Source organism: Mustela nivalis (assembly GCF_964662115.1).
Source record: "Mustela nivalis genome assembly, chromosome: 17".
Lineage (NCBI taxonomy): Eukaryota > Metazoa > Chordata > Mammalia > Carnivora > Mustelidae > Mustela > Mustela nivalis.
In genome coordinates this window covers 40,199,670-40,331,042 of record NC_139036.1, presented here as the reverse complement: position 1 = coordinate 40,331,042, position 131,373 = coordinate 40,199,670, and the positions used below count along the sequence as shown (strand labels likewise).

The 131,373-nt window shown below is 53.6% G+C and overlaps 5 protein-coding genes across 15 annotated transcripts; 4 read left to right on the top strand and 1 right to left on the bottom strand.

Moving 5' to 3' along the window:
* Positions 1 to 14,705: 14,705 nt before the first annotated feature.
* Positions 14,706 to 25,947, top strand: STAC2 (SH3 and cysteine rich domain 2). Of its 4 annotated transcripts, XM_082704967.1 has the most exons (12): positions 14,706 to 15,257; positions 21,361 to 21,667; positions 22,023 to 22,120; positions 22,283 to 22,373; positions 22,981 to 23,093; positions 23,183 to 23,255; positions 23,370 to 23,431; positions 23,509 to 23,585; positions 23,931 to 24,028; positions 24,412 to 24,463; positions 24,825 to 24,962; positions 25,560 to 25,679. In XM_082704967.1, exons 1-11 carry the CDS (start codon positions 15,168 to 15,170, stop codon positions 24,943 to 24,945), a joined length of 1,182 nt encoding a protein of 393 aa, XP_082561093.1. In that variant the 5' UTR covers positions 14,706 to 15,167; the 3' UTR covers positions 24,946 to 24,962; positions 25,560 to 25,679. The 4 variants fall into 4 exon arrangements, with proteins under 4 accessions (XP_082561093.1, XP_082561094.1, XP_082561095.1 ...); XM_082704968.1 differs by lacking the exon at positions 24,412 to 24,463 and having other exon boundaries at positions 25,560 to 25,947; XM_082704966.1 differs by lacking the exon at positions 23,509 to 23,585 and having other exon boundaries at positions 14,709 to 15,257; positions 25,560 to 25,947.
* A 6,258-nt stretch (positions 25,948 to 32,205) lies between these two features.
* On the bottom strand, positions 32,206 to 37,146 carry RPL19 (ribosomal protein L19). Of its 4 annotated transcripts, none has more exons than XM_082704992.1 (6): positions 37,005 to 37,146; positions 35,804 to 35,910; positions 34,019 to 34,141; positions 33,272 to 33,392; positions 32,762 to 32,872; positions 32,206 to 32,410 (listed from the first exon to the last, which is right to left on the bottom strand). In XM_082704992.1, exons 2-6 carry the CDS (start codon positions 35,907 to 35,909, stop codon positions 32,287 to 32,289), a joined length of 585 nt encoding a protein of 194 aa, XP_082561118.1. In that variant the 5' UTR covers position 35,910; positions 37,005 to 37,146; the 3' UTR covers positions 32,206 to 32,286. The 4 variants fall into 4 exon arrangements, with proteins under 4 accessions (XP_082561118.1, XP_082561115.1, XP_082561117.1 ...); XM_082704989.1 differs by having other exon boundaries at positions 36,858 to 37,128; XM_082704991.1 differs by lacking the exon at positions 37,005 to 37,146 and adding an exon at positions 36,729 to 36,892.
* Positions 37,147 to 39,442: 2,296 nt separating this feature from the next.
* On the top strand, positions 39,443 to 58,636 carry CACNB1 (calcium voltage-gated channel auxiliary subunit beta 1). 3 transcript variants are annotated; one of them, XM_082704936.1, is made up of 14 exons: positions 39,443 to 39,779; positions 42,247 to 42,333; positions 45,414 to 45,533; positions 46,806 to 46,928; positions 47,486 to 47,622; positions 47,840 to 47,916; positions 48,343 to 48,497; positions 49,594 to 49,674; positions 50,114 to 50,172; positions 50,362 to 50,471; positions 50,599 to 50,750; positions 53,826 to 53,921; positions 54,362 to 54,547; positions 56,777 to 58,636. In XM_082704936.1, exons 1-14 carry the CDS (start codon positions 39,696 to 39,698, stop codon positions 57,239 to 57,241), a joined length of 1,932 nt encoding a protein of 643 aa, XP_082561062.1. In that variant the 5' UTR covers positions 39,443 to 39,695; the 3' UTR covers positions 57,242 to 58,636. The 3 variants fall into 3 exon arrangements, with proteins under 3 accessions (XP_082561062.1, XP_082561060.1, XP_082561061.1); XM_082704934.1 differs by lacking the exon at positions 48,343 to 48,497 and adding an exon at positions 49,313 to 49,332 and having other exon boundaries at positions 39,446 to 39,779; XM_082704935.1 differs by lacking the exons at positions 48,343 to 48,497; positions 49,594 to 49,674 and adding an exon at positions 49,313 to 49,332 and having other exon boundaries at positions 39,447 to 39,779.
* A 3,321-nt stretch (positions 58,637 to 61,957) lies between these two features.
* ARL5C (ARF like GTPase 5C) lies at positions 61,958 to 68,728 on the top strand. Of its 3 annotated transcripts, none has more exons than XM_082704996.1 (6): positions 61,958 to 62,063; positions 64,418 to 64,478; positions 65,452 to 65,599; positions 66,339 to 66,422; positions 66,925 to 67,076; positions 67,901 to 68,728. In XM_082704996.1, exons 2-6 carry the CDS (start codon positions 64,432 to 64,434, stop codon positions 67,947 to 67,949), a joined length of 480 nt encoding a protein of 159 aa, XP_082561122.1. In that variant the 5' UTR covers positions 61,958 to 62,063; positions 64,418 to 64,431; the 3' UTR covers positions 67,950 to 68,728. The 3 variants fall into 3 exon arrangements, with proteins under 3 accessions (XP_082561122.1, XP_082561123.1, XP_082561121.1); XM_082704997.1 differs by having other exon boundaries at positions 61,976 to 62,599; XM_082704995.1 differs by lacking the exon at positions 61,958 to 62,063 and adding an exon at positions 63,553 to 63,818.
* A 3,416-nt stretch (positions 68,729 to 72,144) lies between these two features.
* PLXDC1 (plexin domain containing 1) lies at positions 72,145 to 127,929 on the top strand. The gene is made up of 14 exons (XM_082704941.1): positions 72,145 to 72,348; positions 79,694 to 79,872; positions 96,622 to 96,765; positions 97,058 to 97,127; positions 97,801 to 97,923; positions 98,300 to 98,418; positions 99,403 to 99,502; positions 109,698 to 109,793; positions 114,604 to 114,685; positions 118,054 to 118,114; positions 119,117 to 119,252; positions 123,090 to 123,125; positions 125,200 to 125,360; positions 126,589 to 127,929. The coding sequence occupies exons 1-14, from the start codon at positions 72,273 to 72,275 to the stop codon at positions 126,706 to 126,708; spliced, it is 1,503 nt and encodes a 500-aa protein (XP_082561067.1). The 5' UTR covers positions 72,145 to 72,272; the 3' UTR covers positions 126,709 to 127,929.
* The last annotated feature ends 3,444 nt before the right edge of the window (positions 127,930 to 131,373 follow it).

Here is a 131,373-nt window from a genome sequence, read left to right as displayed (position 1 = left end):
TCCTGTGTTTTATTTGCTAAATCAAAGAGCCTATTCCAGGAAGCCTTCCCAGCCTGCACCCCACACAGCCTACAGCCTGTGTTCTGCCTGGTACGGGATTCCAAGGGCCAGCAGGGTCTTCCCCTCTGTTTACCCCCACTCCCCACTATAACCCTCCCACAATCCTGAGAAGAACTTGAAAGGTTGGGGAAACAAAGATCATGTGACCCAGGCAAGGTCACCAAGGAAGGGAAATGAAATTGTGCCACATCCACCTGACCTTCCAGTCCAGGTGCTTACACCATGGTGAGCACTCAAAAGAGGGACACACAGGGGACTTTTGACAATATTGTTGGATTATAAAGGGAAACCTAGTCAACCTAGAAAATGTGGAGGACTCTGACACAGAGTAAGGAATACAGGCATCCCATCACACCACCTCTCAGACACAGCACTTAACACTCAAAGATCCTTTCTTCCTCCCTTTTCTCTGGGCAAGAGAAAGGAAAAAGGAAAAACAACTTGTGTACACACACACATTTTTTTTTTTTTAATCAAATGGAAATCTCAAACTTTAAATACAAGTTTGTCTTCTGCTTTCTCTTTACTTATAGGAAAACAGTTTTCTTTTCATTAGCCATTACTTTAAAGATTTATTTACTTATTAGCGAGAAAGAGCAAATGAGCTCTTGGGGGGGGGGGGCAGCAGGAGAGGGAGAAACAGACTCTCCCCGGTTGAGCAGGGAACCACCACAGGGCACCATCCCAGGACCCTGGGATCACAGCCAGAGCTGAAGGCAGACGCTTAGCCATCAGAGCCACCCAAGCGCCCCTAGACCTCACTTTAATGGCTACATAATTTCTAGTGTATGTCTGCACTCAAACTTATGTAAAAGTCAATCCTCTTCCAACAGGCACTTGATTGTTTAAAATCTTTGAATATGAGGAAGAGTGCTGCTATGGAGAGCTGGTCAAGATACCTTTGTGTACTTATTGAACATTGTTGTAGGATCAATTTTTTGAAATGGAAACACTGAGCGGCAAGCACCTGGGTGGCTCAGCCAGTTAAGCATCTGACTCTTGGTTTCGGCTCAGGTCAGGATCTCGGGGTCTTGAGATCAAGTCCTGCTTTGGGTTCCGTGCTGGGCATGAAACCTGCCCGCACTCTCTTTTCTCCTGCCACCCCCCACGCCACTCTCTCTCAAATAAATTAATAAATAGACAAGTCTTTAAAAAAAAAAAAATGGAGGGGCGCTTGGGTGGCTCAGTGGATTAAGCTGCTGCCTTCGGCTCAGGTCATGATCTCAGTGTCCTGGGATCGAGCCCCGCATCGGGCTCTTTGCTCAGCGGGAGCCTGCTTCTCTCTCTCTCTCTTCTCTGCCTGACTCTCCGCTTACTTGTGATTTCTCTCTCTGTCAAATAAATAAATAAAATCTTTAAAAAAAAAATGGGGTAGAATTCTAGGAAGATAAAATCAGTAAATTTTGCCCAAGTGTCATTCTACCAAAGAATGAGTGCACAAACTACTACTATCTTTCTTCTTCTTTTTTTTTTTAAAGGAGCTAGAAGTTTTTGAATACACCGCAAGGGAGCAGCAGGCAGACAGCAGAAGAGAGGCTGTCTGCCTCCCTAGACTACTTCTTCACCAATAACAGTCTTTTTAAAAGTCTTTGCCATATATATGTGTGTGTATATATATATATATATGCATTTAATTAGCATTTTCTGAGGTTGAAGTTGAACTGTCTACATTTAAATGTAATTTGTATCCTTCTTGCATAAATTATCTGCTTATATCCTTTGCCTACTTTTCTATTGAGCTTTTATCTATTTTTCTTATTGATATATGAGAACTTTTTATATATGGAGGCTATAAACATATGTCATATGACAACTATTTTTCCCATTTGATGCCTCCTTTGAATTTTGCCTATGTATTGCAGACCATTATTTTTTTTGAAGCTAAGTTGCGTCCTGAGTTTTCTAGCTTCTTCCATTGCTTTCAGGTTTAACAAGTACTTCCTTGGGGGGCACCTGGGTGGCTTAGTGGGTTAAACCTCTGCCTCTGGCTCTGGCCCTGATCTCAAGATCCTGGGATCAAGCCCCATGTTGGGAGACTGTTTCCACCTCTCTGCCTACTTGTGATCTCTCACGCTCTCTGTCAAATAAATAAATGGAATCTTAAACACACACACACAAAGAAGAAACAAAAACAAGTCCTTCCTTATGGTGAGATTCAATAAACATTTAGCCATATTTTATCTTCAAAGTGCTTTCTGGAACTGGGTTTGTTCTTGCTATTTCCTCACCCCCACCCAAATTCCCCTTCCTTTCCCACCAGGCCTGCTTCCACTCCCAAAGGACCTCCAGCCTCCACCCAGTCCCAGCTTCAGACTCACCCACCGGAAGAGGGAGATCCTCTTGAAACTTCAAGATACTTGAAACTTGCAACTTAAAACTCCAAACTGCATTGGGAGGTTCCAGTGAAACTCCACTGTGTTGAGTGGTGAGAGCAGCATCTGGGGTTCGATCACCCCCATTGACAGGGGCACATCTGCAGGCACAGGGCAGCAAGCAGGGAGCAAGCCTCAGCCCTCCCCATCCACATGGCGATCCAAGCCAGAGAGTGGACCCAAAGGGTCCCCAGTCCCTCCCCATTCACCAATGTCCAGGATGCTGTCTCCTGGCCACCTCCACCTGTACCCATCCAGCTGCTGCTACTATGTGTATCACAGGAAAACCACACGCAACACACTCTGGGCACACAGGAAGGCATGGCTCACAGGTCAGTATGCCCAGGCATTTGGGAACCAATTCCCACAGCTGGGTTCGGCCAACCATCCCATTCTTCGCCCCCACCTTGCTTCCCACCCTCCGGAGTCATAAGCACTTAGATCATAAGGTCTGTGTCCAGATGCCCACCTGCCACTCACTAGCTGTGACATTGAGGTAGTGACCTAGACACCCTGAGCCTCAGTTTCCTTATCTATTAAATGGGGGAGTTAATCCTTTCCCACTCCTAGCCACTCTGCTTGGTTCTCTTCTTGCTGCTCAATTTACAATCAGTAAATTGATTTGTTATTGCATATAACTTGTTTGATCACGCATTTGTCCCAGTAGAATGCAAGCTCCCTGAGGAAGGGAACCACATCTGTCTCTACTGTTGACTCCCTAGCTCATGGAATAGTTTCTGGCAATGCATGGGAGCTAAATATATAATTTTTTTGGAGAGAAGGAATCATGCATGTGAATAATGCTATGTAAATGTATTTCTAAATCCCAGATCTGTTCCTTTGTGTCCTTGAGAAAATATTTAACCTCTCTGGGCCTCTTTCCTCAAAAAGGCCTGCCTACCACTGTGTGGCTGTGAAGGTCGAGGTAAAAGGGGCTCTCCAAAAAATAAAATAAAAAATAAAAGGGGGTCTCATGAGGGTTCTACTTGACAGTGACATCGCAAGGATGACATTCGCCTCCTGCCCAGAGGGTCAGTCATGCCTAGCCCCTGGCCAGGTGGGGAGGGGGTTGCACCTACCTTCAATAGCCAGGCCCAGGCAGTAGCGTCACTCAGTCTGGTGTTACCAAGCATCCGCACCTCATAGGGTGGACCATTCCTCCACCTGCAAAGGTACCGGAGCCAGGAGGCCCATCCCCCTCCACTTGAACCTGATGGCCCTAGCTGTCCCCGCTGCACAGACCAGTACCATGCTTGGAGGCCGGGGAAAGGGGTTCTGGCCCTTACCTGAGCAAGCCACTTGGAGACCCTGGGTACAGTTTCCGGGGACTGGGCCATAGGTGCTCTGGCTGGTTATGCCAAAACAGAATCTTGGAAAAAAAGCCAGGGCCAGATGTGTAACAGAGAGCTCAGCACTGGGTTGGGCCAGATTCACTGGACTGTCCTGCTGGGGCCCCAGCCTTTATGCACAGAAGCAGACCCACAAAGCGGTGGGGCAAGGCCAGGAAACTTCTACTGGCTGAGCATCCAGGGCTCTAGAAAACGTGGGACCTATCAGGAAGCCCAAGCGCAGGCAGGGGTGGGGGGTGTGCCTTCCCTTTCTCCTCTCCTTCCCCCAACAGGTGTAGGACACTTGTCCTTTTCCAGGGGGCTGCCTGGCCAGGGGACCACACTTTACAGAACACAGCCCAGATTGCTGTGGAAACTCTCTGGGTGGCCTAGGAGGGAGAGTTGCCCAGGTGGGGAGGAGGGGGTGTGCCTGGGAGGGTTAGGAGAGTAGTCCCAGTCCTTAGTGGCTTTGTTTGTTCTCTGCCTGGGGGCACAAGCTGACTGTGTTTATGGACAAATAAGGTCTGTGTGGAGGCTTCTTTCCCACACTCAGCCCCAGTTGTCATTGTACACAGATAGCCCCCCCACACCCCCTACCACTGTGGTTGGTATAAACAGATGAGTGCTTTCCAAAGAGCAGACACAGCCTTTAAAGATGTGGCCTGACCTCGTGTGACCCTGGTTTTCCAGGCTTTGTGATTGGGGTGGGGGGGTGGCTAGCTGAGGGAGACAGAAAGCCGAAGAGTACCCCCCCACACATCAGGCAGAACACCTCCATCTCCAGGCCCCTGGCCCTTTGTCCTCTATGTGCTTTCTCCTCCCATGAAGCCAGACAAAATAGAAGTCGGGAGAAAAAGGGGATGGGAATATGCCTGCTAGTAGGGACTAAAGAAGCCTGAGTCCCCCAGATCCCCATGATAAGCTCCCCAAGACTTTGAGAACCCATCCATTGCCCAAAGTTGGATTCAAGGCCAGAGGACTCCACAAAACCCTCCAAGGCTGGACAGAACGGGGTTCCAGGAAGGCCAGGGGAAGGGGAATCAGAGGGGACCCAACAGGGCTCAGCCCTGGCCCAAGGGGAGGGGGGTGTAGGGGTGGTGGGTGGGCAGAGGAGATGAGCAGGTAAGTGGAGGCTTGTTTTAGGGGCAGAGATAGAAAAGCTAGAGGCTGGTATGGGCCCCCACCTCCTTCCAGGAGGACACCATGAAGAACCAGATAGGGGAGTAGATGGGACCCCTTTTCCAGAACCCAATCCCCCACCACTCAGCCTCCACCACCTCTGAAGACCTCTGTATCCTCACGCTTCCCCCCTGAGGCTGCCTCTCCCCAGCTCCCTTGGCTACTCCCTGCTTCCACCCATCTCAGAGTCTCCAAGCTCTGTCCCCCTCCAGATGGTGTTGGGCCTGTTCCTGGTTTTCTTTGGCTCTCTCTCTGAGGAAAAAAAGCCAGGCCTGAGGCAGATGGAGCCTGGCCAGTCCCAGCCCCCACCTCACTCTCACTGTGCCCCCTGAGCCAACAGAGCACAGGGTCTGAAAGGCCCATTCTTGAGCCAAAGAGGCCTTAAAGAAACTTCTGGTCTCAGTGGAGCCTCAGGCCCTGAGGGGTGGGAGGTGGGAGACCCTTCAAGGCAGGGCCCCTTTAGGCGCATCACCTTCCTGAACCCCCTTTCCTCCTCTGTAAAATCGGGACGTCTCCCTCCCGGGTCTCCCTCCCATTCGGTGTGGTAGTGAGGACTGAAGGAAATTCTATGCAGTTGCATCTGATCACGGGGGTTTAATCCTCAGAGGCCCCAGTTGGGGGGCATCCTCAGTGTCCCTACCAAAGCACGGTCCTGGGAAGTAAAGACATGACTGTCCCAGAAACTTCCACACACACAGAAAGTTTCAGGGAGAGATTTTTGGGGAGAATTTTTTTTTTTTTAAAGATTTTATTTATTTATTTATTTGACAGACAGAGATCACAAGTAGGCAGAGAAGCAGGCAGAGAGAAGGGGGGAAGCAGGCTCCCCGCCAAGCAGAGAGCCTGATGTGGGGCTCGATCCCAGGATCCTGAGATCATGACCTGAGCCAAAGGCAGAGGCTTAACCCTCTGAGCCACCCAGGCGCCCCAGGGGAGAATTTTTTTTTAAAGATTTATTTATTTGAGAGAGAGAGAGAGAGAGAGCATGAGTGGGGGAGTGGGGGAGCAGAGGCAGAGGGAGAAGCTGACTTCTCCCTGAGCAGAGAGCCCAGACAGACGTGGGGTTTGATCCCAGGACCCTGAGATCATGACCTGAGCTGAAGGCGGACACTTAACCAACTGAGCCACCCAAGGCGCCCCATGAAAAAAAATGTTTAATGAATTCTTTTTCCTCACCCCAATTGCTCTTACATTTTCTATGCCATGGATAACCCAATCCTAATAATATCCTGTGGGTTCCCTAAAGCTGGGAAGCAACTTTTCAGCTGTAAAAATTGCTGAGCAATAACAATTCGGCGTCCTTCTCCTCCCACCAAAATGCTTTGTGCTCTTTTGTTTTCTGTACCCAGGCAACATTCCAACCTGGAGAGTAGGGGAGCCAGGTCTACCCCTCCCTCGATGAAAGAGGGGCTGAGAGAAGGGTTCCACCCCTCTCCATCCACCCATCCATCCATCTAGTCTTTTAACAAAATGTTATGGAGTGGCTACAAGGTAGGAGCCTCTCTCCCTCTCTCTCTCTCTCTCTCTCTCTCTCTCACATTCTCTCTCTCTCCCTCCCTGCCTCCCTCACACGAGTGTGGGACACTGTGGGACGCAGGGCAGGATATCCAGGCGGGTGGAATCCCCCCCCCCCGCCCCCGGGATCCACCCCGGGCTCAGGCACCCCCTGTTGCCTCCACATTGGTGGTCAAAAGTCCTGAGTCCTGGGCGCCTGGGTGGCTCGGTGGGTTAAGCCGCTGCCTTCGGCTCAGGTCATGATCTCCGGGTCCTGGAATCGAGTCCCACATCGGGCTCTCTGCTCAGCAGGGAGCCTGCTTCTCTCTCTCTCTCTCTCTCTCTCTCTCTCTGCCTCTCCATCTACTTGTGATCTCTCTGTCAAATAAATAAATAAAATCTTAAAAAAAAAAAAAAAAGTCCTGAGTCCTGAGCAACCCGCAAAATGATGTAAAAGGAACCTGGCAGTCCCCGCGGGGTCTTCCTGCCTGCGAACACACACACTACCCCACCCCAGAAGGCGGCCACGCCTCCCATTAAGGCCTCCGCCACGTCTGGCTGCCCAGCTCAGCGCCAAACAGCGCCCCCTAGAGTTTGCGCGCGGGCAGGGCTCTAAGCCCCCAATCCTTTGCTACAGAGAGTCAGTCCCACTCCGACCACCAAAAGGTCTCACCTCGGAAAAAAGGATGCTCTGTTCACACTTCAAACGTACTGTCTGCTTCTTAGCTTCCCTGCAGCCCAGCCAGCCGGTGCTTACTTCTCCATGTCCTGTCTCTGCCCTTCACCAAATCCTCCACAGCGGTTGTCTGACATGCTGTGTGCCCTTTGTCCAGGGTCTGTTTCCCCATCAGAGAGTGGAAGCCCCTTGAGGGTAGGGACGAAGAGGCGCGCCAGGGGTTCCTGGGTGGCTCAGTGGGTAAAGCGTCTGCCTTTGGCTCAGATCATGATCTCAGGGTCCTTGGATCTGGCCGCGTAGGGCTCTCTGCTCTCTTCTCCCTCTCCCTGACGCTCCCTCTGCCTATGCTCTCTTTGTCAAGTAAATAAATAAATAAAATCTTAAGACGCCAACCAGTTGGGGTTAAGAATATCTGTCTTGAGATAAACCCCAAGTTCAAGTTCAGCTGTGTGGCTTTGGGCAAGTAACAACCTTTCTGAGCTTCATGTGGCAACTATAAAAGGGGGTTGATAAATGCTTCTACTCCGTGGAGTAGAGGGAAAACGGAATTTAGGTAATAATTAAGCCCTTACTAAATGTAGCGGTTTCTTTCTCTATGTATCCCCAGTGCCTAGTACATCATATGGGTTTATCTATTGAAATTTAGAAGTGACGCGGCGCCTGGGTGGCTCAGTCGTTAAGCGTCTGCCTTCGGCTAGGGTCATAATCCCAGGGTCTTGGGATGGAGCCCCACATCCAGCCCCACTTCGGGCTCCCTGCTCTGCGGGAAGCCTGCTTCTCCCTCTCTCATTCCCCCTACATGTGTTCCCTTCTCACTGTGTATCTCTCTATCAAATAAAGAAATAAAATCTTTAAAAAAATAAAAAATAAAATTTAGAAGAGAAGAGGGTCTGTTTACATATTTGGTTTTTTTTTTAAAGATTTTTTTTTTGATTGATTGATTTGACAGAGAGAGAGCACAAGCAGTGGGAGCGACAGGCAGAGGGAGAAGCAGGCTTCCCGCTGAGCAGGGAGCCCAATGTGGGGCTTGATCCCAGGACTCTGGGATCATGAGCTGAGCCAAAAGCAGATGCTTAACCAACCGCCTAGGAGCCCTGAGGGTCTGTTTTTTTAATAAATAGTTTTTTAAATTTAATATTAATATTATATTATTAATATTTAATAAATCGTAGTGCTTACTACAACTACACAGTGCTTTTTAACCAATCTACCTTCTAAGGTAGAGGTTGGTTTTTTTTTTTTATTCTATTATCACCTTCCCCTCATTATACAGAGATACCGAGACTCAGAGAGGTTAAATAGCTATCTCAAGATCACACAGCTAAGGGCACCTGGGTGGCTCAGTCATTAACAGTCATTAAGTGTCTGTTTCGGCTCAGGTCACAATCCCAGGGTCCCGGGATCGAGCCCCCATTGGAGCCTGCTTCTCCCTCTCCTATTCCCCTTTTGTGTTGTCTCTTGCTGTGTCTCTCTGGGTCAGATAAATAAATATAAATTTAAAAAATTTAAAAACTTAAAAAGGTCACACAGCTAAGAGGAGATAGAGCCAGGATTTGAACCCAGGCCCTTTGGGTCACAGTCCCTCCTCTGAATCACTGTACTATGCTCCATTCCGCCTGATAAATATGTATGGAATTTTAAAATTAATCTCCAGACAACATTCCAACCTGGAGAGCTAGAAAATGATGCCTACCCCTTCCCCCAAAGAAAGAGGGCTGATGGGGGAAGTGTTTCTCGTCTATGCATGCAAGCAGGCACTCATTCATTCATTCAACAAGTTCCAAAGAAGTACCCCACCCAAGAACCTGGATTCCAGGGATGACTGTGACCTGGGGCTTTTCCAAGCTCTGGCTCTCCAGCTGCAAACTGGGGACAAAATACTTTCCGTTCCACTCCCGGCTGCGAACCCCGAGGATGAGTAATGCAAGTGACAGCAGCTGGGCTTCGGTGGTCGGGACGGTTGTGCTAATGATGGAGTGGGAGGGGCAGAAAGCTGGGTTTGTGGTCTCAGCAGGTGTGGCTACTCAGGGGTCCCACCTGACTTGGGAACTCCCTTGGGAAGCAGCGGGGAGGCCGCAGCAGGGAGAGAAAGACACTGCAGACAGGGGAAGCAGCTTTCCCTGATTTAGAGTCGTGTGATGGGGGTGGGGGGCAGTCCTGCTATCCACCACCACCCCCCCCCCAGGAGGTAAGATGATCTCCATTTAGGGACTAGGAAACCAGAGGGATGCAGATTGCTGAAGTTTCTGAGCTAGCAAGGAATGGGCTGGAACATGAGCCACCCCACTGTCCCCTGCACACTGTCCTGTACACATGCCTTCCACCCAGGCCAAGACACAGGACACGGGAATGGACAGCAGTCCGTTCCCATAGTGAAACCTTTGGCCAGAGGGCCCTGAAAGCTCACTACAACTCTCTTGTTTCCATTTTGCTGCCTTTGGGATCCAGGGCAATCTTCCTAAGACACTGGGATGATGGCACCACTCCCAGGGGAGAGGGGGAGAACCCCCCCACAGCCTCCATTGCTCTCAGTGTCATTCTCAGACTGGGCTGAGGAAAACCCTGGCTAACCATGGTCCATCTTCCCGGGCACCATTGGCACAGGATAGTTAGTTCTTAAAATCCGTTTTCCTGGCAGGAAAACCAGCATGGATATTCTTGGAGTCAAATGCAAGGCTTGCAGAACATTTAATATAGAGCCATGTGTCTAAATTCTTTTCGAGTTCTGACTGAACCACTTTGTCTGCTCTCCCCTCCCCCCCCACCCACCCCATGCCTCCAAGGCACGGCTGGATTGCTCAGCTGGGCTCCAGGGAGCCTGCTGGAGAAGCCACTTTTCACAGGAAAACGCAGCTTCCAGGCTCAGCATTCAGGGCCGTCTGTCCACTTTCGTCTACTTATTTTTAAGATTTTTATTTTTAAGCCCCAACTTGGGGCTTGAACTCTTGATCTTGAAGATCAAGAGTCCCGCGTTCTGCTCCCCGGACTGAGCCAGTCAGCCCCGCCCCCACCTCCCCTTTCTTCCCACCCCTCCTTCTCCCCTTTGCGCGCGGACAGCATCCACGACCGGCCCTTCTGTTCCACGCCTCTCTGCCTTTGCCCACACCTCTCTGCCTTTGCCCAGGCGGTTCCCTCTGCTTGGAATACTCTGGCCTCTCTGCCTTCCAGCCTACCCATGGCCTCTATCAGCTTGCCACATGGGCTCCACGGCTCTGTACCCCAAGTCGGCTCAGAGAAACCCTTTGCATTATTTTACTGTCTGGGTCAGGATTCACAAGAAGGCCTTGAGTGCAAAGCTCAGACGCCCCTGATGCCCAGAGCCACTCGAGGCTCCTAGTAGGACCTCATGATTCAGATGTATCAAATTGAGATCTTCAAAGACGCCCCTCCCGGAAGGCCACCCAGTGTAGATTTCTGTGCAGTCAGCAGGGGGCGGTGTGGACCCACGATGGCCCCAGGTTCCCCCACACCGTTTCGGCTGGGTCTACACACTCCCAGACCCAATGCCTCTCTCTAAGACAAGTAAACCAGCAGGACCCTGAGGGAGGGGTTAAAGGCAGGCTCCGTGGTCCCTGCCTCAGCTTCTCCTGAGCATCGCTACCCTGACGCTCCTCGAGCGTAGGAAGGCGGAGTCACCCTCACCTATAAGGACTGGATCCAGCTGCTTCCAGACTTCATCCTCCCTCTTTTCCACGGGCTGTCGGCAACCTTCTGCCCCCGTCTGTGCCCAGGCCGCTCTCCACCCAAACTCAAAGATCCTCCTTCAGAGTTGGGGGCCTTCAGTGCTCATCTCTCCAAAATTCTAACCACCAGCCGCACTCCCTCCACCAGTCCACTGGGCTCCACCTCCTTGCTCACCCCAAAGTGATGACATTGCTGTTACCTTGGTAACAGATGCTTTGTGGGTGGGTAGGACACCATCAGAGGCTTGGGAGGTGGGGGGGGGGCAAACTGGCACAGGACCTGGGGAGGGTACAGACAGGGGCTCTGACTCCGGGCCCCAGGACTGCTGTCAGCCCTACTGTCCCAGCCCCCAGGAAAGTAGAAGGAGATGTCTTTCAGGAAGGAGAGGTTTTCTTCATGGAGGAGAGGGACACGTAATCCCAAGGTCACTATCCCCCTCCCATGTAAACTGGTGTCTGGGACAGCCTCAGCTTGCCTGGTGGGGGGCAGGCAGGGATTGTATATACTGGAGCCCATGTCATTCCCCTCCGGGGAGCCTGGGGCACAGGGAGAGGGAACAGCTCCCCCAGAGTGTGTTAGAGACAGTGCCACAGGCAGTGGGAGGGCGGCTCTATGCCAGTGTCCTGAGCTCCAGGGGTTGGTGACAGCAAGGGGTGGTGGAAGGGCTCTCCTCCAGCCCCTGGGGACCTGGCTGTCCCAGATGCCACAGCCAGGAAGTGTGTCAGGCACTTGCGTAAGAGCCTTCTACATTTCCATAAAATCATAATTACTGATGCCTGCCATGGGCCTTAGCTCATTAGAGCAGTATCTGTCTCTGGGGCCCTGGTGGGCTGGCAGGGGGAAATAGGGGAGACTGGGCAAGGCCAGCCCTCTCACTGTGTTCCCTGTGTCCCTTGCCCCACGCGGAGCCTGGGCCCTCTTCCTCTCCTCAGCTGGGAGATGAGAACCAGACTTGACCTCAACTGTGACAGACTCCCTACCCTAGGAGCTCCAATTCTAAAGTTGGAGAAAAAGACCAACCACTGGTGTTTTCAGCTTGGGGGGGGGGGGCGCTTGGCAACTCATGGGGGCAGAGGCCACAGCAGGGAGGGACTTGAGCTGAAGGTGTTGTTAAGGGAGAAAATAGGTCAGTCCTTATGGAAGGAGAAGCAATCCCTCCCATCAGAGACTCTCATCCGCTCAGAGTGGAGGGGTTCTGGGGATCCTTCAGGCCATTGGTTCTTAATCTTTCGGGAATCTTAGATTCTCTGAGGAGAAGGTGAAAGCTCTAGGCTGTCCCACAGAAAATGCTTATCCAACATTTTATACAGCTTCAAGGGATTCATGAACCCCTTGAAGCTTGCCTGCAAGTTCAAGGTTAAGTATCCCTAAATAAATGGACAGGTGGATAGACAGATAAAAACAATTTACTTTGCCCTTACTCTGTCCAGCTCTTCACTTATGTTAATTTATTTAATCCTCAAAAGAACACTAAGAGATATACAATCATTGCCCCCATTCTGACCTGACTCCCTATGTCAACCTAATCTATTCCAATTCTGCCAATCTAAAAAGAAGGAGACCGAAGTCCTTCCAGAGATGGATAGGTCTCTGCCCAATGTCACAAAGCAGGAAGAAAAGGGCTGGACATGGTGCTGTGTGCAGATATGGAGTCATCTGTTCCATCCTTTTGCCCCCAGGCTCCCAAGAGCCTACCACCCACTTTAACTCATTCGGCTGTCCCACTAAGAGGCACCCGGTAGTTCTGTCACACACCGAGAAGGGTGTGACTGCTACTTACCTGGCTCTGCCCACCCCTCATATCTGCCCTCTGACTCTGAGATGGAAGAATATTCCTTCTTCAGAAGCTAGCCCTGCTACTTGTGCCCTGTCCCCAGTCACTGCAGTGGGAGTTGTCAGCACTCAGGCAATGACTCAGGCTTAGTTCATGAAAGACTGCTCTGAAACACGAAGGCTGCGGGCCAGAAAGGACATCCAGAGGTCATGGGATCCAGCCCCTTGCCTTCTCTGCATAGTCCCCACCTTGGGCTTCTGATGCAGAGACCAGAAGGGCCCCCAGGGCCCACCGACTTCTCTGGCTTTCCTGGGTCACCGGGAACACTGATTCCCTTGGGAATTCTTCCCTCTCAGAATCTCCTTTGGAGTTGGTTCCCCCATGAATTAACAGGAAAGTGAGAGGAGGAAGCTGTTTCTTCTCTCTAAGAAAGCACTGGAAAGGGACCTATCTCTCAAGAAAGGAGGGAAAGAAGAAAACAACTTTCCCTGCTGTCTTTCCTGGGCTAAGGGGAGCTTCCTCATTCATTCTCCTCACAGTGAGGTAGGCACTGCCTCTGCATTGCTGATGAGGAAATCAAGGCTCTGAAAGAGTTAGCTCCCTACCTAAGGCCACACAGTTAATTTGTGTTTATATAGGTATTAGAGTCTAAGAAACTCAGAATCTCTGCTGCTTGGGGGGATACGGGTACCTCCCCTTAGGAGGTCTCCAACACAGAGGAGGCCCCTCTTTCCTCCAGCCTATGCTAGATGGAGGGCCTGTTGACCCTATCTCAGAGTGCTTCAAGTACCCCTAAGTCTGAGTGCCCAGGGAGGGATGTTGGACTAACCTGGGCTGGGCCAGAGGGAAGACAGCAGCCGTCAACTCAGAGGGCACTGGCAGAAGGCTGGCTAATGGATGGGCCTTAGGGGAGACTGGTCTGAGGGCTGAGGCCAGGATCCTTCAAAGCGTCTTTCAAGAAAGCTAGCACCAGAGTCAGTCTGCGGCTGATGTGGGTGGATCTGGAGAGGGAGGGGACTAGGCCCCCACAACCACAAACCCTCACTTCTGCCCTTGTCCTACTTCTGCCACTGACAAATAAATCTCTATTCCTGCACAGAGTAACCTGAGCAGGGCTCCCACAGTGAGCTCACTCTTGGGAGGTCAGAGATTGCATGAATGGCTATATGCAGGGGTTGCAGGAGGGGGGACCCAGGGTTCAGCCTCTGTTCCCCAGGGCTGGCATAAAGGGCATAAAGGCAGAACCCTCTTGAGCTCCCCCCCCCCAATCTCATCACCCACAGCAGAGGAGCCCCTGGAAGGAGGGGACTTTGATCCAGAAGTTTCTTCACCCACCCTCAAGGAAGGATTCCTTCAACCCCCAATCTACCTCCCTTTCTTTGGACAGGCCAGGGGATAAAGCTCAAAGAGATACACCTTCAGGCCCAATGGGCAGGGGACAACTTGGAGAGTACCAACGTCCCTCCTGATCTATCTCCATTTGTGGTAGGGTCTCTAGGAGGGAAAGGTGTCTTGGGGACGTTTGGGGACCTTAGCTGTGGGGACTGAGGTCCCTTCTTTGCTGAATTCCAAAGACCAAGCCCCAGAGGAATCCTGCTTTGCATCCACAAAGGAGGGATTGTCAAGTCTGGCCTTTATTTAACACATGATGTTAAATTGTCCCTTCTCTGCTTGAGGAGCAGAGTTCTCTGCTTGAAGGCTATGAGGACATCCCCTCACAGTCAAGGGATGCGTATATTGGAGTCTCCAGAGCAGACACATCCAGTTAATGGGGCAGAAGGGTCCACATTCTTCCACTACTTCACTATCAGAAAGTCCTAACTTTGATGTCACTCTCATCTATCCTTCTGTAGATCCAACCTTTTCTTGTTTCCTCAATCGCATCCAGTTTCTAATATGGATTCCCAAGTCTTCCACGACTTTGTCACGCTCCCCATTCAGGGTCTTTCGGTGTAAAACTATCCCCTTCCCCACGTCTTTACCCTTCATGCTCCTCCCCTTCTTATCGAGCCCCCCCAGGCTCCGCCCACCTTGCGCTCCTGGCCACCGCGGCAGCCAATAGCTGAGAAGCTGATTAGCATAGCGGCGCGGGGGAGCAGCGGAGGGAAGGGGGAGGGACCTGGCGACCTCCTAAATCAAAGTTGGAAGGCGAGGACTGGGCGGAGGGGCCTCCGGGTGCCGGGCCGGGGCCGGCGGGGGGAGGGGGAAAGGGATGGGGGGCGGGCACAGAGGACGGAGGAGCCGGCCGGACACGGACTGCTCCGTCGCTCCCTCCCTCAGCTCATCCCCGCGTCCCCACTTCCCTCCTCCCCTCGCTCGGAGCAGCATCCTCTGCAGACCCTCGGTCCTCATTCCCTGGGTCGTCCGGCTCCCGCGGCTCCGTATAATTACTCCCCTTCACTGGCCAACCCGGGAACTTTCTCCTCCCGCTCTCGGCAGTGGGGGGTCGCTTTGCCTGGGCGGATTTTTCCTGGGGTTCACTGGGGGGCAGTCTCTGGAGAAGGGCCTCAGGGTCCCAGAGAGACGTCTGCCACCTGCCACCTGCACCCAGCAGACCTGCCGTCGGGTCTTGGCACCCTCTCTCCCCCTCTCCCCCAATCATGACCGAAATGAGCGAGAAGGAGAACGAACCGGATGACGCGGCCACCCACACCCCCCCGGGGACCATCTCTGCCCTCCAGGAAACCAAGGTAACTCAGGAGGGTAGAGGCCTGGACCCCTGCCCGGGTGCGTCCCCAGCCCGGGTGCCCTCTCCCCGACGCGGTCACAGCTGTGGGCTCGGGTCATGGCAGCGGGACCTGTGTGATCCCGAAGGCTCTGCGTGGTGACCTGGGAGAGTGGGTTCGCGACGAGGGGCCACCGGGAGCGCCCATCACACAAGCACGACACGCCCTTGCGCGCGTGATGAGCGGACACGCTGCCGCGACCCTCTGGGGAGGTTGTAACTAACTCGGCTTTGTTGGAGGGAATCGGAGCGGCTAAAGCGGAGGGAGTGTGTAGCGGTGTGTAGCGGTGTGTAGCGGGTGTGGGCCGGTGTACGCACCGGTGTGTGTGTGTGCGAGGCGCACCCCTCCCGCGTCCGCCAGGTCTCTGTAGCTCCGTCTGTCCCTCTCTGCCTGTGACTCTCTGAAAATGTCTCTACAACCTGTTTGTCTTGGTGTCTCTCCCGCTTTCTTTCGGCATCTATATATGTTTATCTCTGAGCCTCTCTGGATGTCTCTGTCGGACCCGCCGCAGTCCCGCATTCCCCCCTTCCAGCCAGGTTAGGCTCGGGGACGTGAGGCCGCGGCCCGGGGGTGCGTAGCGTCCGAGTGCTCGCTGGGGGCTGCGGCAGTGCTGGCCATCGCGGGCGGGGACCAGACACTGTTGCTGCGGCTCCAGAGCAGAAGGACAGGCAGCCCCACCCCCCACCCGGGGAGCGGGACAGGGGGCGGGGGTGGGGGGCGGATGGAAGCAAAAAGAGAAGTCATCGTAATTAATGAATGTCATAATTAACTCTAATTATGTATGATTGTTACTCCTGCGGGAGTCGCAATGAATAAATTATTCCCCAGTGAAGGCAGGCGGAGCCCAGACTCCTGGTGCTATAGGGGTTGGGGGAGGCCACCCCTTAAATTTAATGCTCTCCCCCCACCTCTAATCTGTCCACATCCTCCCCAAGTTCTAGGTGCTCAGGAGTGACCCTCAAGAAGAAGTTTTGCGGGGAGCAACATGAACTGAGTGGGCTGGGGATGCGGAGATAAAAGGAGGCTTGTGTCAAGAGTGCTCTCTGTCTCCTCCCCAGACTTCAGTCCAAGGCCTCCTTCCTTCTCCCTTCCACCCTGGTGTTTTGTTCCCACCTGCTCCTGTTTATCCAGTCGAGGAGGGGGCACTGAAGACAAAAAAAAAAAAAAAAAACCCCACAAAAAAACGGGTGGGTCTTTGGCTCCTTCCAGGTGTGGAGCTCATCTATAGCTCTTTCCAATGCCCGTCTTGCTCTTAATTCGGTCCAGGCCACCTCTCAGGATATGAGGTTAATTCAAGGTCAAGGTCAACTAGAGAGTGACCAGGGGTAGATGAGTAGGGGCGGGGTGGCACTTGGCTGAGGCTCCCCAGGAAGCTCCTCCTCTCTAAACCAGTGAGACCCACTCCATCTCCATGTCAGTCTATAGATCAGAACTTGACCTTCTTCTGCCCCCTTCTGAGAATGAGACTCTGGTCTCTCAGACCACAGAGTTAACTCCACCTCAGAGATCCAAGTCTCTACTAGGAAAGGAGTCAGGTCTTGGGGTGGGAGGATCTTGCTTGGAATATTTGTGATGGCTATTTTTTTTTAAAGCAGAGGGTCCCAGGAGCTGAGCCCCATCCTGAGTGCCAATATCCCTGGCCTTCCCAGTTGCCTTGTAGTAGCCCCCTATGGATACATTCCCTTTGCTTTCCAAGGGCATGGGGGTCTTCCAGGCCCTGCCTTGCTTCCCACAGGAGGCAGGGCTGCCTGCTCCCCTTCTTAAGACCTCTCCGAAAGCAGGCAGGAGTTGAGGCAGTGCTGTCTCAGCAAACCCAGAGGCTGCAAGCTCAGCTGTGTGGGCAGGGAGAGGGCAGGAGGGGGAGGGCAGGGCATGGCAGGTCTGCATCTCCCTCGCCCAGTGCAAGGACTCCAATGCTCTCACCTCTGAGGCTGATCCAGGGACATCCCAAGAGCAAGAGGAGGGGGATTGCATACATCGCCCTGCCCCTTTACCCCCCTTCCCTAAATCTCACCCTTGTGAAGGACTGTAATCGCCCAGAGGCTGGGCTGGGGATCTGGATGGAGGTGTTCAGGAAGGCAGACATGGGCAGGGGGAGAATTCAGGGCCCTACCAGCCCCTTTAGCTCCCAGCATCTCAACCTGTCCCAAAGAAGCTTGGTCTTCAGACTATAGAACTTGGGGAAGGAGGAAGGGAGAGTTTGAGGCAGGTACAAAGAGGCGGCTGGTGTCCATTAGGCAGTGAAGCCAACATTCCAGAATCATTCATCAGTGCTGGGGTCCCCTGGGCATTCCTTGCCAGCCCAAGTCCAGCCTCCTGCTCATACTAAGGTTGGATCACATCCCTGCACCTGAGCTACTCAGTGACCCTCCTGCTACCATCCTTGCCATCGCTGGGTCCCCATGCCATCCTACCACAGGGTGGTACCATCACCCCCTTTGGTGCCATCCTTGGGAAGACCCTGCCATGCCAGCTCGCCATCTGAGTCAGCTTGTGCCACGCCCGCCACCACCCACCGCCAGCTGCCTAGTGCCCTTTCAGGAGCTGGAGGGAAGTGAGGAGATGTTGCGGGGAGCTGAGGAAATGAAGGGACCATCCAGTCTGTGGGGACGTGGGGAGGAGGCAGGCAGGCCAAGCCCCGCCTCCGGGAAGGGATTCAGGAGAATGGGCCTGGAGGTCCAGTCTCCAAGCCAGACAATCTCCTGGGACATCCAGAGAGAATAAGGATCCAGGTGGGTCAGCTTGCCAGGGTACATGGCAACTTCTCCGAGGGAATGGGTCCTGGGATACTGGGGGGCATCAAACAGAGAGCTGATGGGAGATAGGGAAATAGGGAGTTAGTCCTCTCTGGGAACTAGTAGTTGCAAGAGTGGGAATACCTGACCAGGCTGAGCCAAAATGAGGTTTGAGTAGCCAAGCCAGATGTCTCTTGGGGGGACAGGCATCAAGCCATTTGGCAGATGTGCCCCCATCCTGCTGTCCAGCCATACACTTGACATCTGCCAGCCATCCCAGGTGATACATTATTCCTTCCGGCTTCTCTCCCCTCCTGGGATCTGGGGCCTCCAGCAGAACCAGGAAGTCGGGGGCAGAATTGGGGCTGCCCCAGTGCTGGGGAACATTCTGTTCCAAAGACCTCTGTACCCTGCAGAGGTGGCTCTTGGCACAGGCCAGGGGAAGACCAGGAAAGGGCAGAGGCTGGAGAGTAAGGAGGCTACACATCTCATCCTGTGGGGATTACTATGGAAATAACAGCCTTGGGCGGGAGGGATAGGACTGATGTCTTCAAATATTTGAAGGACTGATGTACATATAAGAGGGAGTGGCCCTTTCTGGAGCCAAGGGAAGAACAGAGCCGATAGGCAAAAAGATCTCAGGGAGGCAGGTTTCAGCTCTATATAGGGAAGCACTTTGCTGCGACTGCAGCTGCCCAAAGATGGAATGATTGTCCCAGGAGACGGTGTGCTTCCTGCCATAGGAGGTGACCCGCAGTCAGACAACTGTTCACAGGGGACGTGGTGAAGGCATTGTGGGCCGATTTTATGGGCCGGGGACTACTCTAGGTGGCCGATCTTGCACATTCCTTTCAACCTTACATTTCCTGGTTGACCTGGCAGGCAAGACCATGGCATCGCTGAGGGTCAGGAGTGAGTGAGGGCCAAGGCAGAGCCCAGAGCAGCAGGGCTCTTCTGGTCCTTTTGGCTCAACAGACAAAGCCACTGTTCAAGTCCTGGCTCTGCCACTTAGCAGCCGAAGACTCACTGCACGTGGGTGATTTCACTCCTAGGCGCCTGTGAGTTCATCTGCAAAGTGGGACCGTCATTGTCACTGTGTCGGCGGGAAGGGCCAGTCTTCATGAGGTCCTGCAGGAGGAGTGCTAGCTCAACCCCAGTATTTTGACAAGGACAGCCCCTCATTATAGCTTTCTGTTTTTACTTTTTGGACCCAGAGCCTTGCATTGCTTAGAGAGCATCTAGTCCTGCCTCTTTCCTCTTGGACATGGGGAAACTGAGGCTGAGAAAGTGGAAGTGAAGTGACTTGCCTTGAGACCACAGGAGTAGTTTTGTGCCCCTGCCCAGCACAGCATCCCAAAGCCCTCTCGTGCTCTGTGCTCTGGCCCCTGGGCAGAACGGTAGGTGGTCCTCCTCCCCGCACACTCTGGGCCTCTGAGAGCCCCCAGAGTCCTGTGGGCTCATAGAATACCTTTGTGTTCTAATTAATTGTCCCTCCAGGCCTCCACCTCTGCCCTAACACCCAGGGATCTGGGGCCTGGGGCCCTCCTTCTCATAGATGCACAAAGAAGCCTACAGTGCTACACAGGAAGCTGAGTTTGGAAGGCAAGAAGCTGGGCAACTCAGCGTGCCAGACACCCCAAGGCTCCCAGCTGGCACAGCGGGGCCTGCCTCGTGCCCAAACATCGCCCTCTCCCTCCTGCTTCTTCCTATGTTTTGCCACCTGCCAGCCTCCCTGGGGTCACGCAGGCTGCTTGGAAGTGCCAGCTGGGAACCCTGACCAATTCTCCCGGCCTGAAGGCAGGCCTCCCGCCCCCTTTACCGATCACCGCTGGGAAGGAGTGGGCAGGAGTGAGGGGGCTCTCCCCAGAGGGGAAGAGGTTCAAGGATCTGGGTAGGGATGTTTCCAGACCTCACTCTGGGCAGACTGTGAGAAGGATATGTTGGGGTGAGCAATGGAAGGAACTCTGGGCTGGCTGCAGAATGAACCCAGCATTCCAGAACATGGGTTCCATTTAGGATTCCAGGCACTCGCCTATCATTTGATCAACAAACATTGACCAAGCAGCTACTATGTCTTGGGGCTCTGGGTGGGGGTTTCATTCAACTGTCCCTGGCTCGAGGGGCTCCAGTGTCCTGAGGTAGTAAGAAGTAACTGACAATGTAAACCAGATTGGGTCTGTAATGGAAGTCGGTACTAGGTGCAGTGGGGCCCAGAGGAGGGAGCGGTTATACTCAACGGAATTCCTGCAGAAGAAGAGACCGCTTCCCAGAGGAGGAAAAGTCACTGGAAACCCTGAGGTATAAAGAGGATATTCACTGGATAAGGCAGAGAAGAGGACAAATGCATCAAAAAAGTGCAGAGGAATAAACACGGACGGGTTTGAGAATCCCCGTGTCTGGGCTGCAGGTGGAAGGCATGGGTGGGAAGGGAAGGCTTGGCCGAGCCGCAGAGTCTCCTGACGGGGCCGAGGGCCTTGACTATGTCCTAAGGAGCCATGGAAAGTGGTTCACCAAGTCAAGAATCACCTCTTTGGCAGCTGTAGGGAGAGCAGGGGGAGATGGGCAGGGTGGAGGTGGGGACTGTGACCCTGAACTGGGGCAGGGCTGTGGAGACAATGAGGTGATTATAGGGGATGGGCTGGAGAGCGATTTTGGAGGAAGAATCAGCCCCTGAGGATGAGGGTCCAGGATGACCCCTCCCCAACTCCCAGCCTGGTGGACAACACCAGTGGAAAACTGGGAACCTGGTGTGTCTGTTTGGCCCCCAAAGTATTATTTTGTTTAACTTGAGTAAATAGTACACCCATACGAGGAAATCCTGTGTAGCCATAAACAAGAATGATGAAACTCTTTATGCGTTGGTATGGAATGATTTCCAAGATTTACTGTTAAGTGAAAAAAGCAAGGCGTAGGAAACATAGTACACTACCATTTCTGCAATGAAAAAAAAATGAGGTACAACCTCGATTTTGTTTCTATCTAAATTCACAGAAAAGTCTAGATTTCTTTTGAAAAATTGGAAAGCCTGGCCCCACTGGGCTGGCCGTGTGGACTAGCCCCGGTTGTCCAGGGGACCCCAGCAGCTGCTCTCTGGCTGGCCAGCCTGTCACAGTGCTCAACACTCCCAACTGTGCCTGCCCAGCCAGACCTTCTTTGCTCATGGACGCTCCCTGCCTGGTTCCTGTCAGCTTCGGGATTGGGACCACCTTCTGGAACAGGGCAGCCTCTGTCTTAGTACTTAGAGGCTGCGAGGCTGTGGCTGACCAAGGAGCTATCCTGGCTGGGAGCCAGTCCCCTCTGGCTTTTGCTTACAGACCCACTTCCTCTCTCAGCTGCAGAGGTTCAAGCGCTCGCTTTCCCTCAAGACCATCCTCCGAAGTAAGAGTGTGGAGAACTTCTTCCTTCGCTCAGGCTCTGAGCTCAAGTGCCCCACTGAGGTGCTGCTGACGCCCCCAACCCCACTGCCCCCTCCCTCCCCACCACCAGCATCTACAGAAGGGGATGTCCTGACGCCGGCCCCCTCCCCCTGCCCCATCCCACGGCCCCTGGCACCACTCAAACCAGTAAGACTGCACAGCTTCCAGGAACATGTCTTCAAGAGAGCTAGCCCCTGTGAGCTATGCCACCAGCTCATTGTGGGTACGTGCCTGCAGTGTCAAGGAAAGGGGTCGGGGGAGGGGGCGGTGGAGAGTATACCCAGGCCAATGTTGGGCTCTTGCTACTTAGGGCCTCCGTTCTCACTGCACCCCTCACCCTGGGTGGACCAACGGGCAACGTTGGGGGTGGGCAGGTGCCCAGGGTCGCAACATTTACTAAAAACTTGGGCATCAGTTGATGCTGCGAGTGTATGAGGGGTAGGCGTGCGGTCCCCAGGCTGACACAAGGCTGCCCGGCCCCTTCCTATGTCCAGTGCCCCACCTGCCCGCTCTGCTTCTTGCCCCTGGATGTACCCTCCTTGGCCTAATTGTTCTTGTTGAACCCAAATTCTTCCCAGGAAACTCCAAGCAGGGTTTGCGATGTAAGACGTGCAAAGTGAGTGTCCACCTCTGGTGCTCTGAGGAGATCTCCCGCCAGCAATGCCCAGGCAAGGCGGTGAGTGGGGACCATGGCTGGCTGTGGGTGTCCCCCCAAAGACTGGCCTGTGAGGGGAATGAGTGCCCCCCTCCAGGCCGGTTCCTCCCATGGGGTGGTCCTGGGGCTCGGGGAAGGACAAGCTATACCCTTATGCTCTCTCTCTGCTCCCTCTTGCCACAGTCCTCCTCCTTCTGTCGCAACTTCAGCTCCCCGCTCCTGGTGCATGAGCCACCCCCTGCCTGTGTCACAAGCAGAGAGTCCCCACCCACTGGTGAGTGTTTCCCCCATGGCCTCTGATCCCACATCCCAGGGGTGTGATGAGAAACCCACACATTCCTTAGATGGGCACCTGAGTCAGGTGGCACTGCCGGTCCTTGGCACTTCCCTGCTCTGAATGCCCTTGTCCTCAATGAGGGGGTACCCATTCATTCCTTCATTCATTCATCCTTCAACAGACATCTTACGGGACACTTCCTAAGTGCCAGGCATCATGCTAGACATGGGGACACGGCACTGAAGAAGGTGGAGTTCGTGGTCTAGTGAGGCAGCGAGACATGAAAGAGCTAATCACACAAATCGGCAATCAATCACCATTCTCATGAATGCCTGAACTGAGAAGGGTAGAGACTAGAGAGTCAGGCAGGCACTGTCCTCCTCCGCAGGGAGAGGGAAGGTGTCCGGAGATACGAAGGATGGGGAGGCATTCCAAGAGGAACTGGAGAAGACTGGTGTGGGCAGAGCGGGTCCTGGGGTGGGATGAGGCAGGGAGTTAAAGAGAAAGGATGTCTCGGCTGTAAGGAAGTGAAAGTGACACAGGACTTCGGGGCAGAGCAAGGTTGGCTGCCGGGTGCCAGGCCTTGAGAGTGGCTCATTGGCAGGGGCCAGCAGCAAGGTAGACCCCGTCTATGAGACCCTACGCTATGGCACCTCGTTGGCTCTGATGAACCGCTCCAGCTTCAGTAGTACTTCTGAGTCCCCCACGCGGAGCCTGGTATGTCGGGCACCCAAGGGGAGCCTGGGAGGCAGGGGTCTCTGAGGGTGAGGGTCCAGGGGCTGAGCCCTTCCCTCGTGTGTCCCCAGAGTGAGCGGGATGAGCTGAATGAAGATGGGGAAGGCAGCATTCGCAGCTCAGAGGAGGCCCCTGGAGAGAGTGGTGAGTGGAGGTGGGACCAGAGGACCAGGAGGTGGGGATTAGGGGCAGGGAATGGAGCCCAGGGCGGGCCACTCCCTGCAGCCTCATGCCCCTGCTCTGCCCTGGCATCTCTAGTATTCACAGCCCCAGCTGAGAGTGAAGGGTCAGGACCGGAGGAAAAAAGCCCCGGACAACAGGTGAGGTTATGCGGGCACTGAGCCCTGGGAGGCCAGATGGCAAGGGAATGTTACTTCTTCTTGTCATTGATTCATAGGTGGGTGCGAGCATGGTGAGTGGGGGTGTCACTGCTCCATCACTTATCCTCAGTCTACGGGGATGGGCAATGCCAGGGTGAGTATGCAGGAAAGGGGGGTAGCCCCCCTCCCACCATGGAGCCAATGCTGCTGTCCCCACTCCTGTGCCAGCTCCCCAAGACTGGGCCGTTCCAGGGCGCAGCAAGGTGCAGCAAGGCACAGAGAGTATTCCCTTTCTCCGTCCTTGGCCTGGTCCCCCAGAGATGAACCCGGAAGATAGGAGAACTTGACCTCCCCCCGTCATGGACCCAGGGGCACTGTGTCCCAATCCCTAGCAACCCCCCCCCATCCCCACCAAGGGTAGGCAGGTCAGGGCCAGTGAACAGTGGGTGGAATGAGGAGAGGGTCCTCTTCCCATCACTGACCCAGAGCTTTTCCACAGCCCCCCAAACCCCTTCTGCGGAAGGACGTGGGACCCATGTACTCCTATGTCGCGCTCTACAAGTTTCTGCCCCAAGAGAACAACGACCTGGCTCTGCAGTAAGTCCTCTTTGTGGTCCGGCCCCACCAGGCAGCCACCCAGCTCCAGTTCAGGGCCCCGCTCCCGGACCTTGGAATACGAGTGTGAGGGGGATCTTCAGGAACCTTCTCCCGGCATGCATGAGACAGCTGAGCCCAGAGAGGAGCTGGACTGCCCAGAGTCCAAAAGAGATTGGTGCTGATGTCCTCTCTCCTGCCCCCGACCCGGGCTCTGCCCTACAGTGTCTGCTGTCCCTGTGGTCACAGGGTCCTCTGAGGGCGTCAAGAATGCTCCCCCAGCTGCAGGGTGGGGGCATGCTGGGGATCTGGGGGCTCCAGATCATTAAGATGTGGAAAGGGCAGGTCCCTCCTGCCCATTTGCAACCCCAGCTCTGTCCTCCCAGGCCTGGGGACCGGATCATGCTGGTGGATGACTCTAACGAGGACTGGTGGAAGGTGACTTGGCAGGGTGGGGAGCAGAGGGACCCTGGTAGGCACCCCACCTTTCCCCACCTTCAATGGGCATTGCCTCACCTTCTTCTCTCCAGGCCCAAAGTCCTCCCCTCCTCCAGCCACTGGCCCTCACCAAGCCTAGGACCAGCACTTGGGACTTGCTCTCACTTTGACCCTCCCTGCCTCAGCCTTGTCCCTCTACTCACCTCATGCCCTTCCCGGTGCAGAAGCCACCCTCTGGGGGTTCGGATACAGGAAGCCCAGGATCTGGAGTTTGATGGCAGTGGCTCTGAACGGGCAGCGAGTCTAGAGGAAGCGATGTTGGGGGGTGGGCATGGGAGCTCATTGCCAGCCTCATCCCCAGGGCAAGATTGGCGACCGGGTTGGCTTCTTCCCAGCCAATTTTGTGCAGCGAGTCAGGCCAGGCGAGAACGTTTGGCGCTGCTGCCAACCCTTCTCTGGGAACAAGGAACAGGGGTACATGAGCCTCAAGGAGAACCAGGTGAGTTCCTGGGCCCCGCAGCAGCCGGAGAGGTGGGCAGGAAAGGGGCGCCAGGCGGGGCATGAACGCCCTGGAGGAGGACACCTCCAGCCTGGCAGTGGGAAGGAAGGAGGGTTAGGAAGGCGGGACTGCAGGGCCCTCCTGTCATCTCCTGCTGGGGACTGGGGCTGGTGGCCAACACAGGCAGGGGGCTGAACTGGGTTTGAGACAGCTTGGGGGAGGGGAAGAGCACTGGGTGAGGAGTCTGGAGGCTTGGGTTTGAATGCTGGCTACGCCTCTGGCTTGTTGTGTAAGCTCCGGCAAGCCTTTTTCCCTCCCCTTACCTCCCCTGCGAAATGGGAGTTCAGCTGGGGCGTTAGACCAGCTGATCTCACAGGTCAGCCCCAAAGTGCTGCTCAGCATCTGCTGATGTCCTGATCTCGCTGTCGAGCTCAGTACCCTCATGGGATCTGCTCTCGTCACCCCAGCTGATGTCTCCAACCACATCTGATCCTGGTCCCATCAGTCCCTGGGGTGGCCCCCTGGGAGCCATCAGCAGGACTCAGGGCCAGGGCTGCAGGCAGAGCCGGGACTCGGCTCCTTGTCTCTCCCACTCAGATCTGTGTGGGCGTGGGCAGGAGCAAGGATGCTGACGGCTTCATCCGCGTCAGCAGCGGCAAGAAGCGGGGCTTGGTGCCAGCCGACGCCCTGACCGAGATCTGAGAGGAGCCAAGAGAACCCAGATGCCACCCTGCCCATTCCTGGCCCTTGCTTCTGGCCCCAGAGGGGAAAAGGCATCTGCCCTCTGCCTCTTTCCTAGGGGCCACTCCCCGGGACTTGGGAGCCTTCTGCACTGAGGAAGGTTTTATTTCTTGGGTCCTAAGTTGCCCTGAGGGAGTTGCTCCTCTGGGACTTGGGGATGAGGAAGGAGGAGAAAGTGGGAGGGAATGGGGAAACTCCAGGTAGGTCCAGCCCATGCCCGGACATCCAGTTGCCACGCTGAATGCAGCCCTGGGGAGGGGGGCATTCCTGGGGAACTTTCCCGCTGCTTTGTCCAGAGAGCCTTCCCACACCCACACCACCTCTGCATGCCCAACACTGTCCCCCTCGCCCCGCAGAGCTCCTGCTTGGGTCTACGCGTGTGACCTTGCGGCTGCCCCTTTGGAAGGAAGTGGGGCCTTGGGAAGGTGCCTTCCCAAGTCCCCCAGGTCTCTGCCCTCTGCCCAGGGTCAGGTGGCGGTTCAGGGCTGCGGGAGGATCCCGAGTCCAACTCCTGGTTTCACCACCTCTGTCCCTCCATCAGTTCTCAGGAAAGTTCTGCGGGAATCTCTCCCTTACTTGAAACCCCGGGCAGACAGAGGAGGAGAGGGCCGAGTTCTGGGGAAAGCACGGTAAATCAGAGACCGTCTCCTCAAAGAGAACAGTCAGTCAGCACAGAGCGGCCTCGTGGTGCCCTTGCCCACTGGGGAAGGACACTCAGTAGCATCCTGCACACAGAAACCTAACTGAGAACAACAACAACAAAAAACCAGCCCATGCTTGGTCAGAACCCTCATTTGACTGTCAGGAATCTGGAAGTCTCAGCTAGCAGGACTGACCAGCCAGGGAAGCTGTGCTTAGTTTCTGCCCCAGGTCTCACAGGGCCCAGCCCTGGGAGCCCCACCCTCAGGGCCAACCTCCATATGGCCCTTCCTCACCCCCTTCCTCTGGGCCTTGCCGAAACACTGGTACCCCTCCTTCTGTGCAAGAGTCCCTCTTCTGGTTGTAGCTGTGCCCTTCTCCTGGACACCGAGTCCTGGGAGGAAGAGGGAGTGGGAGATTGTCACGACCCATCATTCTGTTTGGCCACCAGGAAAGGAAGGGGGTGGGCACCACGAGTGTGGGGTAGGCACACACATGAAGAGGACCCCTCCCTGGCGGGTTGCTTTTCTCTGGTGCCAACCTCCCTCTCCCCCTAAGCTCAGAGCCTCCTCTTGTGCCCTTGATCGTGCCAGCCAATGCCAGCCCCCATCCTGGGCACAGTCACACCCTCCCACACAGTAGGAGGGACACATCCTCCTACCACTGGCCCCTGCCCCATTTCTCCCCGTCCATGGGGGGCTCAAGCCACACAGCCCTGTTTGCTGCCACGGGGTCCCCCCAGCAATATCCCAGGGGCGGGCCCCATGCCCACGGTACACGAGGCTGCATGATGGGTCTACGGGGGCGTTGCTGAGCCCCTAGACCCTTTAAATAAATGTTTCTTGTCCCAATCTGTCTGCTCCGCGTGTCTGCTTGGGAGAGAGGAAGGAAAGGTGCAAGGAGTGGGGCGGGGGCTGGAGGTGCCAAAAGGAGACAAGCCTGGAGGGGGAAGAATTTGTGGATCTCTGAGAAGAGGGGAGCTGGGATAGACCCAGACGTGGCAGGGGTCTCCATGCTTCCCTAATCCCTTCTCTGGGCAGCAGCCCGAGATGGGGAATCTGGGGAGGAGTTCGAGAGAAAAGCAGGGCAGGGGTGGGGTGGGGTGGGGTGGGATGTTCTGGGATGCTGGAAGGGGAGAGGGTGCAGCTGCGGTCACTTTCTGGCTCGATGCGCACCTGCGTCCGCAGGGGACGGGCGCCCAGCCATGAGCCTCAGCACCATTTCCGCGCAGCCGTTGGTGGCCCCCGAGATATCCCCTTCCCCGAGATCAGCCTCGCCCCCGCAGCTCCCGCAAACCCAAGGCAGAAAGGCCGGTGGCGCGGACAGTCTCCGACAGTGGGGCCCCCCTGAGATGACTCAGTCCCGCCCGTCATGGAGAGCCTGGCACGCGGGGGGCTGGCGGCAGCGCCCCTCCCGCACCAGTGCCCGCCGCCCACCTGCTCCGCCGCAGAGCTGCCTCCCTCCCCTCCGCCTGCCTGGCCGCGTCATAGCCAAGGCAGGCACGTCCTGTGCTATTTATAGGCAGAGGGGAGCGCAGAGGGAGAAAGAGGCGGGCTGCGGGGGGGCCAGGGCCACGCCAGTGCCACCAGAATGCGGGAGCGTGTGCTGCCCCTCCTGGTCGGCACCCAGCGCTTCTGCCTTCTTGCCCCCCCACCCCCAAAGCGAGGGCGGCCAGGTAGGGCCAGACGCGGAGCTTTCCTGGGGCCGCTTCAGCCAGGGAAGGCCCTAGAGCTAGGTGGGTGAGCGGGAGAGGGAGGATGACCACTCCTTTCTAGGACCCCTGGTAATGGGTATGAAAAAAGGGGTCACACACCCAGTCCAGGGGCTTCAAGAGAGGAGAACTGGCTAAAGAGGCACCTGCTGTGCCTGGAGAACAATGCCAGGAACTTTATGTAATCCTCTCAATGACCCAGCAAGGCAAGGGGTTCTCTCCCCTTTTCACAATGAAGAAACTGAGGCACAGAGTTATTAGGGGGCATATTCAAGGTCATAGAACTTACCCAGCCCTGCCTTGCCTCTTTTATACAGAAGGACACTGAGGCCCAGAGTGGATCAGTAACTTGCCCAAGGTCAACCAGCAAATTGGTGAGCAGGCCAGTCTCAGAAACCATGTCTCTTGCCTCCCAGTTCAGCTCTTTCCTGACCAGGGTCCCTGGGTGCCTAAAAACAACAAGATGGAAACAGAGACACCCCGAGACGCTGAGCCAGGGGCTCTGGGGAACAAAAGCCCACCCCACTGGAGAGAGGGAAAGCCTTTCAGCCAAGCTTTCTGCACACTCCGCTTGTGCCTGCCCCCAGCCGGCAGCTGGCCTGGACCCCCGCCTCCTCTTCAGCCCATTTGCCGCACTGCTGAGTACAGCAGCTTTTTCGGGTGGCTGAACCACTACCAGCACGCTCACTGCCTGGGGGCGGGGAACAGCTGGTGCCCCCACGATAGCCTCTGCCCTCCTCTGTGCCATTCTGGGGTGTGGCTGGGCCAGCGATACCCCCGGCCTCTGGCAGAGGATGTCCAGGAACTGCTGGTGCCTGCTCCCCGTTTGGCTCTATTGTCTGACCCACGAGCCCTCCCTCCACCTCAGCCTGCGCTTTAACCTGACATAGATGGTCTGTGGATAGACTTCGGGGAGATGCGAAAAGAGGGGGAGTCTGGAAGCCAGAGACAAGAGGCCTAAAAGAGCAGAGAGATGGATATCAGAGGTGGGGGTGGGGAGACACAGAGGGAGACCCTCTGCGCAACCTCACCCATCTTGTTAGTCCCATTCCCTTTGGTCTTGTTGACCTTCTTCACCGCCCCCCATCCTTAACACATGCCACCCCAATGCTTGGGACAGGCTGGGGACCTCTGCCGAGGAGTGCAAGGGAGGCAGGGTGGACGTCCAGCCTCTGGCCTCCCTGGGCTGTCAGGGAGCTGGCCTGGGGGTCTCTGTCTCTCAGCCTCAGAGAGAGCACCGGGAAGGGGTCCAAAGACCCCAGTTCCCTTCTCCTGCCCACGTGGCCCTGCAGCAGCTGTGGGCCTCGTCCCTGTGTGGCTGCCTACTCTGAATCACACCCTCCCACGTCAGGAGGATCAACGGTAGGTGCTAGTGTCCACGCCATGCTGAGATCCTGGGGAGTCCGTGGCTTCTCCAGGCCTCAGTTTCCTCCCCCCAAAATGGAATTAGACTTCTCAGGGAGGCTTTCCCTGAGGGCCATGAGCCCCTTTAAATGATATGCAGAACTATGTGGTGGGACCAGTCCTGTGACTTTGAGAGGATGGACCTATCTTTCCATCTGAACGACCCTAGGCTCCAGGACCTGGACGAGATCCAGCGGTTACTCTCGGGGGGCTCTGCCTGCTGAGGCCGCCCCCTACCCTGCCCTGGGGAGGGTTTGGAGGCCTATGGTGAAAAGAAGCAACCACCAGGTCTGCGGTGATCTCCAGAAAGAAGTGACTAAACCCGAGGTTTTCCGAGAGATAGGCTCCTAAAACCCAGACCCCTTCTCTCCCACCCCAACAGCTTCCAAAACAACCCTCAAAATGAACCGGTAGCCTACCCCTCCGGCAACCTGCAGGAGAAGAGCGCCATCTCCTGGTCAAGGGCGGAAACTGGCTTCGAGTTGCAAGCCCAGGAAGCCTAGTGGAGGGTCCCTTTGGGAACCTTCTTCTCCTTCCTGTCATCCCTCCACTGCCTGGAAGGGAGGGGAAGAGGGATATGGGGAGTGGAAGGAGGGTGGCCTACCATGCCCTTCCTCTTGTGGTCCAGCCATGCTTGGGAAGAAGGTATCCCATGATCCGAGCTGGAAGCTTGGTGAAGGTCCTTCCCCTTCTAGGCCGCAGCCTCCCCGCAACATGGACTTGCAAAGGATTACAGCACAAACTAAAGGATATAGTTAACACAGACTGCTACAGTGGCGACAGGGAACCCAAAAATCCCATTCTGATGCATGTGAGCAGGGTGAAGATCCTCTGGATTTTTCTGAGTCTGAGCTGCCTTGCCTTGGGCCATCCACCTGCCCCACCCTGTCTGGACTGGATGAGGACCCTAAAGGCGGGGTAGGAGAGGGGGTCTGGTGTCTCCAAGAACCTATCAGTCCTGTCTTCCCCATGCATGTGCAGTTGGGAACATCTGCCCAGCACATCCCCTCAAGTCCCCAGTGGGTCAGGAGAGGGGTGGGGGGCAGGGAGGAAACTAGGACAGGCATGCACCTAGCTATGCTGAGGACTAAAGAAGGGGGCCCCTTCTCTGCTATTTTTCTCCCCAGGCTAGACCTCTGACACCCCTGTATTTAACTGGCTGGCTGACACTTCCCACCTGAACATCTGTCCTTCAAACTGCGACCCCACTCCATATATGCAAAGCTCTTCTAGCCATTCTCCCTAAATCACTTGATTCCTCCCTGACCACAAATACATCACCTGCCCAGTCCCCCAAAGCTTGAGGCCTGGGGATCAAGTCTCTTCTTCCTTGGCCCCCACAGTGCCTACCAAGTCCTATCTTACTTTCTAAACATCTTGAATCCATTTTCCCATCCCCAGTATGCAGGTTGTGTGAATAGCACATCACCTCACTGCTTTCCACATCTACAAAATGGAAAATAACTTTACAATGTTCTGAGGATTAGAGAACCCATGTCAATGCCAAGTGCCTCACAGACCAGGACTCGCAGAGCAGATCCTTCACTGAAACATGTATTGGCGGTTATCACTACCAGCTAAGTGGGCAAAATAAAACTTACTCCTGTTTGTAAAAGGGGATACAAATTCATTAAGCAACTCACAATGGCTTCAAGAAGTGTTTATTCCAATTTCTGCTGATAAAAGCCTTTTCCTTTGTGCCTTATGTGATGGATAGAAACCAAAGAAACATTAAAAGTTTTTAGTAATGTCTACACCAAACCTGGAGCTCAAACTCAGAACCCCAAGATCAGGTGCGGGTTTTTTTTTTTTTTTTTTTAAGATTTTATTTGAGAGAGTGCAAAGCAAGTGAGAGAGACACAAGACAGGACAAGCCAGGGAGAGGAACAGAGGAAGAGGGAGAAGCAGACTCCTTCCTCACTGAGCAGAGAGTCTGAGGCAGGCCAATCCAGGACACTAGGATCATGACCTGAGCCAAAGGCAGACACTTCACTGAGTCCCCCCAGGTGACCCAAGTGCATGTTCTTCTAAGGTAACCAGGGTAAAATCCCTCTTGGCTGGAAAGAAAAGGTCTAGAAATTGGGATGCTCAAGGCCATCTGAGCAGCTTCAGGAGGGGTTGGCGGTCGAGTCCAGGTGGCATCAGCTTCTGGGCTGGTGGTAGTTGAAATCCCCCTGCCCCTCAACCTCAGGGGAAAGCTGAGAAATACATGCAGTGTCTCGATGCTTTATAAAATAAAGTGACAACTGGTACCAAGACTTCTGTTGGTTCCCAACCAACACTTGGGACCACTTTTGACCTGTTACCCACTTTCTGCTGCGAAGAACAGGGTTTCTGTTTAAGATTTTATTTGGGGTAGAGAGCCCGAGCTAACCAGAGGGGAAAGGGTCAGAGGTAGAGGCAGATTCCCCACTGAGCAGGGGCCTGAGGCAGGACTGTGGGATCATGACGCGAGCCAAAGCCAAATGCCTACGGCACCCAGAAGGGCAGTTCTGAAGCACAGGATTTTGGAGACTTGAGAAGTCCTTCTTTCACTCCCTTCAGATCAGCCCTATACCCAACTAAAACAAGGTAAGAAACGCCATCACTCCCATAAATGCACACAAGCACAACCAGAGGCCAGGAGCCAAGGAGGACACGAACAGGCATCCCACAAAGGGCCTGTGCCCCAATCCTCAGTGTGCAGTCAGTTTTAATCCTTCCAATAGTGAAGACCCACCAAGCAGCCAGAAACTTCGGAAGCAGAGAGGCAGATAAAAGTTTGTTTTATTGAATAACTGATCTGTCTTATTGCCGAGGCCACTATGTACAGACAAAAGAGAGGGAGTTTTATTTCTTGGTCTCTTCCTCCTTGGACAGAGTCTTGATGATTTCCTCCTTCTTGGCCTGGAGCCGCTCTTCACGGCGCTTGCGAGCCTCCTTGGTCTTTGATCTGCGGGCCTCGGCCTGGTCACTGGATGACGGAAAAGGGAAGATGGGTCAGTTTGAGAATAAACGAGCTGCTGGGAAGACAGAAACACATGCCCAGGCCCCTCCCACTGAGCCTAGTCAGCTTGAGGAATGAGTCACTTGGGTCCACCATGCGCTCCTGCTTCAACTAAGCCACAGTCCCCACCCTGCAATAAGGGTAGGTGGTGTACCGCACAGAGGAGCAGGGATTTCTAACTCAACGGCTATTTCCTGGACAGACTGCGTGCAAGTCGGAATCAGGCAACAGTGTATTTTAAAGGTCTCAGAACAACCCTTACAATCAAGATCAAAGATCCTGCCCCCATGACAGAGGCCAATTTCTGAATAAACTTACGCCAGAAGCTTCTTGCGAGCCTTATCTGCCTTCAGTTTGTGGATGTGTTCCATGAGAATCCGCTTGTTTTTGAACACGTTACCCTTCACTTTCAGGTACAGGCTGTGATACCTGCAGGACAGAAAGGTTCAGAGGCTCTGCTTAGCAATGTGAGCAGAAGTTGGCCCGGCATCTGCCCCTCTACATAAGGTCCCTAAGGATGCAGGGTTCCTCTCCTCTATTCTGCAGGGACGGTTTCCCCGAAACCAAGACTCTTCCTGCAATTTCCAGAAAGAGCTTGCCTGGCAAGTTAAGTTCAATTCTTGGGCTATCCTGATATTGTACATGGATTTGGGGGGGGGGGGGAGATGGAGAGAAGACACAGGACAGAATGGAACAACTTTCTTGGAAAGGCCTAAGACACATGGCTCCCTCCCCAAGGCCAATGAGACATTTGGTGAGTCTGTGCAGAGAACAAGCTGTCAAAGCACCAAATGGGTCTCCGTGGCCTTAAGAAGAGGGTGTGCTTACATGTGGCGATCAATCTTCTTAGATTCACGGTATCTTCTGAGCAGCCGGCGCAGAATTCTCATCCTTCTCATCCAGGTTACCTTCTCTGGCATTCGAGCATTGGCAGTACCTTTCCTCTTACCTGCAGGGAAGGGGAGTTAAGCCCACTGCAGCGCCACTGGGTCTTGAGTCAGTTACAAGAGCCAGCTGCTTGGTCACAAGGTCAGCTGCCAATTTCTTCAACACCTGACAATTTGCTGTCATGTGCCAAGTGCTTGATCTCATTTTCAGTAGCATATTTTCATTTTACAGATGATGACCCTAAGCATTTCTTTCATTTGTTCATTTTAAAGCAGCACCAACAAGGCAATTACTCCACTTCATGCAGAATGTGCCCAGGACAGGGTGTGCAGCATGGCAGTATGGGAAGCTAGAAGAGGCTTTAAATCTGTGACCTTCATCTCCCTAAATCATCCTAACCCTAGAAAGTGGTCTTAGGACTTACTGGACCACATTTTCAAGTACCCAGTAGAATCCTTGGCATAGTGTAGGTATTTAATAAATGTAACCTCTTTCTACCAATACCTTCAACTCCAACACTAGGGTCAACTTTCTGAGTTGGTACACAGAGAAAATACGTGTAATATCTTGGAATAAGAAGAGGCCTTATGAGAAGACAAAATGGAAAGAAAAAGATCCTAGATATATCCCAGTCTAGACTTAGGCAACTCTAATTTAAGTCTCAGAGAAAAGGGAAGACACACTTACCAATGCCCATATGCCTGCCCTTCCGGCGGGCCAAAGTGTTCTTCCGGCACCGAGCCCGGGAATGGACAGTCACAGGCTTCCGGATGATCAGCCCATCTTTTATCAGTTTTCGGATCTGCTGACCTGGGAAAATAATGTATCTATAGTCAGTGGGTAGGGCCTAGCTCCCAAATGCCAGTCATAACCCAGAGTCCAAACAAGATAGGCCAGAAACATCAGTCACATCCCTGGCCCAGTGGTCTCAAAAATGCTACAAATATTGGAACTTCTGCTTATTTCTCTTTTGCTAAAAAACAAAAAACTTCTAATTTTTCTACATGTTTTACAGCACACTCAAATTTATATATCTGAGGATGTGTGATCAAGAATTTACAGGTTTGGCCTCGTCCTTCAAATCCTGTCTCACCTATTAGCTACTGGTCTAAAACAAGATTAGGATATTCTGAGCACATGTTACAATGTCACAAATTAAAACTAGCTAAGAAGGGGTGCCTAGGTGGCTCAGTGGGTTAAAGCCTCTGCCTTTGGCTCGGGTCATGATTGCAGCATCCTGGGATCAAGCCCCACATTGGGCTCTCTGCTCAGTGGGGAGCCTGCTTCTCCTCTGTCTCTTGCCTGCTGCTCTGCCTACTTGTGATCTCTCTCTGTGTGTCAAATAAATAAATAAAATCTTAAAAAAAAAAAATAAAAACTAGTTAAGAAATTCCTTAATACTGACCAACATTCTTTGCTTGACCAAGCTTTTCATCAGGCTCGTGAACAACCTCCTAGACCCATCTGTGCATGTCCTTCTAAATTCTAATCTTTGGGGGTGCCTGACTGGCTCATTGTGTTGAGCCTCTGCCTTCGGCTCAGGTCATGTCCCCAGAGTCCTGGGATCTAGCCCTGCATCTGGCTCTCTGCCCATCAGGGAGCCTGCTTCCCCCACCCTCTGCCTGCTGCTCTGCCTACTTATGATCTGTCAAATTAATAAATCTTAAAAAAAAAAAATTCTAGTCGTTGTAAGAACCCTGCTTAAGCACAAGCCCCTACCTTTGATAAAAGATTAGGTTCCCCATCCACCAACATTCCCCAGGTGATGTCTGACCATCCCAGCCCATCTTTAGCAACAATCCTGTTAGGTCTAGCCAGAATCCCACCACCCCTGCCCCACCCCCTCTTAGTGATCTTCTATCCCTCATACCATCCACCTTGGCAATAAATTCCCACTTGTCCATGCTACGCTTAGACTGGAGTGCAACATCTGCCACCCCCCCCCCCCCGCCCCGGCCATAAAATTCCAGGGCAGTAGTCCCTACACATGTGGGAATGGTCCCGAATAAAGCCTGTCTTACTATCTTTAACAAAAATGACTTAACCTTTTTCTGTATAACATTACATGGAAGTAATGTAGAGATGTCGCTATCTGCATTACTAACATCTGTTTAACTGCCCTGAAAAACTGTGTGCCAACAGGCCTTTACTAAAGCCCTAGGTCCCAGGTCTTCCCAGTCCACCCTTCAGCATTTCCTTGGCCATCTCTACTCCCAGTCCCTGTACCATCTCCTCATAAACCCTTCACGTAGTTACAAAACAATATCCACGTTAGCAATAATCATTAATACAAAACTGGGTTGTTTCATTAACTTCCATCCTGTCATTTTGGCAAATGGCACATAGAGAACCTCTACCATATTTCTGGGACCCTCCATTTTAGAAGACTCCAAACTATGAGCTTTTGTAGAGTTGTTAAGTCAATAAAATCGTGACATTTTTCATCTCCAAGCAATAGGGTGAAGAACTCACGGGAATTGGCATTGGCGATTTCATTGGTCTCATTGGGGTCCAACCAGACCTTCTTTTTGCCACAGCGGAGGACACTGGAGGCAAGCCTCTTCTGAAGCCTGAGCATACTGTGACAAACAGAAAACATTATCAAGCCCTGGACGCCCCTTCCCAGCAATACCTTCCAATCTTTTAATGATGTGAAAAATAGAACACAGGAACTGGATGCGTGTAAGCACTCAGTGATTTAGGACAACATCCTGCCCTCCATCCCCATATTAAGAGGCTTTCCTATAGCAGGATTTTTGTGCTGTGCGTTCCTTGCAGGGGCAACTAACTGGCCGCCCTGGAAAGAGAACAAAATCCAAGCTATGCCTAACTTCTCCGCCTCAGTTTTCTCCTCTACAAAATGAGGCTAATGGATAAAACTGGACGAAAAGGGGCCTTACGCCCTTTCTGGCACTGAGACTGAGGTCTAAGAATCCGAGGCCAGAGGGTCTGATTTGCTCTCTAATCCTTTGCTTCGTGGGCTCGTTTTCCTCGTCTTCTTTCAGTAACAAACTTACATTGAGCTAGCCTTAGAATTTTCTTAACAAACTTACATTCCGCTAGCCTGGTTTTCTTAGGAACCGTCCACGGGGCGGAAGGCGTTAAAGTGCTAGGGATCGCCTCACTCTAAGCAGTCTGAGGCCCGAGGCCTACGCGAGACCGGCCCTACGTCACATGGAAGCAGAGCTCGGCTCCGTTCCGGGGCGCCCAGCGAGTAAAGGGGCCACAGCCTAGACCCCGCCGCGGCCCTTCCACTGTCCGCGCAAAAGTCGCTCGCGAACCATATGGGGCCCATTCTGCCCGCGGGGCCCATTCTGCCCGCGGCCTAGCGTTCTCGGGACGCCCCCCCCCCCATGCCCGGCCCCACTCCCCCGGGGCCTAGGGCGCTCCGGCCCACCCTAGGCTTCGGGACTGGCCGCGTCAGGGCTGCCTCCACCTCATCTCTCCCACCCGGAGCCACGGAAGCAAGTCCTGCCGTCCGCTGGCACCGCGGATCAACCAAAATCAGAGGCCCACTCGCCCTCACCTCATGGCTGCGGCCGCAGCGCTGAAAGGAAAGACCTCCCTCGGCCGGGGATCCTCCCATTATCTGTGAAGGGGAGAGCCCATCCCCTGCTCCGCTCTCACCCGTATTCCCCGCCCATCCTGGCATCCCCTACCACGCTAAACTTACTCTTATTCTCTATGAAGACCGAGCAATATAATACTAATCTCGGGAATCGTTTTTAAACTCAAAAGATGTAGAAATAGAGCCTTTCGGTGGGACAAAGTGGTATAGTCCGACTTCCTACTGGGCATGCGCAGCAAGGGGATCTGATCACGTGGGTAGTGGAAGCCGGAAGTCACGGCTGGATGGCGCAGGCTTGGCGTAGTTTTGCTGGAGTGGCCTAGTCTTTGGGGGCTGTGTGGATTCTCTGGGGTGATGTTTCTTAGCGAAAAAGTATTAGTGAATTGAGTAAGAGAAGACAACGAGGGGAGATATCAGTCAAGAGCAACCTTTTAGTCACTCTCCCCGTACACTGGGAATCCCTGGCGACCTATAGCTCGCCATAGTTTTATGTTTTTGCGCCACTGTGGTCCTTAATCTCTTAGCGGTGCAGTCCACTCCTTTGAAAAGTGTACCTAATCCTAATATTCCTGTCATCTTTTGTGAAGACCACATGGATTAACTTGCAAAAGAGGATGTTAAGACAAGCTCCTTGGTGACAGGAACCAGTCTTGTTTGGTTCTCGCTGTATGTGCACCACAGGAGGCATGGAGCTTTACCTATAGTAAGCATTTGAGAAATAGTGCATTGGCTGACTGAATGGATAGTTGTGAAGATTAAAATAAATGGGAAGAGAGAGCCATCCACAGTTCTTTTCTCCTGCTCTGAAACACCCAATGCAAAAACCTAAAGAGAATATTCTGGGGTTCAAGAAACCTAGATCTGAATCCAGCTCTATCTCCTTGTTTGGCTTCAGCTGAGCACCCATCTCCATCACCTGAACTTTAATGGCTGCTAAATGGAGCTGAGGGAAGAGAGGAGGGGGAGCAAAGCAAAATTCATGCCATGTCTTCAAAACAACACGGATAGTGTTGTCCTCATTTTACAGCTGAGTCCTGAGGTAGTAGAAACTGAACATCCAGGTCTTTCTGACTTCAATATTCATGACTTTTCTGTCACACCAGGCTCTCTTGTGCCCAAGGGTCAGATGGAAACCCTGCTCAAGATTGGATCTGTTCATAGCACAGTGCTGATGTACTTCATTCTTACTCTCCCTCAAAGTAATGGGATCAGAGAAACAATTTAAGCTGGCCATCCTCTTGTAGAACCCAGGATGAGGAGGAATCAGTGTATTCCACAGCCTCTCCTCTACTAGGAGGCAGCAGGCTAGGCTTTATATTAGGCTCACTGAACCTGGGCAAAGCTTGTCCATTCTGCTTCTCATCTTCCCTCTTTGAGGACCAGGGCAAGGGGTAGAGAGGTAATAACTCCTCCTGCCATGAGAAACTTCTGTTCAGCACCTTACAGCATCTCCAAACACGGGAGCAGTCGATCATTTGATTTCATTCTCCCTCATCCTTCTAATAATCCCAGGAGACAAAGACACTAGGGTACCAGCACCTGCATTTTATATAAGTGTTACTTGTCCAGGGCCACATGACGGAGTAAGCCTGAACCAAATGGACACCAGAGCTGTTGTTGTTAACTCATCTCTATGTCCAAGGTGGGGCTCTAACTCACCACCCTGAGATCAGGAATCACATGCTCAAGGGACTGAGCCAGGCAGGTGCCCTGATACCAGAGTTTTTGCCAGAGTCCCTCACTCCTTTTCTCTCTATAGGTGGTGGTGGCTGGGATCCAGGCCTTGGATATTTGACCCCAAATCAAGGATGAATGGGGAGCAATTCTAGGTCAAAAGTCTCTAGATCTGGTTTTAGTCACTCTCTCAGCTCCACATTTCTCCCTCCTTTTTCCTCTCTCTTCCAAGAAACGGGCACCTTGCCTTCTGGAAGGGTCTGGGGGGATATAAGGGAAAAAGCCAGAAGACTCCTGGGTCCCTGGGATTTCTTATTGCTCTCTGTGTTGGGACTCCCTTTGGACACTCTCATCACCCCAACCTCAGCCTGGGTCTCAGACTCTGCCTCCACCTCCGGAGGGCATCGTCCTTTTGGAGGCAGAGGGGCCTTTCTGTTTGGTTCAAGGCAGCCTGTGACCACACTGGGGAGAAAGGAGTTAAAGCCGGGTCCCAGGATCAACGAGAGAAGTTCCGGCGGCCCACACTGGAGTGGAATGGGCAGACCCGCGAAGGGAGAGCGGTTTGGGACCGAAGCGTGGGGCGAGGGGTGGGGGGGGCGGCGTGCCAATCCAAACTTCACTTCCAGCGGCGCTCGGCATCCACCGGTAAACCGCGGTACCCGGTCCCTGCCCTAAGGCCAGGCCTCACTTTCCACCCGACCCCACGACCCAGAGTGGGCCGCTCTCACCCCATGCCCGTTGGAGTCTGGCGCTGACCCACCTCCAGAGCCGGGAGGGGCGTGCCTCCCTCCGGCCGCCCTCCTATTGTCTGTGCCGAGCCCGCGGAGGGGCTGCGAGGGGCGGGGCCGGGGCGGGCAGAGGGAGGGCGGGCGGAGGGAGGGAGGGGCAGGTGGGAGCAGAGGGGGCGGGGGGAGATGCTGAGGCTTCAGGGGCGGAGGAGGCGGCGGCAGAGGAGAGAGCGGGAGGAGGGACGCGAGGCAGGAAGAGGGCAGCCGAAGGCCGGGCCAGGTGGCTGGAGCGGGCACCGGCTGCGCTGCGCGGCTCTCGGTTCCGACGGCCTCTTTCATGCGCTGAGGGCGCCCGGCTGGGCCGGACCGGCGGCCGGAGGGGAGGCTCCTCTCCATGGTCCAGAAGACCAGCATGTCCCGGAGCCCTTACCCACCCTCCCAGGAGATCCCCATGGAGGTGTTCGACCCCAGCCCGCAGGTGAGGTGTGGTGGCCGGGCCCGAGGGCAAGGGGCCGCTCCCGCGGACCTTGTGGGGTCGGCTCAAGGGACGCGGGGAAGAAGGAGTTCTGTGCCCGGCGCGTAGGGGCGAGGGGCGCCTGCGCGCCCCCAGTCCCTGCCGGTTAATGATTGATGGGCGCTTGGCCTGGAGTTGGGCTGCGGTTTGGCGGAGCCGGGAGGGGACGGTCGGGCCGCCTGTCACCCTCGCCTCCGCTCCCTCGCGTCAGTGTCCCTGCTGCTCTGGTACTGGCTCCAGGGCTGGAGAGTGGGGGTGCTGGCGGGGTATCCAGGGGTTGAGGGAGGCTAGAGAGAGAGCTCAAGCAAGGGGGCGACGCAGAGCACGTTCGGGGGGCGCCAGGCGGGGGTGGGTGGGGCGGGGGTGGCACTGGGAGATGGCCGAGGCGGTGGTCAGGGCGGTGCCAGCAGGCCTTCGGAGCCGCAGACACGGGCCTTTCGAGGGTGGGGAAGGGGCCGGCCCCGGGCTAAGCCCCCATCCTGGCACCTCAGCTACATCCTCCTGTTGGACCGCCTTCCCTCCCCCAACACCCACGTTATCTTTCCTTCTCCACCCCCCCCCCCCAGCCTTAGAAAACGCCTCCAAAGTTTGGAAAGTTGGATGGATGCCAACTCACTGTCCTGGAGGGGAGAAAGCCCTGTTACCTGGGGGTTGGGGAGGTGTCTGCGGCCCACCCCCAGTCACACTCTGTGGGTGCCTCGGGTTATCCCCAGGAAGGGGTGTTGTTGGGTGTGGTGCGGGCCCACGGAGTGACCAGCCGGGTCTGGGGTGACTGGTCAGAGTCTAGGGTGGTCGCGCCAAGGGATTTCTCTAGGACAAGGCCATTCTCCAATCTGGCAACATCCCAAGGGTAGGATACCGTTAACTCTTTTCTTGCTGTGACCAGCCTGGAGCAACTGAAACCACCATGAAAATGTGGTTGATGATCATGTGTTGAGGGGGTCAGGTTAGACCTAAAAATACCTCTCTTCTCCACCCTAGGCCCCTTGGAGCCTGGGAGGCAGCTGACCGGGGCCTTCCTTTCAGCTGTCCCTTGTCTCTCTGGGTGCCACTCCCTTTTTCCATCCTGGGGTGGTGGTGATGGTGTGAAAGAGAGTCTGGGGCTCACTGGAGGATTCTCTTAAGTTTGTAAGGATCCTCAGTCCTAGAGGTTGGGTGTGTGGTTTGAGAGAAGGGGCTGGGAGGGAGGAATTTTGAAGGGTTCCCAGGTACCTTTCTCTCCCATGCTCCTTCTTGTACTCAGGCCCAAGGAACCAGAGCCCTCAGTCTGATTATGTCTTATCTAGCTTCTTGTGCAAAGAAACTCTAGGATAGGGGCTGGAAGCAAGGGTCTAGAGGGCCTGAACCCCCCATCATCTCTCCCCAACACACTCTGGACTGGCCTGGGGCCAAGTGTGTATGCGAGTTAGGGAAGGCAAGGACGAGCCCCCTTGACAGGAGGCCTGGAAATACCTGAATGTGTGGCTGCTCAAGAGGTCAGGCAGTGTCTGCTACACCCAAGCCCAAGCCCAAGCCCAGCCAGTGAGGCTGAGCTAGCCTACCCCCCGGGCCTTGTGGGGGCTGTGTCCTAGTCTTGTCTTGGGGCAGGGCCAAGGAGCATTCAGATTGATGCAGCCTGGTGGGAACTGGCTATGGGCAGTGGCTGCCAGGGGTTAGAGAGTGGAAGCTTGAGTCCTCTCCCCCTTGGGGAGAGGTGTGACCACCGTGATGATGAAGAGGGGCCTGAGAAACAGTCCAGCTGGTGTTGGTGGGGAGGGGGCCTGTGTTGTCAAACCTGCCCCCATGACTCTGGGCTGGGTTGGGGTTAGATGTTTCCTTTCCAAATACAGTTCCATGCCCCATCTCTTGGGCCCCCCTTCCCCAGAAATCTGGTTTTGGGTCTCCAAGAACTGAGAGCTGCCACTCCCCTCCCCACTCTGCGGAAAAATGAAGGCAAGATTCGGGTTCAGGATAAGCCAAGCTGGGCCCAGGTTGGCGATTCCTTGTCACTCTGGGGGCCACAGGCACAATCAGCCCCCCTCTGCTCCAGGGGAGGGGAAAAGGGCGGGGGACTTTCCCCAGCTCTCTCTGCCCCCCTCACACTGCAGGCAGCCTCTCCCTTCCCTGGAGGACTCTAGCAGCCTGCCCAGCATCTTAATTAGCTTTGCTGCCTAATGAGTCTCCAGCTTCTCAGCGCCTCCCTGTTCCCAGTCTCTCTGGCTTGGTTTGGGGGTTTCTGGGTGTGCTTCCTAAGGTTCTCTCCTACTGTCCCCCCACCCCAAGGCTGTGGTCTGGGCCCTCCCTCCCCCTGGGCTGTACCATCTCTGGAAGAAGATGGGGGAGGTGGGGCTGCTCAGATCAGGGCAGCTTGGCTGTAGCTCAGGGACTGATGGGATGAGGGTTGGGAACGGCCCTTTCTGATTCCACTCTTGTCCATTCCTGGCTTCCCCAGGGCAAATACAGCAAGAGGAAAGGGCGGTTCAAAAGGTCGGATGGGAGCACGTCCTCGGATACCACGTCCAACAGTTTTGTCCGCCAGGTAATGGGGAGGCGGGGCTGAGAGGAAGGAGGTGGGCTGCTTGGTGGAGACCAGCACTGGTGAGCTGGGGCTGAGGCTTTTCTCCAGGCACCCTCCCCCTGTCATCATTTGTCACCTGGCCGGAACCACCCCATCACCTTTCCCCCGGTGACCTCTCCTACACACACTGTCAGCCTGCACCCACTCCCTCAGCCCCCGCCCTGCCCCTCCCCCAGCTCCAGGCACCAGCCCCTGCTGCCTGCCTGCGTCATCTCATTCAGGGACAGCCTGGCCTGCCTCCTTCTAGCTTGCTTCGGGCTGTCACCCACTCCCCCTGCCGGCTGTCTGCTTCCATGTCCTCCCCCAGAACCTGTGACAGCGTGGGGTAGAGGCAGAGCCTAAGAGATGAGGAGCCAGGTCCTTTGGGTCCCTGGAGCCCTGGTGAGGTATGGCAAGGAGGAAGCGCCCTCCTGCCCGTCCAGCTGACTGTTCTTGACTATGCAAAGAGAAAGTGTGTTGGAGGGGGTCAGGGCAGGAGGGGGTTGGTTTTAGAGAGGACTCTAGCCCAGCACCCCTGGCTGCAGGAGGCTGGATAGCTTTCTGGGGTCTTTTCTCAGTCAGGAAGATGTCATTCTCCTCTCCCCTTCTCGACCCCAGGCCATCTCAGGCTCAGGGAGAGGCAGCCAGAGAACCATGTGGTTGCTATGACTACAGAGCATCTCAACAAAACCTGGTACCCAAAAAAGGCGAGAGAGCCTTGGGATCAGACGAGCAAAGGGAGTACACCAAAAGGGGAAATGGGCAGGGCATAGGAGGGCAGAGGACAGTAGGGAGGTCAGTCCCCCACCTCCTCGGGCTGGATAGAGAGGGTGGTGCCAGGCACACCCACCGACTGATTCCAGGTTGTGGAATGAGGCCCTTTATGACTCTTCTGTCTCCACAACACTTGGCACATGTGAGCCCGGGCCTGACTTGAGAGGGTCAGACAAGGAGCCCTTCATCCCAGCATCTTCTAAGCACACAGACAGGAAGTTCTTTCTTCAGTCTTTTCCTCATCCCTCCTGTTGCAGGACTGGGCCAGGGCCAGAGCCAGGAGGAATGACGCTATGCTCGGTGTAACTCCTCTTGACAGAAAAGAGCCCTTGGTTCCTTCATTCAGTGTTTGCCCCTGCCCCCCACAAGGACATCAGACCCCCAGCCTTCATTCCTTCCTCCTCTCAGCTCCCTAGCTCTGACCCCTAGTAGGTGGCAGGGAGTTGGGGGGGGGGGCAGGCCTTGCCACATCTCTGAGCTAAATATACCCTAGCAGTTTGCACATGTAGCAACTCTGCTTGTAACCTGAGCCCCCTGGGGGAACGGGCAGTTTGGGCCACCCCCTAGGCCGGCAGGGCCAGGCACTGAGGGCGCCGGGATGGAGGCGCCCAGCCGGACCCTCGTAGTGGTGAGCTAGGGATGGGGTGGGAATTGGGGTGGGTGGGAGCAGGCCCGGAGGGATAGCTGATGGGGGGAACCCTCACTCTAGCCTGTCTCCTTGCCTCCTCGCTGTTACCCTGCTCCTGCCATTTCTGATATGTCTACTGGGTGCGCGTGAGTGTCTGCACGTGTGCGTGCGCGTGCGTGTGTGTGTATGCGCGTATGCACGCACACATCTCTGTAAGGATCAGTAAATGCCTGTCTGCCATGCTGTCTCTGGGTCTGTTTCTCCGGCTCTCTGGGCACCTGTCTCCCTGATTCTTAGTGCTCTCATCAGGATGGGTGGAGAGTGGAGATGAGCTGGTTTTCACCCTCCTTCACTTTTGTCTTTTCCGGCTCTTATTATTGACCCCACCCCCACCCCCATCCCAATCTTGCACCTTCACAAGTCTCCCATTTTTGTGATTTGGCTGGGAAAGGAGTGGGCAGCGTCCCTAGCTAATGACAGGACCCTCTGGGGAAGTTGGGACTTTGTTTTCTCCCTTTCCCAGGTCCCCTAGACATTCCTGGCCAAGTGACCCTTTCATGGTTTCAGGAAGGACCCCCGACATGGGTTAGTCCAGCTCTTTCTCCGCATCCCCTCCTGCCCCTGTCCCCGCACCACCCCATTTGTGTAGATTTATACCTCCTGACTCCTGCCCTCATGTGCCCCACACAGTCAGGGACATTCACACCTAGGGTGCCCCCTGCCTCTCCGGCCGTGCTTAGGTGCACCTGTCTGCATTCAGTTGTGCATATCCAGCACATACTGGAGAACACCCTCCTAAATGCACTTGAAGTTGCACACCCAAGCACGCCCGTGAATAAGCATGTTCATTGACACTTTGGGTCTCACCCATGCGCCTGCATCCCTGAGGGAATTCCTTGTGCTCTGGGATGGTCCACATGGTCAAGGCCAGCTTCCTGGCATAGCTAGACTTGTGGACCTGCTGAGACCCTGGCAGCCAGCAGCCCTAGTATCAGAGCAAGGCCTGCCCAATGTTCTGCTCTTCACTTGCCTCTTTTGCCTGCACTACCCTACGAATCTTGGGTTCTCTTTTTAGATCTTGTAAGAGCCTGAGGATTGGGGTTCCTCTGATTCTGGCTAGGGAGGTAGGATTTTATCTCCTCTCACCTTTGAGCAGAAGATAGCAAAATTTTTGGTGGCCCCATCCTGCAGAGCACACTGCCCGCTGCCAATGGTGCAGAGAGCTCAGGCCTGTGCTAGTGACTACTGTCCCTGGAAGGACTCAGTGGGCTTCTCCTGAGTCTGTCTCAGCCCATGTGGTCTTGGGGACAGGGGAGGGAAGGAGGAACAGGGAGTGGAGACTCGTCCCCTGGCACTCCTTCCCTGCACTATGCCCCTATCAGGTTCCCACCCCTCCCTGGGCCCCAAGCAGCTGTCCTGGGACCTGCTTTAACCCCCTGCTTGCTGCTGTCGCCTTTCCTGGGGCCACAGTTTTCCCAGGGGCCTGCCAATCTCAGTCCCTTGTTCCTCTCATGTAAATACCACCTTTTCCTAGCCCTTGTGGCATCACGCTGGGGTGGCTGGGGCTTGAGGGATCCATGAGGGGTGGCCCCTCTGTGCCTTCTGAGGCCCAGGAGCCGGCAGGCAGTGTGGGCCCTGAGTCAGCCTGATCTGTTTTTAGGGCTCGGCAGAGTCCTACACCAGCCGACCCTCGGACTCTGACGTGTCTCTGGAGGAGGACCGGGAAGCCCTAAGGAAGGAGGCAGAGCGCCAGGCATTAGCCCAGCTCGAGAAAGCCAAGGTGAGAAATACAGAGTCAAGGGGCTGTGCTGGCGCTATTTCCCCCACCCCAGGCCTTAGAGATGGGCTGAACAGACCCAGGGTCAAGTGTTGGCCCTGACACTTCTCAGCTGGTATACCCCAAGGCCTTGATGGGCCCCTCTCTTACCCCTGTAAAATGTGGGCTATACTACTTGCCTTCATGTGTAGTATAATAGGTGCTTAATAATGTTGCCAGACGTAATAGGAACTTGAGACTCTCCACTTCTTTCTGGAGTCCAGTGTGTCCTGGATTGATCCTCATTAGCTGCGTGATCTCAAGCGAGCTAATTAAACTTTCTGAACTTTGGTCTCCTCATTCATTAAAATGAAGATAATAATAGTAGTTAACATTTATTTATTTATAAAGATTTTATTTATTTGACAGAGAGAGACACAGTGAGAGAGGGAACACAAGCAGGGGGAATTGGGTGAGGGAGAAGCAGGCTTCCTGCGTGCAGGGCTCGATCCCAGGACCCTGGGATCATGACCCGAGCTGAAGGCAGATGCTTAAATGACTGAGCCACCCAGGTGACCCTCACTTTTTAAAAAAAATTTTTAAGATTTAATTTAATTTTTGTTTTTTTATAATAATCTCTTCACCCAATATGGAGCTCAAACTCACAACCCCGTAATCAAGAGTCATGTGTTCCACTGACTGAACCCACCAGGAGCTCCTAGCAGTTAATTTCCTAAGGTTTTTGTGGTGAATAAATGAGGTAATGCTTGTAAAACATGTAACACAGGCCCTGGCACAATAAATGTAGCTGCAGTTATTATTATTATTATTACTAATATTCTTTCCAGATGTCATTCCAGACTACTACGTCCAATCCCCAGTGGCTCCCTCCATTCTGAGAAGGCCAAATTCTATTTTTTTTTTTTAAGCTGTGAAATTTAACATATAGACAGGAAAACTACTTAAACCAGGGGTGTCTGGGTGGCTCAGTGGGTTAAGCCTCTGCCTTCAGCTCAGGTCATGATCCCAGGGTCCTGGGGTCGAGCCCCACATCGGGCTCTCTGCTTGGCACGGAGCCTGCTTCCCCCTCCCTCCTCTCTGCCTGCCTCTCTGCCTACTTGTGATCTTTGTCTGTCAAATAAATAAATAAAATCTCAAAAACACAAACAAAACAAAAACCTACTTAAACCATTCAGTATACTTTCTAACAATCAACACAGAAAATCTTCACATCATCCCCATCCCAGTACATTGTGGCTTAACCCTCCTGTTGTCATTCTCCCTGTACACCTCTAGACCAAGCCGGTGGCGTTTGCTGTGCGGACAAATGTCGGCTATAACCCATCTCCTGGGGATGAGGTGCCAGTGCAGGGAGTGGCCATCACCTTCGAGCCCAAGGACTTCCTGCACATCAAAGAGGTGGAGAGAGCACTCGGTGTCTGGAAGGGTGGGGCGGGAGGGGGGTGCGGGTAGCAGGTACCAGGAGAGGGGCAGCCGGAGCTCTAGCGGAAAAAGACTTCTGAGCCTAGCAGAATTTGGCTGAATCTGCTGTGTGACCTTAGAGAAATCTCTTCCCCTCTCTGAGCCTCTAACTTTCATTGGTAAAATGGGGTGGCGATGCCGAGGTCACACGGCTGGCTATTGAGAGGGTTTGGGATGAGATCTGTAAGGGGAGTGGCAGAGTGCAGGCACTTGTGGGTGTCAGCATTTGCTCCTTTTCCTGCCTTTCCAGGGCACGGTGAACCCATGGTGGGATGAGGACCTGCTGGGGGTAGGGTGATCTGTGGACTGAGTGGATACAGGTCCTGGGGTTGTTCTGAGACCTGGGGGCTGGCTCTTTGTGGCGTGAGGGGGGGTGCCACCCCCTGGAGAGGCTTGGCAGGTCCCGGGGTGGTTTCCCCCTAGGGTGGCTGCTGGCTTGCCCCTCCAAGCTCCCTCTTGTTCTCTCCCACCCCACCTGCTGTGGCTGTCCACAGAAATATAATAACGACTGGTGGATCGGACGACTGGTGAAGGAGGGCTGTGAGGTTGGCTTCATCCCCAGCCCTGTCAAGCTGGACAGCCTGCGCCTCCTGCAGGAACAGAAGCTGCGCCAGAACCGCCTCAGCTCCAGGTGTCTAGCTGGGGACCACAAGGGGGCCCTCCAACTGGGACTCGGGGATGAGGGTTGACCACTTGCCCTGAGGGCCCAGCCGCCTGTGGGTGTCACCCGTGGGGCTGGAGAATCTCCAAGGGGAGTGGGGGGCAGGCAGCCTGTGAGAGAACAAGCTTCCCCCGCCCTCACGCCCACCCCTCCGCTCACAGCTCCGTTTGCCTCTCTGCCTACACAGCAAATCAGGTGACAACTCCAGTTCCAGCCTAGGAGACGTGGTGACTGGCACCCGCCGCCCCACGCCCCCTGCCAGTGGTAAGAGCTGCTGCCACCTTGGAGAACTGCGGGGGTGGGGCCAGGGAGCTCCTGGGTGGGGTGGTCTCCGCACTGCCTGTCCCCTCCTTTCCATGCAGTAGGGGGCGCCCCAGTCCTGAATCCTCCAAACACACCCAGCAGTACCCCCCCCCCCCCCCCCCCCCGCCCCCTGTGAAGAGTAGGACATCCCTCATGCTGGGCCTGTTGGAGCCCATTCTCTCATGTCTCTCCTTCCCCTTTCTTTGGGAGCTCCATCTCTCTGCCTGACTCCCCTGCCCCATCCCCATTCATTTCTTCTAGCTCTTTTCCATTCACCTCTTCTTCTTTCTTTTTTCCCCATCCCATCCCTGCCTTCTGTACTTGTGTCTCCATGTCCATCCACTCCTCCCCACCTCACCTCCCTCCTCTCTCCTGACTGCGGTCCAGGTAATGAGATGACTAACTTAGCCTTTGAACTAGACCCCCTAGAGCTAGAGGACGAGGAGGCAGAGCTCGGGGAGCAGAGCGGCTCTGCCAAGACTAGTGTTAGCAGTGTCACCACCCCGCCACCCCATGGCAAACGCATCCCCTTCTTCAAGAAGGTAATTCTTGCTGGGTTCTGGCAAGAGGGCAGGGGGTCAGGGCCCAGCTCTTTGGCAGTGGGAGGGGCTAGAACAGATTCAGATGCAGCTCTGGCCTGATTCTTTGGGGAGCATGGCCTCCTACCAAGGAGCAGGGAAGGCTGGCATGGCACCAGGAATAGGCACGTCCAGCTTAACGCACCAGTCCACCCTGGCCCACCCCCAGGAAGGGATGTTTCCTGCAGTTGAAGCACCCCTTCCCTTGGAAGGCTGTACCCTCTTGCCCCAGCACCACGAGAAGCAGGGGCTGGTGGTAATGAAATTGGGATGTTCTGTATCTGCCCTCCACCCCCGCGTGTGATGGGGAGAGTGGAAGTGACCCCTCTTTATCTTTTTTGGACTCCGTGGGGCTAGGGTGGGCACATGGGGGTCTACTGGCTGTACAGTGGGACAGTTTAAGGAACGCTTACAATGGGCAGGTTGGACTGCGCTAGAGGCAGGAGATGGGGACCAAATTATGGGCTGTCACCCTTTCCAGAACTTTTCCCAAGACCCAGAAAGGGGAAGGGCATGTCGGAATATTCCCAAGTCCACTGGACTGACTGTCAGTCCTTCTCCCAGCCCTGATCTTGGGCCATCTTTGGCTCCCCCTTGGCACGGGGTCCCGTCCGCTCTCTCTGGCTCTGTCTGTCACTAACACGCATGCCTTGTTATCTCTCCTCGTCTGCCCGCTCTCCCTCCCTCTCTTGTCCTGGCTCCTTCCTTGCCCTCTGCCCCTGCCTGGGTGCCCTCCCCTCTCTCCCCCGCTCCCCACTCTTGGCAATCTCTGGACCCAGCCAAACAGAAGCAGAAGTCGGTGAGTATCACAGCTTTCTGTGTACCCCTCCCCACCCCCTGGGATGAGCTAGTGGGACCTTCTAACACCCATTCTCGTGCCCTCCCCACCCACCCCCCCCATTTCCCTCACCCTGGTTCTCCTTGGCCATCCCTCCTGATCCCCCACATCTGGGCTCTGGGAGCAGGGGGAGGAGAGGATGCATGGGGGAGCCTGGAGGCTGCGGAAGAGGGGCTAATGCCATCTCCACTGTGGGGTTCCCCCTCCCTGCTTCCACCTCAGACAGAGCATGTGCCCCCCTATGACGTGGTACCTTCCATGAGACCCATCGTCCTGGTGGGACCGTCGCTCAAGGGCTACGAGGTAGGAGCCCATAGAGGGGAGTGGATCCAGAGGGGCTCAGACCTCTAGAAAGATGCTACAGAAAGGTTCAAACTCCAGGGAGATCTCCTGGAAGGGCCCAGATTCCCAGGGTATCTCTCCAGAGGGCTACAGACCTTCAGAGAAGCCCCCAAAGGGGTCTGACCCACAGGGAGACCCAGAAGGGTCCAGTCTTCTGCCTCCCCCAAGACACCCCCGGAAGGGTCTTCCCAGAGAATCCACCTAGAAGAACCCTTGGAATCAGAGACCCCATTGGAAGTTCCTCAGACCCAGAAGGAACCCCCCACCTCCCCCAGGGGCCCATTTATCTCAGGAATTAAATAAGAAAATGGAATGTGAGGGTGTACGTACTTAGTAGTCTACCCTTCCTGAGTGGCTTTAAACACCTGACTTCCTCCCCCACCCCAACCCCCAACCTCAGGTTACAGACATGATGCAGAAAGCTTTATTTGACTTCTTGAAGCATCGATTTGATGGCAGGTAAGACCTTGGGAGCTGGCTCCCCACTCCCACTGTGGTCCTCTGCTACTGGGGATGGGCAGGGTGGGCTTGAATGATGATCCTGGACTTCCTTGGACTGAAGGCTAGGAGGAAGGCCTGGAGCCTGGGGGCGTGGGCAGAGCACTCGAGCCCACCCTGACCCCTTACTCCCCTTGCTCCGTCCCTCAGGATCTCCATCACTCGTGTGACAGCGGACATTTCGCTGGCTAAGCGCTCGGTCCTCAACAACCCCAGCAAACACATCATCATTGAGCGCTCCAACACACGCTCTAGCCTGGGTGAGCCCACCCTGCGATGTGGGAGGGGAGGGTGGAGGGGGTGCGTCTCCAGAAGGGCTGGATTGTCCGTTGCCTCTTGGGGAGGCCCCCCTACATTCCCCCTTCCCCGTGACTCTGCGCCCCGCAGCTGAGGTTCAGAGCGAGATCGAGCGAATCTTCGAGCTGGCCCGGACCCTTCAGTTGGTCGCTTTGGATGCTGACACCATCAACCACCCAGCCCAGCTCTCCAAGACCTCACTGGCCCCCATCATTGTTTACATTAAGATCACCTCTCCAAAGGTGGGTATGAGAGCCTGACCCTAGTAGGGACAAGAGTGCTCTGGAGTTGGGTGACCTGTCTTTCAGTCCCAGCAACTGCTTATTAACTGTGTGACCCAATCTCCCTGAGCCTTATTTTCCTCCTCTGTAAAACTCCATCAAATGGACATTGTGAAAATCGAACCTAATGTGAATGCTTAACACTTAGCAAAGGGTCTGGTATAATGTGCCCCATTATGTATTAGCGGGTATAAGTATCATTGTAGGGTCATGCAGGCCAGCCCCCTGTCTCCACTCTGGTTGACCTCCCGGCCTTGGTCCAGAAAACTGTGCCTTTTTTTTGGTCACAGTGTCACCCAACTACTTGGCAGTTGGGAGGTCTTTTCTGTCATTTGATTTTGTCCCTTTTTGCTGCATTGTCCTCACTTGGACCTTGATAGAGATGAATCGGTAGGAAGGCTGATTTACTTCTTTTTTGTGTTGCAGCTCTGTGAGTTTCCCCTCCTAGGCGTTAGTGGGGATTTGAGAAACATGGAGGGCAAGTTCAGGTGAAGGATTTGAAGTGAGAAAACAGCTTAGGTTCAAGCCTTTGCCCTGGTTGACTTATTCATTCATTCATTCATTCATTCATTCACTTTTGTTGTTTGTTTGGTTGTTGTTTTGTTACAGAGCTTGGGATCTCTGGAGGATTTATGTAGCCTCAGCCTCAATTTCTTCCCCTGTAAAATGGGAATTAAAGTCCCTCCCTTGTTATTGTTGAGGGGATTTGAGGTAATGATAGAGAGAGCCCCGAGTTCTGTCTGATTCATGACTGACAACCAAGGGTGATAACTGTTCCGATTTTAGGGGCGCCTGGGTGGCTCAGTCATTTACTGAGGTCATGATCCCAGGATCCTGGGATCGAGCCCCTTTGGGCTCCCTGCTCTGTGGGAAGCCTGCTTCTCCCTCTCTCACTCCCCCTGCTTGTGTTCTCTCTCTTGGTGTGTCATTCTCTGTCAAATAAATAAATACAATATTTAAAAAAAAAACTGTTCCCATTTCGGAACACACCCTATGAGCGCAATACCCAAATACCCTGACCTTTCTGAGTCCTAAGTTTCTAAGGAGTAGAAAGGGGAAGATAGGATTGAAGTCCTCCCTAGGGTGGTTGAAAAGATCTAATGAGTTAATGGATACAAAAACACTTTGTGAGCTGGGAAGTGACTGATCCTTCCATTTCTCCCAGGGGCACTGACCGAGGTGAAGGATAGATAGGGACTCTGGAACCAGGGCACCCGGAGTTAATCAACCATCATTGCTACTCCTCGCTCTGTGCTCTTTTGGCAAAGTCACCTAACCTCTCTGTGCCTATTTCCTCGCCTGCAAAATAGGAATCCTCATGTGGTGGTTGTGAGGATGACATAGGTGCAAAAAAAAAAAGCATGCAAAACACCCGGACCTACTAAACACTGTATCTATTCTTTTTCTTTTCTTTTCTTTTTTACTTTTTAAAAAATATTTTATTTATTTTTTTATTTGACAGACAGAGATCACAAGTAGGCAGAGAGGCAGGCAGAGAGAGAGGAGGAAGCAGGCTCCCTGCTGAGCAGAGAGCCGGATGCAGGACTCAATCTCAGGACCCCGGGATCATGACCTGAGCCAAAGGCAGGTGCTGGACTGAGCCACCCAGGCACCCCCCCCCCTTTAAAATATTTTTGTTTTGAAATAATTCCAAATCTAGAGAAGGGTTGCCAGAATAGTACCAGGAACTGCCATTCTTTGAATGCCCTTCACTCAGATTCAGTAATTTTTTTAACAGCTTTATTGAGATCATTCACATACCATTCAATTCAGCCATTTAAAGTATATTACTTAGTTTTCTTCAGATTCACTAATTGTGAACATTTTGCCACGTTTACTTTATGTATGTGTTATGTATATGTGTATTTATATATATTTTTTCCTTCTGAATCATTTGAGAGTAGGTTGAAGATACCATACCATGTCTTTATTCCTAAGTATTTCAATGTGTGTTTCTTAAGAACCAAGGACATTAATCTACATCACCACAGTACAATTGCCAAATTCCAGAAATATTTTAGTCCTTCATTTTTCAATTGCCCCAATAATGTTCTTTATGGCAATTTCTCCCTCAATCCAGGATCACGTGTTACATTTAGTTGCCTTATCTCTTTAACATTCTTTTTTTTTTTTTTAGATTTTATTTATGTATTTGAATGAGAAAGAACTCAAGTGAGAGAGAGAGAGCACAAGCAGTGGGAGGCAGAGGGGCAGAAGGAAAGGGAGAAGCAGACTCCCCGCTGAGCAGAGAGCCCTACTTGGGGCTCAATCCCAGGCCCCCGAGATCATGACCTGAGCCAAAGGCAGGTGCTTAACGCACTGAACCACCCAGGCACCCCTCTCTTTCACATTCTTAAACCGGAACAGTTCCCCAGCCTTTCTTGGATTTTTACGACACTGCCGTTTTTGAAGAGTACAGACCACAGACTCCGTAGACTGTTCCTCAGTGTGGGTTTGCTTGATGTATGCTTGTGATGAGGCTTAGGTTTTGCATTTTGGCGTGACGTGTCTTTCAAGATGCTTGAGGTGTCCGTTGTGCTGTTGGTGACATTAAGTTTGATCATTTAGTGAAGGTCATGGCTTTCTGTTTAGTTATTATTACCATTATCATTACTGCTGTGGAGGTGAGAATAATAATAGTGGCTCCCTCATGAGATATTATCAGGACTAAACCAGCTGATCATGTGGAAAGCGCAGAACGGCGCCTGTTCGCAGCAAGTGTCCCATCAAAGATAGCTGCTGCTGTTCCCATGCGGGTGCCTGCCTGGACAGTGAAGGCTGTAAAGGTGACAGGGATCAGGAAGCTGAATCGCTGCCTTTCAGAGAGCCACTTCCCAGGAGAGGCTGGCATGAGACCCGGGAGAGAGCCTGAGCATTGTGTTAGGATGGACACAGGCCTGGCGAGGTCATTTCGGAAGAGGTGGTCAGGGCTGAGAGTCATCTAGCGTCCCTCCCTCCCTCCCCAACCCTGACCTGCTTCTCTGACTTGGTGCACTGCGAGATCCCTCTAGCTCCTCTTCTCTCCCCTCAAACCAGGTACTTCAGAGGCTCATCAAGTCCCGAGGGAAGTCTCAATCCAAACACCTCAATGTCCAAATAGCGGCCTCAGAGAAGCTGGCACAGTGCCCCCCCGTGAGTGCCCAGACCCCGGGGAAGGGGGGATATTTGGGTTCTCCTGTTTCCTCTGGCCTGCATGAGAGACAGAGTCACCAGGAGCACCAGGGTGGGGTCTATGGGAGTGAACTGGTCTTCCGGGAAAGGAGCGCCGGACAGGCAGTCAGAGATGGCTTTTGAGCCCCAGAAGCCCAGTTCTGTGTGGGGCATCAAGTCGGCCTCCAGACTTGGTTGCCTTATATCTAGGACGAGAGGGTTGGACTGTCTGGGTGCCAGGACCCTTTGTAGTTCTGCCAGTGTCTATATCTGAGAGTCGTCCTCTTCCTGGACATCCAGAGGTTTCTTTTTAATTTTGTCCTTCAACCCTTTGACTCCACCCACTGCACCCAGGCCACACCCTCACCCCCTCGGTCACGCCCGGCTCATCCCAGCCCCGCCCCCTAACCCCGACTCCACAGGAAATGTTTGACATCATCCTGGACGAGAACCAATTGGAGGATGCCTGCGAGCACTTGGCCGAATATTTGGAAGCCTATTGGAAGGCCACACACCCGCCCAGCAGCACTCCGCCCAATCCGCTGCTGAACCGTACCATGGCTACTGCAGCTCTGGCCGCCAGCCCTGCCCCTGTCTCCAACCTCCAGGTACAGGTGCTCACCTCACTCAGGAGAAATCTCAGCTTCTGGGGCGGGCTGGAGGCCTCGCAGCTGGCCAGGTCCGTGCCCCAGCAGCAGGAGCATGCCATGTAGGTGTCCCACCCATCTCCCCTCCTGTCCAAGGCTCGGGATTGGAGCTCAGGAAACATGGGGAAGAAGGGAAGAGGTTTATTTTGTAAAAAATGTGGTGAGTGGCAGCTTCTGGTGTCTGTGGTTTTTGATGGGATGGGGGGGGGGTGCCTCCCTGGGCCTGGCCTGTCCCACAGGACTACAGCTGCTGCCCTAAGGGCTTTTGGATATGAGGCCTGATTGGGGTATTATTATAAGACAGGTGATTAGGAGAAAAACATATGGAAGATTGATATTTTCCTTCACTGGACTTCACAGCCATTTTGTCTTTATTTTTTAAATTTATGTTTTGTTTTGTTTTGTTTTTTAAGTAAACTCTACACCCAAAGTGTGCCTTAAACTCACAACCCTGAGATCAAGAGTTGCATGCTCTACCAAGTGAGCCAGCCAAGCACCCCCCCCCCCCATTTTAGACCCAACAGAGCAAGGCCCGTCAGCCCCAGGCCGTTCCCACAGAGCAGAACCATTTAACCCAGAGAAACTGTCCTTTCTCTCAGAGCCCTAATCCCAGGAGTTTCCTGAGAGGGGACCCAGAATGAAGCATCTTATGTGAGTTGATGCCCTACCTTCCATCCTTCTCCCAGTGAAAGAGATTCCAGGAAAGGCCCTCCTATGGGGGCCCTGCCCTAGGCTGGATCTCCTCCCCTGGGAGCTGCTTCCCATCTCTGAGCTCACACCATTAAGTATTTGATTCTAGATTAGAGCCAGGAGAAAGCCATGAAATCATTCTAAGACCATTGCTTTTCAGATTTGTTTTCAGTAACAGAGCTCATTTGTTCATTGAAACTTTTTTTTTTTTAATTTTTTTTTATTTGTTTGACAGAGAGGGAGATCACAAGTGGGCCAAGAGGCGGGGGCGGGGCGTGGGTGGAGCAGACTACCTGCTGAGCAGAGAGCCCAATGCGGGGCTCAATCTCACAACCCTGAGATCATGACCTGAACTGAAGGCAGAGGCTTAACCCACTGAGCCACCCAGGCGCCCCTGTGTACAAGCTTTTATGTGAACATACATTTCCAGTTCTCCTGGATTGATACCTAAGAGGGAAGTTGCTGGCTCATACAGTAGCTCCCTGTTTAACTTCATTGAGACTTCTAAGGAAGCTCAGTATATAGTGTCCTTGCTCTGCTCGGAGGGAGCTGGTGGCTTGGCTTCCATTTCACCTCTACAGGGACCCCTGAAGCACTTCTGTACCCTTCCCGCCACCTTGGGTCACCAGAGAACAGCTTAGAAACTTTTGGTCTAATCCTCATCATACCACCACAGAGAAACTGGGCCTTAGAGAGGAGAGTCATTTGCTCAGGGTCACACAGCTTGAAGTGACCGGGGATGACACTAGAACCCAGGCCTTCTTGCACCCCACCCAGCTGCTTCTGTGGTGGCCGTGACCATCAGATCACCTTTATGTGGCATTTGGAGCTGAGTGTGTTGGGCCACCTCATTGTCTCTGGGGGCAGGGGAAGAGGAGGGGATTGTGTGTGGAGGGGTTTGGGGGTGGAGACCCGCCAGCTTTCCCCAGGCTACTGCTTTGGTTTTTTTGCTGGGGTCAGGGCAGGAATCCTATCAATTTTGGAGACTTTGTCCTCTGGCTAGGGAATGGAGAGGGGAGGTGTGGGGCTGTGGAAGCCTGTGATTAGGGTCTGGTTTGAGCTGAAGGAGCTGGGGTTAGTGAGCTCAAGCTGCAGTCCGCTTAGTATATTTGGAAAACTGGAGCAGTGACTAACTGAATCAACCACTAACCAGTGGCAATGCTAATGAGCTGTTAATGATGATTTAGCCCGAGACAGCATTAATGACGTGCATTGAGGAAGCAATGACTAATTATTCATGGGCTTTCTACCATGGTTACCGGAAGAGTTCATGGCTCCTCATGTCTTACAAAGGTTGGGTGGACATCCAGAGGTTTCTTTTTAGAGGAGCAAAGGCCCTGAGGTCTGTCCTCTGGCTGGGCTGTAGAGCCCTTTGCCCAGCTGCCCACCCCCTTTAGCCAGGCTGGATGTCTTGGTGCCATCACTAACCTGCCTTGCTTTGTTGTGTCTCTCTCACCCCTGCCTGATCTGCATGGTGTGTGCTGTCCGTCTGCTAACCAGGGACCCTACCTTCCTTCCGGGGACCAGTCGCTGGAGCGGGCCACGGGGGAGCACGCCAGCGTGCACGAGTACCCCGGGGAGCTGGGCCAGCCCCCAGGCCTTTACCCCAGCAGCCACCCACCAGGCCGGGCAGGCACCCTGCGGGCACTGTCTCGCCAAGACACGTTTGATGCCGACACTCCTGGCAACCGAAACTCTGCCTACACGGAGCTGGGAGACTCATGTGTGGACATGGAAACGGACCCCTCAGAGGGCCCAGGGCTTGGAGACCCTGCAGGGGGCAGCACCCCACCGGCCCGGCAGGGATCCTGGGAGGATGAGGAAGAAGACTATGAAGAGGAGCTGACCGACAACCGAAACCGCGGCCGGAATAAGGCCCGCTACTGCGCCGAGGGTGGGGGTCCCGTTTTGGGGCGCAACAAGAATGAGCTGGAAGGCTGGGGGCGAGGTGTCTACATCCGCTGAGAAACAGAGGCCACGCGGTGGGGGGTGGGGAAGGGCTCTGAGCCCTGGGGAGGTACGGGACCGAGGGGCTCGCCACCGGGGGTGTATCTTTCCTCCAGGGGGCGCTGCCTCCCTCTCAGATGCCTTCACCGGATGTTTGGGGTTTCTTTTGCGGTAGCATCCTAGCTCCCAGGATTCCCTTAAAGCCTGGTTGTAGGTTTTCACCTCCCTGATGTGGATGCATGGGGGGATGCCCACCTTTCTGCAGTGTCCCCTTTCCCCCGCTTCAGGGGGCTCTCTCCCCTCACTCCCAGAGAAAAGGTGCACTTCCTTAACTCTTTCTACTTGGGGCTCTATATGGGGGTCCTAAATGGGGTAGCCCTTTCTTTCCCCAACCTGGAGTATTTGGGAAGGGTGAGGGGGCTTTTCCTGGAGAGGGAGAGTGTAGACTCCTTCTCATGAGGGCTGTCTTCCCCAAACCCCAGATCCAGGGTCCCTCCCCGTGCCCACCTCTCTCCCAGCTTCCTGGCACCGTTGTCTGGTGGGTGAAAGGTAGAGAATGGAAGACCCATGGGGAGCTTGTCTTGGGGAGTTGTCTGGGTAGAGAGCGCAGGCATCAAATGTCCTGACCTCTGCTGGAGCCCGACCCGGACCCCTGAAGAGCGGGCAGCCAGAGACCCTGCTACCCACCCCTCCACATCCATGCCTCGGCCTTCGCCCACCCCAGGAATGAGCTTTGCCTACAACCTCCCTTGCCTACTGCCATCAGAAGAGGAGGCCCCTCTGTGTCTGAGCTCCCGACCCCGTTTCATCTGGGTATGGCACCCGTGGAACACTAGTCCGCCTCATTTTGAAACCAAAAAACTGCTCCTTCACTATCACCCGGAGGCCCCAGGGGAGAGGCCCTGCAGGTTGGTGCCCAAGAGGTGATCACCACCCCAGGGGTCATCTTGGGACCTCGGATCTCCCCTGGGGGGCTTGGCTGCTGCTGCTGTTCTATTTGCCTCTTGTGATCCTGTCCTATACCCACGTCCACTCCCCCCAGGAGAGGCCTTGGTATCCTCCCGGCCTCCCAAGTGTTCCTCAGCCTAGCATCCCTCCAGCCCAGCAGCCCTGCCCCTCCCCAGCACCCAGCTGGGCCAGAGAGAGCCGATTGTGCCAACGAGGACTGGGCCCTGCCCAGCTGCCCGCCTCAGGGATGGGCCCCTCACGCCTGTCTCGCCACCTCCTGTGCCAATGTTGTCCCACCCCCCCACTGGGGGTGGGGTGCAGCTTCCACTCACTGGTTAGAAGACACCACTGCCCAACCTTCCTCCCTCCCTGTCTGGTGTCCTGTGCCCCCATCTGTCTGTCTGTCCATCTGTACTCCCCTAGAAGTATTTGGCCACATATAAAACCGCCGTCATGTCCTTTGCAGCCGCCTCCAGAGCCTGGTTCTTCGTTCCTGCCATGCAGCAAGCCTGGCCCCTGTGGGAGCTGCATGCAGGGGAGTGTGAAGGGGCGGGTGCGGGAGGAAGCTGGGCCCCGAGCTGGTTATTCAACAGGATAGAGTGCTTTGTTTTGCAGCTCTCTCAAGCATCAGGGTCAAGGCTGATGGGAGCTATGTGGCCACTTTCAGCCACAGCTTCCCATCAGCCCCAAGTCTTACCCGTTCCCTCATAAGTAGAGCCTGAGAAAATGGGAGACTGAGGTGAAGTGGGGTGTCGCAGGCATTACTCAGTGGGTGAGATCCCGTTTTTCTGCCCCTGTGGGCTCAGCTGCCGACCAGCACCTCCTGAGAGAGAGTGGCTGAGTTCCTGAGTTCCATCTGGTGCCCTTCTCCACTGATGTCCTAGCTGACCAGCTTTGGGGGATGAAAGAGGTCTACTTTGGGGGGGGGGCAGGGAATGGGGGCCACCCCAGCCCCAGCCCGATAACATCAAGAGTGAGAAAGTCAGCAGGTGTCTGTGTCAGTTCTGTCATCACCAGCTGGCAGGATGTGGACCCCGGACTGCTGTCACTGCTGGCCTGTGTATCCTGCCTCACGTGGCACTCAAACCATTTCTCCACTCTCCTTGTTTCTGGGGTGGTGGACCTGGAGGACTAGAGCTCCTGGGTCCCTCACCTGAATGTTTTTGCCCTAAGTGCATGTGGGGATGGGGAGTGTAGAGGGCAGCAGCCATCCAGACCTTCCAGGTGAGAGGTTAGCAGGCCCAAGGAAAGGAACTGGGCAGGTCCACAGGTCAGGTGGCTGGCCCAAGATCCCAGGGAGTTGATGGCAAAGACTGCTGGGATTGGAGTCCAGTCTCTGCCTCCCAGCCTAGTGTTCTTACCCCACTGCCTTTCAAAGCAGTCAATCCTTTATTCCCGTGTTTACTCACTGAACATTAATTGAGTACCTACTGTATACCAGGGAGCCACAGACCATTCTGGACAGCACTGTGAGCTCTCTGCTGGGAGAAGCACTGGGTTCTGCAGGAACCTGGTAGAAGGGAAATTCCCTTAGTCTGGGGAGGTCAGGAGAGGCTTCTCAGAGGAGGTGAGGCTTCAGTGACGTCTAGAAGCCTGGTTAAGAGTTAACCTGGTGGTAGTGGAGGGAGTAAGTGTTCAAGGCAGAGGAAGCAGGTGACATGCATGGCATGTTCCTGGTACTTCACCAGCAAAGTGTGCTCTCAAGGCGGTGGTCAGAGAAGGGTCAGCAGGAGTAGATCACAGGGGGCCTTGAGTCATCATGGGAGTCTGGGCTTTGTCCTGAAGCCGCTGGGCAGACATTGAAGGCTTGTAAGCAGCAATGGCAAAGTTGTCTTGGTTGTGGTTTGGAGCATAGATTGGAGGGGCTAGCCTGGACACAGCTGTGGTCCTCCGGGTAAGAAACAAGATGAGGCTGCACTAGGCCAAGGCAGTGGGATGGATAAGGAGGCAGTGGCAGCCAGAGACAGCAAGCAGTTAGAATCCAGCGCTCTTGGAGAGCAATTGGTGGTGGCCAGTGAGAGAGATGGTGGTGTCTGGGGGCAACTGTGGGTGATGGTCTTCTCAGACATAGAGGAAACAGGTGGAAAAACCATGTTTTTGTTTTTGTTTTTAAGATTTTATTTATTTATTTGACAGATGGAGATCACAAGTAGGCAGAGAAACAGGCAGAGAGAGACAAGGAAGCAGGCTCCCCGCTAAGCAGAGAACCTGATGCGGGGTTCGATGTGGGGCTCATTCCAAGACCCTGGGATCATGACTTGAGCCAAAGGCAGAGGCTTTAACCCACTGGACCACCCAGGCACCCGGAAAAACCAGGTTAGGGGCAGAAACAATGTCAAGCTTTGGACAAGGTAGGCTATGGTGCCTGTGGAAGGACACCCAAGAGGAGAAGAACAAAAGGCAGCTGGGTGCTTAGTCTGGAGAATCAGGGAATGGCAGAAAGCTCCATCTGGGGGTGGACCCCGACCTTTTGAATCAATGGCAGGAATTATTAACTTCAGTTTACAGATAAAGTTCAGTGAGGCTAAGCAACATCCACAGTTACATGGCTATGGAGCAAGGACTTGAACTCAGATCTTTGGAGTTCAAGTTCTGCGGTGTCTGTAAGCCCCAAGTCTTGTGCCAATTCCCCTGCTCTGGCTTTTGCAAGGGGAGGAGGGTTGGGGAGGAAGAAGCAGGTGTCTGAGTATGTTTGTCTCCTTTTCATGTGCCTTCTGCCTGAAATTGTGTTTTCCCGGAACTGGCAGGCGGGGGCATTTCTAGGTGACTTAGAGATGTTGAGAGATGAAGAAAGAGAGATTCTTGTCTTTTGGTAACCACAAGCCCTCAACTGATGTTCATTCAGCACGGTGGTGGTTGTCAGCATGTGAAGATTTCAACAACCATAAAGTCAGCTCTCTCTAGAGAGACTGGGGGACTGGGGTTCCTACTACCTCAGGGAGTTGGGAACTGAGGCGCTGGGGACCCCTCCTGTCGGGGACCACTGAACCAGTAGCTGCTGCTGCTTCTTTCTCTTCTTCTTTTAAGATTTTATTTGTTTATTTGAGAGAGAGAGAAAAGGAGGCACAAATGGATAGGGCAGAGGGAGAACTCCCCACTGAGCAGGGAGCCCAATGCGGGGCTTGATCCCACAACCCTGAGATCATGAGCTGAGCTGAAGGCAGCTGCTTAACCAGCTGAGCCACCCAGGTGCCCCTGACCTGTAGCTTCTGTCCAGCTTCTGAATTGAGGCCAGAGAGGCCTCAGTCCAGTGTGTGGCTGAAGGTTTTCCCATCTTCCAACAAATCACAGAAGCTGATCTGGGACCTCCACGGCCCGGGAGCAATGGGTGTTCCAGGTGGAACCTTAGAGAAAAATCTTGTCTTAGCACCAATAATCACATCCTCAAGAAAATGTGCCTTCCTACATATTGTCTCTCAGAGTTTTGTTCTGGTTTTATTTTTTGATGTTTATTTTTGGTGTTTATTTATCTCTCGCACTAAACGGTAAAGCCTCCAAAAGACCCAGACTGGGTCTGTTTTGGCTGCTTGGCCCATTTCCTAACTCCTGACTCATATTTGTCAAATAAATGAATGAATGCCCCCTAAGACCCAAGCTCTAGGCCTGGCAGCAGAGGCAGCTCTCGTCTGTGATGGACTGTGCTCCAGCTAGCAGAATGTCACTTTCAATTCTGCAATTGGTGGTGGTAGTTGGGAGGGAGGGGCAGGATGCACTAAGGGGTTCCTCCCCCCCCCCCCAGGAAACAGATGGTTAAAGTGCTTAAAGGGTTGCTGCTTCCCCCAGCACCCTCTGGACCCCCATTCTACTGCACCCAGCGTTCCTTCTTTCCTGGGGTTGAAATGGGCTCTGATAGTTAATTCTCCTTCCCTCTAACTCCAACCAAGCGGTTGAGGTAAGAATTCCTTATTTAGCTGACTGTTTTTCCTCTGCTCTCTCCATAGACTTCCCAGCCTTCTTCATGCCTCTTCAACTTGTGCTCATACTTCTTTAATGCTTGAAACACCATCTCTCAGGCTCTAGCATAACTCATTGTACTTCACTCCAGTAGCAACACGGTCCCAGGCACTGGACCAGGTCGGGAGTGGTGGTGGTGGGGGAGAACAAAGATGAGCAAGACCCGAACCCCCACCCTCTTGGCCTCAGGGCTGATTGGCGGAAACAGGCCAGTCTCCAGTGTTAGGGTAGCCCCATTTGTCTGGAGAACCAGGCCAGGGCTTGGGAAGTTGGTGGTTTCTATGGCAGGCGGCTAAAGGCTTTTAAGAATCCACCTTTCTGAGAAGGTGAAAGACATTCAGGTGGAGGAAACACAAAAGCAAAAGCATGACGCAAGGAGCTGGGCATGTGTGGGCAAGGACCAGTGGACGCAGAAGATGGGCGATTACCTGCAAAGGCAGGTGAGGGCTGTTCATGGAGACTTGTGAATATCAGGTGAGGTGGCTTATCTAAATCCAGTGGGCACTAGGGACTCACTGAAGGTTTATGAGCTGTGGAGTGCCAGGCTCTGGGCTGGGCTTTTTGTCGGTGAAGAGGGCTGTGCTGAGTCAGGGGGAGGGAGACAATCAGAGGTTTTCCCCTAGTGGAGGGGAGCACTAATGCGCTGCGGGAGGACCATGGCAGTGTGGGAGCAGAGGGAGTTGATTCTCCTGTGTGATAATCTGACCTCTCCTAACTGTCCCCTCAGCCTGAGGTGGGTTTGCCTTCCCACTTCTCTTTTTGTTTTCTGGTTTTTCCCAGTTTAAGCAAAGAAGGAAATTCACAACTAAAAGAGTCTCCTTGTCCTTTTCTCACCTCCAGCACTGCTCTCTTTGGCTCGGGCTCTCTCCTGCTGGCTCTTGGCATCTGGTACCCCTCTGTAGGGTCTCTGGCTGCAAGATCTCTCTTTTTGCTCTGTCCCTATCCTCAGATGTCCACCCCCCAGATCTGGCAGCTGTGCCTGAGCAGTGGTTTGCCAGTGAATTGTAGAAGCCGTAGGGATTTACTCCTAGAAGCTAGAAGTTGCCTATCACCAAGGGACCTCCAAAAGGGAGGGAGACCCCGCCCTTCCCTAAGGGAACTCACTTTGAGTGGGTCTGCAAGGGCCCTAGTGAAATCTCTAGTGAAACCGCTGGAGATCCAACTAGGGCTGGAATATTCTCCCAGCAGAGAGGATCAGTGATGCCTCTGCTCCACACAGCCGGCAGGTGCAGAACGGAGGGTTTTGCTTCAGTCTGGTGCCCAGACATGACAATGGGAGAAGGGACAGCTGGGACCTGGTAGTGGGCTGGGCCTCCTTGATGCAGTCAGGGAGCAGGTCACCCAGAGAACCTCTAGAGTTTCCTCAGGGCAAAGGGGAGGAGGGATGTGGAGTCCGGACCCCATTTTCCTTGCACCTCCAAGGCTCTAGACAAGTAGCCTGTTCGCTGTCGTTGTGACATTCATAGCACCCGTGAGGGGCCAGTGTCCCAGGGGATTCCCGGGTCCCGCAGGTGACTCGTCGGGCTTCCGTGACCTCACAGGCAAAACTCGCTCGGCCCTCCCCGGGGGCGGGGTTCTAAGCACCCTGGCTCGACCCGGGCCCCCGAAGGTCGCTGAGTCTTGCCCCTCCCTAGCCGGGGACGCGCCATGGGACAACTGATCGCCAAGTTGATGGGCGTCTTCGGGAACCAGGGTAAAGGGCGCATAGCTCATTCAAGCGACTGCTTTGATTCGGCTCCCACCCGGGGCTCCCCGAATCCGGGGTCGGGGCGGATGCGCTGGGGGACCTCGGGCTCCGAAGATCCTGCGTGGGCGCTCCTTGCAAGCTCCGGGGCCCCCTTCCATAGCCCCTTCCCGCCTCCTCCCCTCCTGCTCCTCGCGGGTGGCGCGCTTCGGTGCACACCGGGGCGCAGGGCTCCGCGAGCCTCTGTCCTCCTGGCTAAAAGGGGCCGCGGGCTGCGATCGTGGCTCTTTCTCCAGACCCCTTCTCTTGGCAAGCCCAGGGCGCCCCGGACCTTTCGGACAACCGCCTTTCAGGAAATGTGGAGCGAGGAAGGCTCAGCAATCATTTCCACTGTCCGGGAGTGCCGCTTGTGTCGGGGTCGGGGAGGAAACATGTCCTGTTGGGTTTTGGTCGGGGAAGCAGAAATGGTACAGTGAGCAGAGGTCTCCCAGCTCGCTGGAAACACTCGTCTCCTTCTTGGGAACCCCGGTGGGGCATCAAGTACCCTTGGTTACTGAGTTTGGCCCTGACCCTGCCCTTCCTCCCCGCCCCCCTCCCCATGCCTCCAGAGCACAAGGTTATCATGGTGGGACTGGACAACGCGGGAAAGACCACCATTCTCTACCAGTTGTAAGTGACTCTCGGGTGGAAAGAGGTGGGGGTTGGCTCTTTCCTCCAGACTGACAGACATTTGGACCAATCACCCTTCCCTGGGTTCCCAGGTTTTCCAGTAGCCAGGAGGAGTGATCGTGGGGGGAAGTTATGTGATCTTCCCGGCATGGTGACCCTTCAGTTCTGTGGCCGCTCGCCTGGCATTCGAATCTTGCCCGGTATAGGCGACCCCAATGGTCCCCACCATCTCCACCCCTTACCCCTACCAAACTTGGTTGCAGGCCAGAGGCTGTCAGAAACTGACTTCCTGCCTCCCTGCTCTTCGCTCCCCCTAGCGGTGGGTCTCACCTTTTAACTCCTGCACCCCACCTTTCCCTCTTTCTCCCCTTCTTCAAACCCAAAGGGGAGGGCCAGTTTTGAGTCAGGTTGAGCTCCGTAGCTCCCCATCTAGAAGGGTCTGGCACGTGTGCTGAGTAATTATCCATCGGAGCTCTTCCCAATATCCACTCTGTGGATGGCATCTCTCCCCCTTTGGAACCTCCAGAGTATTTACTCAGGAAAATTTTCTCCTGAAAAAGAAATACCCGCAAATGTTTATCTTAAACCAGAAGAAAAGAGAGCATCGAACATTACAAGCACGCAGAGTGAAAACTAAGTTTCCCAATCAACCCAGACTCCCAGATCTCCCAGAGATGCCCCCTACATATAAAAATGTGTGTGTTCTCTCTGCATTTTAACAAAACTCCCAGGTGATCCAGCTGCATATTGCTGTTTGAGGACACGGCTCTAATATGACTCCCATATCTGGGGTCCGCGCCAGGACAAGGCTCAGTTTCACTCCCGCCTGCACTCCCCTGTGACCAGAGGCTTGGCCACCCTGGGCCGAGTTGTTCTGAGTTAGATCTAGCCTTACTCGGGAACCGAGGGCTGGGGGACCCAGAGCGGGGAGCAGAATGGGCTGAGCTCTTGCTGGTCTCTTCTCCCTCCCCAGCCTGATGAATGAGGTGGTCCACACATCTCCCACCATCGGTAGCAACGTGGAGGAGATCGTTCTGCGGAAGACTCACTTCCTCGTATGGGACATAGGGGGGCAAGAGGCTCTCCGCTCCACCTGGAGTGCATACTACTCCAACACCGAGGTGAGTGGCATGCTGGGGCAGGAGGGGCCTGGAACGCTGCTTGCTGTGTGACTTGAGCCTGTCACTTCCCCTCTCTGAGCCTTCGTTACCCGAACCTGTGAGGTGGAGATTGTAATAATGATTACCCCAATGGCTGTGAAAATTAAAACAAAACAAAACAAAACAAAACCGCTAACACATGTGTTTCAAATCCTTAATGCAGCAGTGTTTTGTTAAAATTTGTGAATACCTCTTGGCAGCTTTGCTTGCTGGCAGCTTTCTGTGTGATGCCCTGTGTGGCGTAGGCCCTTGGTCTCCAAGGGCCTTCCTTTCTCACTCTGGCACCCGTGGATTGAGTGGTTTGCTTCCCAGAGTGAGACCGAGTACGAATTCCAGCACCACCACTCACCAGCTGTGTGTTCTAGGGCAAGATCTGCCCTCTCGCTGAGCTCATCTCATTTGTAAATGGTGCTAAGCCTGGTCCAGGGGCACAGGGCTGTGCTGGGACCCGAATGCTGACCCCAACGCCCACGGCATAGCATCGTTTCTGGCACGCAATCCGAGTCGTGCTGTGTTCCCCCACCGTGTGGATAGAAAAGGGAATGAAAACGGGACTTGAGGGCAGTGAGAGCTTGAGACCAGACCAGTTCTCTGTGGGGCTAACATCAGGGCGGTGTAGAGGCGGGTCGGGAGCACAGTGGGCGGGAGACACGGTCCTGCCGGAAAAGCCCACGACTCACCACTGCCCTCTGCTGGCCAGTTCGTCATCCTCGTGATTGACAGCACGGACCGGGACCGGCTGCTGACCACTCGCGAGGAGCTATATAAGATGCTGGCCCACGAGGTAAGGCTCCCGAGGTTGGGAGAGGGCCCCGGGGAGACTAGCTGTGGGACCTCAGCCTACTCACTCAGCCTCTCTGAGCTTTGTTCCTGAGTCCCCCGTGTCTGAGAGCCGCTACCCCAGCTCCCAGAAGAAGGGCCCTAATGCCCTCAGCACAACCGATCGCAGAAGCCAGAGCTACTGATCCAGGTCGTGACCCCCTTCTCACTCACTGTGGGACTTTCTCCCCTCAGACAAGTCACTTCACTTCTCTCAGTTTTTCCAAATACAAAATGGGGAGGATCACCAAATTTCTGCTTTATGGGACTGTTGTAAGGATCACAGAGCTGGCAGGCAGGCAATCTGCAACGTGTCAGTGTCTGCGAGTGTGGTTGCCCCACGTCGGGTACCATGGGGCATGGGCTTCTCCTGCAGGGACAGCAGGGGGCTAGGGAGGACTTAGGGAGCAGGGGGATGGGAAGCTAGGCCCTGGCAGGCTGACGGGGCTGGGCTCCTCTGTCTACAGGCTCTGCGAGATGCTTCCGTCCTAATCTTTGCCAACAAGCAGGATATGAAGAACTCCATGACCACCTTGGAAATCTCTCAGTTCCTCACTCTGACCGCCATCAAAGACCACCCGTGGCATATCCAGGGCTGCTGTGCCCTCACCGGGGAAGGGTTAGTGGCTCCCCACCTGGACGTCCAGGGTCTGGCCCAGTCAATGAACAGCTGACCATCAGAACCTTCTCCTGTTTCTCCCCTGTCAGAATCTGGCTCATAGGTGCACACCCAGGACGATTATACTGACTCTCAGGGTTTCTGTAGAGAGTAAACGGTGTCATTCATTCAACATCTATTGAGCACTGATTCTGGGCCAGGCACTTTTCTAGGCACCAGGGAAACAGCATCGAAGAAAACACAAAACCCCTCCCCTGTTAAGGCATACATTCTGGTGGGAGGGAACCGACAATAAACAATAAAATTAAGAAAAAGCTACAGTAAGTTAAAAGTGGCAAGTGTTTGGAAAAGATCAAGTGGGAAAGAGAGATTGAAAGTATGTGGGCAAATGTTGCAAAGGCTGTGAGGGACACATAGAAAGGGGCTCTCATCAGTCTTGGAAAGTTCTCTTTCCTCTTTCTCGAGTGGGATCGCAGCAGGCTAGGAACCCAGGTGTCTGGAGGCTGGAGGGAGGTCGGTCCAAGGAACCACGCATTTCTGGTAGTGTCCTTGCCATTCCCTCCTCCAATCCACATCCATCTCCTCTGCTAGACTCTAGGCCCCGGAGGGCATGTCTGTGTTTTCACTAGTAACCCCGGCCCCTAGCCCAGGACCTGATGTGCAGTGGGTACTCAATCCATTTATACTTGTTGATGGAGAGAAGGGATTTAACTTTGGTTGTTACATCTAATCCATCGGCTCTGGGTTGGGGCTGGCAACTTGGAGGCCGTCATCCTCATGGGATATACTGATCCCTGGGATATACTCTTCCATCTTCCCTGCAGGCTGCCCGCGGGGCTCCAGTGGATGCAGTCTCGGGCCACTGCCAACTGATGTCCTGACCTGAGGCCGACCAGAAACTCTGGGGGGTTTTGCTTGGACTGTTTGGGTGGAAAACGCAAGTGATGATTATTTTCTGCGGTTCTCTGATGGGAGCTGGGTCAGCTAAGGACAGTGAGATTGCCGAAGTCAACCCGACCTAATCCCTCCACCAAAGGGCTAGACTGCCTGCCCTGACCTGCTGCAGACAGGACAGCAGAAGAGCTGCCCTTCGCCCTGGGGAAGCAGGTGTCTTTGGAGGCACAGGCAAGTCATTAGATGTGTTGAGGGACTGGGAAGCGGAGCCCCGTCCCCTCAGCCTGCAACCTCTTTGAGGGGAAAAAAATGGGGGATAAAGTAGGAGACCCCTGGAAATGCTCTTTATTTCCTAGAACCCCACCTCCTATCCCTCGATTCTCACCCCAGTTTTCTGGCCCCTTTGCCATCTTTGAGCAAAGGAGATTCCAGAAAGGCAAAGAGGGCAGGCGCAGGGGAAGGAGGACAGAGCCAAAAACTGGTGGGAAGGGAGAGGTGGAAGGACGGGACATCCCAGACGGGGACAGTCCCTCGCACTGCGGGGAGTTCCACTCCTCCCATGCCTTTCCCTTCCCTCTGAGATGCTGGCTTGGACCACAGCTTTTGAGTTAAGCCATCCCATCCAGTCCTTCCAGTATGAATCCCACGCCTCCCAGATGTCTCCAATTCCTCCACCGTGCCTATCTTGGCTGTCTTTTGTAGTGATTTTTTAGTTGTTTTAGAATTTTTATAAAAGAGTAATAAATGCTGTTGAAGACCGCTCACTTCTTATTTATGCTACCTGTGCTTCAAACTGGCTTTTGTTTTTTGTACGAGGCATCAGCTCTGTGGAAATCCTCCTGGGAAATGGAGGGGGTACTGCTCAAGGGTACTGCCCAAGGGTCCACTGGGCTAGGGAGACTGGCTGGTTCTTTGGTCCTGGGCTCTCCCACCCTCTGCCACGTAACTGACTCCTGGCTTGCTGGGACTGGGAGCTTTGGCTCTACCTGGATCTAGAGGTGGGCGGGGCTTGATGCTGACTCCGGGAGGAGGGGAGGAGGGGCCCTTGGGGATTGGAGAAGCCCAGGAGTCCTCTGGAGGTAGAGCTGGAGACAGGATGGAAACCCAGGCTGTCCATCTGAACACAGGGAGCCCTGCTTTTACGCCATAAGACCTGAGATGGTTCTGGAGTCCATGGATTTCTCTCCTTCCCAAGTCAGCACTGGACATCTTGGGGACAGTCTGGACACAATTATAGAAGGTCCAGGAGTCCTTAATCCTGTGGTTTCCTGAGGTGTAATGGTGGGAAAAGACTCAGCAATTCTAGCTATCCCCATTTAGCCCACAACCTGTTCTTTTCATGAAGTTACTTTGACACAGTTGTCGGATCAAAACAATTTAATATTCTCCTTATACTACAGAAACCTATTCCAGGAAAGCGTAACTGGCACGGTGGGGGTATAGCTCAGTGGTAGAGCATTTGACTGCAGATCAAGAGGTCCCCGGTTCAAATCCGGGTGCCCCCTCTCCAGCCCAGGTTTTTTGGTGTTTTCTTAACCAGTAGTCCATCTCTCAAAGTGCCCTGGCAGGGGAGAGGGGATGCGAGATGCGATGTCGGGGCCTGCCACCCTGTTTTGCAGGCAGGCGACAATGGAGTGTTGGCCCGGCAGATCCGTGCGCCCAGCCCGCGCGTGCGTCTATGGGTGGGAAGCAGTGAGAGGGCGAGAAGCTGCTGGTTAACCCTAGGTGGACAGCCCAGACTGCGCACTCCCGAAGTGCTAGGGCGGAGGCCGGCGCACTATCAGGGAGGCATGGCCAGCGACCCCAACGGCTCTGCCCGGGGAGAGAGTCCCAGGACCTAAGGTCCTGGCTTGGGCTGGGGAAAGGAGACCCAGAGAACGCTGTCTGAGCGTGCAGGACGGAGAGAGGGGAGCCAAGATGCAATAAAGGGGCTCCGACAGGGCAAAACAGGGGGACCTCGGCGCAGGGAATGTCCCCGAAACCAGGGATCTCGAAGGATCTCGAGGGATCTCCCTTCCCATTTCCAGACTCCATTTTGCTTACACCATTCAGTAGAAATTTTAAGCTCAGAGCTTCGGGAAACAAGGTCTGCGTTCAGGCGAGTAATCTTTTGAGATTATATTTGTTTCCAACTTTTGTAAACATTGGACACGACTTCTTTTCACGAACTCATCACAGCGCCTGCGCAGTCATAGGACTAAGAGGTTACTGCGCCCAAACGTCAGCAGAGGGGGTATAGCTCAGTGGTAGAGCATTTGACTGCAGATCAAGAGGTCCCCGGTTCAAATCCGGGTGCCCCCTGCCTACCTGTTTTCACAGGGCCATGTCTCCAAGTCTTTTTCTCCCTTCATTTTATGTTGACATTGCCTTCGCCATCTTTTGAGCAGACGACGATTGGTGCAAGAAAGACGCGAGACAGTGCAAGAAGCGAGAATTCTCAAGCGATGGATCATAAAATGTGGTCCCCGGACTAGCACCACCACCTGGGAATGTGTTAGAAATGCAGATTCTCGACTTCTTCCCGGAACTATTGAATGAGAAACCTGAGGATGGCGCTCAGAAATTTGTATTTTTAATAAGCCCTCCAGGTGATTCTGATGGGTGCGCAAGTTCCAGAAGCTTACATTTAAAAAAATGTACACGTCTCTTGCTTGGGATTATTTCCAAGCTGCTGTTTTCAATCCGAGCCTTTAAAGAGACCGTGTAAAACAGACCGCGGCTCCCCACTTGACCGCTAGAGGGCAGCAAGAAGCCGCAGCTGAAAGCGGCGGCCTATTCCTGTTTAAGAGTCGGGATTTGAGTTAGACAACAAGAAGAACTTACAGTCAGGCCTTACCTTGTCCTACCGTAAATGATTAGCGTTTAGGGCTGGAGGAGGTCGTTTCTGGGACCCTGCATCCAGAGGAAGGAGGAACTGGGATTCTGAGAGATTAGGGGGCTTTGGTTCTTGTTTCCCTTCTCAGTTTCTGTCTTTGGCCTCAGTGTCAGGGAACACTCCCCCTTCCAGCCCACACTTCTTCTGTTCACGTGCGTATCCTTCTTCCTGGGGAATTCCCTCAAGAGCTCTCCGTGTCCATCCCCTACCTGTCCGTGACTGTCCAGTCCCTAGGCCCCAGCCCCGTGAGAAACCAGGTGCCCCTCATCCCTCATCCTCCCACCCCCGAGTGCTCCAGCTCCTTGCCACCGCACGAAGTAGGTCAGGGGAGGGAATCAGCACCTTCGTGTCCTGACCTGATTCCCTGCCGTCTATTAAATCTCCTAAATTGTGGGTATTTTTATTCTGTCCTGAAAGAAAAGGGGAAAAAAAAAAAAAGGTGATCTATTCCCCAGAGTCTGTCATAAGGTGGTGGCAGGTGGGGTGAGATGTCTTCGTGCTGGGGGGAGGAGGGGTAGACTGGCTTTGAGGACTGACTGGGACCCTGAACAGGCCTGGGGTCCCCAGAGAGAAAGGTGGCCTCGGTTAACTTCTGGGGTTAAGGGGAGGTCCGGGCTGCCCTCTACCACGGTGTCCACCAGGCTGATGGGAAAGACGGTGCTAGGAACTGGGGGCGGAGGGCGGCGGTGATGGGGAAAAGGGAGAGGAGCCCCGGGGAGGGGAGTGGCATTCAGGCCTCTGTTGGCGAGAGAAGCTGGGGCGGGGGTGGTCTGTGCTGCAAGGGGAGATTCCTGGGGTGGGGATGGGCATCAGAAACCCACAGAACTCTGAACAACAGCCCAGAAAGTCGGAAAGCCTGGTAGAGCTGGAGGAGGGCGTGCGTATGGCAGGAGTGCACCGCCCGAGGAAAGGGGCGCCTGTCCCTTCCTGGGGTGTGCACACACACACACACACACACACACCCCATCCACGGTCTTGTCTCAGCGGCTTTCCGCGGGGAGGTGGGGGTGAGGAGGGGAGGGGAGGCAGGAGCTAAGGTGCGGGGTGGGGGGCCGCTTCTCCCAGCCCAGGGTCCCCCGCCCTGTCCCCTACTCCGCCCCCAGCCACCCCCCACCAATTCCGCGGTGGGAGCGCTCCGGGAGGGCTGGGAGGACCGGGGAAGACTCTGGGAGCGCTCGGGAGGCGCCGCGCCCCCCCCCCGCCCCGCCCCCTCCCCGTCCGCGCTCCGGGAGGCCGCGGCTCTGCTCGCTCGCCGCCGGCCCGCGCCCGCGCCTCTCCCGCCGCCCCGCCGGGCCCCGCGCTCCGCCACCTCCTCGCCGCCCACCCCTCGGCGCGCCAGCCCCCGGGACTGCGCCGCCTGAGCCCGGCCCCTCCCTTGTTCGGGGCCGCGGCCCGCAGCCGGCCGGGGGCGGGTCCTGGCACCCACCATGCGGGCAGAGCTCTGGCTCCTGGTGCTGGTGTTCAGGGAGGCTGCCCGGGCGCTGCGCCCCCCGCCCGGAGCAGGTAGGACTGGCCGGAGTCGGTCGGGGTGGGCAGGGGGCGGGGAGGGAGCAGGCAGGCGGGCGTGGGCAAGGCCAAGTACCCACCGGCCAGCGTTGTCGGGTGGGTGGGGGGACTGTCCGCGGAGGGCCAGGAACCTTTCAGGTTGTGAAAGGTGGACAGGGACCCACTTTCTTAAACACATCGGGTGTGTGAATGAGGGTGGAGGCATCAGACACTGATGCCCCTCGCCTCTCCTTCCCTCCTGGAAGGACACCAGAGGGACCCCAGTAGAGGGGGCTACATAAGGCAATGGGCTCTGGCCCCAAAGAGGACGGTAGGGGAGTCATAGGGACCCCTCGTCACACTGAGGGAGGCTGAATTCCGATGAGACGGAGAGTCTGGGGTGCCTCCTGCCCCAGCTTTGCCATCTTCTCTTCCCACCCCCCAGGTCCCACCCCAGCCCCAAGCTGACCTGGGTTAGGTCTGAATCCATTTCACATTTGGGGGCTGGGTGGGAGCAGCCAGAGGGATGGTGGAGACCCAGCATCTCTCCTAGAGGAAGCTCTGTAGCAGTCTGTCCCACCGCCTTCCTCCCCCTGTTTGGAGCCTGGAGAACCCTCTGGGGCTTGGGAAGAAGCAACTTGCTGCTCCCCCATTCCCCAGTCTCCAGAACCCTCCTGTCACTCCTGCTCTTTTGTCCTGGTGGCCTTTGGCCATCAGCTGCTCTGGCTCTGGATGGGAGTGAGCAGGGGGCTCCTCTTGGCACACTCCTCTTCCCTACACTAGTGCTCCACAGTCATCTCTCCCACCTGGAAGTCCTTTCTGAGGTCTACCTTGAGTCTCTTGTATTACTTAAAACAAAACAAAACAAAACAGTGTTCAGCATGCAATTTTATATTACCTTCCTATCTCCTCAGGCACCCAGACTTCTCTGGGGTTGGGAGGTGGGTAATTTGCAGTCTAGCCTCTTGACAGCAAGAATTGAGGAGATAGAACTTTATGCCTTGGGGACATAGGTGTCCCTTAAATGGGATGGAACAGGGTCATGGGCTTGTCCTGGGAGATGCTGTAGCTGGGCTGCTGTGTCTCTGGGGTGTGCTAGCCCCAGGCACAGCATCTGTGACTGTGTTCTTGACTTCAACGGACTTGTGTGTAGAAGAGACAGGCCTGGGTCCCTGTGGAGAAGGAGGGTGAGGAAGGATGATGGTGGTGGAAATGCAGGCAGAGAGCAGTGGAAGTTGGTGTGGCAAAAGGCCGGTGATACAGAAGCACCAGTTTTCAGGGAGACCACACAGAGAAGGGCCCGAGACTTGGCTTCTTGTCCCCACATCTCACTTGCTGTGTGACCTTGAGCAAGTTACTTTCCTTCTCTGGGCCTATTTCGCCACTTCTAAAGTGGCGAAAGCAAAATCTTTGATTCTTGGTGGGTTTATGAAAGATTCCTTTTTTTCCTATTAAGGATTGTCTTTCCTTTTCAGATTTGTTATGATACATATGGGTAACTGGCAATTGAAAAAATCTGTATAAAAGGGAGAGGTTGGCCAGGTCAGTTTTTGAGGTTCTATGCAACCCCAAACTTGGTGAGACCTTCTGAACTCAGGATGTGACTAGGATGATGAGGGAGGGCTCTGGACCCCTGACTGAGGTGGGAGAACCACAGAGAGGTTTGGGGAAAGCGAACTGGGAGATAAGGAGCCTGTGCTGGGGGGTGGGGGAGGGTGGAAAGCCTTGGGCCTGGCTGAGAGCTGCCTCTTCAGAGTCCAGTTGGGGTAGTAGACGCCTGAGGAGGCCAGAAAGAGAGGGGCAGGCAGAAACTTGAATCAAAGCTCTAAGTCGAGGACACCCTGTCTTCTGGGCTTTGCCAGAGACTCAGCCAGGAAAAAATGGACTTTCTCTGTGGCAGGAGAGGTGGGCTGGACTTCAGGAAGTGTTTGGGAAGCCAGAGGGGGCAGCTGCTGACTCTCAGTCCAGTATTTTTCGTTTTTGTTTGTTTTTTTTTTTTTTTCCACCAGGCCTGGCTGCACTGGAGGAAAGGCCTGGGTGGAGGCGGAGGTGGGGGTGTCTTCTGGGAAGAAGAGATGTGTGTGTGTGTGGGGGGGGGTAGGACATTCTAGAGGAGGGCCCCCAAGGAGGGACAACCTGGCTGGGATCAGTGGTGGAGCCCTGGGACCTGGGGAAAGGGCATCGGGGAGCTAGATGTGAAGGAGTGCCATCCAGCCTCAAGACTCTAAGCTCTCTGGGGTGGGGGTGGAGTGGGGCGGGGTTCTGGGGCGCCTCACGGGGGAACTGAGATCTCCCCTCCCTCTTGATGGGTTGGTTGGTTTGGTGGAGCCTTGAAACTTCTTCCAGCATTAGAACAGGAGCAGGAGAAAGATGAAGAAGCCAAAGATATAGTCGGGAGGTGAGGAAAGACTGCATAGACAGTCAGATGGACAGACAGGAAGATGGCCTTTGGATGCATGGGGCATGGCAGGGGCAGCAGGCTCTGGCCCAAGGGGGAGCTGCCTAAAATAGAGAAAGAAGAAGCAGCTGGAGGGCTTGTCTTTGGCCTGGGAGTCAGGAGATCAGGCCCAGCATCTATCCTTCTGGCCACGCTGGCAACTGCCTCCTTTCTCTGCACCTGGATTTCCTCTTCTATAAAGTGAGGTTTGGACCAGTTCATGTCTAGGGTCCCTATAGCCGTGATTCTGCCCCCTCCCTCAACACACCCAGGCTGTAGGACGCTGGTCTTCAAGTCCAGGTGTTGGTTAGCTCAAGGGCCACATCCTCAGAGAGGCCCACCATAATGGCTCTGCTCAGGGAAGCAATAAAGCCCAACCCTTTTGCCTGCACTCATCAGCATGTCACATTGTCTCATCCACCACTTTATTCATCCATTCATTCATTCATTTACGTGTCTTTTCCAACTAGAATCTTCTGGGGCCCAGGGGTTGTGTCCACCTGTTCACTGTCGCCCTGGCACCCGGCGCAGAGCCTGGCACACAGTAGGGCCTCAATGTGTGTGCACTGAATGAGTGAGCGAATCAGGAGATGGTCACGGACCCCAGACTCTCCCTTTGAGAGAAACTCACAGAAAGCCAAGCTCTTCTCTCCTTTCCTCTTCTCCTCTTGGTGGTCCCTTCCTGCTAGTTCCCTGCGCCTCCCTCCCTCTCCCCAAGGGAGGGTCCTCGGTGAGAACTTCAGTGGGTTTCCCAGCAAGAGGATGCCGCTGAGGACTTTGTAACTGGGACACAGGATTTCAGTTCAGGGTCTGGAGACTCTCTCAAGCCCCTAGGAAAGAAGGCCAGGGGACTTTGCTGGGGGCTCTGCGCGCGTCATTTTGTTAAGGACTCGAAAACAACTGCAAGTGTAGGTTTTATCATTCCCGTTTTACAGATAAGGAAACTGAGGCTTAGAGAGCTTATGTAATTTGTCCAGTGTCACAGTCAGTAAGCATTAGTTTCAGAGTTCTTCCCCGAGCTTGTATGACTCCAAACCTGTGCTCTTTTCTTGCTGCCTGCGCCCTGGGGGGGAAGGGTATTCTCAGCCTGTGGGTCTCAAGTACTCAGGGGCTTTTGAAGATTCCTTCCCTCCCTCTCTTCCTTTCCTCCTTCTCTCTCCTGCCCCTTACCCCCTACCTCCCTGGATCGCTCCCTCCATCCGTCCTCCACCCCTGCTTACCAAGCATTGGCTCTGTGCCGGGAACCGGGAGCCTACAGAAGTACAGGCAGCAACTACGTGTGGGGATCAGGGCTGGGACGGTGCAGGTAGCGTTTGGGGTGACAGGGGAGAGATGTCGGGGGATGCTTTGGAAAGAGGTGCCATCTCGTGGCACTTGAAGGATCTCGTCAGAAGGGTTCATTTATGGAGCAGAGTGGTCCTGGCTGGGAAAGTCATCTGTGTGAGGCCCTGTGGCCAGAGGGAGCCAGGCTGGGTCCTGGAGAAGGCTTTAGGGAGACAGGAGGCTGGAGGAGACAGCAGGGATGGGGTCACAAAGGGCCTTCGGCTGGAGAGCTGAGGGGTGAGCATGGTCTCCTAGATAGGACTCCTGAGATCGGGCGCGATGGTCCCCAGTGAGCCAAGCCTGTATGCCAGGCTTTCCCCGGGATGTCCTTGCATCTGAAGAAACAGCCTGGGGCTCCTGGTCCCCTCTTGTTGCCCTCCCGATGGCCTGAGCAGACCCTGAAGTCAGCCCTCCTGGAAGTCAGCCTGCCCGTGTGCACCTGTCCTGCTACGAACTAGTTGTGTGACATTGGGAGATTCCATGACACCTTCACGCCTCAGCTCCCAGTTCGCACAATAGATCCAACCTATCAGCCATCCCAAGGGGGTATTGCGGAGAGTAAATGAGTTCATGGGCTTCAAGCATTCGGAAGAGGGCTAGCACCGACTAAGCGTTCTCGAAAAGTTGGCTGTCATTTTTAATTTTCCCTATTACGGCACGGACAGCCCACTAGACGGCAGGCGACTTGGGGCCATGGGTGAACGGACGGGTGGCTACGGGACCCAGGAGTGGGTGTTCTGGGCTCTTCTGGACTCACATGCATGCATCTGTGTAAACCGGGTGCTGGGAGGGACAGAAAGTAGAGCAGAGAGTGGCTGGGGCCGGGGGTGGGGGGGGTTGTTGGCAACAATGTGTGAGCCCGTGGGGAGGAGGGCCAGGGCCTTGGGGCAAGTCTGTGTGTGCACAGGCACATGGGCTGTGCAACACACATGTGAGCCACCAGCTGTGTTGGCTGCGGGGGTGAGGTCCTGTCCCAGCTAACTGGGAGGGGGCGGGGTGGCAGGGAGACAGAGGTGGGGGTGGGGTTGAGAGGGTCAGACTCAGGGCTGAGCCAGGGTAGGGCGGATTTCCTGGGCTTCCTTCTCCATCCCCTTCCCTGCCTGTCTTCATGGACACTTTGCCTCTGACCTGAGCCCCCAATTCTCTGATTATAAAGACTTCTCATTTGACATTTGAATTTGATGCTCATGGGCATGACTGTCATCCCCGTGTTCATGCTGAGGAAACGGAAGCTCAGAGAGGTCAACAGACAGGTCCAAGGTCACACAGCCTGTGGGTGCAGGTGTCCCTTCCCTGACCCCACAGCTGGTTGGGTTCCCCCTTTCCAGCCCTTTTCTCAGGCCTTGGACCCCCCCTTCTGTCTCCGTTGCAGGATAGTGATGCCTCCAGATCCTCCGCACCCCCTTCCAGACCCATTAAGCTCCTCTGCTCTCTCTGTACACGTTCCTTTCCTGTTCTGGCTCTCGCCCAGGCTCAAGGGCTGCTTGCAAGACAACCCGGGGAACCGGGCAAAGCAGCCCAGTACAAACGGTTCTATCTCCAGTGGGCCCCACCCGAGAGGAGCAAGACAGCCCTGTCTTGGGGTCTGAGCCTCGGGCACACTGCCTTCCTAGTTCTGGGCGCAGGCCCATCTCAGCCAGTGGGCAACTTGGGGAAGGGGCCTGGGGACCGCCCTTCTCCCCACCTTCTCCAGAGCATCTGGTTGCGATTAGGGGCAGAGAAGTGAGAGGGGGCCGGCAAGGGTCCAGCAGGCACCAGCAGCCAAGAATGACTTAATTGGATAAAATGTCTAATGACGAACCAGGGCCCCACAGCAGAGTCCTGGCCCCAGCCCCAGGCCTGGTGCTGGCCAAGCCTTGTCTCAACCTCTGTCCTTGCTGACTCCCAAGAGTTACTTACCTCTAGTATCGTGTCCTCAATTGTACAATGATTGGGCACCTACTGTTTGCTAGACACTGAGGATCCGTATTTGTAGAAGATGGGCACAGTCCTGCGGGAACTCGTCTACCAGGCAGAGAGGCACGTAGTTATATCATCGGTGCTCTAGGAAAGAGGGTTGTATCTAGCAGCTCTGGGGAGGGTTAGAGTAGGCAGAGGTGGAGAAGGGCGTCCGACGTGGAGTGGGCCTGGAATTGATGAATATCCCAGGAAATACCAGATCCACCTCTCCAGTGATCTGTATCCCACACACATATCCATAGTAGGTATGACAATTGCAGTGACAATATAAGGCACATCTTTGGGGGCACAGATCTTTCCAAAAAAGGAAAAGCATGATTTCTGTGACATTTGGAATGCACTGAACGACCTAGAGGAGACAGAAGAGAATGATTGGAATGGCTGCTAACCGGCCAGTGTGCAGCGTCTTCCCAATCCTGTGCCCTGGAAGACATTGTTAATTGATCATGACAATGTCTCTTGCTACACGGAGATGGAGCTTCTGAGTTTGTCTCAATTAGAGAGTGCTCCTGGCTGTCACTAATCGATTGGAGAGGACTTTTGAGATGAAACCTATTAGCCATCCTTAATGGTGGCGAAGCTCCATGTTTTAGGGAGAAAGGGACTTGCCCAAGTGGCTTGGAGGTAGTCGCAGGACTAAACAGTGGTCCCCATCACAGAGACATCTTTGATCGGCACCATCTGGGAGGAGATGCACTGGCATCTAGTGGACAGAGGCTGGGATGCTGCTGGACTTGCTAGAACGCTCAGGTTAGCCCCCACAACAAAGAATTCTCCAGTCCAGAATGTCCACAGTGCTAATGTTGAGAAGCCCTGAACTAAAAGAGCTCTACTCTCAGGCTTCTTGCCCATGGAGTCCCCTGGAAGGTGAGATTCTATGATGGAGAAATAAGGAACTGGTTTGGAATGTTCCAGAGCAATGGTTCTCACTCTTGTCTACAGAGTTTTGTTCAGGGCTTTGGAGAAAGCTCCCCTGGGGATCATTTAAGACTCCTAATGCCCAGGGGTGCCTGGGTGGCTCAGTGGGTTAAAGCCTCTGCCTTCGGCTCAGGTCATGATCCCAGGGTCCTGGGATTGAGCCCCATGTCGGGCTCTCTGCTCCGCGGGGAGCCTGCTTCCTCCTTTCTTTCTCTCTCTGCCTACTTGTGATTTCTCTCTCTCTGTCAAACAAATAAAATCTTAAAAAAAAAAAAAAAAAAAAGAAGACTCCTAATACGCAGACCATACTACAGAACAATTATATCAGCATTTCAGGGGTGGGACCCAGACAGGAGGAATTTTTAAAGCTCTGCCGATGATTCCAGTGTGCCGTGGAAGTTGAGCATAATTACCTCTTTGGAGGTTTGGAACTTATCTCCATCCTTAACCCAAGGTGTGACAATCTTTAACCTCTGTGAGCCCCTGATTCCTGTCTGCAAAATGGAGAGCTTTGTATCTACTGTGGAGGGCCGGGGTGAGGGACTAGAGGTGTTCTGTGCGCAGAGTGTGAGGTGTGGAGCTGGCCCGAGGCTCTCAGTGCATGTGGGGTGTCCCTATACTCAGGGACGGCTTGGGATTGGGGCCTCCGTAGAGTACATTGGCTGGTCCCCTCCGTGGACCTTTGCTCTGACTGCTGGGACTCAGCTTTCTGTCTCCTTCTCCCAGGTCAGGATGCAGGCCGAGGCTCTGGATGGGCTGCCAAGGGGACCACGCAGGGTTGGAGTCGGAGAGCCCGAGAGAGCCCTGGGCAGGTGTTGGAGTCAGACAGGACCCAGCTGAGCCAAGACCCAGGCGGGGGCACCCTGGCCATTGACACACTGCCTGATAACAGGACCAGGGTGGTGGTGAGTGCTGGAGGAACGTGGAAGGGGAGGGAAGTGGAATTGGGGGGGCTCCCCAGGTGCCCTATGTGTACCTGTCAGATGCACAAATCACATATTCTTTGGGATTGACCTTGGATGTCAGCATGGAGAAAGGGATCCCAGGGGAGGGGATGAAAGCAGGGCCCAGCCTGGGACATAAATTCTTCGTATCTCAAAGCTTCATAGATTGCCTTCCTCCTCGTGCACCCAGAGAGGGGAAGTGACTTGCCCAAGGATGCACAGCCTGTGCACAGGACTCCTGGCACTGGACTTTTTCACTGCCTGTGGCCTCCACTAAAAGCTGAATGAAGGTGGCATTATTAGTCACACCCAGCTGCCAGCTCAGGCCCCACCCCCTTTGCATTTCGACACCATTTACAGGCAGCGCAGCCCCAAAGGTTTAATGGCTGCAGAGAAGCTCAGGCTGCTTAGCTTCCGGGCAGGGCACAGAGTAAAGAAGACAATTAGTGTGAAACTTGGGGCAGAGAACCTCCTCTGCCTGGGGCCAGTTGCCTGTGGAGGAGGGGTTGTGATGGTGAAGGGAGGCCAGGGGGGGCCAGGCCCAGAGGAGGCGCTGTCCTTGCGGTGTCCGGCCCTCTTCCCCAACCGGCTTTCTTTTCAGGAGCCTGGCGGGACTCCGTGTCTGTGGGTGAATCGATCACCATGTGTGCGTGTGTTTGCACGTGTGTCTGAGGGCTTTTCTGTATTACGTACGCTTGCCTGTGTGTCTGCCACCGTGGGCTGTCTGTGCCTGTGTGAGTAATGAATGTGTGTGGCCGTACACGTGTGAGCGTGCCCCTGGCCGTGTGTATAAGCGCCTATGGCTGAGATTGAATTCCTAGGACGCAGAAAACGAGATGCAACAGGATGTGCTTCTTCGCGTACATTTCTTTATGTTCAAGAACGATCTTTTTACATCAAAGGAGTGCAAGCAGGTAGTCAAAAAAGATCAAATGCTGCTGAGATCGGAGAACAAAGCAGGCAGACCGCCCCGCCTCTCTGCACCTGCCCGCCTCTCTGCCCCGCCCCTCTGCACCTGCCCGCCCCTCTGCCCCGCCCCTCTGCCCCGCCCTACCCCTCTGCACCTGCCCTCCCCTTGCTCCAGAGGCGCCACTGGAGGCCTTTTCTCCTGGCGGTTACCACCGTATTCCTAAGTAATTTGCTTGTGCTGCTTCCTCTTGATTAATTCATTTAGACATTATCCGTTGCCTACCTATTGTGTAGATGAAGATTTGTCTTTTATATATTCCCTCGAGTGTCATCCTGCTCTCAATATTTTTGTTAAATCCATATGCTCTGCTTTATAGCATGATAATCGTGTAAATATTGTTCGCCACTAACCCAATCAGGGTAATATCATTGTTTACTCTCTTATATGATTTTTGGTTTTCCTGGATCCTTGCCCCGAACCCCCTTTGCTTAGTTTACTGTACTTACCGTGGTTATATATTCTTATACACCCACTGGCTTCAAATAGAACTTTGGTGTGGTCCAACCAATCTGTTTTTATTCCCCCCACCCCCCCACCCCCATGGAAACCTCTCTCCTGTTGTCCTGCTCTGACCTGCGCTGGCTGCTGCCCCCACGCAACCTCCCTGAGGTCATAGAGGTCATCCTGGGGCCTCCTTCCCCTCTGACACTGGAACCCTCCCCCCTTGTCTGTCTCCTGTGTTGGGCACCCTGTTCTATGGACCCTGTGTCCTCTCTTCCCTGCCTCTCCCCCTTGCTTGTTTAGCTTCCTGAAAAAGGTTACACAGGAGGGAAAATTATTTAGAGAGCTCGCATGTCTGAAAATGCCTTTATTCTGTCCTCATACTTGATTGATAGTCTGGCTGAATATAGAATTCTAGATTAAAAATAATTTTCTTTCAGAAGTTTGCAGGCATTATCTCCTGGCTTCCAATGTCATTGTTGAGAGGTTTTCTGTCCTTCTCACTCTTGTTCTTTGTTTATAACCGCTTTCCCCCCACCTCTGGAAGCGTTTGAGGTTGTAAATGCTGCCAGTATTCTGGAAGTTGGGTCATGTGCCCTGCCTCTGGCTCTTTTAAAATCTCCCCACTACACCGGATATGTGCTGTACTCTTACCACCTAGGACTTACATTCACCGGTTCTGGAAAGTCCTCTTGTTTTATTTCTTTGACAGTCTTCTCTCTGCCTATTCTCTTCTTTGCACAATTCCCCTTGATTAGATGTCCATACCAAGGACTGATCCTTGAATTTCCTTCTCTCTCCTATTGTCTGTGCCTTTTGCCTTTGTGTGTTTGCATAGCTTGCTTGGTGGTAGTGGTGGTGGTCCATTTTCTGGAAGATTTTCTCAATCTTATTTTCTTTCTTTTAAGATTTTAGTTATTTATTTAAGATTTTATTTATTTGACAGAAAGAGATCACAAGTAGGCAGAGAGGCAGGCAGAGAGAGAGGAGGAAGCAGGCTCCCTGCTGAGCAGAGCTTCCGATGTGGGGCTCAATCCCAGGACCCTGAGATCATTCCCAGGACCCTGAGATCATGACCTGAGCAAAAGGCAGAGGCTTAACCCACTGAGCCACCCAGGCGCCCCAAGATTTTATTGATTTAATTGAGAGAGAGCGAGAGAGCACGAGCATGAGTGGGGGAGGGGCAGAGGGAGAGGGAGAAGCAGATTCTCTGCTGATCAGGGAACTTGATGGAGGGCTCAGTTGGCAGACACTTAACTGACTGAAACACCCAGGCACACTTCAGCCTTCTTTTTTTTCAGGTTTTATTTATTTATTTGACAGAGAGGGATCACAAGGAGGCAGAGAGGCAGGCAGAGAGAGAGGAGGAAGCAGGCTCCCTGCTGAGCAGAGAGCCCGATGCCGGACTTGATCCCAGGACCCTGAGATCATGACCTGAGTTGAAGGCAGAGGCTTAACCCACTGAGCCACCCAGGCACCTCAAACATTCTGTGCTTGTGTCATGGATGTAATACTTTTTCTATCTTAGGATATTTTAAAAATTAAAAAAAATTTTTTTTGAAATTAAAAAAATTTGTTTCCTGCTCTGCCCTTCCTTCCTCCCTCCCGCCTTCCCTCCTTTCCTTCCTTCGCTCCTTCCTGTCTTTCTTTCCAGTGGGGGCGTGCAATGCAGGGACGGGTTCCCCGGGAATGGGCAGAGAGAAGGAAAGCAGCAGGGGGTGGTAAAGTGCTTTGGGAACAGCAGGAGCGGGAGCAGCTGAGAGCTCCGAGCTGGAGCTGGCAGGGAGGGTGGGGACCCAAACCAGGAGGAGGGGCCACATTTACTAGCCCTTGAAGTGGGGGCTGAAGAGGGACCAGAGCCAACCAGCAGCCTGGTAGGGAGGGAGCAGGGTCATAAATGCGTTGAACTCTCCCTCCTTCTGCATCGTTTCCGTGACTTATTTTTTTCCTTTTACCTCGGGCTCTGACATGGCTTGGCACTAGTACAGATCCTGTCTATTTACAATTTGATATTTTGTTCGTTGTGGATTTCTTGGCCCTCATTTCTATTTTAAGATAGTGCATGATTAAATTGTCAATGTTTATGGCTGGGTTTGTTGGTGCCACATTAAATGTAGTACCTGAGGGCAGGGCCCCACCACCTTACCTCATCCCTCTCTGAGATGGAACCTGCTAGAACCTCAGAGAACAAAGCCCCAACTCAATTCCCCTTCTGCACTGTGTTCCCCTTCTCCCTGATCTTGGAGAATCAAGGAGCCATGGTGGGATGATGGAATAGAAGACCAGGGCAGGAGAGGTAAGGGGAGTAAGGGGACCCCTGGACACCCTTCCCTACCCTCCCTACCCCCAGGTTTGTTGAACTATCAGTTAAAGAACTGATACTTTCTCTGGGCCAGATGCCAGGGTTACAGGGCCATGTCCCAGTCCATGCAGAGGGGACCTGACCGAAGAGCCACAGAAATGCAGACTTCTGGAAGCCATTGTCTGTGGGCATTCAGAAAGGGCAGTGGGGATCAGCAAGAACCAATATAGATTCAGTAACCCCAGAACTTAAAAAACAACACAGGGATACCTGGGTGGCTCAGTCAGTTAAGTGTCTGCCTTCTGCTCAGGTCATGATCCCAGCCAGGGTCCTGGGAATGAGCCCTGCATAGGGCTCCCGGCTTAGCAGCGAGTCTGCCTCTCCCTCTCCCTCTGTGATCTCTCTTGCTTTCGCTCTCTCTCAAATAAATAAATAAAATCTTAAAAAAAAAATTTAAAGTTCCCATGGAATTCTGCTGGCCATATAGGTGTGGGAACTTCTGATCTGTAATATGTCAAAGGAATTTTAAAATCAGTTACTAGAATGACCAGCAGAACACGAAGCTTTCTCAGGTACCACATGGCTAACCTTGATGACCCAGGAGCGTTGCGGCCCCCTCAGCAGCCACATGTCGAGAGCCCACATGAAGGAGCAAGGCCCCCTTGGCCGGAGACCCCTCTTGAGTGCCCGGGAGGCTGAGCCCAGCTCTGCCTGAGCGACAGGAGTGATCAGACTTCTACCTCAGTTGGAAGAGAGTTCGGATATCAGACTGGGATCCGGAAGACAGCCTTGGCAGGCTGAGTGATAGTCGGCCTCACGCCAGATGAAACTACCAGGATAAATATAAATCCTGGCGCTTGAGTTTAAAATAAGGTGGGAGAGATGGGGCTTAGCAGTAGTTCATGAGGAAAAGATGCGGGGCTCCTCACGGCTTGTAGGCTGGAGATGAGTCAGGAGTGTGAAGGGACTGCCAAGGACGGAGGTGGGAAAGCTGACTTTGTTAGTGGAAACCAATGGAAACCCACAGAAAACCCGGAACAAGAGCTAGGGCTCTAGAGATCGTGTGGGGCATTTCTTGGCCTGACCATACACTGAGGGGCTTGTGCCCCCTTTTGGGTGGTTATCTAGAAACCAGAGGAGTCCAGAATGGCTGAAGGAGCTTGCAGGTATTAAGCCTGGTACAGAGAAGACTCAAGAGAGATGGCTGTTTTCTCACAGCTGCGGGGCTGTGACTGCTCTTGAGGGAACAAACTGTTTTGCTCCATAGAACTTATCACTTCCTGCACCGAATTATCTATTATTTGTTTATATTGCCTGTCCTCCCTGTGGAACAGAAGCCCTGTGAGGCCCGAGACTTTCCAGACTCTGCCATGGGTGCCCGGCACAAGGGAGGAGGGCCTCCTTTGAAGGAACAGAGGAAGTAGGAATGTCCCCCTCCCTGGAAATCTCGGAAGACGGGGTTGTTGAAGAGAAGAGGTCATGCTAGGGTCCGTCCTTGGACTCAGTGCCTCCAAGGACCCCAACTCTATTCTACTCTTGGGTTCCCACACATAAGAGAATGGCAGAGCTACATACCACCAGAACATGGGGGCCCATACATGCGACCCAAGTGACCTCATGCCGGGGGCCTCCATGGGGCCCCGAGCTCCATTCTCTCCTGGAACCCACTGAGTGGTGTTTGATGGGGGTCACTGAGGATCACCCCCTTCAGCACAGCTGGGCCTCAAACCCCGCCCCACCCCCGCCCTCGTCCATGCTGTGTGCCCACCCTACCCCGGACAGCGGGCTGCCTCAGCCACTAGGGAGCCCAGCAAAGGGCCCCAGAGACACCTGCTTCTTCATGAGTCTCTGCTCAGTGTCTCTGAGACCTGGAGTCTATTTGACCAGAGGAAACCCCATCTAGACTAAGACTTGGTGGCAAAGGGTTAGGCAAGTGGGGAGTGGTGGGAAGAGGATATTTCAGTGGATTCGGTTTGGTCCGTTTCAGAAGGTTTTCTTGAGTCTCACCAGGAACTCTGCTCTGGGGCCATATCAAGGGGCCGAGGGCCTAGCAGGTGGGCTTCCATTCCCTCTGCTGCCCCACATACCCACCCCCGAGACCTCTCACACTCCAGGCCATGGGCTTCCCTTCTGGCTCCGGCCTTCTGCCCAGTCTCTCTAGCCATCTTCCTATCTTGCCTCCTCTGGCTCAACACTTTCTTCCCATCCCCTTTCCCCCCAGATCCCTGTCCAGACTCCCTAGCCATCCCTCTTTCCTGGCCCCTCTGCCCAGGGTAGACCCAGGGTAGATCCCTGGCTGGGGTCCTCAGCTCAGCTTTTGTTGCCCAGCACCCTGGGCTCACTACCTCACCACAGTGCTCTGTCCAACCCAGACGTGCTGGCTTTGAGGACTTGAGCATCCAGCCAGCATTGCCAGGGTGAGCTGGCAGCTCCGAGGCCCCTGGCCAAAGCCCTCTCCTTAGATTTTATTCTCATACCCACTCTACCACCATGCCCCAGTGGAACTAGGACTCTTGTCTGGACCAGGATTTCCAGAGATTTTCCCACCAAGACCAATTCTGAGGCCCTGGAACACTGGCAACTTTTTTGAAGGGGGTGGGCTGGGAATTGAGGGGAGACACTAAGTCAGAGACCCTGGGTTGTGGCTCAGTTTATTCTTAGAGGCTAGAAGGGAAGGGGAGCCTTGGACAAAGTTCTTCTTCCATCCTGGGGATTTCCAATCCTACTCCAAGGTTTTCTTGGCTCTCTGTTTCAGATCAAGCCCAGAGTCTGGGAGGAACCAAGCTTGAAAACGTTCAGATTTGGAGGTTCTCCTGTAATAGAATAGTTCTCTCCATGGTAGGAAAGACCCTCTCCTCCACCCCAGTCTTCCCTAGGGCCCCACCTCCCTAAGTTTCTTTCCTCTCTGGCCAAGAAAATCTTCCCTGCTCTTTCCCCACCATGGGGAGCCCCAGGGATGCTGAGGGACCCTGCGTCCAGGCAGGTACCATGTGGTCCAAGATGGCGGACAACAAGAGGGACAAATGAGTGCAATACCTGCCTGATTTCTATAATCTCCCAAAGGAGGCAGTTCCTGAAAGGAGACCTCTAGGAGACCTCCTCCCCAGATGGAAGGGCCTGGGGGAGAATGGCACAGACAGACAGACTCGTAGCCCAGAACCTGGTGACCAAGCTGTGCTCGTGGGAAGACCGTACCATGCCAGTGGGCTCAGGGGAAGGGATGAGGTGAGGAGGCTGAACCTGGGAGAATTCCAGGAGTAGGAGTAGTGTGTAATGTGGGCGGAGGGAAGGGAAGCTCAGGAAAAGAGAAGAGAGAAGATAAGGGGTTTTGTAAGAGGAAGGGGTGTTTGGGGAGGTAGGATGTGGAGCCCAAGGGTCCAGTCTCCAGTGCTATGGAAACAATCTAGCAGTACTGGGCCCCAACCTTTGCACTGGATGGTACCAGTTTCCTGACCCTGGGCTGGATGCTGAACCCCTCAATTAAGGAATCCCTGCAGTCCCCACTAGTTTCGAATTTCCCAGATGGGGTGGTAAATACTGATCTCACAGGGTTGACATTCAGGAGCAAAATGCGAGTTTTCTGGTCCTGTCATCTCCTCACCCACCCGCTCCGGGCTCAGTACGGGTGCCAAGGACACCTCGTGGCTGCTCAGCCCCAGGACATCTATCTCCCACAACGGTTACTCTTGTTGATCCTTTTCTTGGGCAGGTTGGTGGTTGGTTGGTTTTCTTCTTTCTTTTTCTCGTGTTGAGGTGAGATTTACATAACATAATATTAATCATTTTATTATTTTTTTAAAGATTTATTTATTTTAGAGAGAGAGAGTGCACACATGGGGAGAGGGGCAGAGGGAGAGAGGGAATCCCAAACAGAATTCCTGCCAAGTATGGTGCCCAACATGGGGCTTAATCCCACAATTCATGAACTTACGACCTGAGACAAAATCACAAGTTGGACACTTAACCAACTGAGCTGCCTAGGTGCCCACATAACATAAACCAGTTTATTTTTTTAAAGACTTTTATTTATTTATTGACAGACAGAGATCACAAGCAGGCAGAGAGAAAGGAAGGGAAGCAGGCTCCTTGCTGAGCAGAGAGCCCGATGAGGGGCTCGATCCCAGGACCCTGAGATCATGACATGAACTGAAGGCAGAGGCCCAACCCACTGAGCCACCCAGGTGCCCCAACATTAACCATTTTAAAATGAAGGGCATTTAATACATTCACAGTGTTGGGCAACTATCACCTCTATCTAGTTCCAGAATATTTCATCACCCCAGAAGGAACTGCTGTACCATTTAAACAGTTGTTTCCCGTCTCCCCTTCCTTTATCCCCAAGCAAGAACCAATCTCTGTTTTTATTTTTATAGATTTACCTCTTCTTGATGTCTCACATATAACTGAAATCATACGACATATGACTTTTCGTGTCTGGTTTCTTTCACCTAATATAATGTTTCTGAGTCTCATCTATTTTCATGGCTGAATGCTATTCCAGTGTACTGATATATATAATTTGCTGATTCATTCATTTGTTGATAGGCACTTGGGCTATTTCTGCCTTTTGGCAGTTGTGAATATTGACACTGTGAATGTGAGTACATGTATTTGTTTGAGGACCTGATTTCAACTGTTTGAGCCACATACCTAGGAGCAGAATTGCTGGATCAAATGGCAACTCTATGTTTAACTTTTTGAGGAACCTCCAAACTGTTTCCCACAGTAGTCAAAGCATTTTATGCTCCCCCAGCAATGTGTGAAGGTTTCAAACTCTCCACATCCTTGCCAACACTTGTTACTGTCTTTCTTTTTTAAAAATTAGAACATTCTAGGGGCACCTGGGTGCCTCAGTGGGTTAAGCCTCTGTCTTCGGCTCAGGTCATGATCCCAGGGTCCTGGGATTGAGCCCCACATCAGGCTCTCTGCTCAGCAGGGAACCTGCTTCCCTTCCTCTCTCTGCCTGCCTCTCTGCCTACGTGTGATCTCTGTCAAATAAATAAATAAAATATTTTTTAAAAAAGGACAATAATATACGTCAACAAATTAGTTTGCTAGAACCAGCTCTGATCAGCTTACAATAGCTGTTTGGGCATTATCTCTTTACAAGTCTGTTTATGAACATCACCTTTAAAAAAAAAAAAAGAAAAAATATTAGAACATTCTAATGGATGTAAGATGATATTCATTGTGGGTTTTTTTTTTTTTAAGATTCTATTTATTTATTTGACAGAGAGAGATCACAAGTGGGCAGAGAGGCAGACAGAGAGAGAGGAGGAAGCAGGCTCACTGCCGAGCAGAGAGCCCGATGCGGGACTCGATCCCAGGACCCCGAGATCATGACCTCAGCCGAAGGCAGCGGCTTAACCCACTGAGCCACCCAGGAGCCCTTCATTGTGGTTTTGATTTGTGTTTCCTGATTGACTAATAATGTTAAGCATCTTTTCATGGCTTGTTGTCCATTTGTATATCTTCTTCAGAGAAATGTCTACTTAAGTCCTTTGCCGCTTTGCCCATTTTAATTGGGTTGTTTGTCTTTTTGTCTTGGGCAAATTTCTTAACCTTTCTTCATTGTCAAATGGGGATGCTATTGTCTAAATGTAATTGTAAAGATATTCTACAGGAATCTACATTAAGGGCCTGGCACAGGGTCAGGAATAATAAACATTAGCTGACTCTGGTCTAGGTGACCAATCACGTTGGTGTTCCCAGAATGCTCCTGGGTTTTGCATTGTCCTGGGAAATTCCAATAGCAGGCAAATTAGGATACTGATCACCCTACTGTGGTCCCAGGTATGGCACATACTAGGTATCCTTGTCACCGATGTGCTCTGAACCTCAGATTCCTCATCTATAAGGTGGGACTGAGAATGACTCATGGAGTTGTTCTAAAAATCCAATGAGGGACGCCTGGGTGGCTCAGTCAGTTAAGCGTCTGCCTTCAACTCAAGACATGATCCCAGGGTCCTGGGATAGAGCTCCCGCATCAGGCTCCCTGCTCAGCGGGAAGCCTGTTCCTCCCTCTCCCACTCCCCTGGCTTGTGTTCCCTCTCTCATTGTCCCTCTGTCAAGTAAATAAATAAAGTCTTAAAAAATTTAAAAAGAAATGCAGAAACTGAAGGGCACCTGGCTGGCTCAGTCAGAGGAGCATAGGACTCTTGATCTTGGGGTTTGAGTTTCGGCCCCTCGCTGGGTGTAGTGATTACTTAAAAAAAATAAAAAAGAAGAAAAGAAAAGAAAAGGAAATGCAGAAACTCCAGCCCTGCCGAATCAGTATCTGATTCTCAGGTGACTTGCATACACATTAGGGTCTGAGAAGCACTGCTTTGTATCAGAAGTTTTAAAGCTTTAAAGCAGGGGAAACCATCTTGGAGATGGAAAGTACATTAATAAGTTCACCACAGAAGTATCTATGAGAGCATAAAAATTAGAAGTTACCCGAATGCCCCAACAATAAGAAAATAGTTAAGAAAATTGTGGGTTTTCTTAACTGATGGTTAAAAGACCAAGTTCAACATCAAAAACTGCTTTAGAGATCATGAAACCTGACAGAAGCAGTCCACACAACAGGATTATAACCATGTAAAGTTATATACATATGGAAAAGGCTAGAAGGAAATGTGGCCACATGGGACCAGTTGAGGGATGGGGGAGGTCTGTGTTTGTTTTTATGTTGCCTTGTCCTGATTCTGTGTGGTGATAGGATCTATATTTATGCTCTCAAAATCCCTGGTTGGCTGATATTTCCTCCCCATAGGGAGTTACCGAGAGTGGATGATTCTTCCATTTCCATGAAGTGTTGGGGGCACTGAGAAATGCTGTGTCTAGAAATGCTGTGTCTAGTCCCCACCCTCTTTCTGAGTCTGGTCCAACACCCCATTTCCAGGGCCTTCCTAGGTCTGCTTTATCCATCCCGACACCTCTTTACCCTGGGCCCTCGGTGTGGATCTCGCTGCCTCTTTGTCTGGACTGGGTCCTCTCCCTTTCCAGGATAGACCCGCTTTCTGCACTCTGTGATGACACGTTTTCTGTGTGGGTTTATTTTAACCTGAGGCTTGAATACTTCCAGAGGGCAGATGGAGAATATTATTATTATATGAGGTAAGGGAAAATACGAATAAAAGGCCATGTTATGGAAGTCCTTTCTGATTGCAGACCTCATTCTATGGCTTGACATGGAATTCACCCACCTATACCAAGTGGTGAATATTTCTAATACCATCTTAGAACAGAGAGGTGAAGTTCTTGCCTCAGGTTGCACAGCTAGTGGGTGACAGCCAGGACAAGAGCCCAGGTCTTTCTGCCTTTGGAGTCCAAGGGTTTAACACACCATCTCCTTACGGATGAAAATGCCTGACATATTGGTCCAGACAGGGGGTGCCTCTAGACCAGTGCTTTCCAAACTTTATTGTGTGAAGAATCAATCCCCTGAGAAGCTCATTCAAATTTGGACTTTGATCCCTGAGGCTTCGGTTTGGGCCCGGGATTCTGCATTTCCAAGGAGCTCCGAGGTAATGCAGGTGCTGCTGGTCGCTGGGGGCACATTTTGAGACGCAGGGATCTGGAGAACATCCCTATGGGTCTTGTAAGGCTTCGTGGGATGGTGGAGTCAGGGAACGGGATGCCGCCTCCCCCAGCAATCCCATCAGCACCTCCTGGGTTGGACCCAGCTGCCTGGAGCCCCGTCCTGACAAGCCTGGCTGGCCAGACCTCTCCAGCAGGCCCTGCAGGGTGCCCTTGGTGGCCTGCCCCAGCATTTTCACCTGCCAGTTGGCTGGCAGTTGACGGGCCGATGGTGACAGCTTAGCCGGAGCTCCTGTCCAGAAACGTCTTGAGCTCAGCCAAGGCAAATGCCGCCCCGCTGTCAGCAATGAAGTGCCTGGCAGGCTCCAGGCATGAATAATTGAGGCAGAAGAGACACTGTAACAGCAAACGATCAGGATGGGGCTGGGGCTGGTTTGGAGGAGGCAGCCTCCACAAGCAAAACCTTTCTTGGAAAGGTCCAACAAAATCATCGTAATAGCTCCTATTTAGCGAACACCGACTGTGGACCGGGCACTGGGCTGAGAGTGTACGTGGGTAGGTTTTGTCTAATCCTTTCAAGAACTCTGCGTGCGAGATTACTGAGGAGGGACTCAAGCTGAGAGGAGAGTGAAAAATTGGAGCCAGGTTTTGAATTTAGGTCTGTCTGACTTCGCAGCCCGGGCACCTGACTCCAGAGCAGTGGTTTTCAAAGTGCACTCCATGGAACCCTAAGGGTTCACAGAGGCACTTCCCTGCACTGGCTGCCGTGGAATGGAGGGTGGTGGAAGAGGAAGTAACCCAGCAGGCTGGGCTCCAGGCCCTTCTTTCCTTCCCCCAGAATGGCCAAACTTTGATATGATTTACGTACTGAGCTTCCATGGAAGGTTAATTGGAAGAAAAGATTTCATGACCAAAAAGGTTTGAAATCCATGGCATGCCGCCTTCCAGAACGAGCATGGATTACTGACCAAAGCTTCTTGCACTGATTTCAAGGGAACACAGTTCCGTTTGGTGGACTTGCCAAATAGTCTGGCTCAGGCTATGCCCCCTGACCCTCTGTGCTGTGAGGCCACCCCGTCATAGCTTCTGGCCTCCAAGCCGTAGGCTGCCCTCAGGGGGAACGGGACTGCCCCAGGGACTGCAGGCCCAACACACTGACGGGCCTGAACGGGGTAAATTCCTGGGACAAGTTCACCGTCAGGCACAGCCTCTAAATCCTTTTAGGAAATGCGTGTACATGGATGACAGCGAGGAAGCCCTCAGATTGACTGGCCTGAGGAGGCCTCTCAGGACCTTCCTTGTATTAATTAGGATGCAGATTCAGCTACTGTAACAAATGTCCAACTCATGAGGGGCTTCGGCACGAGTTTATTCTCCCACATGTAATAGTGTAAGTGTAAGGAAGTGGGGGGTGAGGTACTGTCTCCATGGTGTTGGGGACCCAGCTTCCCTCCGTCTTGCTGCTCTCGCCTCTGCAACATGTGCCTTCTCTGCTGTGGTCCAAGATGGCTGCCCATTCCTACTGAGGACGACTGTTCTGCTGGTCTTCCATTGGTCAAGCATAGTCATGTAGCCCCACTGAGCTGTAAGGACGGCTGGGACACATAGTCTTAGCTGGGTGGTCACGTGCCTAATGGAAACTAAAGGAAGAAGGAAAGAATGGTTATGGGGAAGCACGTATCCATCTCTGTCATGGGTAGACTTCCTCTATCAAAACTGCTGGTGCTGGCGTCCGCGTGAGCAGGGGTCCACAGTAACAAATGGGAAGTGCCCCCTAGGTTGGTGACTTTCCACATGACTGCATAGTCAGTCAAGAAGTTGGCAGTGGGGCACCTGGGTGGCCCAGTCCATTAAGCGTCTGTCTTTGGCTCAGGTCATGATCCCAGAGTGCTGGAATCAAGTCCCACATTGGGCTTCCTGATCAACGGGGAGTCTGCTTCTCCCACTTCCCCTCCCACAACTTGTGCGCTCACACACACACACACACACACACACACTCTCTCTCTCTCTCTCCTAAATAAATAAGATCTTAAAAGAAGAAGAAGCCAGCAGTGTTTGACTTTATAGAAGAAAAACATGGCAGCCTGGGTGTTATCAGGGAAAATTCTCCCAGAAACTGGGTTTCTCACTTCTGTCTTCCCAATCAGAGTCTCACTGTCTGTGCTGGTGAAGGACAGTCTGGGGTGTCCCTGGAAGACCCTCTGATCACCCCAGGAGCAAGCCTCTTCTGGTTAGTGCCCTTCTGGTTCCAAGGAGCTCCTATTTGAGCTGTGTCAGGAGGAAGGTTTACAGTGAGGAGGTAGAGACCTACCGTGGGCTCCAAGGGCCAGAGATGACAGACAGGCTGACTCAGAGTCCAGGAGAGCAGTCAGAAGCCAAGGCTGCTTTCTTTCTCTCCAGGCCCAAGTCAACACTAGTCTCTTTTTCACTCACTCAACATATATTTATTGAAGCCAAGTGCATGTAAGGTCTTCCTTCTCTTCTCTGTGGACAAGAAGTCACACTTAGGACAGCACCCCGATGACACAGAGGTACGGACGTCCATCTGCTGCTCAGCGGAGCCAGGGTCTCTCTTCCTTGCTTGGAAAGTGTCTCCCTCTCTAGCTTCAGTTCCTCAGGGAAGAGCTTGAGGCGTCAGGGGACTTCCGCCTGCGAGCAGGACATGCCAGCTTTGGAAGGCTTTCCACAGACTTGGATTCTCAGAGGAGGCAGCTGGGTCCTTCACAATGGACTTGTGTTTCACCTGCCTTCAGTGCTGAGGGAAGATGTTGTCCTTGTCACCACCTCACATGTTCTCAGCACAACCTCGGGCCCCAGCAGCTGCAGGATCCTTGTGACTCAACTAATTCAGCAGGCAGATCCTAACACCTGCCATATGCCAGGTGCCAAGCCCTGCACTAGGGAGGTGCTGGGGTGACAAGATGAACATGACACAGTCCCCTCAGCTCTGTGCCCCATAAAGGACCTGCGCTGGTCCTTCTGATGGGGGAGACTTTATTTCTTTTTTAAAGATTTTATTTTTTTATTTTATTTTATTTTATTTAAAAAAATTTTTTTTTGTTTTTTATTTATTTTTAAAAGATTTTATTTATTTATTGGACAGACACAGATCACAAGTAGGTAGAGAGGCAGGCAGAGAGGGAGGGGAAAACCGGCTTCCCGCTGAGCAGAGAGCCCGATGCAGGGCTCGATTCCGGGACCCTGAGATCATGACCTGAGCCAAAGACAGAGGCCCAACCCACTGAGCCACCCAGCTGCCCCTTATTTATTTATTTTAGAGAGAGACAGGCAGAGGCAGAGGGAGAAGCAGACTCCCTGCCGATAGGGACCCTGATGCGGGGCTCCATCCCAGGACCCTAGGATCATGACCTGAGCTTAACTGTTAAGGCAGACGCTTAACTGACTGAGCCACCCAGGCACCCCTGACGTGAGAGAGTTTAACCAATGATTAAAAAGCAGCCCATGTCACCTTCCAGTGGGGACAGTTGCTTAAACATCCGAGAAACAACAGAGCAAGGAAAAGCCTTTGCCTTTGAGCGAGACTGACCTGGTTTCAGATGGGGCCCAGGAGACGCGTCCCCTCACTCCACCCTTTGCCGTCTTAGCTGAGGCAGCAAACACACAAGTTAGCATCTGTTTGGGGTTTCCGACCCACGGCAGAGTGTGGCTTCTGCCTGGGGGGGCCCTCATTTCTGACGCTTGGAGGTTTGGCAAAAGCTCTCACCACATGAGTCCCTGGAAGCAGGTGATAGAAACCAGACCCTTCTCCAAGCCTCCAAGCAGCCGTTTTTCAACACGGGTCTGCTCCAGTTCCTACGTGGGAGCTGCATTTGGTTGACTCCCACCCTACCTGCCCAGGTCTGTTCTCTGTGGGCTGTTGTCCTGCTTTGCTTGGTAACATGATCCCATTCCGGTCACGAGCATGTGCAATGGTAGCCGTGGCACAGGGAAGGGGCAGGCCCCCCTCCCACCATGGCTGTGCCCTGCGACACATTCATCGGCAAATCCTCCAGTTGAGCACATCCCCCGTGCCTCACCCCCATCGATAAAGGCAGCCCTCGCCTGTGGGAATGTCTGGTCTTAGAGGAGAGGACTGTGGGAGCCCCAGAAGGCTTGTGGGCAGAGTGATGGGGCCTTGCACGTGCCTTAGATTTGTCTGACAGCCGCGCAGAGGGCCGGTGGAGGGCTGGGGGGGATCAGGAGGCTGGAGGGGAGGCCCCCCTCCCCTGCCACACCATGCTTCTCCTGCTCATCTTCCCCCAACCCTGCCCTGACCCCAGGTCCCCAGAGCACGTCACTTGTCAGAAGAGCAGAGCCTGCCTCTTGGCGGCTGGAGAGGACAGGCATCCCCTGTCCCTGCTCATGCTGGGCCCAGGGCAAGGGCCGGCTGGGCAGCTGGCAGGTTGGCAGGGAGAACATGGTCTGTCTGCTCTGCTGTGTCTGCAGCCGCGGCCGCTGGACAGCCTGATTAATGACCCGCCGCGTCCAGGGCTCCTCACGGGTCAGCAGCCCCATCTCCTCAGCCGCAGCCAAGTGCACCGGCCGGCTCTGCCTCCTTCTCCCTGTGGCTGGCACTCCCAGATGGGTTGAAATGCTACAACATCGCCTCCTACCTGGGCTCTGCCACTCTTTCTGATAACTGTTTCCTGCCCTCTTTTAAATCCTGGCCCTAAATGCTTCTGTGCAGGAGAGGCTTTACAGAACTAATTTCCAGCTGGCTGTATTCTGGCTTGTTCTTTATCTGCTTTGGGCTCATGGTAGAGGTTAGAAATGTCTCAGAGGAACCACAGCTGCTTCTCTCGGCTTTCTCAGCCTCTGGTGACTGTCATGTGGGCTCCGATTTCTCCCTCTGCTCAAGGGTTTGTGTCTGGGTGTCCTACTTGCCTAAGGCCTGCCTCCTCCATCAGACTAGCAGCTCCCTAAGATCAAGAATCTACCTGCATCTTTTTTTTTTTTTTTAATTTATCTATTGATTTTTTTTCCTGAGGAGGTGGTGGGGGCAGAAGGAGAAGGAGAGATGTTCCACGCCCAGAAGAACCCAATGCGGGGCTCGATCTTGAGATCCCTGAGATTATGGTCTGAGCTGAAACCAAGAGTTGGACTCTTAACGGACTGAGTCATTGAGGCACCTCTCTGCTTTCCATCTTCAGACTGGGGGCTTCTAAGATCCACTTTTTTCTTTTCCCTGAAGCAGGGTAACCCCGAGCAGAGACTACGTGTCCCCTTCAGTCTGGGAGCTCCTTGAAGACCATAGCTCTGTTTGGGGCTGCCCTGGCTATTTCTTGCTGATGTCCCCAAGCTGAGCTCTGGCCTGGGCATGATCCATGGCCCAGGATGTCCAGGCTGAAACCAGCACTCGAGGCCACAGGGCTCGCACGAGGGAGGGCGGTGACTTCCTGGGGAGGGCAGAGGATGGCTCCTGGCCAGCCCGACTCCTCATACCTCCTGTGTTCTCTGTCTCGGGTGGTGGCAGGAGGACAACCACAACTACTATGTGTCCCGTCTGTATGGCCCTAACGAGCCCCGCAGCCGCGAGCTGTGGGTGGATGTGGCCAAGGCCAACCAGAGCCAAGTGAAGGTCCATAGAATCCTCTCCAACACCCACCGGCAGGCTTCGGTAAGTAGGCCAGTCCCTGGCAAGGCTGCCTTGGGCTGGGAGGCTGGGGGCCAAGGCATTGTGCCTGGTCGGTGGGCAGGGTTGTGGCCTGAGGTCCATGATCTGGGAGGTGCTTTCCAGGGAACTCTGGAGCCGGGGTGCTGCCTTGAGTTAAGGGGCCCACCCATGGTCCTGGCGGCCTGTTCTGGACATGCCTGCTCCCTGCTCTGTCCAGACAATCATGGGGCAGTGTGGGTGCCCGGCCTCCTGGCCTACAGCTTGGCCCATGCTGATTCTCTCCCATGCCCTGCAGAGAGTGGTCTTGTCCTTTGATTTTCCTTTCTACGGGCATCCTCTGCGGCAGATCACCATAGCAACTGGAGGTAAGGCTGTGTTGGTGGGACTGGGGGAGGTTTGGAGATCTCAGCCAGAACCCAAGGGACCTACCTGGAAAGGTTCAGTGGAGATGGGGATGTACGGATAGGCAGTGGAGGATCCTGCGTTGGGCTCTCTCTTGGAATCCCAGTCTCAGGAGGGAGACGAGTGTGTGTGTTTGACCACGTCCCCCAATGTTTTGGCTGACTTGCGTGTGTGTGTGTGCATGTGTGTGTGTGTGTGTGTCTGTGTGTGTGTGTGTGTGTCTTGGCCAGCTCCAGCCAGCCTGGACAATCCCTGTGGTCCCTGTGTTTCAGTCTGTGAATGAGAGAGAGGGGAGACTTCCCTGAGAGCCTGGCTCTTGGGATCAGGCTCCTGGCTGACAAGAGGAGCCTCTCTTAGGTTCCTGTGCACTTTCCCAGGGACAGGGAGGGGCGGGAGTCTGTGCCTACCTGGAGGGGCAGGGAGAGCCTTCTCTGCTCTGGAGCCCTTTTGCTCTGTACACACTAGACCCAGAGCCCAGCAGGCGGGGGTGGGGAACAGAGGTCCAAGATTCGCTTCCCCCCACAAAAAAAAAAAAAGATTCGCTTCCAGCTCCCTCTGCACTGTCCCTTCCGCACAAGGAAGGCACCTCTCTAGGCCTTCTCTGGTGATTCCTCCGTCTTAACCCCTCTCCCCCAGGCTTCATCTTCATGGGAGACACGATCCATCGGATGCTCACAGCGACTCAGTACGTGGCGCCTCTGATGGCCAACTTCAACCCCGGCTACTCTGAGAATTCGACAGTCGCTTACTTTGACAATGGTGAGACCAGATCTCAGAGTTTACAAACGCCCCCTGGCTCAGGGGCTCACTTAGTCAGCCCCTTTAGAGCAGTCCCAAGAGAGGACAAGGACTTGCTTACGGTCACAAAGCAAGGCAGCTACCCACCTTCCCGTGTTCACTGTCTTCATCTCTAAGATGGGGACAGGATGCCTGCCACCTAGCAGGATCTGATGAGATAGGAAGAGAAAAGTGCTTGGCTCTTAGCAGAGGTGACAAGCGTTAGAGGCCATGATTGTGTCTTACTCTCCCTGGATTGTCACTTGAGCACCCAGCACCCCACCACACCTGTGTTGGTCCCCAAAGCTGCTGCGGGGCCTGCCTCCCTGGCCAGCCGGCTCTCTCCTCTCCTCCCCAGGGACAGTCTTTATTGTTCAGTGGGACCACGTCTACCTCCAAGGCCGGGAGGACAGGGGCAGCTTCACTTTCCAGGCAGCTCTGCACCACGATGGCCGCATTGTGTTTGGCTACAAAGAGGTGAGCGAGCTTAGCTGTGGAGACGGCTGGGTCTTGGAGTCTTTCATTCAGCAACTATCTGTAGAGAACCTGCAAATGTGCCAGGCGTAGGCCTTGGTGCTGGGGAGACAGCGGTTGATGAGATGGCTGGAGGCCCTGCCCTTCTAGAGCTGTAGGTCTGGTTGGGGAGATAGATGGTAATTGCAGGGACAAGTGTAGAATCACCACTGTGACAAGTATTCCTAAGTTAGAGGTGCCCGGTGTCAGGAGTGCCTTTCATGAGGCTTTTTCCCCCCTTTTCTTTTTTTTCATGAGGCTTTTTATCTCAGCAGAGGTCAGGGGAGGCTTCCCTGAGGAACAGAGTTGAAATCTGCAGGAAGCAAAGGAATTCCTTAACAGGAAGCCAAGAGGAGAGGGAAAAGCACATTCAAAGGTCCTGTGGCAGAACAGGGCATGGCTGGTACAAAGCCTTGGAAGAAAGCAAGGCTGGAGGGGAGAATGTAGGGGACAAGCAAGGGCAGGGGAACACCCAGCTTTGCCTTTAAGAAAGGTCACTCTGGCTTCAGAGTGGAGAACATATTGTTGGTGGCTCAGAGGGAAGGCTGCGGGATGGTTTCAGAGAAAGATGTCAGCTTGGAGTAGGTGGCGTGAGATTGAGAGAACTAGACAGATCTAAGAGCCAGAGGGCAGGTAAATTAATAGGATTTGGAGATGTGTTCGGTGGAGGGTGGATGAGATGGACAAAAGGGGGTGACTCCCAGGTTTCTGACCTGCATGGAGGTGCCATCCACTAAGAGCAAAGAAAAAAAGTGAATGTGCTGGAGAAGTTGTGGGAGAGACTTGCAATTTGGATGGGGACCATTGGATTTGGGATGTCTTTGAGTCCTCTGAGAGGTGCTGCTGAGCAGGCAGATACATCTGGAGATCAGAGGGGAGCTCTAGGCTGGCCCAGGGGTGCTTGGGGGGCGGGGGGGGGTAGATGGTGCCTTTTTTCTCCTGCCACAGATCCCTATGCCTGTCCTGGAAATCAGCTCCTCCCAGCACCCCGTCAAAGCAGGCCTGTCAGATGCTTTCATGATTCTCAACCCTTCCCCGGATGTCCCAGGTGAGTCCCTAGGGATCCAGCGGAGCTCTCGGACGGGGTGGGTGGGGGTTGGACCGAGCTCCAGCTGACCCAGGCTGTAGGCGGGTGGGGATGGGCAGTGGAGGGGGTGGATGGAGAACAGAGAGCCAAGCAGGAAGGAGGGAAGATGGAGCATAATGAGTTCCAACTTTTCTTCATTAAAGCAGAGGAACCATTTTTTTCCCCCAGTGAAATCTCTAGTGGGGGGTGTGGCTCTAGTTTTGGAGGGGAAGTAGAGCCACTCAATACCCTGTCCCTTTAGAAAATCTCCACAGACACCAAATTAAGATTTTTGAGTCCTCACAGAACACAACTATAAGGACATCCCCATCCCAGGTGATAGGAGCATCACAGGGGGCTTCAGGGGAAGGAAGCTGGTCTTGGCCACGTTGTTAACTGTCCTTTGGCAAATCAGATCTCTCTAGCCTCCGTGGCTTCTTCTGTAATATGGGGGGTGTGTGTAGCTGGAACGGTGCTTTTTCCTTCCTGGTCCTCTTCCAGTTCTGATATTTTGGGGGAATCACAGTTCTTTCTCTCCTGCTTCTAACCCCTGCTCACCACCATGAGGGTCTTGGATTCCCATTTCTGGGGAAGGCACGGCAGGCAGGCCGGCTGCTTTTTCTAGACCCCTGGCTCCAATGCTTTTGAACCTGACCTCTTCTGTTATGCTGTGTATAAAAAAGCCCTTTTGTCTAGGGGCACCTGGCGGGGGGTGGGGGGGTGCTCATTCGGTTAAGCCTCTGCCTTCAGCTGAGGTCATGATCCCAGGGCCCTGAGATCGAGCCCCGTGTTGGGTTCCCAGCTCAGTGGGGCATCTGCTTCCTCCTCTCCCTCTGCCCCTCTCCCATCCCATGCTCTCTTTTGTTCTCAAATAAATTAATACAATCTTAAACAAGAACAATAACAAAGTCCTTCTGTCTAACCTGCGGGGCCCCAAGCAGGAGCAGACTGGTTGGTGTCTGTTCTTCTCTATCCCTACCCGTACTAGATGGGACTGGGGGATATTCTGAACTCCACCCTAGCCACCCCAGGCTGGATGAGAGGACGTGGGTGGGAGGCACCAAAGGGCTTCCCTGTGGAGAGGCAAGGCACCACCATTCGGGGAACTCTAGGGGTTCTGGGGGAAGTATCCTTCCTACATCTGTTGGTTGAATTTAATCAATACACATGTTCTGAGTTTCTACTCGACACTATGTCCTGGGTGCTATGGAGATACAATGAAGAGGAAGTCATGGAGGGACTCATCACCTGAGCAGAGCCTCTGTCCCTAACGGAAATCCGAGGGAAGGGACCAGGGCTCCTGTCATAAGCCTTCATCAGCACCTTCCATGTGCAAGTTTCAGTCCAGTGTGAGGGGCTTGGCTCTGGGGTGGGAAGCGTGGAGTCCAAACTCCCCACAAGCATCTGGCCTCCAGCAAGTCACTTATCCTCTTAAAGTTTATTTCTTTATCTGTAGTTGGGGATATAAGTAGTTCGTGCCCCCTAGTGACTGTGAAGGTGAATGCTATGATGCACACGAAGCGTTCCCTCCGATGTCTGGTGCACGGAGTCTGTGAGTCCTGCATTAGGATATCTTTCTGTGCTGGCCCTTAGCACAAGACGCGGTGTTTGATAACCCAGCAGGACATCTGGAAGGGGAGCAAACAGTGCAGAAATAGGAGCATGTGATGTCCTGACACTGGTGTGTCATTGGTCAGATGCCACGCCCACAGTCGTTCAGGTGGCTTTTGCAGCTAGTGGGAAAACAATCACGTGCTACAGTGGCAGTTTCCCAAACTTCACCCATGTGCACATCACTTTTGAGGTTTTTGTCATGAACATGAATGACTGTTCTGTTATTATGAAGGCTCTTCTTTTTTTTTTTTTTAAGATTTTATTTACGTATTTGTCAGTGGCGGGGGAAGAAGTGCAACCAGGGAGAGCAGGAGGCAGAGGGAGAAGCAGGCTTCTGCTGAACAAGGAGCCCAAAGTGGGGTTTAATCCCAGGACCCTGGTATCATGACCTGAGCCAAAGGCAGATGCTTAACCCACTGAGCGACCCAGATGTCCCTATGAATGCTCTTCTTCATCCCAATTAATAAAGTGATATTTTTGCATGAATAAATGTACCCGGTCTAAAACTCAAAAGGTAAAAAACGTTTTTATAAAAACAATTAGGTTTTGGGAGAAATGGGGGGAAAAAAAGAAAAAAAAATAGGTTTCTCTCCCATACCTGATCCCTGTCCCTAGTTTTCCTTTCTGGAGGCAACCCCACTACTGGGTTATTTCCAGAGCTGTAAGCCTATAGGTAAGCAAGCATATGTTTGGTTATTTAACACAAATGATGGCATATGATGCCACTGTTCTACCCTTGAACGAAGTATATCCTGCCCATCATACCATACCAGCTCCCACTCCATTCTTGTTACTGGCTACTTGATAGCCTGTCACACAGATGTTACCTTAATTTAACCAACCCCTCCCCCCACGTAGGCTTTACAGCTGTTTCCCACTTTTGCCACAAGAAATAAGGCTGCTGTGAATATTCTTGCAAGTAGCTATTTTTACTCCCCGTTGTGAGTATTTCCGCAAGTAAATTCCCACGATCCAGATCTTGCCCCGGCGGCTCTCAAGGTGCTTGCCAGGGTATAGTCATCTCCGCTGCTGATTGGGGTGGAGCTGGCGAGAGCTCTCCCATGGGTGTGGGCAGGGTTCATTTCCTTGAGGAGGGCCCCCTCTGTCCCTGCCCTGTGGACCTCCCCGTAGGACAGCTCATCACATGGTAGCTGGCTTCCACCAGAGCAGGTGAGCAAGACAGCCGGAGGGGGTGGGCAGGACCTAAGGGCTGTCTTTTTGTAACCTAATCCTGGAAGTGCCATCTCATCACTTTTGCCATATTCTATTGGTTAGAAGCAAGTCACTAGGTCCAGCCCACACTCAAGCAGGAGTCCAAGGGCGACAGTACCATGAGGCAGGCCAGTGGGGGCCACATTGGAGGCTGCCTGATGACCACGCTGATTATAATCCCATCCGCAGGCTCTCAGTTTTATCGTATTTGGTCAACCTCCCAGCACTGCAAGTGAAGTCTGTATTTTAAATGAGGACACAGAGGCTCTGTGAGGTGACTCGCTTGTGATCACACACACAGCTCCGAGAGAGAACTGAAACCCAGATCTTCCTTTTTTTTTTTTTTTTTTTTTTAAACCGTGGGGTCGTTTGAGACTTTCTAAATCTAACCCAGGCCCATTCCAGCCAGAAGGGTGAATCCTTTTCTCCTCAGCTCCCCAAACACCCGCAGCCTGATGTGCCGCAGATCCCAGGCTGTTTTGCGGGATGGGCGGTTCTTAGCGTCCCGGTCCTCGGCCCGTGTGCCTTACGGAACCCGTCTGGTTCATCCGTGCCTCTCTCAAAGGGCTTTGTGGGCTGGCAGCGTCTCAGGAAATGTGTGTTGGATCCAGCTGTTGTATGAGGGTGAATTAAAGGAAGTCAGATCCCCCAGGGAGTGTCTGCATCTGAGGTTTCTCTGTGATTCTGGAATGAAAGGCTGTCTTAGAGCAAGCCAGGGAGATGTGGGGAGGCGGGAAGAGGGGCAGGGGAGGAAGCACAACCCACCTGCAAAAACAGGAGGGCTGTTGCGCCTGCTCCGGGAGGCGGGGCCTCCCTGGCGTGGGAGCTGCGGGATTCAGGACTCCAGGTGCTGTTCGCTGAGCTGTCCTGTATGCCTGTCCGCCCGCAGGCACCCGGCCCCCAGACAAAGTCCCGCAGCCCCCAGCCTCTCATCTCCTTCCCTCCTCCCCTCATTCCTTCTTGTCACCGCTGGATCTGAACATGTCATTCTCTGGCATCTTGTTGCAGCAGCATGAAGTCCAAATCCTTAGCGCGGCATTCAAGGTCCCATGCAGCTGGCACGGCCTACCCATCAGCCACCACTCTCTGTTGGGGCATCACTGGTCTGCGTGCCCTGTTCCCCAAACGTGCCAAGGGCCGTCCACATCGCTATGACACAGTTCTTTTTTTTTTTTTTTTTCCTTTTAAGATTTTATTTATTCATTTGAGAGAGAGAGAGCACAAGCAGGGGGAGAAGCAGACTCCTGGCTGAGCTGGGATCCCAATATGAGGCCCCATCCCAGGACCTGGAGATCATGACCTGAGCCGAAGTCAGATGCCCAACCAGCAGAGCCACCCAGGCGTCTCTTTATGACATAGTTCTTGTTTAAAATGGCGCCCATTTCAACCCTTTTGCCACTTGGCAAAATTCTCCTCATCCGTTGGTCCAGCTCTGATGTTGTCTCCTCCCTGCAGCAGAACTCCTGGTTTCCTCAGACCCCTTCTCCCCAGCAGGCCATGAGCCCCTTGGGGGGCTCACCGTGGCCCTGGCGCTTAGCTCAGTGCCCGCACGGCAGGGCAAGCGCTCAACAAATGTGCAATAAGGCCGGGGCGGGAGCCTCTGGAGGGAACGGGTGCTGCAGAGACCTGGTCCTCTGCACTCTGGTGACCCCAAGGGAGAACAGGGGCCTGATGTGGTGGAGGGGCATACTAATTAATTGCATCTCTCTTTGTCAGAGGTTTTTAGCCTGGCTCTGGGCAGAGACTTTAGGAGGAATATCGAGGTGTGGGGGGGCCATATTCAGATGCCAGCCTTTTTCTGGGACAGCACCCATGGCCTTCATTGGGTTGTTGTTGTTTTTAAAGATTTTATTTATTTGACAGAGAGAGACTCAGCGGGAGAGGGAACACAAGCAGGGGCTGTGGGAGAGGGAGAAGCAGGCTTCCCACTGAGCAGGGAACCCTATGTGGGGCTCAACTCCAGGACCCCGGGATCATGACCTGAGGGCCGACACTTACCAACAGAGCCACCCAGGTGCCCCCTTCATTGGGTTTCTAAATGGGCCACCACCTCTGCTTTGGGGAGTGATGGATTTGATGTGGCTGAGAGGTCAGATTCCTCTGGGTCTGCTATTCAACCCACAAGTAGGGAATTAGTTTGGAATAGGCTGAGCTGCAAATAACAGTAAATCCCAAATAACCGTGGCTTCAGGGAGACGCAAATTCAGGGACAGCTCTCTTGTCCGAGGCTCCCATTGTCCAAGCCTCCCTGGGATGCCGCCGCCAGAAAGGATAGTATCGCTAGTACCCAAGCCCCTCCACGCCTGGAGTGCAATGAGAAATGGTGGTTGGTTTCCCCACTATTCCAGAATTCCCCGGCAGTGAGCCCATGGGCTGGTCTACGAGACTGTCTCCTTCCCCAGGCTCCACTTTCCTCCCACCCCTCGGTTTTGGGGGTGGGGGGACTTCAGCATAGTCTCACTCTGGGATTGAGGGAAGGAGATGCTGCAAAAACCAGAATTTTTCTTACCATCACTTCCTTACATAAACTGTTACACAGGCTTTGCAGCAGAGTCTGCAGAGCACGCCTAATGCAGAGACAAGATCTATGGGCAATTAGCAGTGGCTTTCTGCAGAGGCACGCAAAACATACAAGGTAGCTCATTTGCTCTTTATTTGGCCACGAGGGCCCCCAGCAGTCAATAAAATTTCCTCTATTCATTTGTTTAAGAAACTCGTTCTTGGTGCACCTGGTGGTTCGGTTCGTTATGTGGCTGCCTTTGGCTCAGGTCATGATTCCGGAGTCCTGGAATCAAGTTCCCATGGGGCTCCCTGCTCAGCGGGAAGCTTGCTTCTCCCTCTGCCCCTCCCCTTGCTTATGCTTTCTCTCTATCTCTGTTAAAATCAATAAATAAAACCTTAAAAAAAAAAAGAAATACATGAACGAAGAAATGAAAACTTCTTCTAAAACTGCCATCTTATATTTTTTTAATCTTGTAGCTACCCATTTTTGGAGTGGTTGCACTTTGTGGCAGGACTTGTCAGTCTGATTTCTTCTGGCCAATCCAACCCTTCCCCGCTGGTGTCTGGTTTTGAAACAAAATAGGACATGTAAACCTCTCTTTTGAGCCGCTAACATTTCTTGTCTGGGCAGCAGCGCTTTCCATGTCTGGATCTTAGTATTTCTGAATCTTTGATGAGTGGAGGCAGAGATAAAAACAGAACGTCCCAAACTGCCAGAAATGTGGCTTTGAGGAGGCCTCTGTCTTGCTTCCGGAGGGATCTGTTGGTCGTGCAGATGGACGTCATCGTCCTTGGGCGAGCCCCAGATGTTGGCGAGATAATCCAAAAGCAAATAACTCAGGCAGGGATATTAAGAGTTCTGTTTATAGAGAAATAAAATATTACCCAAGCCACACACTCAAACAAGTACACGTTGGCAGTTGAAGTGAGCAAATATTTTTAATCAGCGGTCTATTTCCGCACACCCACTCTCATCCCCCTTTCTACCACACTCCTCTTCCCTGCCCTGCGGTAGGGCGATGATGGGCTTTGGAGCACATCTGACCCCGTCTGGCTGCATCCTCCCTTGAAACACACCCCCAATTCTGGTTCCCCAGCCCAGGTGGTGGGGAGACCCATCCCTAGATTCTGGCGGGAGGTTTGCTGGGAACCTTGCCTTCCATGGCTGCTGCTTGTGTGTCTCTATCCCTGAAGTTGGCCTCCTCGACAAGTTCATGCCCTCATTCATGCCCAACCTGACTTCACTTGTTCTTTCCATTTCTCCTTCCTTCCCACCCTGGGGTCAAGCGCTCCTCTACCTCCTTGCAGGTGGGAAATCCGGAAAGCCAGCTCTCCCCTCCTTTGAGCTCTAAGGTCAGAAGGGGCATGTCTGACTACAGTGCCCATTGGGGGCTCCCCTTTTGAGAAAGGCCATAGTCTGGTGGGCTGGGCAGGAAGGGCATTTTTCCTGTAGGCTGTGGACTGAAGTTATAAATACGTTGCTGAGGTTTGGTGACTACCTATAATCCACGCATTCGTTCACAGTCATTTCTTTTGAGGTCCTTTTATGTGCAGGGGCTGATGCTAGGGGCTGGGTGGTGGGAGTGGTAGAGCTCAGCACGGTGGGGCAGGTGTTGATCAAAGTCAATATTGATGGAGGGTGTAACAGGGGATCCTGGACAACGTGCAGGAAGCTGTGAAGCTCAGAGGAGGGGCCACCGACGGTGCTGGGGAGGGTGGGGAAGCCTTCGAGGGCGTGTCCTTTGCATTGAGTCTTGCAAGAGGAAGCAGATAAAGGAAGAAAGGTTTCCACAGATTATAGATCCCATGGTCTCACACCCCTTGGAAGACCTGGAATTTCCCTTTGTTTTCTTCCCCCTTACATTTTAATGCTCAAAGGGGTGATTTTTCAGAAGAAGAGATAGCTCTTGGGGGAGGTGTGTTGGACAGAGTTGTGGAAGGCTGCCTGGGTGTCCTCCATCTAGATGTCTCACATCCCCTAGGCTCACTCCTATCCTAGGCCACCTTCTCAGTGCAATTGGTGCTACTTGGGAAGGGCCCTGCAGCGCATACAGGCCCTGATGAAAGATTAAAGATTAAAAACTGAGCAAAAAATGACACAAAGCTGACCTTCCTCACCCCAGTCTCTTCCAGACTCCACTCCTGCTTGGCAACAGCCCTTTCTTATACCAAAATAAATATGTGTGTCTGTGTGCGTGCGTGCGTGCGTGCGTGCATGTGTACAGGGCTCTGTGAACGTCATCCCTCAGCTTTTGATGGAAGAGTCTCTCCTCCCTAGGACCTTGGTAAGCCTGTAGACATCAGGCAGTGACTGCCTGCCTGAGAACTATGAGGATTTCCTCTCGGCCCCTTCCCTTTCAGACTTAGGGTTGCTTAGGACAAAAATAAGGACGCAGTTCCTCCATCTTTGGGATGTTGGCTTAAGTATTTATTTTTACTGAAACACTGTAAATGTTTCCCTTCTGCCCTTTTAGAAGCACAAATACAGTGGTCCCCCCCTTATCTGCGGGCACACGTTCCATGATCCCCAGTGGCTTCCTGAAACCATGAGCAGCCCTGAAACTTGTGGATACTGTGTTTCTTCCTATACCTACATACCTGTGGTAAAGCTTAATTTATAAACTAGGCACAGTGAGAGATTAACAACACTAGTAATAACACAGATCAATGATAGCAATGTCATGTTATAAAAGTCAAGTGAAAGTGAATGTGATCTCTCTCTCAAAATATCTTACTGTACTGTACCCACACCCTCCGTTGGTGAGGAGATGGGGGGAGGTGAGCAGCATGGCTGATGGAGTCGGGGGGTGGGGTCTCAGGCTGCGAAAGCGAAGCCTCGAATGTGGAGGACAACTGCAGAGAAATGAGGAGCTATGGTGTGGCGGGCACCCTTGTATAGAATCACGAGAGCAGAGTGACCATGTCTCTTCCTGATGCTGTGTTCAGTGACTCCAAATTGGTAGCTTGAAATCCGCATGGGGCGTGTGTACACCACAGAAATCAGCAAACACCACCAGTCAGGACGCATTCATTGCATAGGGTGATGTTTCCAGGACATTCTGCGGTTGGGAATGTTCCTGGGGCCGACACGCCCATCATTGCTATGCCACACAGCAGTGTGGTGTGGGAAGAGAAGCACCAGACCCACTGGGGTTCAACCAGGGGCTAAGTAGGAGGCATTGATTCCAAGATCGGAGATAAATCCATGATAGAAACCAAGATGAGATGTTCTTTTGAGCAGATTCTTCATGCAGGAGGAGGACTAAGGAGAGGGCGCCCAACACATGACCCCCTTCCTTTCTCAGTTGGGTCTGATGAGTTCTCCTGCCACCTTGGGGAAGGTTCCTCCAAACCACCTTCATCTGAGAGAGGAAAGTTACATCCCTGCCTGCTCTTGGCTTCCAGGAACAAAAGCCCAGCTCAAACTATCTTAAGTGGAAGAGGGGATATGAAGCAGCCCAAAGAACCAAAGGAAGAACTGAGAGCCAGGGAGACAGGGACCAGGGCAGGTCCTGGGGGCACCAGAGGCTGGAGAACCACGATTATGTACTGCTATGAGTCTGTGCGTGAGATCGGACCTGTGGCCGTTCATGGACTTGGAGCTTGCATTTTCTGAGCTTCATTACCAGAAAGCAAAGGGCCTTTTGGTTACAGTTGAAAAGTCCCAGGGAAGGTCTCTGATTGGTCCAGCTTGCATCACATGCCCAGCCCTGGACCAATCACTGTGCAGCCAGGGAGGCAGAGTCATGGGGGAAGATGGTAGCTCCAGGGCCAAGCACATGTAGGAATGGACTGGGGTAGTTCCCTCAAAGGGAGTGCTGTTTCCAAAAAGAAGAAGGGGCACTGAACAGGCCGAGCACAACAAGGCTCCTTCCTCTTGTAGGGAAATTCATTCACAAAGCTCGGTGGCTGGCTGACAGCCTTTCAGAGCTGAAGGAAACCAACCCCATGTCATGGTTCTTAGGTGGGTGTGGAGATGTGGTGGAAAGTATCAGAGCATCGATTTTCATTTTAGGAGAAGTCTTTCCTCTACAATTGTACGTTTTTCCTCCCAAATGTGTTGTAGCAGGTGTTTCTGCCTTTCCACATCATAAATAAGAAACTGAGGCCCAACTGGGAGCGGAACTTGAATCAAAACTCAGGTTTCTTGAAACCAATGCCCTGCAGGGACTGAGACGTAATATAAGCCCAGCCCCAGGCCCTGAACCTCACTCTGACTTCCATTCCGGACAGGAGAGGTTTCCCAAGTTCAGCCTGTGCCTCTGCAGACATTTGCAGAGTGCTCTCTGTGGGTCAAGTTCAGGACCCGATGCTCACTGTCTAACGTTCCCGCCCCCCAAATAGACAGCGGTGACCACATACCTGGGGTGTGCAGGGGTAGCAGGGTACCTGGCCTGGGTAGAGAAGAGGAGGGACCTGGTGAAGGAAGGCTGCTCACAGGAAGTGGCCCCGAGCTGGATGTGGAAGGGTGAGCTAGAGGAGGGGAGAAGGCATGGAAGGACAGTATGGGTCAAGGGAACAGCAGCTGTGAAGGCACAGAGCTGTGCAGAAGCAGGGGAGCTCCTAGATCTTGACCTCAGGAGCAGCCAGGCTTCTGTGTTAGGTTGTTTAACCTGTCGACAATTCAAAGCTCTCCTTGCAGGATGAACTCCTGTCCTCCTGTCTCCCTGCAGCTTTGAGATCATTGTCCAAGGTTGATGAGTTTACTTCCTGCCCTTAGGGGCTGCATCCTGACCCCGCCCCCATCCACTCACTTGAGTCTCTTGCCCATCTGTCCGGCTCTGGGTACAAACTTCAAAGTCCTCTGGGCATGCGCTGCTCCCAGTGACAGGCTCTGCCTCTGTTTCAGAATCTCGGCGAAGGACCATCTTCGAATACCATCGTGTGGAGCTGGACCCCAGCATGGTCACCAGCACATCAGCCGTGGAGTTCACCCCAATGCCAAGTGAGTAGGGATCGTCCCTGCCGAGGGAGGGCATTCCACTGTCCTGGAAAGAGCTTCAGAGTCACACAATCTGGGTTCAATTCCCAGGCCCACCACTGACCCTTGTGTGGGTACGGCCACCTCATTTCTCCGGGCTGCCCTTTCTCATTTGTCACATGGGCCTCACATCACTTCCCTCCCAGAGCTAAGGTCAGGGTCAGAAGCATGGCAGGTAGAGTTGAGGACATTAATGCCAGCGGCGGACACTAGCTGGCATCCTGGGCGTGGTTGTACTTGAAACAGGATACCTGTGGTGATTAACACACAATTAAAACCAGGAAAGGTGTATCCTTGAGGATTTTTCGACTGAGCCCCCAGGAAAGGTAATCCAGGAACCGAGTGAATCAATCCTTACATTTCTTTCTTTCTTTTTTTTTTTTAAAAGATTTTATTTATTTATTTGCGAAAGAGAGAGAGGGAGCTCACACAAGTAGGGGAGAAGGGCAGAGAGAAGAGGGAAAAGCAGACTCCCCTCTGAGCAGGGAGCCCAAGATGCCAGGGCTCGATCCCGGGATCATGACCTGAGCCGAAGGCAGACTGAGCCTCCCAGGCACCCATGGGTCCTTACATTTCTTGTCATGTGTTCCTTAGAGGAGCAATAATGCCAGAGTTCACAGGCTGGAGGCAATAAAGCGATTTAGCCAGCAGTCCTCCAAGAACCACGGCTCCGGCCCTCCCCGGTGCCCCACTCACCTACAGCTGAGGTCCATGACCAAGGCCCCAGCTGTTGCTGTGGACCCCACAGGATCGGGGTCAGGTGCCCTTTGGGTATGGTCAGGGAAGCGAGGGAAAGGAGGACAGCACTCTTGTTCTCACAGCCCGCACTTTTACTTTTTTCTTATTTTTTAAAGTTTATTTGTTTATTTAATTTCTGCAACCAATGTGGGACCTCATGACCCTGAGATCAAGAGGCTCATGCCCTCCAGACTGAGCCAACCAGGCACCCCTGTTCTTGCATATTTGAAAGAGTTTGAATGTCCTCTCCTGTCTCATAGTACCTACCAGCTTCCCTCTGAGTCCATGGCCTTCTCCCTGCCTTCTGGGGTGTTTCTTGCCTTGCCTCCCCTGGCTTCCTCTTCCCTGGAGGTTCTGGAAGCCGGGGGCAGTGGAGAAAGAAGAAGGGGAGGAGGAAAGTTCTTGAACACTAGACCTGTCTCAGCGGGGCTCAGCAGGTATCTCCCCCTGGGAAAGAGGAAGGACACAGACACCATGGGGTCACAGGACACAAACCCCTTGAAGGTCACAGCCCCACCCCCACCGCAGCTGCCGTCTGTCTTAGGCAGGAGAGACCTGGGGCCTGAGAAGCAGGGGTTCCTCAAGGACTGCTGAGGGCAAACCTCCAGGCTCAGGACTTGAAGAAACTGCACTTAGGAGCAAGGACATCGAAGGGCAGATAACTGCCTGGGCGGAAGTGAAGCATCCTGAGAATCGTTTCTGGGACACTCTACGTTTCAGCCACTTCCACCCCTCCAGTGAATTCATAAGCATTTAATAGCTCGTGGGACATCTGAAATGCAGATGAGAAATAAAGGTCAGTGGGTTGTATACCTACCCCACAGAGGCTCCCAGACCTTTTTCTCATGGCCAGTTTGCCTAGAGCAATTGCCTGGAGCCCCTGGAAGCCGGTTAACTTGGTTCCAAGAAAACTCTGCACCCCCCACCCCCAACCATGAAGGATTTCTCTCTTACCTTTGGGTGGTAGTGGGGGGGGCAGTTTACTTACCCAAGATTTGTCCAGAGGTTGTGGATGGCCTGTCTCCAAGCCATTGTACTCTGTGGCCAGTTCCTCCTGGTGTCTCTTCTGGAAGACACCATAAGAGGGTGGCATGGGCAGAGGGTGAGAGCTGGGGCAGGGAAACCCCCTGTGGGACCTCCAGGCTAAGAGCTCAGGCTTTTGGCTCCCTCAGACCTCAGTTCAAGCCCAGACCACCACTCCTAACTCTGTGACTCTCTCTAAGCCTCAGTTCCTTCACCTGTAAAACGGGGATAACAAAATCACGCAGGCATGGATTCCACAAACATTGGTTAACTGCCTACCATCCATCTGTGATAGGGAGCTGTTCTGGGCCCTCTGGGTATAGAAGGGGACAAAACAGCTGGAGAGCTCCATTCTCTTGAAAGGACACAGTGCCACCTACAGCCCGTCCCTCTCACAGTGACTGAAGGTGACACACTGTGGCCACAGCAGCTTTTCTCCCACTCAGCCATGGCTGGTTCCCAACCGCCATCTTGCTGGGGTGGGGGGCATGGCCGGCAAAGTGGCTCCCTCATTAATGGACTGCAGTAGAGTCCCGGGAAGACTCACAGAGTGAGGAAATGTGTGTGGTAGGTGTTGAACGAGTGGTCATTTTTCTGAGTCAGTTGTCTCCTCTTGCTGCTAGCGGTGTGTTCTGTTCTGTTCAGCTGCCCATCACATGAGCCCTTCTCTTGCACACGCTTATTCAGGGTGAGGGCCTGGCTCTCCTTGGAATGAAATGCACAGGTCTGTGGCAGCTGCTTGCCACCCAGAGGTCTTTCTGGTTTTCTTCAGAGGAGCGCTCAATCTCAAGCGAACAACGCTTAAAATTCAGCCCCCACACCTCCTGCGCTCCGGCCCTCTCTGCTTCTAGGCTTGGCTGGTGCCACGGGGGTCCCCGCACCGTCCAGCAGCCTGCTCCCACTAACTCCTCTGCTCTCCGGCTCTGCGCTGCCCCAGGCCAGCCCCCAGCTGTCCCTCCCCCTCATTCCCATCACCCTCAGCTTGTCGACTCCATGCAGCCCGTTAGTGTTCTGGTGGCCGCTGGGAACACCGCTGGAATATGCTCCTCCCCGGCCTCTGCGCTCAGGGGCTTTTCTGCTTCAACTCCTCCTCCTCCTCCTCCTCCAGGAGGGCCTCCAGTCTTGCTTCCTCCCTGCTCTCAATCTCTGGCCAAACGACCTTTCCTCAGAGGCCTTTGCCAACCTCCCCAAATAGGACATCCCCCACACTGTCACCCCGCCTCCCTGTTCTGCGCCCCTTGTTTTCCCAGCCTGCTGCTAGAAACCCTAGTGCAGACTTTGTTGTCTGGGTATTGTTGGGCATCTCCTGTGCTTAGCGGCAGGCTCTGTGCCAGGAGCGCGTCTGTCTGTCTTTCCCTATGCATCACTGCAGCTTCCACAGCTGGGACCATGCCTACCTGTGGCAGGTGCTCAATACATATCTGTTGAAAGACTGCATCAGGGCGCACAGTTGGTTAGGAGTCCCACTCTTGGGGTCCTGGGATCGATCGAGCTCCACATCAGGCTCTGCACTCAGCAGGGAGCCTGCTTGGAGATTTTCTCTCTCTCCCTCCCCTGCTCACGTGTGCGTTCGCTCTCTCTCTCTCTCTCAAACAAACAAATCTCTAAAAAGCAAAGAAGAATGAACGTGAGCATGAATGAATGAGTGGATGAATCCTGGTAGGTACGCTGAGGGGCATGAGTAAGGTCACAGTCAGCCACAGGCAGCATTCACAGGACTCACTGCAGGGCCAGCCCACGTCACGTACAGACCCTCTCCCCGGGTCGCCTCATTTCATCCTCACTGCACGTCTGCCCAGCAGAGACCACCAGGGTCCCTCTTTTCCACACGAGAAACTGAGACACAGCGAGGTTCAGTAACTCCCCACGTGAGATGTAACCCAAGTGAGCAGAGAGACCCACATAGCCCTGGGGGTAGCTCACTTCCAAGTGGGGAGGGAGAAGAAAGGGATGGAATCAAGAAAGCCTGGTTGACCCCCCACAGACGCAGCGCTCAGGCTCCACTGAGGTGAGTGAGGAGGTGGAGACAGACCAGGGTACGATTCTGGCCCCAGGCCTTCCACATGGATGGAAGGTGTGCTCCCAGCTAGCACTGGCTGGGGGGCAAACCAGAACATCATAAACATCCTTTTCTGTGATTATAGCCAACAAAAGTGTATTCTAAACATTAAATTCAGGGTGCCTGCGTAGCTCAATGGGTTAGGCATCTGACTTTGGCTTGGTTTGTGGTCTCGGGTTCTTGGGATTGAGTCCCGCATGGAGCTCCTTGCTCAGCAGAGAGCCTGCTTCTCCCCTCTCTGCCCTGCTCGTGCTCTCTCTCTAATAAATAAATTAATGAATTTTTTAAAAAAACATTAAACTTGTTGGAAGACTAGTTCTTGTTCCTGCCAGGAGAGGACATAGCAACGGTGTGACTCAGTAGCATTCATAGTTAACCCTACAACGGCAGAGTGCAATATAAAGGTGTCAAGTCAACATGCTTTACGTCTTGAACATATACAGTGTTCTGTGTCAAACAGATATCAGTTAAGACAAAGAATCCTTTTCCACCCTGTAATTGTGGGCAACAGCCCAGCAGTGTAAATTCCCAGGCTAGGTGAGATCCCTTTGTCCACGCTTCCAGGCCCCTGTGGTTTTCCTTCCCGAGCCTCATCATGATGATAATGACATAGTTATGTTTGTTTGATGATCTATTTAGTGTCTGTCCACCCAGAGGACTATAAGGCCCAAGAAGGCAGGCACCAGGATTTACAGTGCAAACCCCAGTTCCAGCTCGGGGCCCAGCCCCCTGGGAACCGAAGGAGGAAGGAGGAAAGGGGAGGAGGGAGAAACAGACAGAAGAATCGGGGCTGGATGCGAGGGAGGGTGGCATTAATGACTTCCAGGGTCCCTGCTAGTCAGAGACTCCGAAACTCTGTAAAGGCCTGGCACCGAGGAGAGTTGTGCCTTTTGGAGGTCTGTGGAGGTCCACGGAGGGTCTGCAGCTGGGGGACAGTCACCTTTTCTCTTGCAGCCTGCCTGCAGCATCAGAGCTGTGAAGCCTGCGTGTCCTCGGACCTGACCTTCAACTGCAGCTGGTGCCATGTCCTCCAGAGGTTTGTGCCCAGGCTGAGGCCCACGGGTGGACTGTGGAGGAGGGGCAGAGGGTGGCCTGGCCCCGACTCTCTGCCTCACTGCCACCATGAGAGTATCTCTAGCCAGTCAACTGTGCCCCCTGGGACGAGAATGTCACAGAAGTGAGTCCCTAAGGCCTGAGACCAATCAAGGTGACTTGCCGGGTCCCTATGGTGATGCTAGGTTTCCAGAAGACTATCCAGGGATCCCACCAACTGTAACTCCTCCTCACACCCTGGAAGAGTTGGCTCATCCTAGGGCAGGGCTTCTCGAGAACGATCCACAGCTGTGAGGATCCCAGATTCAGCTAGGGCTCTGGTTAAATATGCAGATTCCTGGGCCCCGGCCCAGGCCCCGCAGGATCAGGGTCTCTGGGAGGGACGCCCAGGAGCCTGAATTTCAACACAGTGCCTCATCTGCAAACAAATGTGGGACCTCCCGGCTCCAAAGTCCCATTGCCGTTGAATGGGATCCCCCTGACCCCAAAACCCCTCCTAAAGATCTTTTGTCAGGCTGCAATGGAGTTTCCTGAAATTCGGGGCTATGGAAATTGCAGGCATCTGTGGAAGGTTAGGGCAGGCTACAAAGCTGTGTTTGCTTGGTTTTGGAAATAGGGAAAATTCCGGAAGAGATTTGGATTCAGGGATAAAGTTCTTAAATCAACTCATCTTCCACTCCTTGTTCTGAAATCATTTCCTCACAGATTAGACTCAGAATCTGAGCCCTGTTCTCCTGTCCAAGATAAATAAATAGCAGGAAGGGGGAAAAATGTCTCTGGGGACTGGGGCTCTCATGAGAGTGGGAAGCCCTGTGAACTCCGAGAGCCTCGGAGGCAGTCTTGAAAATTGCAAATTACAGAGTCTCTGCGTTCCACGCAGCTGTGGGGCACCTGTCAGCATTTCCTTTGCTCCTTTCAAACATCCTGGTGCAGAAATAGAAGCTGCCGCCCTCGCAGGCGGCCTGCCCAGCACAAGGCATAGCCCAGGCCAGGAGGAGAGGGGCTCCAGGGTGTTTTTCTTCCCATCAGCTGTGCTCTTACTCACTCTCTTGGGGCCTCAATTTATTTCCCCATAAAATGGGCTGTGTGGTGATGTGGCCCCGGGGAAAAGTGGGTGAGGAACATGCCATCATTTTAATTTCTCAACTACCCAAGAGCATTTTTGCAAAGTGTCCAGGGCCCCGTGCACGAAGGACATGGAGCCTCAGAGAGGATACCTAGGGCAGACCCCAGCTTGGTCCCTCCTGGTGTGTGGCTTTACAGCATGGTCCCCCTCTGGCTCTCTCAAGTTTGCGAGCCACTGTCTCAGCGTGGAGAGATAGCCCAGATGACCTCAAATGAGCCCTGGAATCCTGGGGCTGGCCGGCCACCACATGACTCAGCGTCCAACCGAAGCTGAGCCATGAGAACTTCAAAATGGGTCAGATGAAAGCAAAAGCCTCGCATGGACACATCCCCATTTAACACATACGCCCAAACCCAGAGACCGTGACCGTTTAATGAGGGTTGGTCAGGTTGGGGGAGGCCAAGGCCTTAAGTGCAGACACGGCCTTTGCTGTGGTCATGTCAGCTCTGGGATGCAGAAGCTCCAGCAGTGAGAAGGCAAGGCTGATGTGGGTCCGAAGTCTTGTCCCCCAGTGCTCGTGGGCCTGGGCTCACCCCAGCATGGAGCCCTCCTTGCCAGCCATCTGGAGTCTTGGCATCCATTGAGAGCTGACCCCGGGTCCCCAAAGAGCCAGGAGGCAGGGCTGGTGCCGAGGGCCCAGCCACCAGGGACTCTCCCCCACCACAGCTGCTTGCAATCACCCTGTGGGTTCTCAGCTTCCCCGTCCTCGCCACCCACTCTGCCTTCCGCAGCCTCCCAGAGCTTCCCCTCCTTGCGCTGGGGCTGGATCTGATTTAGACAATTTCACTTACCATGGCTGGTGTCTTCCTTTCATCCCACATCACCCCCAACCCTCACCCCCAACCCACTCCCTTAAGGGATGACCTTAACTCCAGGATTTGGCCCAGGGAATGAGGGACCATAATCCCTGCTTTTCAGGGTCACTGTGAGGGTCCCCTAAAACAGGACAGGAATAGCACATGGCTGAGGTGACCTTTGGCATTCAGGAGGCGCTCAATAGTGGCCATATCTCAGGCCCTTCTCTGCGTCTGGGTTGGTTGGCTCAGGGCTTAGAATGTGGTGCTCTTAGGCCTATATCAAAGTCTCAGCCCTTGAAAGAATCCTTTAGTTTGGCTTCAAAAGGAACTTTAGCTCCCAGCCCCTAACACACCCCTAATCCTCCGTGCCCCAAAGTAGTGGACACAGAGGACCTGAGAGTGGGGGGTGGGGATGGTTTAGTGCGTCCCCGCTCCCCCTGCTGCTCAGAGCCTGAGGGGAGAAGCAGCTCAGAGCCCGAGGAGGCATCTTCAGAAGGAAGCACTGACAGTGCTCGGGAACCTTCTGCCTCACCAGGTCTTTGGCAGAGGGGTGGGCGGATGCTAGGGAAGAAAGTTAACTAACCATGAATTCTCTCTCAGCACTGGTGGCTCATGGGATGCTTCTTCCCATGCAGATGTCCCAGAGCTAGAGCAGGGCTCGCTGGTTTCCCCTGGCACCAGAGTGAAGAATGGAAATGGGAGCCTGATGCCATGGAGAACATTAACATTCTCTGGTTCATCCTCCTACCCCCACCCCTTCCCTAGGGAGGCACTTGGCCTCTCCCAGCCCAGCGGAGCTGCACAGCGTCCTTTCCAGCATCCTTTCCTGGGACACTGACCAGCCAGTTTTTTAAATTTCTCCTAGCCTCTGGCAAGACCCTCCTTCTTGCCCTTTAATGATCACACAGGAGGTACTGGCTAACTAACTCTGTTCACGTCCACCGTCAGTCCAGCCTCTCCTTGTCAAGTTCAGGCCCCTCTGCAAAGAAGGAGGAGGACTGTCTATGAATAAGCGAGGCTTTCCCAAGAAGACATTTGTGTGATTTCCCTGGTGCTCAGCAATTTCATAGCAGCCTAGAGCCAAGAGAATTTTAAAGTTTATTTGAGGTCATGCAGTCCATCTAATGCCCTATACACACACATCTGGGTAGATGTGGCCTTAGTCCTGGGGAGCTGGGTCCGAAGGAGGATAGAGATGACACAGACACCTTCCCTTCCTTTGGCGTAATTGGGGAAGAGGGGTCTGACTGCTGATCCCCCAGCTGCCTGGTGCTGAGGAGGGCACCTGCCCCGTGGTCTTGATCATCTCAGCCCTGAGAGGTCGGCCCCCTCCTCACCATCGTCAGAGAGCTATTACTGACCGGGGGAAAGAAGGGGAGGGCTTCTCTGTCAGTCCTTCACACCTCTTACCTTTTGGTCCCCTTGCAGATGCTCCAGTGGTTTTGACCGCTACCGCCAGGAGTGGCTGGCCTACGGCTGTGCCCAGGAGGTGAGAAGCTTCAGCAAGCCAGTTTGTGGGGGACGGTAGGGCTTCCCTGGCAGGCCCGTCCCCCAGGAGCTCTCCACAAGGTGTCTTTGGCTTTTGGCGGAATTCTTCCCTCCATCCAGGCCTTGCCCCTCAGACTGCCCTGAGCCAGTGAGGCCAGACTTGGGAGATTTTGGAGGGCTCTCTGGAGGCAAGCTTTTCTGGGAGGGAAGAGGATGGTTCCAGGCACCTCCCCTTTAGGATCCCATACAGGCTCCTTCTCGCTGCTGGAGTTTTCCAGAATGCTCCACACTTTGATTCTGGGTGGGGAGCGTCCTATTCTTACACCTTATCCCGACCCAGACAGATCCATTTATCTGGGCGTCTCCCTTGTCCTCTCCACCCCTTCATGCCATGTGAGCCCTCCACAGCACACTGCCCACACTTGCTCTGATTTCATCGGAACAGGCCCAGGAGCCGGGGGCTGGTCCCCCCGACCTGCTCAGAGCGGAAAACTGAGGCACAGAGAGATTTAATGATTTGACCTGCCCCGCGCAATGGGTGGGATACAGAAGTGCCAAGACCCCACATTTAAACATAAACCGCCTGCCCCAGACCCCAGTCTGTGTGCTCACCACCTCCTCTGTTATTAGTAAGGCCGGAGGAGCTTCCTATGACCTGAAAACAAATCTTGTCCAGCAGCCCACTTGGGACGCTGGCTGTGGTGAACGTACGGATTTGCTTTATTTGTGTAAGATTGGCATCTCCGCTCCTTCCTCGAGGAAGAATCGGAAGCCGCAGTCGGCTAAATTGCCTTGTAAGATAGATCAGGCACTTTCAGGATAAAGTGGAAGTTGTAAGTGCCCTCAGGGCCCAGCTCACCACCCTTGAGCCGTGCACCGGCATCTGAAGATTTCTGGCCGCTGAGGGATGAGGGGTCCCCCTCCGCCCTCCCAAGTAAGAGCTCTTTTCTGCACGGCGGGCAGTGAGGCTTCTGTGCAGAGCGGTGCGGGGTCTGTCCTGCAGGCAGAGGGCAGGACGTGTGAGGACTTCCGGGACGAAGGCCACTACTCGGCCTCCCCCAACAGCTCCTTCAGTCCCTTTGATGGAGATCTCACCACCACTTCCTCCTCACTCTTCATCGACAGCCTCACCACAGAAGGTAAGGCCTGAGCCAGGAGTGGGGAGCGGCTGGGGGAAGAAGCCCCGGGGAGGGGAAGGCCTGGGGCCCCAGCAACCATCCCTGACAGGGGTTGTCTCGGGGAAGAGGAATGGCCCAACTTTCACGGAGGAGGGCCCCTGGGGAGAGGCAGAGCCAGGTGCTGGCCCACGTCGGGACGGTGGGGTGGATTCACTGTGGCGAGGGGAAGACAGACGTCCCAGCCCAGGGCCTGGAATGTCATATGATCCGCCTCAGGTCATCTTAATAGCCATCCTCACAGAATCCGGGAGGTCTTAGCAGCCTTGTAGCTGTCCACACACTCAGTCCACACACTCAGACGTGAGCGAAAGACTGCCTGATTTTCCTCCAACCGTGCTCAGCGGGAGGGGTGCCCCTCAGCCCGGCTTCCTGGCCCTGGGACCTGGTGTGGACAGAGGGTCGGAGTGGGGCAGCTGTGTTCAGGATGCTGATGCTCCATCCCCACCTCTCCAGGGTCTAGCTGCCCCCCCACACCCCCCTCAGGGACTTCTGCCATTCCCAAGGCCTGGGGTTCTTAAAGCTGCCAGAGGTCTGTCCACCCAGAGGTACTACATAGCATCTGGGGAAGCCCGGTGCAGACCCTTCCCGGATTTTCCTCTCTCATCCTGCTTTAATACATCACTGCCAGGTGTTAGCCTTTTGCCCTCAGGCTCAGAAAGACATGGGCTTGTCCCGCCTCCATGGAGCCATGTACCTGCTTGAAAGGGGCAAATACAACAGAGGAAAGGAGAAGAGAAAAAGGCAAATGTTTTAAAATATTATTCAGCCACCATCCCATTTGGTAGCTATGGAAACGGCCAACGGGTAACCAACGCCCGTAGGGGCGAAGTTGGTTACTCGGGGTTACCTGCAAAGTAAGTGGTGGAATATACTTTCCATGGTGCCCCCCTGCCTTTCTCACTGCAGCCTAAAGAACGGGAGAATGGACCCATGGGTCTGGCCAGAAGGAAGTCCTAGAGGAGGGAGCAAATAATAGGCGAGCTAACATTTTTTTTTAAGATTTTATTTATTTGAGAGAGAGAACAACACAAGCAGGGTGAGGGACAGACGGAGAAGCAGACTCCCCGCCAAGCAGAGAGCCCGACACAGGGGTTGATCCCTGGACCCCAGGATCATGACCTGAGCTGCAGGCAGTCACTTAACAACTGAGGCACCCAGGCGCGCTGTGAGCTAACATTCTGAGGGGCCTGACCATGGGCTAACGTTGTTCAGGCATCAACACTCACTTGGTCCTCCTGACAACCCTGCATGCTGATTCTGTTATATCTCCATTTCTTAGAGAAGACACTAAGGTCTAGGGAGGTCAGTGACTTGCCCAGGGTCACACAGGCAGGAAGAGGTGGAGTCAGGTCTCATTTGGCTCGAAAGCGGAGATCTTGCCCCTTGACTGCTTTTCTTGGTGCTGAAAAAAAAAAAAAAAAACACCTTTAAAAAAAAAAAAAGATTTTATTTATTTGTCAGATAGAGAACACAAGCAGGGGGAGCAGCAGGCAGAGGGAGAAGTCGACTCCTCGCTGAGCAGGGATCCTGATGGGGACTCCTTCCCAGGACCCTGGGATCATGACCTGAGCAGAAGGCAGATGCTTAACCAACTGAGCCACCCAGACATCCAGTGCTGAAAAAGAAAAAAAAAAAGGTCTTTGTGGATTTGAGGGGTTGGAAAAAATAGCAAAGGGGTGAACAAGCAAGGCAGATTGGGTAGCTCCCATTATTCTAAGATGGTCCAGGATTAACAGGGAGTGGGGTACGGTGCAGGTTTTGAGAGCATTTATTCTCAGATGAATTAAATGAAAAAGAATAAGGAAGAGACAGGAAGTGAGTAATCCAGTCCAAGAGTTAGAGTCTGTCCTGCACGGTCTATCTTAGGGTACAGGGAGATGGGAACGAAGGGGAGACAGCCAAAGGGACCCACCCTGCCAGCGCAGAGCCAGAGAGCAGAGGAGTTAGTGGGAGCGGGCTGCTGGACAGTGCGGGGACCCCTCTGGCACCAGCCAAGCTCAGGAGCAGAGAAGGCTGGGTGCACAGGAGGTGTGGGGGCTGGATTTCGTTGTGCTTTTTTTTGCGATTGAGCGCTCCTCCAAAGAGAACCAGAATGACCTCTGGGTGGCAAGCAGCGGCCACAAACCTGTGCATTTCATTCCAAGGAGAGCCAGACCCTCACCCTGAATAAGCGTGTGCAAGAGAAGGGCTCATGTGATGGGCAGCTGAACAGAACAGAACACACCGCTAGCAGCAAGAGGAGACAACTCAGGGACACCTGGGTGGTCCAGTCAGTTAAGCATCTACCCTTCAGCTCAGGTCATGATCTCCAGTCCGGATCCTGGGATTGAGCCCCACAACAGGCTCCCTGCACAGCAGGGAGTCTGCTTTTCTTTCTCTCTCTCTCTCTCTCTCTCTCTCTGCCCCTCCCCACCCCTCATTCCCTATCCCTTTCTCACTCAAATAAATAAATTAAATCTTTAAAAAAACAAAGTGACAACTGACTCAGAAAAATGACCACTCAGTCAACACCTACCACATGCATTTCCTCACTGTGTGAGTCTTGCCGGGACTCTAGTGCAGTTCACTGTTGAGGGAGCCACTTTGTCTTCCATGCTGCCCCCCCAGCAAAATGGCAGCTGGGAACCAGCCATGGCTGAGTGGGAGAAAATCTGCTGTGGCCACAGCCCCCAACACAACCTGTGGGGAAGAGCCACAGGGAGGGTCAACCATAGGAACTGATTTAGGAAGCCACAGGACACACACCTTGCAGTGTAGACATCTTTCCTCCAAGTTGTGCACAGGTGAGGAGGGGGAGGTCTTCAAGCAGATCTGCACCTGGAACACAGGCCCCTCCTCAGCCCCTCCTAGCCTGCCGCGCCCCTAGTCTCATCTCTCACCATCCCCTACTCACACCCTCTCCACCCTCCAGCTATACTGCCCTGCTTTTTATTCCCAACTGGCCAAATCCTTGCTGACTTGGGGCCTTTGCTCATGCATTTTCCTCTGTCTAGAATCCTTTCCCCCTGCCCATGTCTCGCTTCTCCGTCCTGACACCCTTTATTTGGGTGAGGCCCCCAGTCAGAGCTTCATTATGCTGGGTTTTAATTGTCACTCCCTCTCCCCGACTTGTTAACTCCCTGAGGGCAGAGACCATGTTGAACCCCAGTGCCTACTCTCAGGGCTCAACTGCATAGTAAACATCCAATTAATATTGCTTGAATGAATGAACACGAGACTAGGAAAAGTTGGCTTGCTTGTGGACCTCCACCATGACACTGCTGTGTGACTTGAAGCAAGGCACCTCCCCTCCCTGTGCTTTAGTTTCTAAACTAAAATGAAGGATTGGGGCACCTGGCTGGCTCAGTTGGTACAGTGTGAGACTCTTGATCTCAGGGTTGTGGGTTTGAGCCCCACATTGGGTATAGAGATTACTTAAAAATGAAGTCTTCAAAAAAAATTTTTTAAAATCCACATAAAATGTGAGGTTGGGGGCACCTGGGTGGCTCAGGAGCAAAGGCCCCAAGTCAGCAAGGATTTGGCCTCTGCTTTCGGCTAAGGTTATGATCCCAGGGTCCTGGGATCAAGCCCCACATTGGGCACTCTGCTCAGCAGGGAACCTGCTTCCTGCCCCACCCTCTGCCCCTACCGCCTGCCTCTCTACCTCCTTGTGATCTCTGCCTGTCAAATAAATAAATAAAATCTTAAAAAAAAAATGTGGGGTTGGACTAAACCTGCCTAAAAATCCCATCTGGACCTAAAGTGACCAAGACCATAATGATTGCACTGATCTGACGCCTTCTCTCCTTCTCTTCAAAGATGACACCAAGCTGAATCCCTATGCAGGAGGAGAGGGTGAGTACAGAGCTTCCTGCCACTCTCTATCATGTCCACAGCCTCTTAGAAACACCCTGCCCCTCAAGAGGGAGCAGCAGTCCCCTGGCCTCTTTGCTTTGGCTCTGATGTGGGGTGGGGAGGGGAGTGACAGCAGCCTGAGCTTTCCAGACCTCCGGCTGGGCTCCTGGGCCCCTGGCCCACTTAGATTGAAGGAACGTGTCTACCTCTAGACATTTCTCATCAGCCAGATACCTCCTGGAGGTCTGTCTTGACTACTCACTGCCCTGAAAGGAGCGAGAGGAGGAAGGAAGAGCTGAGCTAGAGCAGGCATGGCAGTGTGGGGCCTGTCACCGTTGGCCGCCCCTCTTGTCCCCCTGGGCCTCACCGTCAGTGAGGGGTGGAGCACAGCTTCTCCCACATCGAGTTGCCTTGGATTCCTTGCCTGCATGGGCAAAGGGTACACAAAACTTGTCCACCTCACTTTTTACAGGGCCCTGGAAATTGGGACCCTTTGCTCCCGAGATTAAGTACAAGGATATTCTCTATCTGGTGACATGACATGTCCCACCTCCTCCCCTGCTCTTGGCCCTGGGTCAACTCGGGCTCTTGTGACACCACCACACAGGGGAACTGGAAATGCCTTCCAAACTCCAGGGGCAGTGACATTGTTATCTTGGGTTCTCACAGCGGGGAGAGGCTGCTGATGCAACATGGTGATCCAGTCTCCCCCCAGAGACAAAGCCATGACCGCTCTGTGGGCGGTGGGCGTGAGTGTGCGTTGACCATGTTCCGCTCACTCTGCACCCTGTGCGCTCTTCAGCCCAAACCCTGACTATCAGATCACCCGTGTCTCCGCGGGCTGACTGCCAGGATCGGGAAGGCTAGCAGGGGGTGTGTCACCTCACCTGTTGGCAGGTAGGGGGCACTAACAGTGCACTCCAACTCCACACCCCCACCCACCCTGGGACAGGGCAGAGGAGAGGGGATGGGGAGGACAATGATGGGGATGTGTGTTTCAAGTCCCCACCTCCTGCTGATTCCTCTTCCACCCACGACACCTGTAGGAAAGGATTTGGCATTTCTTTTGCTTATGTGCTCATCAGTCTTTTCTACTCCGTTATCTGCACATCCCTGTAGGGTAGGGAGAAGAGGCAAGTAGCCACCCCAGGTAATATGGGAATACCGGCTTGTCAGCGGCTGGCTGACTCTGTCCTTGAGCAAATCACTTCACCTGTCTATATTTCCAGCCATCCAAGAGAGGGACCGGACTAGATGACCTTCCAGCTTGATAGTCTATGGCAATAGTCAGCCTCCCCCGTGGAAAGTATTTCAAATGCTCAGAATGTTCTCAGAGATTGCCTGCTGGTTTATTAGCCCTCAGAGGACTAGGTTCACTCTTTTATCGAACTCCTACCATGGGGCCCGCCATCTTTTCTAAGAGCTAAGGACACAGAGATGAGTAAGAAGACACTGTCCTTGCCCTCCAGGAGGCCACAGTCTGGTAGCAGACAGTGACAGACAGGTGAAAATATGGTCATTTTGTTATCAAAATAGCTGAGGTCATCTGAGACATCAGCCCTGGTCTTCAGCAGTTGACGTGAATGATCTGTTTTAACCCTTAGGGTTGTAATCATTAAGATTAGGTAATTATTATTGTAATCATTATGATCCTTGTTCTACCGGAGTGGTATGTAATTCTCCCGAGGTCACACAGCTTATAAGCCATAGAACTTGAATTTCAATCAGGGAGGAATATTCAGATCCAAAACTCTTCACCATCACATAACCTATGAGAATTCTCGAAAAGCGTTTAAGTGGCACGGGTATTGGAGAGAACTTCTCTTTGATCCTTATTAGACATTTAGGCAACTTTTAAGTGATTTTGGTAAACCACCTGAGCCCCGCCCAGTGCAACGTGAATGCCACACTCACGATGTTACCCACTCCTGCCCCACCTTTAAACCTATGTCATAAGCCAGCCCGAAGTTTCTGCTGGTTTTCACCTCTGAGATTTTGCCAGAACCTAGGACTTCATGGCCCTCCCTTCCTGGTTCCCTGGTAGCCACTCCCTACCCTAACGGTCTCTCCACAGGCCTTCAGAACAACCTGTCCCCCAAGACCAAGGGCCCCCCCGTGCACCTGGGCACCATTGTGGGCATCGTGCTAGCGGTTCTCCTGGTGGCAGCCATTGTCCTGGCTGGGATTTACATCAACGGCCACCCCACCTCCAATGCCGCGCTCTTCTTCATCGAGGTCAGTGTAGGATTTGGGCCCAGCTCCGCTGTCTGCCTCCGCATCAGCATTTCCGAAGCCGTGGGGCACCTGCCCCTCCCCACCTCATCCCTCCCCTCCCACCTGCCCGGCTCCTGTTCCTTCCTGAGGAACCATCTTTGACTCCATCTTTTGAGTCCCTAACCAACCCCCCACCTCATTCTCCCCCAGGAGTGCTGCCCCCCTCCTGTCCTGCTGAACGCCCATCTGCCTATTGCTCCCCTATTGGTGAAACCAGAAGAGCCCCCAGAGGAAAGCAAGAGAAATCACTGGGGACTGTGCAGCCAGTCTTTAACGCTTTGTGGTCTCTCACCCCCCAATTCTAGGCTGGCTGCTTACTCCAAGCCATAGTGGAACAGAGATCTCTGCCTCTTTGCCTTAGGTCAGAATCGACAAGACATAGTAATCATGAGTTGCTCTCTCTGGAAGCTTTCACTGAGGGTGCTAGGGTTTGGAATGTCTCGGAATTCAGAAGAGCCAGAGCCCCCTTTTCCCTGGGCCACAGGGCTCACGAGCTCCTGGTCCTGTCCTCTGCTCTCCGCTCCTCCCCAACTCTGCGTGTGGTCCAGCCAGGCTGCCTCTGTAGGTCTCCCAGACAGGGATCACCCAGAGGTGCAGGGGGTCTCCTCCTCTTTGTTTAGAAGCCCCTGTTTCTTGTAAGCCCTAACCCATCAGCCTAAAGTTTTAGCCTCCCTGGGTATCACCGCTGGGGAACTGCAGATCCCCAGCCACACAAACACTGATGGGGCAGGTCTGAAATGGGCCCAGGAAGGTGCATGTTCATAAGATCCCCAGCTGTCTGCAGGGTCTACACTGTCCGAAGGGTTATCTTGGCAGTTCCAGAGCCTCCCAGATCATTCCCTCTCTCACCCACGGCCTCACTTTTTGCAGTCTCAGGAGTCCGCTAGGTACATCGCTAAAGGCTCTCACCTGTGTTCTGGAGTCCTTGCCGTGAGGGATAAAAGGACCTCTTCCTAGACTCCTTGGGCTCGCAGCAAGGCTCCCACCAGTGGAGAGATCACCGCCGGGGGGTCGGGGGGGTCTTCTGGACAGGGGTTGAACTCCGCCTAGCTCACAGGAGGCCCCCAGCGCCCTTGAGAAGAGAGTCTCTGGGCTCAGCACTGTCCCTGGTGGGGGAGGGGCAGGTTGGGGGGGGGTCCCAGGTGGGTGCGGGCACCCCCACTGACTCTGCGTCATGCTCCCCCCCCAGCGGAGACCTCACCACTGGCCAGCAGTGAGATTCCGCAATCACCCCAACCACTCCACCTACACGGAGGTCGAGCCCTCGGGCCACGAGAAGGAGGGCTTCGTGGAGGCTGAGCAGTGCTGAGGGCACCGGGCCTCCCCTTGGAAGGATAGGAAAGAAGACCCGGGTCCCCAAAGAAGATCAGTGGAAGCGAAGCGGTGAAGTGACTTGTCTCGGCTTCCTCTGAACTTGCCCTGGCTGGGAAGATGGAGATGAGACCCTGGCTTCTGGGGCCAGAGCCCCAGTTTGTCCATTGCACACCACATACTGAAGCAAGGGGCCCGGAGAGCAACCCCATGAGGTGTTTAAGGGACAACAACCCAATCTCATCCTGTTTTGATGTGAGGGTCTCTCAATGGTCGCCCCCGGTGGTCCTGCCCCAGCGGCCCTTCCCACCTGAGGCACCTGACACCCCTCGGCAGGACACAGAGAGCAAGGCTCTAGGTTGGGGCCGCATCCCAGGGTCCATAGACTCCAGAGCTGGTCCTCATGGCTATGGATTCAGTGTATATCGCCCCAGCCTCGGCAGCTCTGGAAGTCTGAAGACATTCCGGCCATCTGCTTAACACAGGGATGGCTCTGTCTGGCATGTCGTCACTGGAGGAAAGCCAAATGTCAGGAGAGGAAAGAACTTGTTGGGGGAAAGTTGCATTTTTAGGCCTTACTCCCTATAGTCACCCTTTCTGCTGAGAACCAGTCTTATGTGGAGCGTGTGCACCACCCACCGCCTCATGGGCTTTACCCCAACGGCGGCCCAGACTTGGCCTGGCCAGCCCTGCCGGGCATGGGTGCAACTCGGTGTGGGGCTCCAGACTCTGACGGCACGTGTCAAGTCCCTGGTATTCGCAGCCTGTCCTTCTGTCAGCTCCAGGAAGTACCTTCAAAGGCAGGGCCTACCAGACTAGTACCTTTTCTCCTCTGAGCTGGATTTTTATAGCCATTAAAGAGAAGAAACAGGGTGGTAGGAGGACTTCTAGAGACTTACTCCGCAGGGAACTTCCGCTGGATTCTGTCAAGGAGCAAAACTGCAGGAAGGGATGGGAACAGAGGAAGCTGGCGTGGGAAGGAGGGACTTTCTGTGGAAAACCTTGATCTGGAGAGTCGTTTCCAACCGCCCAGCTCTGCTGGAAGCTTTTGGAACAAAGCCTTTAGGCTCCCAAACTTCACCTGGTTCTAAGGGAATTCTGTCCCAGGGATGAGTTGGGGTTGCTTCTGAAGAGAATTTTAAAATTAAAATCTATAGCTCAACCTCATTCAGAGTAAAGAATATCAGCAGCAAATAAATGTTTAATCAATCCCCACTGAGTCACGCCCTTTTATGCACATCACCGGAGATAACTGCAAAAGAAAGAAGTCAGTTTAAGGACCAGGTCTCCTGAGGTGGCGGGTAGCGAGTCCACAAATAACCAGACACATCCAAACACTTGACCCATGGTTTTACAGATGCTTCGTGGTTTATCGGCAGTGAAGGCACTATTGATAGTCTGCGTGGGAAACATGCTGGACCTCGGCTGTGTGTGTGTGTGTGTGTATTTTTTTTTTTTTTCCATAAACCAGACAAGGAAGAGCTATGGGGAGAGTCAGAATGTGAGACACAGAAAAGAGCTCAGCCAGGAGAAGAGGGTTCTTTCCAAGCTTCTGAAGGACAGAAAGGTCTGTAACCGAGCTGTCTTAATGAGAGAAGAGCAGCCAGGCACTGAAATGATCTGGGCTCCCAGCACTCCCGGCCGGCAGGAGGGTGATTTCTGCCCTTGCCTGAATAGCAAAGCGTCTGTGACCTCTATGGGTCGAAACTGGCCAGTGGGGCAATTCCTGTTGTGGCCAAATGCAGGGCACAGCACCATTTGCCCCACTCCTAAACTCCAGCAAGCCTCTTCCCAGTGGGAGCTCTGTCCCCCTGCTCTGGAATCCTGAAGGGAAAGAGCATTGAGAGGGAAGAAAGGTGTGTGGGGGGGGTGCACCTGGGTGGCTCAGTCAGTTAAGCATCTGCCTTTGGCTCAGGTCATGATCCTGGAGTCTCAGGATCAAGCCCCACCAAAGGCTCCCTAGTCAGTGGGGAGTCTGCTTCCCCCTCCCCCTCTGCCCCTCCTCCTGCTTGTGCTCTCTCTTAAATAAATAAATGAATAAAATCTGGAAGGGAGGAAGAAAGGAAGGTAGGCAGGTGTGAGGCCTCTGCCGTAACCTCTGCAGCTGGAAAAAGCTCGAGATTTCTCTGCCAGGTCAGAGTGAGCCTGACTGACCCCAGCAAGGACAGTGGTGAAGGCAGCAGGCAGCCCGTTTACAGCACAAAGATCTAAAGATGTGTCACTGGATATTAAGCCTTTGGACTTCTCGACCCAAAACAGATAGCCCAGCGCTCCCAAGATACAGAGCCTGGCATCTCACGGAGTTAACCCTGGTTCCAGCTACCCTTAGGACTGGAGACAAGAAGGGTCTCCCACATGTTGGAATTCTACTCCAACATTTAGAGCAGGCTCGCCAGGTAGCTAGAGAGAGAGGCTCACTTGGGGAATGAGTGACCAGAAGGAGACACAGGGGTCTTGCGGTCAACCTTCCATGCCTGGCTGGCAGTCCAACAAGGCCAAGTCATATTGCACATATGTGTACAGTCAACCCCAGAGGGCGTGCAGCTGCCCAGGACCTTCCGCCCCACCAGCACGCACAGTCTCCAGGGAAAGCAGGTGACTGGCAGTACCTTTCCCACACGGGGCCTTCACGTGTCCTCACGGTGATCTCATTGCTGAGTGGGAGGGTGGGATTCATGAAAGTTCACCACTGCGACGGGAAACCTTAAGCCTGTGAAACAGGGCTCTGGAGGCTTCTGTGTTGCACTCAGAAGTGAGAACTTCTCAGGGAAGCTCTGCTTTATACCAGAACTCTTAAAAGAGCCAGCATGAGGGAAAGAAGAGGAACGAGGAACACAGAGGCTGGACATGAGGGAGGCCCGGGGTCAGGCTGAGAGCACCTCCTGTGCTCCTTTCATCTGGGGACCCAGGGGCATGGATGTGTCCTGTGAGGTCTCAGGGTTTCTGATTCTAGAACATGGACATATGAGCCCACCCATCAACCCCGACACCAGGAATGCAGATGGGGTTTCCGAGCTCACGTGACTGGCCATCTCCCTCCCACCAGAATCAGGTACCACCCACTCCCCGCAGCAGGCCTGCGATGCTGGAGGCCACTTTTTCGGTCTCAGCCTAGAGCCGAGGTGGAGAGTGTCCTTTGGTCACTGTTCATGTTCTTTTTTTTTTTTTTTTTTAAAGATTTTATTTATTTATTTGACAGAGAGAGATCACAAGTAGGCAGAGAGAGGGAGGAAGCAGGCTCCCTGCTGAGCAGAGAGCCCGATGCGGGACTCGATCCCAGGACCCTGAGATCATGACCTGAGCCGAAGGCAGCAGCTTAACCCACTGAGCCACCCAGGTGCCCGTGTTCATGTTCTTTATGGACCACAGAAAGCAAATTTTTCAGTTCGCGTGTTTTATTAGGACTCCCCTGTGCACAGTATCCCCATGTGTATATGCACATGGAGGTGTGCACCACGTATGTGCACACATGTGTGCATTGTATTGCCAAAAACATCGGAGGAAGTTGATGCCTTCCTCAGGTTTAAGGCAGTGGCAAAAGCTGCCCCCCAACCTCACCGTTTTTTGTTTGTTTGTTTGTTTGTTTGTTTTTTAAAGATTGTATTGGGAAGCAGGCTCCCCACTGAGCAGAGAGCCCGACTCAGGGCTCGATTCCAGGACCCTGAGATCAGGACCTGAGCCGAAGGCAGAGGCTTTAACCCACTGAGCCACCCAGACGCCCCAACCTCACTGTTTTGAAAGGGCTGAACACTCATGTGATTGTGGACAAGGCTAAGACTCCCTTCTCCTGGTCCTGGAAAGGATGACAGATTTGCATAGAGCACTGATCGGGAGCTGCCGGCAGACTCTGTGGCCTCAGGAACCCACACCAGGTAGAGTCAGAGAAAATGCAGCCAACCTCTCTGCCTCTCTCTCTCTCTCTATCTCTGTCTACACCCGCTTTTCCCCCCACTCCACCTCCCAACAAAAACCTGAACTTATACTCAGTGTTAATAATAAAAAGCAACCTTGGGAGGCCTGGGTGGGTGGCTCAGTTGGTTAAGCGGCTGCCTTTGGCTCAGGTCATGATCCCAGGTCCTGGGATCGAGCCCCACATCAGGCTCCTTGCTCAGCGGGGAGGCTGCTTCTCCCTTTGCCTGCCACTTCCCCTGCTTGTGCCTTCTCATTCTCTCTCTGACAAATAAATAAAATTTTAGGGGGGAAAAAAGCCACTTTCTTCTAAGACTTCAGCAGTGTGCAAAATAAAATGCCAAGAATTCTGAGTGAAAAAGAAAAAAAAAGAAATTCCGAGTGTGTTCTGCAAATTGCAGCTCCTGCCTTGGCCCGATGAACGGAGTCCATCTCCTCTCAGGAACTGGACTAAGGAGCCTAGGAGCAGCCTCCAGAAACCTGCCCATCCTGGCTGCTTCTCCCAACCTCCCATCTTGCCTCCAGGAGAAACAGCCTGGAAAGAGATCCCAGCTCTTTATTTATTTGAAGTTTGTAAATCCCTGGAAGTAAACCTCGTGGGTTTCCAATCTACCATCTAGAGACACAAAATCCATCTGCATGCGATGAGGCTGCCGCATTTCTGGAGGCTTCGCAGTCAAACCACTCTAGTGGCCTCATTGTGCTTTTATTACTTTGCGCTTTTCGTTCACAAAACACAAAACAAAGCAGACCA

What these genes read in the sequence shown, in the direction of transcription:
- STAC2 (XM_082704966.1), top strand. Translation starts at nt 15,168, where the DNA reads ATGACCGAAATGAGCGAGAAGGAGAACGAACCGGATGACGCGGCCACC. An exon ending in AAAAAAGCCCCGGACAACAG is followed by an intron (nt 23,432 to 23,930) that starts GTGAGGTTATGC and finishes GCTTTTCCACAG; the next exon opens with CCCCCCAAACCCCTTCTGCG. An exon ending in CTAACGAGGACTGGTGGAAG is followed by an intron (nt 24,464 to 24,824) that starts GTGACTTGGCAG and finishes CCTCATCCCCAG; the next exon opens with GGCAAGATTGGCGACCGGGT.
- RPL19 (XM_082704989.1), bottom strand. An exon ending in AATCGCCAATGCCAATTCCC is followed by an intron (nt 34,142 to 35,803) that starts GTGAGTTCTTCA and finishes TTATTTTCCCAG; the next exon opens with GTCAGCAGATCCGAAAACTG. An exon ending in GCTCGCAAGAAGCTTCTGGC is followed by an intron (nt 32,411 to 32,761) that starts GTAAGTTTATTC and finishes TCCGTCATCCAG; the next exon opens with TGACCAGGCCGAGGCCCGCA.
- CACNB1 (XM_082704936.1), top strand. Translation starts at nt 39,696, where the DNA reads ATGGTCCAGAAGACCAGCATGTCCCGGAGCCCTTACCCACCCTCCCAG. An exon ending in ACTTCCTGCACATCAAAGAG is followed by an intron (nt 46,929 to 47,485) that starts GTGGAGAGAGCA and finishes GGCTGTCCACAG; the next exon opens with AAATATAATAACGACTGGTG. An exon ending in GCATCCCCTTCTTCAAGAAG is followed by an intron (nt 48,498 to 49,593) that starts GTAATTCTTGCT and finishes CTTCCACCTCAG; the next exon opens with ACAGAGCATGTGCCCCCCTA.
- ARL5C (XM_082704995.1), top strand. Translation starts at nt 63,773, where the DNA reads ATGGGACAACTGATCGCCAAGTTGATGGGCGTCTTCGGGAACCAGG. An exon ending in GGGCGTCTTCGGGAACCAGG is followed by an intron (nt 63,819 to 64,417) that starts GTAAAGGGCGCA and finishes CCATGCCTCCAG; the next exon opens with AGCACAAGGTTATCATGGTG. An exon ending in CATACTACTCCAACACCGAG is followed by an intron (nt 65,600 to 66,338) that starts GTGAGTGGCATG and finishes TCTGCTGGCCAG; the next exon opens with TTCGTCATCCTCGTGATTGA.
- PLXDC1 (XM_082704941.1), top strand. Translation starts at nt 72,273, where the DNA reads ATGCGGGCAGAGCTCTGGCTCCTGGTGCTGGTGTTCAGGGAGGCTGCC. An exon ending in CCCTTCCCCGGATGTCCCAG is followed by an intron (nt 99,503 to 109,697) that starts GTGAGTCCCTAG and finishes CCTCTGTTTCAG; the next exon opens with AATCTCGGCGAAGGACCATC. An exon ending in TGGTGCCATGTCCTCCAGAG is followed by an intron (nt 114,686 to 118,053) that starts GTTTGTGCCCAG and finishes GTCCCCTTGCAG; the next exon opens with ATGCTCCAGTGGTTTTGACC.